General features: G+C 44.7%; 1 protein-coding gene across 6 annotated transcripts; it reads right to left on the bottom strand.

Moving 5' to 3' along the window:
• Positions 1-946: 946 nt before the first annotated feature.
• AK4 (adenylate kinase 4) lies at positions 947-91,511 on the bottom strand. Of its 6 annotated transcripts, none has more exons than XM_020993111.1 (7): positions 91,423-91,511; positions 90,760-90,883; positions 89,162-89,434; positions 42,674-42,793; positions 8,585-8,757; positions 5,203-5,321; positions 2,797-2,968 (listed from the first exon to the last, which is right to left on the bottom strand). In XM_020993111.1, exons 3-7 carry the CDS (start codon positions 89,304-89,306, stop codon positions 2,857-2,859), a joined length of 669 nt encoding a protein of 222 aa, XP_020848770.1. In that variant the 5' UTR covers positions 89,307-89,434; positions 90,760-90,883; positions 91,423-91,511; the 3' UTR covers positions 2,797-2,856. The 6 variants fall into 6 exon arrangements, with proteins under 6 accessions (XP_020848767.1, XP_020848770.1, XP_020848771.1 ...); XM_020993112.2 differs by lacking the exon at positions 91,423-91,511 and adding an exon at positions 91,193-91,278; XM_078156690.1 differs by lacking the exon at positions 91,423-91,511 and adding an exon at positions 91,088-91,144.
• Positions 91,512-121,896: the final 30,385 nt, after the last annotated feature.

Below are 121,896 nucleotides of genomic sequence, written 5' to 3'. Positions count from 1 at the left end.
CAGAGGCTGAACAGCCCTAGTCAGGGATGGTGACAAGAGAGACGGGAGATAGACCAAACAAAGTGACATCCCTTCTCATACAGATTTCCGTGGAGGTAATATACTCAGGATAAATGCAATGAAAAATAAAATCTTTCAATTACAACATCCAAATGCTGAAGCTTGTGTTCTTCTCTTGAAAGAGAATCATCTCAATCCTTCACAACCCCCTAGTAAAAGCATTTACTAGGTACCTACCAGGTAACAAGCACACAGAAAGTGCCGGGCAGACAGACAAAAGGTAACCTGCAAGCTCTTGCCCCAAATGAGTTTATCATCATTAAAAGCTAACACCCATGTCTGCCTTATAGTGTGTTCTTTGATCCACACAACCACCCTGGGATATAGGTACTATTGTCTCCATTTCAGAGACAAGGAAACTGCGGCTGCAGGAGGCTCTTTCATTCTAACACAGACATCTAGCTTCACAGATAAGCAGACCCAGGCAGACACAAAGTAAATGCCCTGTGATGGGAGGCAGCCCATGCAAATGAGTTACAGGTTAGATAAGTCATCAGGCTGCAGAAAGGTATAACCGAGATCAGGAAAGGTCACATCAAAGAGGTGGCCTTGGAAGGGAGCTAGGGGTTCCAAAAGGAAAAGATGGGAAAGCACGGAAGGATGTCTTGTGCAAAGGCGTGGAGGTGGGAGATGACAGTCACCTATGAAACACACATGAAGCATTTGGCAAACCTAAAAGCCCGACATAGAATCGCTATTATTACTGTTGCTGCCATGTGGTGTTCTGCCATTTCTATATAAATACCAGCTGTTTTGCCATGTTCCCTGACTTTTCCCTCACTAGCATGAGGAGTAGCTAATACACCTGGTTCCCAGCTGGAGCTCTCTCCCGTCCTTCAGACAGTCTTCCTCCCCTAGGACTGCTAAGTCAACATGATACAATGACCACATTCCAGAAGCCCACACAGGGCATTTTAATCACACAAATCAGAAAAATGAACATTCCCTTTACATTGCCACCCACCCACTCACCCAATAAAACAGTAGAAAACTTGGCTCCCCATCAAGACAGCCAGAAGGAAACACAACTAACATATTCCATCAGGAGGGCAGAGCGAAGGAAAGACAGTTTGGCGAGAAGCTGAGTGGGTCATTTTTTTAATGTATAGAATCTCCAGTTCAGTGATGCTAAGACACCAAATGAAAGGGGTGTGGCTGAGATGTCAAGGAACGCTTCACTGAGTAGATGATGCATTTCAGCTTCGCCAACAGAAGCTCTGAGATCAGCTCCTCTTCCCATCAGCATGCAGGGCTCCATGGGGGGAGGGGTCCTTTGCAGAAACACTAGCAGAAACACTAGCAGAGAATCTCCTCCCAGGCATGGGCAGAGGACGCTCCTGAGGTGTAAGGCAGAAGGAATCAATGGCATTTTCTAGATTTTCCAGAGGAAAATCAGGATCGGGGCCTAACCCTGTGGGACCCTTTTCCCCAAGCCCACATGGAAGCCCTCTATCCTGGAGTAGCAAAGCTGTCCTGCTCGGTGGTCTAGACACAGCGAGGGCACAGGGTTTCTTCCAGTGTCTTTTCAATATGCTACAGGCCTCTCTATCTCCCAGTCCTTGGCACTAACATTTAGCAGCATCTTTTGAATGTGGTTTATTCCGAACAATAACTAAAGCGTCCTTTTACTCAACTGGGATCCAAAATTTAGAGCTGGAAAGAGACCTCAGAGATCATCTCATCTGACCCCCTCATTTTACAAATGAGGAAACAGAGGCAGAGAGAGGTTAAGGGACTTGCCCAGGGTCATACAGCCAGGAAGTATGTATCTGCAGGAAGGGGTTTTGAACTCAGATCTTCCTCACTCTAAGGCCAGCGCCCTATCCGCTATACCAGACTACCTCTAGTGAAGTACCCACAAGTTTTTTAAACTGCTTGAGTATTTGAGATGTGGTCTTCAGCACCTTGAGATGATGTGGGGGTACTCTATGTGAGATGCTGAGGGGCCTAGCCTTCCACGAAAGGAATGGGGCTGTGTGCCACAGGGGAAACTCAAATCTGGAATTTAAGGTTCTCACATACAACTCAGTCCCTGGCGTTTGAATGGAGTCTATTCATTCCATCCTAAGCGGACGTCAGGAGGTGTCCAAGGGATAGCCTTCTCCACTATTAGCTATGGGCATCTTGGGAAAGGGGAGGCTGAGTAGCAACGGAAGAAGGGGGTCCTTACACCTTTCTCCTCAGAGGGCATGAAAAAAATCTTCTGGTGCTAGAGGAGGAGGAGATAGCATTCACACCCCAAAGGAAGAAAAGGAAAGCGGACATCAACCAGAATCCCAGAGAACTCTCTGGCAGACTCAATGGGAATGGCTGGCTTTGGCTACAAGGGTGAAGACAGAGGCGGAGCTTCTGTGATCCAGACGGGGCCACCATCCTTGGAGGCCTCTAGTCCTCAGGCTCTGTGGCTTGGCAGCCCTGTGGGGCACCATCCCACCACTACCCCTCACTACCTCCCAGAGGATGCCATAATGGAAAACCACATGCCCATTCCAAATGAGTTACAGGTTAGATAAGTCATCCAGGACTTGGTGCCTAGACAGCCTGCGCTCATTGAGGGGGTCAAGACAAATGTCGAGTATTTTTTAAAGCCTTTTGAGACTTCCTTCCTAAGTGGAAGAGGGCCCTGTTTTTTGGTCACCTCTCTGTACAGATTCATTTTGACATCCCCTCCCTGGGATACCCAAGGAAGGCGCTTCAAGTGATCTCGATTAGCTTCTAATTTGAACACAGCACCGATACCACACACACAATTTAATGAACAAGCACGTCCTCCCATTCTTCCATGCTACAGGCCCGTCAGGCCGTCTTCACTCCAACAGACGCCATCTTGTTGGAAAACAGCGAGTAAACATACGGCCAGATTTTGTTGGTCTCCGTCCCGGAGAAGGAGTGGAGGATACCCCGGGTCCTGAAAGACAGGTGCACAACAGAACAAAGGCACATTCAGGTTTTCTTCCAAAAATGATACTCTTCCACCTTCCTCCTTTGGCTGAAGGAGCGGAGGGCTATGGGTAAGAAATGCTGATGCGTGATGAGTTTGCTTGGTTTCCCTGAACTGTTTCGGGGGGTTAACAATTTGTTCCAAGGTCAGGCTCTCTAGGAAGGGGAGGGGAGGATGTATTTGATACAAAAATAAGAAGCACAAAGACATTTAGAAAAGAAAATGACGTTACTGTACAGCTCAGGTCATCAGGATAGAAAAACCCAACACATACAAGGCCGCCATGTTGGCCAAGCATCCTTTAAGGTCAACTCAATTAAATTCAGTGAGAGGTACTGAGTTTTTACTACATGGCAGGCACTGTGCTGGGTGCTGCAGAAACAAAACCAACCGTCCCTTCTTGCCTTCGTGTGTCTGTTCATTCATTCAACAACCAAGTCTCAATCGCGGTGCATTTGTTAAATACCACTTCTGAGCCAGGCACTGGATAGAAAGACAATAGCAAAGCAGTTCCTGAATCCAAGGGGCTTCCATTACAGACCTGGGTTCAAATCCTGAGCAACCTGATCACAAGTGAGGCATTTGACCTCTGAGGGTCTTCATCTCCTCATCCGTAAAACTAGGCAAGTGATTTGGATGATTCTAAGGCCCTATGAGTCTAAGTAAATACCAAGGAGAGGTCAGGGGAGAGAGATTTCACTGATGTACATGGAAAGCCCCAGATAAGGAAGCGGCCCCCAAATCCAGAGCCTTCTAGAAAGCCCCAGAGTGAGGCGCTAATATGACCTCAGACGGTAGTTTATCTTTATTTCACTCCCTAAAGACACACGGATTCCAGAAGTCCATTCTCCCTACTTAACTGAGACCCTAAACAGGAAGCAGCCAGATACGGGAGGAGAGCATGCCCCTGTCACTTCATCATTTTAGGGCCTTGGGAATTTTCCCCATTTATAAAATGAGGTGGTTGGAGAGCAGCTTTCAAAGATGCCTTGATTCTATGACTCTAAGAATGGAGAACTGGAGGATGGCTTGAAATCAACTATCCCTGTCGCTTAAAAAGAAAAGCGAAACAAGCCTAGTCTTTTAACCTTGGATAAGACAGAATTCATGGTGACAATGATAAAAAAAGAAGCTCAAAAAAAGAGCTATTGCTGTTTTTCAGTCATGTCTGACTCTTCGTGACCCCATTTGGGGTTTTCTTGGCAGAGACAGTTGAGTGGTTTGCCATTTCCTTCTCCAGATCATTTTACAGATGAGGAAATTAAGGCAAAGAGGGTTAAATGACTTGCCCAAGGTCACAATGCTAGTAAGCGTCTGAGGCCAGATTTGAACTCGGGGAGATGACTCTTCCTGACTCCAGGCCCAGTGCTCTGTGCACTATGGCGCCACCTAGCTACCAGCTCAACAGCTAGCCTGTTCTTTGATTTAACCCTTTCAACTACACAAGGTTTTGAATACTTTGAATTAAAAAGAAAGATGCAGGTTTGTAGTGATCAGGATTAGGAGAAAGGAGAGCCAGAAGTTAATATAAAGTTAATTTATTTATTTTATCTGTTTATCTTCATTTGTATTTTAATTCTGGACTTTAAGAAGCTGAAAGGGAATATGGCAAAAGAGCCAGACGTCTGAACTTGCAGTCACGAAAGCCCCAGATTCGAATTCTACCTCTAACACTTACAAACCAGTGACCTTGGATAAGTCCGATGTCTCTGAGCCTCGGTATCCTCACCTGTAGAAATTCACACCTCCATCCCCATTTGTGGCACCAACCTACTGTCTGGTCTAACTCTCCCTCCCGTTTCTCACGTGAGGAAACCGAGGACCAAAGAGGTTAAGTGATATGCCCAAGAACACTAAGGCAGGAAGAGTAGCCAAGTCGAGACCGGAATTCAGGTTCCCTCACTCTAAACCCACTGCCTCCGAGAAGAAAACTAAATGAATGTCAGTTGTTATTATTATCATCATCATTATCGTCATTATTATTGTCAGTTTCCAATTCCCTGCCAGGCAACTCAATTCAGTAAAAATCAGTGAAGTGCCTCCTGCGTTCCAGGCACATAGTAAGCACCAGGTAAGGCACTGATCAGCTTCTCAGGCACATCCCGGGCTGGGGGGCAGCTCTGACTTGCAGCTTCGCTGATCTGACCCAGAGTTCACTCCTCCTGAGAGGAGATGGGGATGCTGAGAACAGAAACACTCACTTGTATAATTCTATAACAGGCTTTGCAACCTCCTTGTACTGTCTCAGCTTGGCAGCAACAGCCTCGGGTTTATCATCTTCTTGTTGGATCAAAGGCTCACCAGTGACGTCATCAACTCCCTGGAAATGCAGGAAAAAGCAGGTTAAAGAGGCCCGGCTTCTACCTGTGCATCCATGACTTTGGCATCACATTCTACAAGCACCCACTGAAGAGAGCACTTAGGCCCGGGAAGTAAAGGGAGGCAGGAGGGCAACTTTGCACTGAGTGCCAATCACATCCCAATACAAAGACAAAAACAAAACAAGCCTTGCCCTCAAGGAACTTACATTCTACTGGTGGAAAACAGTGAAGCCAGATGGGCTTTGTCATATGAAGACCGAAAACAGAAGAAAGAACTGGGGATGTTAAACTACGGAAGGAGAGCTTGGGAGGGCATGGGTGGGCACAAAATGAGAGCTGTCTTTCAGGACTGCCAACAGGAAGAGGGACGTGCTTGGCCCCAGCAGCAGAACTGGGAGCAATGAGTATACAGAGGAGATTTAGGCTGGCCAACGTGGTGGCCCCTGGAACTGTCCCAAGGTGTGATGCTGCCTCAGGAGAGGGCAGGTTTGCCCTCCGCAGACGTCTTCAAGCCCAGGCTGGGTGGCCACTCACTAGGGATGCTGCATTGTTTTTTCTGTAACTCGGTGTATCCAAAACCTTCCAAAACTGGAAGAATTAAAAAAATCACTCACTTATTCTTCTGTCACCGGTGACACACTGAGTGGAGTGTTGGACTTGAAGGTAGGAAGATTTGAGTGTGAATCCTACCTCGGGCACCCATACACCATCTTTCTGCTTAGCAAAAACTTCATCTTTGTCTCCTAGTGTATTTCTAAAAAATGTCAGGATTAATACGATTCCATTTTCCAAAAGTGTGCGCTGTTTCTGGTCACTGGACAAGGATTTCACACGGAGAATATAACAGCAACAATAACAACAATAGAAAAAAATAGCTAGCATTTTTACAGTGCCTACTACAGGCCAGGCACCGGGCTAGGCACTTTACAGATATGATCTCATTTGATCCTCACAACCACCCTGGGAGGTGGATACAATATTACCCCCATTTTAAAGTTGAGGAAACTGAGACAAATAGTAGTTAAATGACCTGCCCAAAGCCATATAGCTACTAAGTGTCTGAGGCCAGATTTGAACTCAAGTTTTTCTGACTCCAGGTCTAGTGTTCTATCCACTGTACTACCCAGCTGCCAAAGGCTAGATTCCCATTTATAATATTTTTTTTATTATTAATATTTTATATTTAATCCTAAAATCTGCACAATTCTTTGTACCCTATTCCCCCCCCTTCCCCTACTGATATTGCTGAAGAGGAAGGGGGGCTTGAAGGACCAGGGGCCATTTTATATTTAGTTCAGTTTTTTGGGTCACCATGGCCAAATAATTCACCAGCAAGTGACGGATCCTCCTTGTCTGCTGCCTGGGCTACCTTCAGAGCCTCCCCAGCATAAAAGAGCCCCCCTGAGCTCCACTGGCAGAGGCCAGGAGGAAATCACAGAGTAGCACTTTACAGAGGAAAAGGCATTTAAAATCAATTTTAAGAAATATTCCTGCCCCCTCCCCCATCTCCGACACTGACCAAGAAAAGATAGAGCTCTCCTTGATTCCTCGACGCTGGGCAAAAATTCTGGGAGCACTTCCATATAATACCAGGCCAACCAGCAAGAGAAAATCCAATTCAGTGCTTTTGGTAATTGAATAAAAAATCAGATCCATAAATACTCTCAGCAGTGAGCTGTCATTTTGAGAAATATGAGGACATTCTGAGTTGGACAGCAGAGGTCTGTCGTCAAAAGGTTACAGACGAGCTGGTGATGAAACCATTCTTAACTGCCCACCGAGATGAAGCTTTGGTCTTCCACATCAGTGACAAAGAAAGACGCAAGTCTTGAGGATGCTGGAATTCTCCTTTCAGCCTTGAAGTCTTAATCTTTCAGGAGGGAACAGAGCAGACTGTGCCCAGAAGACCGAGGCAGCAGACAGGAGACGATCAGGGCATGCCTGGATATTTCAGAGATAGAATCAGCTGTGGTCAGCGAAAAGAGACCAGCCACGGTGTGGGGCGAGGAGAGGAAACCGTGAATGACCAGAAAGAAGAAAAGAGAAATGGAATCAAGGAGGCCTCTTAGGAGACACGGCCACTCGAACTTTGACACGAGAGAAAAACCAATTTACAGATGACTCCTGTCTGGCAGGGCCCAGCCCGCGAGCTATACAAGGCAGTAGTGAAACAGAAGGGAAATAATCCCTAAAAACACTCAAGTTTAGGGAGAATCGTGAGCTGGCCAATGAAAGGAAATCTAAGAATAAAGACCACAGAAAAGAAACTCAACAAGGTTACAAATGTTACCATGGAAATAAAACATGCTAAAAATTAGGCCAATAAGACTGAAAAGGACTCCAAAAAGAAGAATGGCCGTGTTAAATAACAATAATTATACTTTGGCAAAGGGAGAACAAGAAAGAGAGAGAGAGAGACAAAGAGAGAGGAAGAGACAGACGAACAGAGGGACACACACAGAGGCAGAGAGGAGGAGAAGGAGAGAGCGCCAAAAGGGACACGGGAGCAAAGGGGGGAAATGTTTTATCCCGTGTCTTGTTCAGGAATTCCAGGCCATGGCCGACTCTTCATGACCTCACTTGGGTTTGGGTTTTTTTGCAAAGATCCTGGAGTAGTTTGCCATTTCCTCCTCTAACCCTTTTTACAAATGAGGAAACTGAGGCAAACAAGGTGAAGTGACTTGCCCAGGCTCCCACAGCTAGTAAGAGTCTGAGGCCAGATTTGAACTCAGGAAGATGAGTCTTTCTGACTCTAGGCCTGGTGCTCCGTGCACTATGGCAGCCCTGGCTGCCCCTCTCTTAGGTCTTACTTTTACCCCATTACAATTTCAAAGCAGCTCAGTGTACCAAGTGGCATTCTAATCAATCAATAAACACGAAGTGCCTGTTTCACACCAGCTGCTGTGCTAAGCGTTGTGGATATGAAAAGAGGCAAGAGAAAGTCCTTGCCCACAAGGGGCTTACAATCGAACCATCTAACTAGTGTTTCAAGAGACAGACGCCAGGTCAGGCTAAATCGCAGCTACTTGGAAGAATCTCTTAGGAAGCAATGAGGCACCATGTTAAAAGGAGACCCTAGAATCAGGAAGACCTGGGTCGGACACCTACGTGACCTTGACCTGCCTTGACGTTCAGTTTCTTCATCTGTGAAATGAGAGGTGTAGACCAGGCGGCCCACTTACCTGCTTCCCACGGCCTCAGTTTCCTCTTCTGTAAAATGATCCCCTGAAGCCCACAGACAGCCAGCACCCGCCTCCCTCACCTGTACTTGAGGGGGGTTGAATTCCTGGTTGTAGACCCTCCCGCTGGAAGGATGAATCCACCGCCGGCTGAGGCGGTCTTTGAGCGTTTCAAATGGAATGTTCAAGCTGATCACGAGGTCCGGCTGACAGATTTGGTCCAGGGCTTCAGCCTGTGTTAACGTCCGAGGAAAGCCTAAACCGAAAGAGAGAGAATAAGTATTTATCTAGTGCTTACAACGTGCCAGGCACTGTGCTAAGTGGGCATTTGCAAATACCGCACTCAATCCTCATACCTGCAAAGTAAATGCTATTATTATCCCCATTTCACAGATGAGGAAACCGAGGCAGGCAGAAGGGAAATGACTTGCCTAGGTCATAGCAAATGTCTGCGACTACATTTGAACTCAGGTCCTCTCAAACTTCAGGCCCAGCACTTTGTGCGCTATGGAGCCACCCCCAGCCGCCTCTTAGAAAACAAGGCATAAGAGCTTTGCGCCACTGTGGAGAGAGCCGGGAGGTCAGACACTGCCCACAAAAGCAGCCAGGAAACTCAGAGGCAAACGTGCCGTGTCCAGAGCTGAAAGGCCCCATCGCCAGCTCTGCCTGCGGCTACCTGAGACAAATCACACAATCCTTCGGGCTTTAGTTTCCTCCTGAATAAAATCGGGGGAGACAAGACGCCCTCTAAGACCCGTTTCAGTTCTAAGTCCGTAAATGACTAAGGTGAGAAAGGGAATGGAGAGAGCACCAGGTTCAAATCCTGTCTCAGACACTTACTAGCTGTATGACCCTGGACAAGTGACCTAACCTCTGCCTCAGTTTCCTCATCTGTGAAACGGGGATAATCACAGAGCCTACCTCCCAGGGTTGCTGCAAAGTGCTTAGCACAGTGTCTGGAACATAGCTAGCACTACACAAGTATTAGCTATTATTACTACTACTCCTATTATCCAATTGTTAATAATTACATATAATTAATAATACTTTATTAATCAATCTTAATCTTGATGATCATGATTTTAGTCCAAATTACACCTAAGTGGGAATACCTTCAACTCTTCTACAAATGGCTTCCTGGCTTCATGAACAGCAGACTAGACTTGGAGTAAGGAGTCCGAGTTCAAGTCCTGCTCTACTCTGGCTGTTTCTTCACTTTTCTGTGCCTTAGTTCCCTCACTGATAAATCTGGATTTGAAGTCCTCTACGATCCCTCCCGGCTCTACATCGATGATCTTATGATTTTGAATGCAGGAGCCCACTTCTCTTCTAGGGAATGGGACTGTTGGACGGCATAACCCCACATCCAGCAGACGGCTGGCTCTTGGCAACTTCTACTGGCTGTGCAGGGCTCGGCCTTCTCGGGCAGGTAGAACCAGCTTCTCCCTCTTCCACATGACAGTTGTGCCAATACCCACAGGCAGCCATGGACTCGAGTCAAGACAAACAGCCCTGCTTCCCTGGACGATTCTTCAGTGCCCCCTCCTCCCCGCCAGCACCTCTCTATCAGGAGGTGGACATGTGCCACTGCTGGTTCACTGATCCACGTTCTAAAGACTTTCAACGTGATGGCCACTGTTTAAATCGTTCGTTCTTAACCTTAGTGCCTTCCCTCTGAGATTACCTCCAGTTTTTCTTGTCTAAGGCTTGTCTGTGGAAGCAGCTAGCTGGCAAAGTGGGTAGAGTGCTGGTCCTGGAAACATGAAGACCTAAGCTCAAATCCAGCCCCTGATATTTACTAGCTTTGTGACCATGGGCAAGTCACTCCACTCCTGTTTGCCTAAAAAGCCCCTCCAGCACCACTGCTTTGTTGTGGAGGAGGGGCTCCTACAGCTCATGAAACTATGAGCTATGCCATCCTGGGTTACCCACGATGGACAGGTCAGAGTGGAGACGGCACTGACACTCTCCCCCCAAAAAAGGTTATTCTGCAGAGAAGGAAACAGCAAACCACTCCAGTATCTTTGCCAAGAAAATCCCATGGAAAAAATAATCCACAGGGTCACAAAGAGTTGGACATGACTGAGCAACAAGATGGCTTGTTTGTAGAGTCGTTTGCATGCCCCCCAGTAGACTGAACTGCTTGGGGGCAGGAACTGCTTGTTCGTTTTCAGCCCTTCTTTGCACCCTCAGGGCTTAGCACAGTGCCTGACACCTAACAGAGGCTGACTGACTCCTGGTCCTGCTCGCTTCACCTCTTCATCTATTCATCCAAACCTTCCAGAATTTCTGTGAAACCTTCCCTTTCATCACCTCATGTGGCACAATATAAATGTCATAATTTGGTCAGCCACTCCCCAACTGATGGGCACAAGCTGAGCTTCCAATTCTTTGCCACCACAGCAAGAGTACAAAAGCGTTTTTTGTACATATAGAGCCTTTTCCTCCTTCTTTACCTCTTGGGCTGTAAGCCTAGTAGCGGTATCATCACCTTGCTGCCCTAAACAGATCAACTAATCAATCAGGAAGCAATTATTAAGTCCCAAATATGTGCCAGGCACTGTGTTAGGTGCTGGAGACACACAGATAAAAGTGAAGCATTCAGGGGAGACAACACACACACACACACACACATATTATATACACACACATATAGAGAGAGATATACATATATCTCTCTCTATATAGGTATGTTTAAAGTACAAGCAAACAGATACAAGGTGATTTGGGGAGGGCGGAGGGACATTAGCAGCCAGAGGGGATCAAGGTTCTATGGGGAGGACAGAGCTTTGGATCTTAGGTCTGAAGAAAACAAGGGGTTCAGAGAAGCGGAGTAAGGGAGGGGGGAGGACTGTTTTGGCATGGGACAGAAACCATCACCTGGTCTCCAGCCCTTCACCTTCTGAATCAGCTCTTAACAGGCACACTGCAGTTGGTAAATATCCCTCATAAAACGTGGTCCTCCTATGCCTGAACACAACAGTCCAGACAGAGAATCACAGGTTCACCCATCTGGAGTTGAAATGAAACAAAGCAACCCTCTCACTGAGGCCCAGAGAAGTAATTTGCCCCAAATCCTGTAAGTGTCAAAGGCAGGATCAGAACCCTGGTGCTGACTCCCATTTCAGCATTCCCTCTACTGTCCCAAGCTGCCCCTCTGGTCAGGGGCAGTGACATCATCACTATACATGGATTCTCATTACTACTGCCAACAGCTCACATCTATATATGATGCCAGGGTACTTTCCTCACAACTGTATGACCCTATCGATGCCAGTCACTTAACCCTTTTGTGCCTCGGTTTCCTCATCTATAAAATGTGGAGTTTGGGTTCTAAGGTCCTTTCTGGTTTAATATCTATGATCCCAAGAATTAATAGGAAATACTAACAATAGTGACCGCCAATATTTGAATAAGGCTAGGAGGCTTACAAAGCATTCTCTAACGGAGGTCTAGATGAGGAAACTGAGGCTAAGATGTCAAGTGCCTTGCCAAAGGTCACTTAGCTATTAAGTATGAGAAGTAGGATTTGAACCCAGCTTTTCCAGACTCTGACGGCAGTACCCTCTCCGCCACGTCACCATCTCTCCCTTTCCCCCATCAAGTATTATTCCTATTTTACAAAAACTGAGGGTCAGAGAAATTCAACAATTTGCCCATATCATAAGTCTAGGGAATGGCCGAGCTAGGATGCAAACCGGGCATGTTCATTCAAGGCCAGCTCCCATGCTTATTCTCTGTACTGTCATCTGACACTTTCTACAAACACAGCTCTATCTGCCTGGAATGCTGTCCCCTTCCGTGGCTCAAAAACATAACCTCTGTCTTCTAAAATTCTTATAATCCCAAGGACTAGCTCTCCTCTTCCATGAAAATGTCCTTGATCCCCTTAACAGCTAATGGTCCCTCCTTCATCTAGCTTCAAAGCTGTTTACTGTATATACCTATGAAAATATACCTATGTGCTTGTCTTGGGAATTTTGATTAAAATACTACCTGCTTTTTAAAATAGCAGACCTGGCTTCAAAATCCTTAAGTAAGTCTAGGCATAAAGGACCTTAGGAAGTATGTGTAAGGCAGAGAAATCACTGTCTAATTAACTTAAACAATAACAAGGCACATTTCTACCATACTCTAAACAAAATACCTTGCTCCCAATGACACTGTGTGGTGCTGGGATCCTCATCCCTGTTTTACAGATGAGGGAACTGAAGCGCAGAGATGCTGAGTCCTTTGCCCAGGGTCACACAGCTGAGTTGCATTGAAGTGAACTCACAACCTGATTCTGCTAAGCCATTGGACTCTCCACAGAGTGCTTTCACTATTCCAAATGAGGGAACTCTGTGCGAGGAACCCCCAAGGGTTAATGCAACGAGTAACAAATTGTTAAGCATCTGTTTTGTACCAAATACTGGGAATGCAACAGCAAAATGAAATGCTCCCTGCTCTTAAGAAGCTTACATTCTATCAATCATGGACTTCTGTCTCTTTTTTCATCCCCAGCACTTAGCATAGTGTCTGACACATAGTAGGTGCTTAATAAATGTTTATTGATTAACTATTGTGCACTTGCTGCTATGTGCCAGACACTATACTAGGTGCTGGGCTCACAGACCTAAAAATGAACAGTTCCTCCCTCAAGGGGCTTACATTCTATTAACCAATGAAGAATTCACTAAGTGCACGCTGTGTGCCAGGCACTGGGACATAGAATGGTCCGTTCACAGCTGGCCACATCCAGTCTAACCCCTTTGTTTCACAGATGAGGAAGCAGTCCCTCAGCTTACACTCCAGCAAGTGAAACTCCACGTACCTCAATTATCACCAGTCGATTCTTTCAAGGACTTTCACAATACCTAAGCCTCAGACGGCCAGAATTCTTTTAGCAATGGAATAGTATCTGTTTTCCTAAATGTGGAAGGAGAAATTTCAAGTCTCTCTTTGTCTTCAGGCAAGGTTTCCTTTAGAGTAAGAGCCTTGTGAGTGGCAGAGGAAAGGGCAGGGGCTCTCATGAGTGTTTGCCAGGCTCAGCTCTGTTTACTTTTCCACTTCATGCTTTCTGGGTGCCACCTCGGAGCTAAAATGACCAGTCATTCCATTCTGGAGGGGATCACCCAGTTTAACTTTGGGCTGGAAGCCTGTCTCCTTTCCCTTCTCCCAGCTCATCCACTTCCTAATCCAACCCCCCCCCCAATTCTCCTAATAGCGACTGTGCCCCTTGTTTATTTTGTAATATTCCTCACCCCAGGTTCCCCTGTTACCATGGAAACTAGATTCCAGCTCTATGGATACATTTCTTTAACTCACTTGAAGTCTTGTTTAGGAAACCAGCTAGAATGGGTTCTCTGGAGTGAAACTGCACAATGTGAGATCACTCATCTATGAGAACCCTTCCAGGGATGGGGAGATGTCTTCTTCCCAGGTCACCAATCAAAACGTCTTTGAATCCCAGAGTCTCAGAGCGGGAAGGGACGTCATTGGCCACTTCATCCAACTTACACCTGAGGGAGAACTCATCTGGTCAACCTCCTCAGTACGGTCATCCAGGCTCAATCTGAAGACCATACCTGAGGGAGAAGGCAGCACTTCCCTGAATCCAACTCTGGACATGACCCCAAGTCTTTACAGCTCCCCCTCCCCTCCCCAGTGGTCCTGATTTTACCCCCCAAGGACCAAGCAGAACAAATTTTCTTCCATATGGGAAGTCTACCAACAACATCATGTCCTCTCCCCTGCCCTCCTCTGGACACAATTCATCTGATCAACATCCTTCCTAAATGCGCCAGTCAACAAATCAATAAACATCTATTAAGCACCCACTGTGCACTGGGCACAGTGCTAGGCAACACGGCGCCCAGTTGTGGTCTAACCAGGACAAAACGGACAATCACCTCCCTGGTCCTTGACACTGTGCACTCATACAGCCAAAGCACTCATGCTCCTGCGGCCATACCACATAGCTACAGAGTGAATCTTCATGCCCCAAGCTGACCCAATGCCTCACAAACTACCTTCAGCACAGCAACAATGAACAGGTCTGAAAATAGTCCTATGATGCAATATGGAGAGAGACCAGAAAGTTGAGTGAGTCCCAGGCTGATGGCCAGATCTGACAAGACAGCCCACGGACACAGGGCTTCCTTGGCTTTCAACAGATTTGCTCATCCCATTCATTCATTCATCCATTCATTCAATAAGTAACTAGGGGCCAGGTGCTGGGGGCACAAATACAAAATGAAAACCAACTCTAACCTCAAGGAATTTCTATTCTGCTCTGGAGAAACAACATACCCGGAGACAAGTGAAAACACAGAAAGCAGATTTTGTGAGGTGGGGAAGGAGCCAAGAATGGCCTCAGGACAGGGGTGGGAGCGAGGGTCTCTGGAAATCTCATGCCCAGGCATGATGGAGGCAGGAGATGGCACGCTATGCACAGACTAGCTTGTCTCCCCTCCAACTCTTTTTATGTGTCAGTCCCTCTTCGTGTACCTTCTGGTCCAGCCAAAGTCTTCACATACAACATTCATTCTCCTACCTCCATGCCTTTGCCCTGGTTTGCCTCCTATGCCCGCAGTACACACTACTCTCACTTTTGCATCTTAGAATCACTAACTTCCTTCGAGACTAAGTTCAAATGCTGTCTCTGACATGAGATGTTTTCTGATCAACCTGCTCCCCCATGACACACATACTCTATCTCTCTCCCTCTCCAAATGAATAGATACGCATATATGTATATATACACATATATACATGCACATGTATATAAATATATATATACGTGTGTATATAAATATATATACATGTATATGTGTATAAATATATATATGTATATGTGTATAAATACATATATAGTATGTGTGTGTGTATATAAATACACACACACACACACACACACATACACACACACATTATATATATGTAGTATATGCCCCATATGCACACATTGTCTCCCCTTGGAGAAAGCAAGCTCTTTGGGGACATGAATTGTCTTTGTCTTTCTTCGTAAGTCTAGCTCACGACACAGTGTCTGCCACACATAAGGCCTTCAATCCTGAAAGACAGAAACACAATTCGAGTGATGCAGAATACCACGGAATCATGGAATAAGGCTAAAAAATCTAAATTGGAAACAGGTTGTGAAAGGCTTTCAGTGTCACTGAAGAGAAGTCCCATTTTTACCCTTAAGGTAACAGGGAGCCACTGAGGACTGATCTGGGCTCTCTTTAGCTCTTGGCTTTTTTTCCTCCATATCCCAGACCCTGAATGGGATCCTCTGCTCTCAGGAATACAACCTTTGAAACCTCCTCGTAGCCAAAATCACTAAATAATTAACACTTAAATCAACACAAAGTTGCTGAATTGCATGCCATCTTTGACCCCACTCTCCCCTTCAGCATCTAATCTTTTACCAAGAAAGAGCTGTGTACCATAGCCAGCCCCTCACTGGTTCTCCCATGGGTCCCCCTCCCCTAATTCCCAATGCTGCCATTCTATTTTTGGGTCCTTACCATCTCTCATCTGGGCTACTACAACCACCACCTAATAGTCTCTCTGCTTCCAGTGACCTTGGTGGTTTACTGTGCTTGCAAAAAGCAGTGGCTATGGAATCAGAGGTAATGGGTTCGAATCCTACTTATGATTATGTGGGACTGTGAGGAAGTCACTTCACCCCAGGGCCTCAGTTTCCTTATCAGCAAAATGAAGGGGGGTGGGTTACTTGGCCTCTGAGATGCCTTCTAACTCTCAATCTAAACCTTAATACTCTCTATAAATGATGCTTCTCTTTACTAGTAAGCAAGTGATGTTTAGGACAATATCTCATCACCAACTCAAATTCGATAGTACTCCTTCCAGGCAAATCCAGTCATTATCTTGTTTATGGAATCCCTGCTCAAGGCACAGCCACTTCCTCCAAGGCGCCATCTACCGTCTTCCCAGATGGAAATGATTTCTCCCTTATTTCTCCAATATTAGATTATAAGCTTCTCGAGGGCAGGTTTTTTCTCTTGCCTCTTTTTACATCTCTAGAGCTTATCAGCCCAGTGCCTGGCACATAGCAGGCACTTAATAAATGTCCGCTGATTGACTGATCTCATCTCTCTGTAACCCTTTGTATTCCCATCAGGCACGTACCACAGTCTGTCCTATACAGATATTCTATCCTACATGCCTCTGCTCATCTCTTCTCCCCCTACGCAGCACCACGCCATGGGCACAGCACTGGTCTTCAGAGTCAGAACACTTACATACAAGACTAACTCTTCCGCTTAACTGGTGTGTGACTTCAAGCAAGTCACCTCACCTTTTCCAGGACCTAGTTTTTTTCACAAAGAGGTGGACACCACTGAAATGACTGAACAACAACAAATGTGCCAAGCACTGTGCTGGGCAGACAAAGATAAATATAAAGAACGTCCTGCCCTCATAGGCTTCCATTGGACCAGGGGGCAGAAAGAGCAACATAGAAGCCAGTAAGGAAAGACAGAGCATATACTACTTAATGTGAAGTAATTGAGAGAGTGGAGGGAGGGAGGGAGGGAGGGAGGGAGAAGGCAAGGGAGACTCCCCCTCCTAATTGGGAGAATGATCTCAGGTTGTGTGGTGCCCAGGTGGGCTCTAAAGTAAATGTCAGAGTTGACATGGATACCTTGATGTTGTGACTCTGGGAGCAGTAGGTTAAGGTCAAATCTCAATTTTACTGAATTCAGCAAAATTACATTTTTAACCCTAAATTCCAAGTTTTGAAGACATGAACTTGGATGAGAAGGGGTGAATGATCATGAGAATTGTGGCTATGGAAGATGTAACGGAGAATAAAGAGAACCATTCCAAGGAGAGTGGGAAGGGTCATCGCAGTAGGACAGTGCCATGATCAGCCACCATGCTGAGGCCTCAAATCCCAATGGATCTCAGTACTCTGCCCATACTAGGGACTCGATCCACGTGTGAGTGCACTGTTGAACTCTGGGCGCATGTACACACAGCGAGTACGTGTCAGACAGAGAATTCAAACCCAAATCTTTCCTCACTCCCAAAGCCAGCCTTGTGTGCCAGGCTAAGGAGTTTAAGGCTTAAGTTGGTAAATGCTGGGAATCCACCACCCAGGGCCTGACCATGTCAGGGACATGATCAGGCCTGTACAACAGTAGGAAGATTAATCTGACAACTGTGCCTAGCATGGCTTGGGATCCTAGAGCTATATACATAGGTCATATTTAAGAAAATCACAATGACCTGTCATCTGAAGGCAGCAGGGAAAGTGTATTTGCTGGGGGTGAAGAGTGAGATGGGGAAATTCTTTGGTGGGCTTCCATTAATCAAGAATGGCATTAAGGGAGGCTTTTAAGAGCTCCTTGAATAAAGATGGGAGAATTTTGGTTGAGCTGCCTGTCTGGTGAGGACACAGCCCTAAGGCAGAATTAGGACTCATTCATTAAATCCAGCAAGCATTTAAAACCACCTGCCAAAAGTTGCCAAACTCGTGAGTGCTAGGTGATACATCAGAAGATAAGGCCCAGGGCCTGTAATTAAGGAGCTTCAAAGTATTATAAATCTCTGCTCTATCCTTCTCTTCACAGTAATATGGAGAGTAAAGAAGTGCAGGTATTCTTATTTTATAGAAAAAAAAAGTTAGACATGGTTGAAAAGTGACTGAACAACAACAAAATTCTAAGACAAAGAAGGCGGCAGCCCTGTCGTACTGAGACCCAGTCTGGCCACGTCTGGAATATTCTTCTAAGGATACTGACAAGACACAAAAGGAGCCATAATGGAGCCTGGAAGCCGTCTTATTAAAGAAATACTGGGGGAAAACAGAAAGGAGGAAAGGCTGCTTAATCTGGAGAAGAGCAGACCCAAGGAGGGCATGATAACCGTTTTCAAGTATCTGAACAGTGTCACATGGTAGAGGAATGAGCCTTATTCTACAAAGAAATACAATCAATATACAGAAGTTACAAGTTCATTTTGAGTCAATTGCTAACATCCTTTTTAATTGTGACTTTTTCTGTCCAAAAGTCGTTCTCCTTGCCCAAGAAAACAAAAGCAAAACATCAGCTGGCTAAGTTCTACCTTCTCTCTAGCTTTTCTTATCAATGTTACCCTCCCCCACAGCAGCCCTACCCAGTCTTCTGATTCTCCTCTCTACCACAGCTTGAAAATGTTTGTTGTCCTTAGCTTCCCACCCCAGCATCAGCTCAATTCAAATTTCAGCATGCCCTGCCTTCAGCTTGCAACACAAGCTGTGACCCATGCTATGGTCTTGTATTCATCCCCTGCCGTTTGTCTTTTGTTTTTTGGTATCGATAGCACCTAGGACAGTGCCTATCATACAGTGATCACTTAGCAAAAGCTCATCTGATTGATGGTCCTTGTTTCCATCTTCCACATGTATCTTTTCAAAATTACACCTCGGTGGGCAGGTTCCCTATGTATCTGCATCGGTTTCTGTAAACAACTCCCCTCTTTCTTTATGAATTATTAAGGCAATCCAGACATGTGTAGCTCATTGGATCACAGGCTCATGTGGTCAGAGCCATTAAGGATCTTAAAAGGCATCGAGTCCAAACTCTTCATCTTACAGATGAGGAAACTGAGACACAGAGCGATTAAGAGCCTTGTCCTGGATCGCATGGCTAGTGAGTCTCTGAGAAGGACTGGCATTCACATCCCTCACTACTCCATCACATCTCTGTAGCATTTCCTAAGGGAATCATGGGAGGTGGATATCCCCACCGCAGGAATGGTGGGGGTGGAAGCAGGGAGAATCAACATGTATAATGGAATATATGTATAGTGGAATGACGAGGAGCTCAGTTTGGACAAAAAACAACAAAAACAAAAAACAAAAAAAGTCCAAATTAAAGGGAGAAGAAAATTAAGGATAAAAAGGTAAGTTAGAAACATACCATGAAGGGCCTTGAATGTCAGCCAGACAAAATGCAATTAAGTGCCTGCTATGTGTCAGGCACTGTGCTAAGTGCTGGAGATACAAAGAAAAGCAAAAGGCAATCCCTGATCTCAAGGAACTCTGACTCTAATGAGGAAGACAATATACAAATGAGCTATATACGTGATATATAGGAAACAGCCAACAGAGGGAAAGTACCAGAATGGAGAGGGATTGGGAAAGCCTTCCCGTAGAAGGTGGGATTTAAGCTGGGACTTCAGGGAATCGGGGAGGTAGAGAGGAGAAAGTAAAGCATTCCAGGTACGGAGGACAGAAGCAGGAAGCTGCCTGAAGGTGTGAGTGAGAAGACTGGCAAGACGACCAGATGGCCAACAGGGAGTTGGTCCAGGAAGAAGATGACAATCTAGTAGTTTTCTGCATAGAAATGATCGATAAAAACATGAGAGTGGATGAGACCCCAAAGGGAATGCAGATGGCCAAGAATAAGAATCTACTGGTTGAAGAGGAAGAAGAGTCAATAAGGGAAGAGAGAACTAAAAAAAAAAATAAGGAAGAAGAAAATTCACTATCAAAGGAAGTCAACAGCGAGTGATGGCGCTCGACAGCGGCTGATGCCGCAGAGCAGCCCTAAAGAATGAAGGCTGAAAAAGAAGATCAAATTAATCACACACGGCATGACCTCAACGTCTTGCCATCACCTCCTACGTAAAAATGAGGAGAGCCACAACTTCTCTGTCTTCAAGAAGGAGCTGAAGCAGATGGCTGGTCTTGTGCCCTTCAATCGTTTTACCAAGCAGTCAATGACCAAACACTCACGAAGTACCCTACTATGTGCCAGGTATGTGCTAAGATCTGGGGATACAAAGAAAGGCAAAAAGACAGCCCCTGCCTTCAAGGAGCTTACACTCTAAAGGGGAGAGACAATGTGCAAAGGATTCTGAGCATTCAAAACGTGTACAGTGTAAATGAAAGGTAGCCTCAGGGGGAAGGGACCAGCAGTAGGGGTGGGCAACATTGAGGGAAACCTCTCTGATCCCTAGCTCAGGGCTTGGCACTCTAAGAAATGCAGACAAGGGGGCAGCTAGGTGGCACAGTGGATAGAGTTCCAGGCTTGGAGTCAGGAGGACCCGAGTTCAAATCTGACCTCAGACACTTGACACTTCAGCTGTGAGACCCTGGGCAAATCACTTAACTCCAACTGCCCCATCAAAAAAGCAAAAAACAAACAAACAAACAAACGAGGTTCAGTCACAAAAATCACAGAATGCCAGAGTAGAAACCACCTTAGAGTTCATTCAGTCCAGTTTCTCCCCCATTTTACAGACAGGGAAACTGAGGCCCAGAGAGGTTAAATAAGTTTCATAAGGTCACATAGGTTACTAAGTACAGTGTCTAGGATTTGAACCCAGGTGCCCTAACGCCAACACCAGTGAATGGAGGGCTACACTTGAAGTCAAGAAGCACTATTCTCCAAACCCATCCCTCAAGCATGTCATAACTGTGTGATAATGGGCAAATGACTTCACATCTCTGGGACTTGGTTTCCTCAATCTGTCAAGTAAAGGGTTTGGGCCAGAAGACATCCTTGGTGCCTTCTAGCTGCAGATCTCTGGACTCCTCCAAGCCTCAGTCCCCTTATTTGTAAACTGAGCCTCTACTTGAGAGGCTCAGAAGAGATCCCATAAACCAAGCGCTTAGCACATTTTTAAGCGCTACTGTTATTTCTACTTAGAAGCATCTCACAAATGCAAAAACCCCTAGTCTGGGCACCAGGTGATACAGTGGAAAGATCAATGAATCCAGGGCCAGGAAGGCCTGAGTTCAATCACTTCATCTCTGCTTCAGATCCCTCACCTGTGAAATTGGGGTAATAATAGTACCTCCCTCCACTCATGGTATGAGGATCAAATGAGCTAAGGTTGATAAATCGCTCTTAAACCTCTGTATTTTTATAGCTCCCTACTTTGATCACTTCTGCATGCTAAAAACTCCATAACTAAAGGTTCCACAAAAACAAGGGATAACGGCACAGTCATTTTCCCATGGTTTATTTTCAATCCACATGTGGGAGAGACACAGGCAGGGGAGAGTGAGGCCAGAGCCCACACTACTTGAGAGTTTCTAAAATGAGAGTTTTATAACCAGCTCTATGCTAAAGGAACAGATGCAGGGTAGACTCCTACCCTCCCCCACCTGCTATGTTCATAATTTTCCTAAAGCTATGGGTCCCCCTCAAGGATATCTATCTATCTACCTACCTACCTATCCATCATCCACCTATCAATCTAGATATTTATCATCTATCATCTACCTATCTAATCTAGATATCTATCATCTATCAGTCTAGATATCTATTAGATATCTATCAACCAATGTAGATATTGATTTAAATTGCTGTTCAGTCATTTCAATCATGTCCAGCTCTTTTCGACCTTGTTTCTTGGCAAAGATACTGGAGTGGCTTGCCATTTCCTTCTCCAGCTCATTTTACAGATAAGGAAACTGAGGCAAACAGGGTGAAGTGACTTGCCTAGGGTCACATAAGCTAGGAAGTATCTGAGGCCATACAGGATGAGTCTTCCTGAATCCAAACCACTGTGCTGCCTAGACGCCCCACCAATCTACACAGACGTAGATAAAACCAGCAAGGCCAGGTAGAGATTCACTCAGGTACATCCCCAACTCTGGCAGCTGACACATCAAATCATTTGGCACAGAACGGGTCATTTTAAACCGCAGGCTAAACAGCACAGAGATGCCCCCCACAGGTGGCCCCTGCCCACCTTCTACAGCCCCTCCCAGGCTCGCCAAGGACCCAGGTCCAGCCTTGACATCCCAGAATCGATCACGTGCCTCGCAGGATTCCAGGAGCCGGTCAGGGCACCTCAGCTGGGGCACAGTCTGAATTTCTGGTGTATCTTGCTCTGCTCCACTGTTTTCTGAGTCCAGAAAGAAGCTGGGGTGGGAGGTTTTCTCCCCTCCCTTCAGATGCCCTCACAAAGACCTTGACAAGGACTGCTTAGAAATGCTTTTCAGAGGAAGAATCTCGATTGGAGAGGAGACATTCCTTCACAGCATCTGCTGCCTCACCCCTGCCAACGGCCCTCCAGATAAACATGCCAAGAAGCGACCCGGGGCAGACTCTCACCCAGAATCACGGTCAGGAGTTAGAAGGAGCAATCACAAAAGTGAAACAGAAGAACAGAGCAAAGGCTCACTTGGGCACGATGCCACCACGTTCACTTAGATCAGAAGGGCACAGCACCTGGTGAAAGCAAAGGAAAACTGGCCTCCCTCGGCTGAATCTGAGCTAGACCCTGGTGCCAGGGTCACGGGAGCCTGAGTCCAGGCTCTGCACTCACTCCCCTCGGGATGACCTCTCTGGACCTCAGTCTCCTCCTCTGTAAATGAGGGAAACTGACTAGCCAAGCAAACCTGTCCTTCCAGCTCACACCCACGGTCCCCCAGTCATTTATCTGCACACAGTTATCTGCACAATCGTGGCTCGTTTGGTCTCCACCATCAGTATGGCTCAGCGGGAAAACCCCCAGATCTGGGGACGGGGCCTCCCTTTGACCCGTCAGGACTGTTCCCTGGGTGAATGTGGACGAGATGGGCCCCCTTCCTGGGCTACAGGACTGGACTCTAAAGTTCCTGCCACGACCCTCCAGTGATGGAGGCGGCTGCATCCTTTCTTTCCAACATCCAGCCCTCTGCAGTACCTTCTCCCCTCCTCCAAAGACAAACAAGCTACACATTCTGAGTAGTTCGCAATAACGGTGATAGGAGGGACAACTAGAAATTATTTTCATGGCCCCATATATGAGCTTTTATCTTAAAGAACAAACAAACACACAAACGCTGACCTAGGGTCATTTCTTTTTTCCAGAGCAGATCTGACTTTGGTCTAACTCTGGACCAGCCCAGATTTTACTGGTATACCAAACTCCCAGAGAGGAAACTCACTTTCCCAGTCTAGACAGATAACTGTCTCTTCATTCACAGGCTTTCAGAGCTGCCTGGATATATATATACAGAGAGGGGTTAAGTGACGTCCTGGGGCAGAGGGAGGGGTGCTATAGTCAGTACGTGTCAGGGGGAGTTTTAGAACCCAGATCTCTCCCTGGCTCTGAGACTGGCCCTCTATACACTATATACTGCCTCTTCAAACCCACATTTCTCTAATGGTTAAGGTGGCCATCAAGAGTAATGACTACGCCTTAGCTCCTTCATTTCAGACTAGAATGTCCTTCTCCCAAGCCAGGCTGCTGAGTGTGCCAGGCTGCTTAGACTCGAGAAGAAAAGTCTCTTTTCATAATGACTGGGTACAGCACATTTTCCTTCCTCTGTCACCAAGGAATTTTAACTGCTCCCCAGCCAACTACAGAACACCCACTCTGGATGGGATCAGAGGCTGGAAGGTGTCCATCTAGCCCATTATCCTCCTTTTACAGATGAAACTGAGGATCAGAGAAGAAGCCTCAGTCTTCCCTTTATGCTCAGGACAAGTGACTTCACTGGTATAAGGAGCCGAAGGTCAATAAAGCCAAAGCCCGAGCAAGGCAGTCTTCCCTGCAACTAACTTCCAGTCTCCGAGATCTACCCAGGACACCACAGGGGTTAAAAGACTTGCACGTGGTCATGCATCTAACACATGTCAGAGGTAAGAACTAAACCCACATTTTCCTAACCCTTGGCCTGTATTCAGTAGTTGCATAATAGCTGGCTGATCTGAATTACTGAACTACTCATGATTCAACCAAGCAGGTAAGAGCCAGGATTGGAACTATGCAGCACCTTCGGATGTCCAATCCAAGGCTCCTTCCATGACGTCCTGATGCACCTCCCGGCCCGCCCCAATGGCTGCCACTCAAACCACAGACCCGGGAGAAGCTGCCGGGGTCTACTTCATTCACAAGCCAAAATGGAAAATGAACAAATGGTTTCAACCGTTATGCCTAGAATCCCTGGTTCTAGTGGCTGCGCTGCCGTTGCCATTTTGGGTTCGAGAGGAAGAGGCGGGTTCCATTTCTGCTTTGGATCATGTTAGGGAAGTGACCCTGAGCAAGTCACTCAGCCTTCATCATCTTTAAAATGGAGAAACTAATGCCTGCAGGATTTACCTGCATGTCTTATCTTCATTCATTCATTCAATAAACATTTATTAAGTGCCTTCTATATGCTAGGAATACAAAAAGCAAAAGATAGTCCTTCCCTCATGGCGCTTACAATCTACTGGAGATGGCAAACAAATATATACCAAAAAACTCTATACAAGATAAATAGGAAATAATTAACAGAGCGAAGGCACTGGAATTAAAAAGGGTTAGGGCAAGCTTCTTGTAGAAGGTAGAATTTGAGGGGCAGCTAGGTGGCACAGTAGATAGAGCACCAGCCCTGGAGTCAGGAGGACCTGGGTTCAAATCCCGTCTCAGACCAAACACTTGACACTTACCAGCTGTGTGACCCTGGGCAAGTCAGTTAATCCCAACTGCCTCGCCAAAAACAAAAAAAAAAAGAAGAAAAAGGTGGGATTTGAGTTGGGATTTGTCGATAACCTCTAATTTAGCTTGTATACACACACACACATATATATATAAATATATACACACACACACACACATATATATAAATACACACACACACACATATATATGCATATATATATATATATATATACACATACATATACATATGCATATTTGTGCATAATGATTTGCAAGTTGTCTCTCCGTTAGCCTGTGAGTTCCTTGAGGGTAGCACCTGTTTCTTGCCTTTCTTTGTATTCCCAGTATTTAGCAAAGTGCCTGGCACGTAGTAGGTGCTTAACAAATGCTTACTGACTTGGCTTGCCTCAGAAACTTGCTTACTTGATCACCGGCAAAATCCCTTGACCTCTTTGGGTTTCAGTTTCCTCATTTATAAAATGGAGACTTCTCATATTAGCATTCACCTCACAGTTTTGTTGCGGGGATTAAAGGAGATTACATTTCAAGCGCTATACATGAACAGGAGCCACTCTGTACATTTCAAAGCAAGCCGTCCTCAGCACAGAGGTGCTGACTTCCCACACCTCCATGGTGTGGTTTCTTGGCGTGGGTCCTCCCTCCCCCTGAGTGAGACACTCTGGCCTTGGCACCATACCCGCCCACCAATGCCAAGATCTCCAACACTCTTTGAGCAGGAGGGGCCACAGCAACAAGCTGGGACGATGGAAGGGGAAAAGAGGACGAAAATGCTTCTGTTTTTCTAATTTGGAGAGCATTCACTCCAGGGAGAGGGAGCCAGGTCAGAGGCTTCCACTCCACTCCAGGACAGGAAATAAGAGCTTGACCTGATGGAAACAGGAGGCTCCCTTGGAGGACAGGACCCCGAGTCTTCCCAAAAGCTGGGGGGAGGACAGCAGTTTTCTTAAATCCTGGTAAAAAACAACTTGGAAAGCCCAGGCTGCAAGTTGCCCCAAACACCGTAAATAGGGATTAGCAACGTCATCACAACCATTTGGGATTTCAGGGTGGAATTCTGCAAGAAAAGGAACTAAATGGTCCATGCCCTCTGACTCAGGGACTGATCCCCTGGACACATATGAAGTCAGAGGCAAAAAAAGAGAAAGAAAAGTTTTCCAAGGCACCCAGATATTCAGGGCAGCACTTCTGGGGTGGCAAAGAACTGGGGGGGGGATGACTCCCTCTGATTGGGGAATGGCTGAACAGGCTGTGAAATAAGAATGGAATATGGAAAATAACGGGGCAGCAACAAAAGCCAAACCATCAACAGGCATTGATTAAGTCCTACTGTGTGCTAAGCTCTTTGGGAGACTCCTGGGATACAAATACAACAACAGAATAATCCTTGCCCTCAAGGCGCTTACATTCTATTGGGAAAGACAACACACACATGTGCAAATAGACACAAAAACTGGACAAAATAAATACCAAGTATTTGGAGGGTAGAAGAAATGAGCATCTGGGAGGCATCTTCCTAAAAGGAACCGTTCCCATCCCCCTTTGAGGCCAGCGCCCCCCTCCTCAGATACCCTCTGCTTCACAGTGTCTAGATCTCGTTTGGACACGCTGTCTCCCTCGTTAGACTGGGAGCTCCTTGAGGGCAGGGACAGGGTTTCTCTTTCTTTACTTATTTTTGCCCTTTTTATTAGCACAGTACTTGATATACAGTGGGTGCTTAATCAATGCTTGCTGAGTTGACTCATAAGCAACTTGGAAAACAAAAGGATTCAGAGAAACACAAGAAGCCTTATGTGAACTGATGCAAAGTGAAGAAAGCAGACCAGAAGATGCACCACACAGAACCACCACAACCACGTAAGGAGGTAAAAGTCTAACAGTGGTTGTGCAAAACAAACACCGCCTCCTTCCTCTCTGCAGAGGTGGGGGACGACCAGGGCAAAATCTGTAGACACTGGGTGTCACTGTGCCCAGGGTCTCTGCTTTAGTTGTTTCTGTTCGTTTGTTTGTCTTTTGTTTCCTTTGCCAGGCAGTGGGGTTAAGTGACTTGCCCAGGGTCACACAGCTAGTAAGTGTCAAGTGTCTGAGGCTGGATTTGAACTGGGGTCCCCCTGACTTCAGGGCCTGTGCTCTATCCACTGCGCCACCCAGCTGCCCCTTTAGTTGTTTCTGTTCTAAAGGAAGGCTCTTTTTTTTTTTTTTTGGTGAGGGGAGATAGGAGGATATTTCTAGAAATCACTAAGATGTGACTACAAAAGCCGTCAACATAACTTATCATCTAGAAGATAATTATAAGCTCAGGCTTCACCAAACACTGCTGTTCTCTTCGTCCTGGCTTGGCCCAGCCATAGTTCACGCTCTCTCGACTAGAACAGGAGGGCCAGCAATCCTTCTTCACAGTTACCACAGATCATCAACACTAATGGTATTTCAGCAGGACTTTTCTTCTGACTGCCTCTTCCCTCCGGTTCCAACCTTACCACACCTACCTGGGTTTTTCATGTTTTCATAACTATCTGAAACTTCTACTCAAATTCACGCGCGTTTTTAGCAGAAACTGTAACGGTAGAGAGTATGCCAAGGAACGCTGTATTCCAGATGTCAACAGATGTCACATGCAACAGCCAATGATCTCCATCACCCTAAACATCCCAACTTTTCCATTTGGCTGGCAGCCCCTTCATCTGTTCCCCGACAAATGGTCTCTGTATTACCAAATGTTTACTTAAGCTCATCGTGTGTAAGCTAGAAAGGACCTTAAAGGTCGGCCTGATTAACCTGTTTGTCTTACAGAGGAAGAAAATGAAACCCAAGGAAGTGAATCATCAAAAGGCCCTCGGTCCAGCCCAACTGGAACCATCATCCCGTTCACAGTATCTTCAACACCTGGCCACTGATGCCTTCTGGCCTAGACAGAGCTATACGTGGTCCCAAGTCCTGTTACAGATGGAGAAGAAACACAACCATCACACTTCCTTTATATGACTGCATCAGCTGTAACGACAACAAAAATTAGCTGCATGTATGTACGAAAACAGTACGTGTTAAATATGCTGGAAAGACAAGTTTTCCAGAGAAAATTAGATGCTTTTAAGTAAACCCAAACATCAGAAAAAAAGCCATGTCTCTGACATAAAAAGAATTTCTTACATCATATAAAGATGCATAAAGCACTATTACCTGTAAAAGTCTCACTCAAAAATAGCAACATTTACTACTTGTTTACTACTTGGAGCACCTGATATGAAGAAAAGCTATTTCACATAGTTCCAACTGCAGATAATGCTGCGGCAAGAATTACCCTTACGTCTTAAGACCTTCAAAATCAATTAATCTGAGAAGCCAACATCTCCCTAGTTTGCATTGCAAGTGACAAAGCAACAGATGCAGTTTAAGACGCGCATTTGATTACACCGTGTACTATGTGCTGTTGAGCTGACGTCAGGTAGTGTGACCAAGTAACGACCAAGCGAGGACCCGGAGAAGAGAGGAGAAAAATGTATCTCCCTCCCTTCTTCAAAGTCATGCAGGATTATGGGGATGGACGGAACCCTGACAGGCTTAGTAGGTGTGTTGACAAATGTTGCTAACTTGCTTTTTCCCTCTCTCTTATTTTTATTGATTGTTACAAAGAATAGCTTACTGGGAAAGGAGAAGAGAAGCGTATCACCAGAAATAAAGGTGAAGGAAAAGGGAACAATATCTGCACTTATTTTTTCAGAGAAAGAAACCTTGCATACTTACTAACAATGAAGCTACATCAAGAGAAAATTCACAAAAATATGTGGAGATCTTTTTTTAAAAAAATAATACAATAATGGAGCTTTGTCTTCAAGTCTACAATGAAAGAGCTTGATTGATGCCAGCATAAAATACAGGTATGAATACTGGTTTTAAAAAGTGCTCCATGCATATGGTTTTTCAAGTAGCAAGCAATTTCATTAAAAAAAAAATGTTAAAAGGATCATTGAAACCTGTGTGATTATATTAGGACACAGCATAAAGCACTTTTTTATTACCGAAAACCGAGCTAAAATCTCCCTTTCTGAAACTTCCATCCAATGCTCCAAGTTGTTATCTCCGAGGCCAACGAAGGCTCATCATAAGAATCTTCAAAATGTAGTGTAAAACTGTTAGATTTGAAATTGGAGCAGCTGGGTTCTGATTCTGGCTCTGTCACTTAATACCTGTGTGACACTGAGCTTCCTCATTTGTAAAAAGAAGGTTTGGACTAAATTCCCTCCAAGGTGCTATCGGGCTCTAGATCTCTAATGAGGACCTCCCCAAATGCAGGCCATTCCACACTGAGAGACCTCTATTGCTAAGAAGTGTGTGTGTGTGTGTGTGTGTGTGTGTGTGTGTGTGTGTGTGTGTGTGTGTGTGTGTGTGTGTGTGTGTGTCAAATTCACCTTTATGACTTCCACACACTTCCCTTTTCTTAATCAACAATGAGCATCTACTGTGTGCCAGAAACTGGGCTAGCTGCTAAGAATATGAAGACAAGGGGGAAAGCGTCCCTGCCCTCAAGGAGTTTCTATTCTTTCAGAAAAGACTACACACACACACATATTTAAAAAAATTTGGAGAAGGACATAAGAAGTGGGAAAAATCAAGGAGGGCTCCATGCAGAAGGGTGCACTTGATCTGAGTCTTGAAGCAAACAGGTTTCTAAGGGGTGGTAGGAAGGGAGTGCAGTCAAGGAAAGAAGGGACAGACAGTCTTTACATCAGAAAAGCACGGAGCTGGGGGACAGAGCGTCATGTATGAGGAGGATGGGACTGTGGTCCATTCACAACACTACCTCAAACACCAAGAGAAACCAAAGAAATGCCACAAAATCAAGGACAAATGCTGCAATTTTTTTAAAAATGGAAAAGAACAGAGTACAAGCTATAGGCTAGTGAGCCCAACTTTGATTCCGGGGGAAATTTTAGAATGGAACATTAAATCATTTGAATCTTACCACCCTGCAAGGGAGGTGGTAGTATTATACCCATTTTACAGGTAAAGAAACTGAGGCAGCAGTTAAGTAACTTGCCCAAGGTCACACAGCTAATTAGTATCCAAGACTAGACTTGAACTCTGTTGTTTGAGAATTCCAGTAAGCAAACCACTAAGGCACCTACCTGTTCTCCCTAATTCACTCCACTCTTAGACTCTCCACAGCAGCTCTTTCAAACCTTTCCATCCTTCCTCAAACGTTCCATGGCTCACCCTCTCAGCTGAGAGCCTTGCCTCATATTTGAACTGAAAAAAGAATGGGGCCATTCACTGAGAATTCCCTCATCTCATGTCACCTAGATGGGTTCCACCACCGCCTCCTCCTTCGCCCCTGTCTCCCAAGAAGAGGTGGCCCTCTCCTCACCAAGGCAAGCTCGTCTACCCGCACGAGTAATGCCATTCCATCCGGTCTCCTCCAGCAGACCTCCCTCGCCCAGCCTCTATCATCTCATCCTCTCACTTTTCTTCACTCTTGACCTGTCCACTACTGGCCGCTTCCCTGCTGCCTACAAACATGCCTATGTCTCCCTCATCCTCAAAAGAACCTCACTTGATCCTTTCATAGCCACTAAATACCAGCCCATAGCTTTCCTGCCTTCCGTGGCTAAATCCTTTGAGAAGGATGTTGAGGTGCCTCCACTTTCCCTCCTCTCATTCTCCTCTTAACTCTCTTCACTCTGGCTACCACTTGATCACCCCACTGAAACAGCTCTCTCCAAAGTTCCCAATAACCTCTTCACTGACAAATCCAGTGGCCCTTTCCAAGTTCGCCTTCTTAAGCTCTCCGCAGCCTCTGAGAATGTCTATCATCCCCTTCTCCCGAACAGATCCTTTGCTTTCTAGGTTTTGGTGACACTGCTCTCTCCTACCAGTCTGACCACTCCCTCGCAGTCTCTTTTGCTGGACTTTTGTTCAAGTCACACCCACTAACCATGGGTGTCCCCCAGGCTCTATCCTTGAACTCCTATGTCCTCTATGCTACTTCACTTAGTGATGGAGGCAGCTCCCATGGATTCAATTATCATCTCTATACTGATAATTCAAATTTACTTAGCTGGCCCCAGCCTGTCATCCCCCAATCTCACATCTCCAACTGCCTTTAAGACAATTTAAACTGCATGTCCCACAGATATCTTCAACTCGATACGTCCAAAACGGAATTATCTTCCCCCCAAGCCCTCTATTATTGTTGACAGTAACACCATCCCTCCGGTTCCTCACTCTCTCACCCCACCCCCATACCAAATATGCCCATTTCACCTTTGCAGCATCTCTCTGACCCTGCCCCTATCCTGGTGCAGACCCTCATCAACTCATGCCTGGATTCCTGCAATAGCTGCTTGGTGTGTATGGTGCAGTGGGGGGGTCCTGCCTGCCTCAAAGCTCTCCACATTCCACTTCATTCCCTGTTCAGCCACTACAGTGATGTTCCTAAAGCACAGGTCTGACCATGTCACTCCCCTACTCAACAGGTTCCCATTACCTACAGGACCAAATATAAAATCTTGCTTAGCATTCAAAAGCCTTCACAACCCAGCCCCCTCCCCAACCTTGCCAGTCTTTCATACTTTACGCGTGCACACACACACCAGTTTGATCCAGTGACGCTGGTCTTTTGCTGATCCTTGAACAACACCCTCCATCTCTCGGCTCTGGCCATTCTCTCTGCTGTCCATGCCCATGGCTGGAATGCTCTCCTCCTCATCTCTGCCTCCAGGTTTCCCTGAAGTCCCAGCTCCATCCTAGCTTCTCCAGGAAGCCTTTCTCAACCCTTCTTAATTCCAGCCTATTCCCTCTGTTGGTTATTTCTTCTTTATCCTGTGTACGGCATGTTTGCACATAAGCATTTCCCTGTTGTCCCTCCCCTCAGTCTGTGATCTCCTTGGGATCAGGAGCCACCTTCTCTCTGTTGCCTGTCCCCCTATCCCAGGGCTTATGATGGTACCCAGGACACAGTAGGCACTTAGTCAAAGTTGAATGACTGACTGACCATTAACAGCACCAAGGAAGCTCCATTTCCATCTGCTTTTCTGCCGCCTCCTAGGGCCCACTGGGCCTTTCCATCAGACTTGCAGCTGAGATCTCCTTGTGAGCCGCTCAGGGCAGGGCCTGCCTCATTTTTCTCGGTTTTCCCAGGGCTCAGCACTGTGCTTTGCATATTAATACGCAAGCACTGAACAAACACTTCTTCCTTTCTTTGTTCAATACCGTGCTTTAGAGCCTGTCTCAAGAGGGCTCAGTCAGTGCTAGCCTTCTCCCTCATTCCCACCGCCAGGCTTCTGCTGGAAAATGTGATGCAGAAATCCACATCCCACTCTCTTAGAGAGCTTCTCACCTCCCCCCACCCCCAACACCTCTCTTTAATCAGGAGCAAGGGACGAAAACACCACCTGTGCTCCCAAGACAGGGAGGGCTTCTTCAGGTCCAGGGTTCCTTTAGCAGGCTGGGGAAACCCATAGACTCCTTATTAGAATAAATTGTAAATGAATAAAACAAAATACAGATTACAAAGGCATCCAATTATATTGAAATCCAATTATCACAGTTTTTTTAAAAACCAGGTATTTTTCAATACTTTAGGATTTTAAGGCTCTTTGTCCAGGACCCTCTAATCTCAAGTTGTCCCCAGATTCCTTCTCCACAATATTATCACTCCCGTGAGAATCACAAGTCGTAGGCAACAGCTGTCAGGAGTGACAGGTGTCCTAAGGCTCTCCATCACGGCCTGGAGGCGGGCAAGGAAGACCGCCAGCGTCCCTGGCTATCCTTCACGCTAAGCCCACGTGTGGCCGCCTGGATTCTCCTCAGTGGGGATGACTTTTTGAATAGTTTGCTCCAGATGGAAAATGTCAGCTCAAAGCTCCAAAGGTCTATTCAGTCTTCAGGACAGACAGCGGACCATTAATGTGTTTTGTGAACAAGGTCCTCGATTCTCAATCTGTCATTAATGCAGTTCTCAGATCATTGTTTAAAATGCAAAAAAAAAAAAAGAAATCATAATGTAAATGACCTCTCATTTAGCAGTTCTATGATCTGAAAACCAGGGGATATATCCAGTGAACAGAAGCGTTGTCTCCTCCATCAGACTGGGAGCATGTTCCAAGCAAGATCTGTTTTTGCCTTATATCCACAGCACTTTGTACATAGTAGGTGCTTACCAAATGCTTACTGGCTTCCTAACATTTTTTGTTTGCGGAGTCCTTTCCGATCTCATTTGATCCTCAAAACAACCCTGTGAAATAAATGTTATTATTTATAGATGAAGAAACTGAGGCTTACAAATGTTAAGTGAGTTACCCAGGTCACACAGCAAGTAAATGTCTGAGACAGGATTCGAACCCAGGTTTCCCACGTCTGGCAGTACAGATCTACATCTGGGATTGGGGCTGCTGAAATCTCTCAAGCAATCAAAGAAAGTCTGGAAGGGACCTTGAAGAGTATCCAGTTCAAGACCCTTGTTTTACAGAAAAGGAAACTGAGTCACCATCCAATAGAACTTCAGTTTCTCAAGGGAAGGTTTTGTCCATTTTTAATACCTGTATCTCCAATGTCCATCAAGTGCTTGGTTCCCATCAGGTTCTTAACTGATGCTTGTTAGTTGACTGACTGCCCAAAGTCATAAAGCTTACTCATCAATGAGCTTAAAACTACCCACAGCCCTAGACTGCTGACTCCAGTTTGGGGCCCATTCTTACTTTAACAGATTCACCAATCAGTAAGTGCCTTCACTGAGACGAGTCATCTCCACAGTGGGCGTGTGACTGGGGACTTACCTGGAAATCATCCAACAGGGTGTGCCCCACTCTCCCCTTGGCTGCCCTTTTCATCAGTGAACTGCTCCTTCTGGGAAGGGTACAGAACAGGGAGGTTGGCGCTGTTCAGTCATGTCTGACTCTTCACGACCCCCTTTGGGCTCTTCTTGGCCAAGGTACTGGAGAGGTTTGCCACTTCCTTCTCTGACTCAATTTACAGATGGAGAAACTGAGGCAAACAGGATGAAGTGACTTGCCCAGGGTGACACAGCTAATACATGTCTGAGTCCAGACTTGAACTCAGGAAGATGAGTCTTCCTGATTCCAGGCCCAGCGTTCTAGCCTATCCACTGTGCCCCCTAGCTGCCCCTTAAGACAAAGGTTTAATTCAGGACTTTAAAAAGCAAACAACCATGTTGATTTTAAAAACAGTCACTGCCTTGTAAGCCCAGTGAGCTCACAAAACAACCAAAGGACGGCCATTTCTACCTCAGTGGATGTCTAGTCAATGAAGCTGCTTGAGCTATCACGAGGAGCTGGCAGCTGCCTGGTGCTGCTGGTAAGGACGTCCATCCTGCCCAGAAGAGAGAAGGCCAGGCAAAGGTTGAGACAGCTGCCCGAGAAGCACAAAGGTGATCATGGATGTGGTGCAGGAGACTTCTGCTTGATCTCCAAGTCCCCAGAGGGCAGAACTGGGAGCAACATGGATAGGGGAGGGGCGAGTTTCAGAGAAGAAGTGTACATTCAATGTAGGTGGGGAGGGGGAAAATGCACGAAGTCATAAGGCAAGAAAGACCTGGGTTCGAATCCTGCCTCTGACAACGCCTGGGTGACCTTAGGCAAGTTACCTGATCTCACCTGGAAAAGCCGATGGGGATGGACCATGTCATGTCTAAGGCCATTCCTGCTCTACATCTTTCATCTAATGTTCCTATGTTGTTTGGGGGGGGGCGTTGTTTTGTTTTTGTTAAATTTACTTCACTGTTTAACTTATTGTTCATCAATTTCACAAAAAGTGTCGTTTCCCTTGCCATTCTCTGGTCACTGGATCAAGGATCTTCCTTCCATTGGGCAGAGCCCATGAGGAGCTATAAAGCTGGCCTGCTTCTGGGTATGGGTCAGAACATGTCATATTTGTAGGACCGTTCTTCCTCCTTCCCCTTCTCTAGGCCACTTACAGAGAGAAAAAATAAAGAAGGAATGCACTTTCTGTTACTAATCCAAGATAAATGGTTTCTTCCCCTCAGAAAGCAGACAGAAAGCTATTGCCCAGCGTGTGGACAGAGAGCTGGGCCTGGAGTCAGAAACACCTGGGTTCTTATCTCCAATCCTACAGTCTGGACAAGGGCAGAGAGGAAAGGTCTTAGGGACTTGGGGGTTGGGTCTGGATTGGGTTAGAAACAATCCAGTCACACCCTGAAGGGAGCAAGGAAGAAGCCCAGTGGTAGGTCGCTTCTGTAGAGGGCTTTCAAGTATGCAAAGTACCCCCATTTACATACGTTATCTTATTTGATTTCAACCACCTAGTGGAGCAGGTGGTACAGAGTGGGGTGTGTGTGTTGTGTGTGTGTGTGTGTGTGTGTGTGTGTGTGTGTGAGAAAGATAGGCATAGAGATGGGGGGAGAGGAAGAAAGATGAGAGAGACATGATAGATGAATAGACAAAGAGATGAGATAGATGAACAGACAGAGACTGATAGATGAGAGAGATGGATAGAAAAACAGACGACAGATATAATAGAGATGATAGGTAGAGGTAGATATATAAAGAGATGATAGAGATAACAGATGATAGAGATGACAGATAGGCAGACAGACAGACAGATTTAGATAGACAGACTGATTTAGAGCTAGAACATTAAAGGCTATATAGTTATACTATCGCCAATTTAAAGCTAGAAGAGAATTCAGAGACCATCTGGTCCCACCACAGACCTGAAGCTGAGGGAGAATAAATGATTTGTTCGAGGTCATACAGGTCATATGGGACAAAGACAGAATTTGAACCAAAGGCTTTTGACTCAAAATCCACTGTCCTTTCCCCCATATGAATATTTCTACAAATATCTATCATTCCCATTTTACTGATGAGGAAACTGAGGTGCAGACCTGCCCAAAGTCACAGAAAGACAAAGGCATGACAAAACATCTGGAATTGATCTCAGCTCTTCTGTCCTGTGCTAATTTCTAACAATGCTAAGAGACACTAAACTAAAAACCAGTAAGTCTCCTCCTACTTTTACCAAGAAAATCGACAAGCGCTAAGCACACTAACACGCTTGAGCCCTGCCACCCTCCCGGCCCCCAGACACCCTAGGTGCCATCCTTGGCTCTTCTCTTTCTCTGCTACCAAGTCTTATCGGCTCCACCTTCCCGACCCCCTTCCTCTACGTCCTCTGACGCTGCCTCCACCATGGTACAGGCCCTCATCACCTCATTCCTCCATTACTGCAGCAGCCTTCTCCTTGGCCTCCCTGCCTCCAGTCTCTGCTCACTCCAATCCATCTTCCACTCAGCTCCCGAGGTGTTCTTCCTCAAGCACTGGTCTCGATGTCTCTGTATGTGGAATGGTCTCCTTCCCTCCTCATTTCCTCCTCTTGACTTCTTTCATCTCTCAGCTCAGAACCCACCTTCTGCAAGAAGTCTTCAATGCTACTGTCTTCACTCCAAACATAACAGCATGACTTGGCGTTTCCTTCTCTGGCTCATTTTACAGATGAGGAAACTGAGGCAAAAGGGTTAAGTGACTTGCCCAGGGTCGCACAGCTAGTTAGTACCTGAGGCCAGATTTGAACTCAGGCCTTTCTGACTCCAGGCCCAGCAGTCCGTACACCGTGCCACCTAGGTGCCCATTTATAAATGATTGTACATAATCGTTTGCACGCCGTCTCCCCGCGGCTCCTCAGAGAAGAGAGCAGAAACTGGTGTTTGCCTTCCTTTACATCCCTGGTGCTTAGCATAGCACCTGACACATAGTAGGTGCTTCACATCACTTGTTCACTTGATTCCGAACTGAACTGAATGCCACTAGCTCCTCTTCCACACCTTGCTTAAAAGACTTACGGTCAATGACTGACAGCAGACTGAAAGAGCACTTAGTCAGAATAAGCACCTACTATGGGCAAAGCTCCGTGCTAAGCCCGAAGACACGCATGAAAAAGCAGACGTCTCCTCCTCCCACGGGGCTCCCAGTCTAACTGAGCGAGATGGCGTAAAAACGGTTCAGCTCCAGGGCAGGCAGGAAGGCCCCACGGGGTCTGACATCTAGACCTGGATCACAGATTGAGAGCAGCAAAGGACCCAGAGGACGGCTGCTCGACCCCTCATCTTACAGAGGAGGAAACCAAGGTCTAGAGGTCTGTGAACATCCCCCAGATCTCGCCAGCATTCACCAGCAGGGCCGGGGCAAGATTCTAAGTCTTCTGACACCGTGACCTCGAGCCGGTGACCTACCTTCTCTGGCCTCAGTTTGCTTCTCTGTAAAAAAAAGATGGGCTAGATGACCTCTGAAGGCCCTTCCGGCCCTAAATCCATCATCTCATCCCACAAGACCGCCGAGCTGCCTACGGATCGAGGACTGGAGGGAGACTCTGGAAGACTCGTATTTCAAACTATGATTTGGACACTTACTGTTGTTACAGGGGGTGGGGGGGGGCAAGTCACTTAACCTCTGTCTGCCTCAATTTCCTCAACTGCAAAACGGGCAAGATAATAGCACCTACCTCACAGGGTCATTGTGAGGATTGTGGAGGGCCAGAGCTGAAGAGTCTAATATGGGATAAGGGACTTAGGTGACAGCTTGACTCTTTCCTTTTTCTACCCTTAAGGGCTCACTTATTCAGAATATTTGGCTCACCTAGGAGGTGTTATAATGCTCTGACCCTCCAACCTTGATAGCAACCAGGTGTGAATAATTAAGGACTTGCATAAGGGCTGGGTAAGACTCCTGGGAATGCCTCAGGGGTGACTGTTAGCTTTCACTATTTAAACTGGACCCTCAGAATAATAAATGGCTCAGTCTTTCACTGACCCACCTGGCCCACCTTTCTTCATTTCACACTCCTCCATGAGGTACATCGCTTAGTTGCAGGCAACAGCAAAGTGCTTCGTAGGGCAGCTAGGTGGCATAGTGGACAGAGCTCCAGCCTCGGAGTCAGGAGGACCTGAGCTCAAATCCAGCTTCAGACAACTGACACTTACTAGCTGTGTGACCCTGGGCAAGTCACTTAACCTGGATTGCCCCACCAAAAAGCAAAAAAACAAAAATAAAGTGCTTTGCAAACCTTAAATGTGCACTATTGTTGTTATTCTATATTATTATATTTTATAAATAATATATAAATATATATAATCCATGTTACTATTTTATTACTGTTATTATAATATTTTGATTCCAAGTTCGGTCCTTTTCTCTCTGGAACCCTCCACTTCCCCCACGTTCACATCATCTTCCACTGCTCAAGATGCAAAAATTTAACACAGTCTATTTTCTTCCAGCATCTTTCAAATGAAAATTGCAGGTTGTTTAATAATGGTGTTTTAAGAGTCTAATCAAAAGTAGTCCTTTCGGGAAAAAGCCCTCATGCCTGGAATGCCCTCCTTTCTCCCTTCTCTCTCTCAGAAGCCCTGATTTCCTTCAAAGCTCAAATCAATACACATTGCTGGCATAAAACCCTCCCTGCTTCCCCCAACTCCCTGGTGCCAGGGCAGCGGTTTCCCCTCCAAAACACCCTTCCCTCACAATTACTGTGGGGCTACTTTGTACACATTTGCAGCTTCACCTGATGACTCCCCTTGTAGAATGTAAGCGCCCTGTGGGCAGGGGCTGCTTCCTAATTATTTCTGTCTCCCAAGCCCTTAGTAAAGTGCCTGGAACATACTGGCTGTTTAATATGTTTGCTCGTTGATTAGCAATTCCCTCTTTTAAGGAGTCAAAGGATTTCATCCAGATTTCCTAATTAAACCTGTCTAATTATGAGCCCCACATGAAGCTAACAGCTTATCTCCCTGCTATAGAAAATCAACAAGTATAAATAAACTCCTGCCATCCATCAATCCACAAACATTTCTGAAGTGCCTACTATGTGCCAGGGACTGGGAGTGCATGGCTTAAGCACTTCCTATGTGCATTGCTTAAGCATTCCCTTTGTGCCAGGAACTGCTCTACGTAGACAGTGGTAGAGTCAGGATTTGAACCCAGGGCTTCTGTCTCCAAACCCAAGGCTCTTTACATCCTGTCACACCAAATAAACCAAAAGCCAAGACAAGTTTGGCATACATGGTAGCCCAGTCTCTAGAAAGGATGCTCTGATAGAAGTGGGAGCTAATGGGTCTGGAATACTACATATATCATCAGACTTTCCAAATATTCATTAGTTTTGCTGGATTATTTTTTGCCTTTGTCATTCTTTGTTATAAGTCATGTCTCTGGAAAAAGGAGAGGAGAGAGATAGATACACAGGAGATGTAGGATAGCGACTAGATTTATTAAAGATTTAACAGAATTCCCTGAGGTGGAAATTCCTTCTACAGATACAAGCTGTATCTTCTTTGCAACTTATAGTCTTAAGAGAACTACTCAGAAAGCTAAGGGCTTCAGTGACTCACTGAGGGTCATACTTCCAGTATATATCAGAGAAGCTAGACTTGAACCCAGGTCTTCCCGGCTTAAAGCGGCAGCTCTCAATCCATTTCCATTGGGAAATGTGAGTGATGTAAAAGCCAAATGGCACCAATATGCCACACCTGTGTCTTTGTGCACATACTGACAGAGATATGCACGCATGTGCATATGTGTGCGTTCATATGAACATAAATACATGAATTGCGTATATGCACACACACATGCACTGGGCATCCTAAAAGCCTTAATGCAGCTTTAATAGTTTTAAACCAACAGAAATGGATCCCTGCCTCACATAATCATGTAGAAAACCACAAATTAACATTATTGCTGTCTTGTCTTTTTATTTATTTTGTTTCTATCTTAACCTGGCACTGGTTGGGAATGTGACATCTCTGATTTAAACTATGCAAAGTGATCTCATCGACTGTGATGGGGGTTGGCCATGAAATCCGATGGACGGCCCACGTGAAGGCAGCTTGTTTTCCGGCTCAAGGCCCAGCCCACACAAGCCTCAATGAGGCGTCCCCACCCCCACCCCCCCCAGACTAGCCTGGTGCTTTCTTGGCTCTCATCTCTTCCCCTCCTACCCACCATTTGCTAGATGCCTGGCTTCAAAGCCGTCTGGACCATGGAAACTTCTAGTTCTCCATCAGTTTGGATTCTTTTCTTATCTTCCTTGTTCAGCCACCTTTCACACACATAACACACACACAATCCACAAGTGTGTTTATCACATACATGCACACACATGTACACGTGCACAGGCAGCCACACATAAACACACGTATAGCGCGTGTTCAGATACACAGTCTGCATACATAAGCACGCGCATACGGCATGTCTGTCACCTGCACGAGGAGAACAGACAAAGAACACAGACACCGCCCCCACCTTGGACTTGTCAGGGCCAGAGAGATTCACTGAGCCCTCTAAAAAAGCCACAACTGGGGCAGCGAGGTGGCGCAGTGGCTAGAGCACCAGCCCTGAAGTCAGGAGGGACCTGAGCTCAAATCCGGCCTCAGACCAAACACTTCACATTTACTATCTGTGTGACCCTGGGCAAGTCACTTAACCCCAATTGCCTAAAAATAAAAAAATTTTTTAAAAAGCCACAACTGGGGAAATAAGCCTCAAAGGCAAAACCAAACACACTGAGAAACAGTTGTGGTATAAGAAACATCTCCTGAAGTGGAAATCAGAAGATCCAGGTTCAAATCCTGGCTCTGTTATTTACCAGCTGGGTGACTGTAGCCAAATCACATTCCTTTGCTGGAAAACTTCCTCATCTGTCAGATGACAGGGTTGAACAAGCTGATCTCTAGGGCCACCAACCAGCTCTAAAGCATTCCATCCATCCGTCCATCCGTCCATCCATCCGTCCATCTATCCATCCGGCCGGCCATCCATCCATCCATCCACCAACATCCACTTTTTGGCATCTTGTCTCTACCATTAGAATGGTGAGCTCCCTGAAGGCAGGAGCTGTGTTTCTGGTTTTTTTGTTTTTTGTTTTTGTATTCTGCAAAACTGGAATTTGACCAAATTAAGGTGCAGATAAAAGAGATCACGAATAGATGATTTTCAATGGGAAGAATAAGGGCAACGGATTTGCCTCCCTCACGTTCTTCACCTGATGTGTCTATAGAACATGGTGAGCCTGATGTACTATGGTCTTCTATCAGGGTAGTGTTCTACTGAAAAGACTCCTACAGGGAATCTTTGACAAGTAAAGCTCTCTTGTGTAAAATATTAATTAGGCGCACACTCTCCCCTTAAGAGAAAAATAAAACCATGATTTTCCAAACTTGGTTAATTCAAGGTGAGGCATTCATTTATTTGGTCAGAACTTAGGATTTCATCTGTGTAGGGATGTATGTGGGATATACAGGCAATTCAGTCCTAAGAGCTGCATTGGGGTACTAAGCGGTCATCTGGAGGCATGGGAAAGGAATAAACATTTACGTAGCACAGACTGTACTAAGCCCATCACAATATTATTTCATTTGATTCTCATAACATCTCTGAGAGGTAGGTGCTATTATCACCTCCATTTTATAGCAAAAATGGAGGCAGGGGATAAGTGACTTGTCCAAGGTCACACAGCTAGTAAGCGTTCACATTTGAACTTAGGCCTTCCTGATTCCAGGCTCCATGCCGTATCCACTGAGCCACCAGTTGCTTGTTCCATAACACAACGAGTCTCCGTCAACCTTCTTACACACCATCTCCCTCCAAACTCTATGGCACAGCCACACCTGCCTTCTTGCTGTCACATATCCCATCTCCCACTGCTATGCCTTTGTACTGGCAGACTCCCATGCCAGGAATGCCATCCCCTTCTCACTTCAATCTCACAGAACCTCTGGATTCCCTCGTGACCATGCCCAAGCAGCGCCTTCTTCTTCAAAAGGCTCCACTTGGTCTCCCCTGCTGCCAGGGCCTTCCCCGCAAAGGTAACTCTGGTTTTGTTTTGTTTTTTTCCATGTTTTATATAGACCGATATACATACAGGCTGTCACTAACATCAGACTGTAAGCTCCTTGAGGGTAGGAGCCATTCATTTTTGTCCTTGTAGCCTTAGTGACTAGCATAGTGCTTGGCATACAATAGGTGCCTATTAAGTGCTTGCTGATTGATTCCTAACTCCAGATCTATCACTCTTTCCACTATGCCCTCTGCGTGACCCTTAAAAACCATTTGAAATAAAGCTGCCATATAAATTTAGCAAGCAGAAGCAACCTCAGGTGAGCATGCTTTGGTATTTTATTTGAGCATCCACTCGGGGACAAGGGCTTTGCCTACTCCATGCAAGTAGCCAAGGAAAAAGTTAACCCTCCTTTCATGGGATATCTCATTCCCAGGTGTTTCTGTCCACCAAAGACTTGTGGCTCCAATCATAGTGGCTCCAATCATAGTAGGTATGGGCCATGTAGAGAGGAAATATCTGGCATTAGGAAACGTTCATTAAGCACCTACTATGTGCCACGCACTATGCCCTGCGCTGGGAATGCAAACAAAGGCAGAAAACCCAGCACATGCCCTCCAGGGGTTTACACTCCCATAGGGAAACCAACATGCAAATCACTATGGACAAATAAGACAGAGAAAGGATGAACTGGTCTCAGAGGGGAACATTCAAAGGGACAAGAAGGGGCTGCTTTGGCTCTGCAAGGCCTCTACTGACCACATGGCAAGGGCCTTGGATGCTGAAAGATTCTTGAGGCGGTAGCCATGGATACAGCTGAACTGCCGATGCCTTTTCTGGCCCCAGATGGGGACTCGGGTCATCCTGGGATTATTCCGCTTTTCTCCCTCTTTAATCATTAAAACATTCTGAGGCAGCATTTTCACATCCGTGAGACTTTACATGGAGATACAAAGAAGACCATCCACCAGTCTGCCACATGCCCCACTCACCATCGAGCAGCCATGGCTGGACCCGTCTAGACTCCAGTTCCATTATCATTAGCCGTGTTATCACATGATCGGGAACCAAGAGACCTTGCTGCATGTACTGCTTGGCCAGAATGCCCACTTCTATCAGAAGAGAAAGAGGGGCGGGGGGAGAGGGAGATCCATTAAGTCTTCTAATACTGCTCTCACCCCACTTTCCAGTCTTCTCTTCTGAGCCCACGCCCTCCTCGCATCTTTCCCATTCAACAGCTTGTCCTTGTCGATGCAATAAAAAGAAAAAAATTAAAGTGAGTTGTTACAGCATTTCAAGGTATTTGGTATCCAATCTCCTGGGAAGGGGCAGCCTGGACCAGAGGATTAAATGAGGTAAAAGAAATGCCAACAATGCCACGCACCACTCCTTTGTCGACTTACAGTCTTAGAAACGTTTCAAATTCATAAAGGGTCTAAATGGGGGAGTCTGCATTAGCAGAGGAAAACATTTACCTCCCAGCGTCAAACAGCAATTCATCGGAACATAGATTTAGGGCTGAAAGGGATCCTGTTGGTGTCGGACTCTTCGTGAACCCATTTCGGGCTTTCCTGGCAAAAATGCTGGAGTGGTTTGTCATTGCCTTCTCTAGCTCATCTGACGGATGAGGAAACTGAGGCAGGTCAGGTGACTCACTCAGGTAGTGAGTGTCTGAGGCTAGTTTTGAACTCAGGAAGATGAGTCATCCTGACTCTCCCCCCCCAGGTGCTCCATGCACTATGGTGCCACCCAGCTGCCCTAGAGATCACCTAGGCAAAGGGTCACAGGATGACAGACGCAGAGCTGGGGAAGGGGCACTGACTGATCTCCACTCTTAGAAAGTCGCCGCTAACAGAACTGAAGTGGGGATGGGTTGAACAAGTTATTAATGGCGTTTAAACTGGCAGCCATCTAGAAACTAAGCACTTGGAAAACCTATTAAAAGCTTCCTAACAAGAGATACGCTGTCTTCTTTCCCGGGAGGAGAGTGATCAGCTAGCATCTTAAGTGGCGGAGCTCAGACAGTTCTATTACGTTCTCGTAAAAGATGAAAAGCCTAGCTCGCCAAGGAGGGTGAACCTGGACTGTCAGGCACCAGCTACTCCAGACTCCGCACACATGAGCCTGCACAGTGAGCTGGGGATGGCCCAGCCTCCAGGGCAGTGAGCCGGGATGGCCCAGCCTCCAGGGCAGTGAGCCGGGACGGCCCAGCCTCTAGGGCAGTGAGCCGGGGATGGCCCAGCCTCTAGGGCAGTGAGCCGGGACGGCCCGGCCTCCAGGGCAGTGAGCCGGGGATGGCTCAGCCTCCAGGGATGGTGGTTCCCGCTCCTTCCAAAACAAGAGGACCCAAAGGCAGTCAACATGCAGACATAGTGCAGGATTAGGTGTGGAATTGTGACCATCTTGAGCAAACGCCTTCTTGGAAGTAGGAAATCCCCAAGCCCAGCCCAGCACGGTAGCAATTCAGCCTGAGTCATGCACCTCGGAAGGCTTCTCTGCTGCTGCTGTTCCCGGCCCCCTGGAAATACCAAGCAAGCACTTTTCCATTCCATAGGAAAAATCCTGGCCTTTATGTAGTGAACACCTACACACCGGGTTTTCTTCTCTGCATTACTCTGTGCTTTGGGCTGCTGGTTTGTCAGAGACAATGCACTGCAGTGGAAGGCCAGTCAAACACTTATTAAGTGCTACTATGTGCCAGGCACTGCGCTAAACACCAGGAATACAAACAAAGGCAAAGACAAGCCCTGCCCTCAAGGAGCTCACAATCTAGGGAGGGAGACAACATGCAAACAGCTGCAAACAAGCAAGATTAGACTGGAGAGACTGGAGATGATCAACACAGAGAAGGGAGGGAGGGAGAGAAGGAGAGAAGGAAGGAAGAAAGGAAGGAAAGAAGAAAGGGAGGGAGGAAGGGAGGGAAGAAGGAGGGAAGGGAAGGAAGGGAGGAAGGGAGGGAAAGAGAGAAAGAAGGAAGGAAGGAAAGAAGAAAGGGAGGGAAGGAGGGAGGGAGGAAGGAAGAAGAGAAGGAGGGAGGAAGGGAAGGAGGGAAGGGAGGGAGGAAGGGAAGAAGGAAGGGAAGAGAGGGAGGAAGGAAGGAAGGATGGATGGATGGATTAAAGGGAGGTATAAGAAAGGAACTCCCAGGTAAAGAAAATCCCTTTACCAGTGTGTAGGTTGGCACCTTCTCTGAGACGCAGTCTTACAGTCTAACTGCCTAGGATATTGAGAAATTAAGTGATGTGTCCACAAGGTCACATAGCTACAGGGACAGGACTCGAACCCAGGTCTTTCTGACTCCAGGGAAAGAACCTCTAACAAGGGAGAATTTTCACCATAAGGGATCAGAGCAAAAGGGAGAGTCATCCCTGAAAGTACTGCTCCAGATTTCCACCTGTGCCCCTGTTCTTAACATTGTAACCATTGAACCCTGAACCCTGAGTCCAAGAGTCTCTTATCTAAAGAAGGGGATGTCTGAAAGGCAGTGGGGCGCATAGGAGGTACTCAGTAAGTGCTTACCAAATTGAATTTGCTGCACTGATCAACAGGATGAATGAATTTTCCAGTTCATGGAACAGAATGCTGGCTCCTTGTGGGCAGAGGAAGCATTAGGTTTTTATCTGAGTCCCCAGCACCTAGCATGGTGCCTAGTACACAGGAGGTGCTTAATAAATGCTCACTGATCGGCTGATGCTATGATTGATATGAAGCTGGGTTATATTTGCATTGATCAAACAGAAAGAAGCTAAGCAGGCCACGTGGGAACAGAAGTCCTGGTCCACGGCTCCTCAGGATCGTGGCTACAGAGATGACAGTACCTCAGAGACTGGTCCAACCTGCCCACTGTACAGACAAGAGCAGAGCCTCCCCTAAGGCCCCATGGATGCTAAACGAGAGGCACTGGGAGGGAGTCAGAGGACTGAGCGCCGGACGGACGTCAGAGCTCATCTAGTCCAGTACTCTCCTCTTACAGACAACCCAACCGAGTCTCAGACGCCTGGCCGTCTGTCCCTTCACCACTCCTCCTGTTTGTCTCTAGCTTAACACCAGCAAAGAGAAGTTTAAAAAAAAAATCCCTCTGTGAACAGGTCCCAGAGCGCCCTGCTTCCAAGTCAGAGGCTGGCCCAAGGCCTTCCCACCAGCCCGGCAGCTCCTGGAAGGCCCAGCTCTTCCTCTGTAGAGCAGGAAAAAAGAAGGAACCGCCCCTCCAACCTGGAAAAAGATAACATCAGCCTCCCCTCCCCCTTCTAAAACAGAAAGCAGCTCAGGCCAGAGGGGCTGGCCTGGGACGAGGAGGTGCTGCTGTGGAGGAGTTCTGAGCTTAGGTGCAAATATTTGTGTCGGAAAAGAGAGGGCCATCCCAGGAAACTGGGCCTCCGGCCACTCTTCAGTTTGCCCGGGCGAGTCCTAGGAAAAACACCGTTATGAAGGAAGGGGATTCTACAAGTGTGCTCCCTGCGAGGCCCCGAGTCTGGCTCTCCAGCTGGCCCTGGCATCCCCAACAAAGCCGCATTCATAGAAAACGGCACACACACAGGCCCCCAAACTCACAGGGATGCAAGAGACCATGTTAAAATATCTTCTAGCTAACTCGAGGCATCCCAAACAGGCTGGCAGTGTTGAAGTCCTACTTTTTTTTTTATTTTCGTAATTCAACAAAAAGCATTTGAGATTAAACAGTACCCCAGTTTGATTAAGGGCACATGTAAGAAAAGCATCCCTTCAGTAGGGGAAGGATTAAGTGTTAGGTTACAAAACACTCTAAGTTACAAGCACATATACAATCACAGGTTTGTCAATCTAAAACTGGGAGGGATTTCCGAGGCCATCAAGTCCATTTTACAGATGGGGAAACCGAGGCACAAGGAGCGCATGGTCCTAGGGTCACAGAGCTAGAGCTGGCAGGGACCCCGGAGACCACTGAGTCCAACCCCATCATTTTACAAATAAAGAGAGGTTAAGGGGTTCAGTCAAAGACACACAGGCAGTAAAATGTTAGTGGTAGGATCTGAACTCCCACCCCCGATCCTGTGATTCCAGAGGTAATGAGTGTTCTGGGCTGTGTGGCCATGAGACCAGAGCTCCGCTGTAGACAGATGGCTCAGTCTCTCCAGGAAATGGATTCTCCCCCGGGGCCCTGGCCTGTGGAAAGACAGTCACAATGATGTTCTAACCAGACCTCCAGCCAGGCTGCACTAAGTCTCCCCTCTCCTGCTCTATTATATCCTGTTAGCCCTAGAGCTGACCCGCCACAGAGAGCTGGGCCTACAGTCAGATGCAAGCTTAAATCCAGCCTCAGATGCTTACTGACTGTGTGACCCTGGCTAAGTCACTATCCTCTGCCTACCTCAGCTTCCTCCTCGGTAAAAGTGGGGTAAAAATATGAGATCATGTTTGTAAAGCATCGTGCAAACCTCAAACCACTATCTGAATGCTAACCGTTATTATTATAATATGTACTAATACTTCCACTTGCACGCCACTCCAAAAGTTGGCCAAAATTACTTGACAAACATTTTCTCATCTGATCTTCAGGACAATCCTGAGAGGTAGGTGACACTGGCAGTATTAGCCCCATTCTATAGACTGGGGCAGTGAGAGGTTAAGTGACTTCCCTAAAGTCATACAGATAGTGGATACAGGGAAGCAGAATTTGAATACAAGTCTTCCTGACTCCAAGCCCAGTAATCTATCATGACCTCAAATCATCTTTCAATAGTTTCATAATCCTCATTTTTTTTAAAAATAACTATAACTAATGGCTTGTTCTGCTCAATTTCTATCAAATGCAATTCAAGGTCACAGGCTCTTGAAGGTTATGGGGATTATTTCTTCTTCTGTCTCTATTTGATTCTGAAGAATTGTTTAAATTATCTCATAGAATTGGGAGGTACCCTTTTTCCTTGATCAACTCTCCAAATGTCACTGCTGGCAAAGCTCCAATAAGTAAGACATTTCACTGGCATAAAACCTCACTTCCTCTTTGAAACCAGACCACTGGAGTGACCCGAATACACTGAAAAAAGAGAAAAGATCTCTTTATTTGGGGCTAGAAAAAGACTAAGACAGCAGTGGATTCTGCTTATTTGGCAGGGAAGCCCGGACATCGACGGGGCCAATTCTAACTCAGGACGTCTTCCGCTTCAGGCTTCCTACAGATGCCCATTGAGCTAGTGAAATCCAGACCAGGCAGACGCTAAAGAGGGGTGCCCAATGGCTACCACCATGAGGTGCCTGTGCAAATGGTTGGTGCTTAATAAATGCTGGCTGGATTGAATTCACAGAACTGGGTGGGACCACAGACAAGAAAGGCAATGTTCCAGTAGGTCACGCCAACACTAAATGGATCGGACAGATGGAAAAACAAACTAACACCCAAACGGTCACTGATTTCAACATTCCTGGGGCCAAAATGCTTCCAAAGGGGAGTGAATCAACAGGTCTTCATCATCTGGGAAACTAATTTCCTTCATTCCCTCCTCGGCTCCGCCTCTCCGGATCCCTCCACGATTCACCCCAAGGCCTCTGCCCTCCTGGAAGCCCATCCCACGCCCTTACTGAGCGCTCTCACCACTGGCCTTCTCAAATCATTTTGTAGAGGCTTATCTGTTGCCACGTCTTCCCCTTAGAACGTAAGCTCTTCGAGGGCAGGCATTTGCTTCACTTTTGTCTTTGGAACCTGCTTGTTCCATGGCACAAGTAGGTAGGTGGCTCAGTGAGCCGGGCCTTAGAGTCATCTGAGTTCAAATCCAGCCTCAGTAAGTTCCTCGCTGTGTGACCCTGGGCCAGTCACTTCACCCTGTCTGCCTCGGTCTCCTCATCTGTAAAATGAGCTGGAGAAGGAAACGGCCAACCACTCCCGTGTCTTTGCCAAGAAAACCCCACGGGGACACAAAGAGCTGGACATGACTGAACAACAATCACTTAGCATAGACCCTGAAACATCGTAGGCAGAAGTAAATGCTTACTGATTAACTTTTAAATGTATTTGTCTACACGCATACTATTTCCCCTCTATAATAAATGCTTTAAGGTTTGCAATGTACTTCACAGTAGAATGTGAGCTCCCTGACAGAAGGCATTCCACTTTGGGCTTTGCAACCCCTACAGCTTACCTAGAGCCTGGCATCCAGAAGGTGCTAAATAAATGCTCCCTGATTGAATGAGCCTCCATTTTATATGTTAGAAGGAGAGGAGGGGAGAAAGACAACAGGGAAAACTGAATATTGTTCAGTTCTGGCCTTTTTTCTTTTTCAACAATTTAAGAGAAACAGTTGTAAATCTAATTATTAATAATTAGAGTAGCAGCAATAACAATTGATATTTAAATAGCCCTACTCTATATGTCAGGGACGGCTCTTGGGGGGGGGGGAAGAGAGATGTATGAGAAAATGAAGGTGAGGAAAAGAAAGATGGACTTTTTTAAAGTAACTCTACATGTCATTGTCTCTAATCAGGCAAGAGTCATACTACTGAAATGACAAGGACCAAGTCAGAAACTTTGAGGAAGGAGAGACGGGAGAGAGAAACAAACAAGGGATGTGGAAAGAGGACGGGAAGACAGGAAGCAAATGATGGAAAGAGGGCAAGGACGGGAACCGGACAACTCAGAGACAGAAGAGGAAAAGAGCCTGAGTAGAGGAGGAGACTGAAGAGAGGAGGAAAAGGGAGAGCCAGACAACAGCTGGCAAGGAAAAGGGGGAAACGGAGACTGAGAGAAGAATGGAGACAGAGAGGAGATGGAGGGAAGCAGCAGGGAGAGAGGGGCCCTGAAGTAAGAGCAGAAGAAGGTCGATGGGGGTGGAGAGAGGGGGATGGGACCACCCCCATAGTTAGTGACCATGAAAGAGGGGTGATGATGATGGTGGTGACGATGGTGGTGGTGGTGATGATGGTGGTGGTGACGATGGTGGTGGTGGTGGTGGTGATGATGATGATGATGATGATGGTGATGATGATAGCTAACATTTATATAGCACTTACAGTGTGCCAGGCATTGCTCTAAGTGCTTTACAAATATCCCATTTGATCCTCACAACCACCTTGGGAGATAAGTGCTATTATTACCCCCATTTTACAAATGAGAAAACTGAGGCAAACAGAGATTAAGTGACTTGTCCAGGGTCACACAGCTAGGAAGTGTCTGAAGTCGGATTTAAACTCGGGTCTTCCCGACCCCAGAGCTGGAGCTCTATCCACTGCACCCCCCAGCTGCCCCATCCCATCCCACGAATGAGGGAGGAGAGTAAAAAGCTGGTGAGCAGAAGACAGAGTGGATGCACAGCTAGGGCAGAAAATCCTGATGACTGAAAGAGCGCACTCTGCCTGCTCTCTGGGTTACAGGAAAAAGAAAGGGTCCTTGGGGTCCCCAGTGCAAGAGAGGAGGTAGAATAAGTGGTCCTTCTACTGAACCCAGGCTGCAAGAATTCAATGTCAGAAAAGAGAAAACGGTTCACATGCTGTCATCTCATCACAAAGCTGGTCCAGGAAAAGGAACACTGGATTTGGAAATTACAGACCTGAGTTCAAATCCCAGCCCCGCTGTTCACTCTCTGGGCCTCAGTTTCCCCATCCATAAAATGGACTTAATGGCCTCCGAGGTCCCTCTTAGCTCCACATCCACAATCCTATTATCTCCAGGCTCCCCAATGACCCCTTGTGGCCAAAGGGCAACAGGACGTCACAGAAGAGGAAAGGCCTCAGGAAAAGGGGGTGTTAGGTAGCCACGAACCCCTGAAATCCCCCTTCTGAGGACATGAGTGAGTGGTCACATTTTAACCTGCTTCAGGCCCACAAGGAGTTTGGGACGAGGAAGCCCACATGCCAGGTTTTCTTTTGCAAAAAAAAAAAAAGTACAAAGAACCAGAATCGCTTTATGAAGCTAGAATGCTTGACCTAAGACTCTCAGAAAGGTCTGGGTTCAAATCTTACCACTTGGGACCACAAGATCGAAGACTGAACATTGGCAGGGATCTCAAAGGTCACTGAGCCCAAAATGACCAACCTCCCTCCATTTTGCAGATAAGGAAACTGAGGCACATAAGTTAAATGACTTGCCCACAACCATTCAACCAGAAGTATGAGGCAGAACACATCAGCTGTGTCACCAAAAGCAAGTCACTTTGACCCCTTAATAATAGTCACTTACTTGTCTGTAAAAGGGTTAACAATAACTTCAGTACCAACCAACAGAGTTGCTGTAAAGATCACATTATACATTAGCCTTTGCCAAAGTCACTTATTATTCCTGCTGTTATTAATTCATCATGGCATGTCTTGGAAAATTAAAACTGTTACTATGGTCAAAGTATTGTGTCCCTGTGACACATACAATGTTTTCTAGTTGTGTGTATAAGAACTGTTGTTGTTTAAAAAAAAAAAAGTGCTACCCCCTCCAAGAGGGACCTTCCACTGAATTCTCTCCTTCTAGGAAGAAATTCAGGAAACACCTGCAAAGGCCAGAAAGGGAAGCTGGGGCTTCCACCACACCGGGAGCCGAATGACCGTCCTGAGCTGTGATCTGGCTTTTGCTAATGCGGGGCTTGGACTAGCAGAGCTATAAGGCCCTGGCTAACTCCAAGCTGATGTTATGAATTGGCTGCAGGTGGAGGGGCTGGCCCTCCACCCTTCCCACAGAAGGCTCTGGTGGCCGTAACTGCTCTATTCCACCCAGCAGGGGAAAGAACAAAACTCTTAATTTTCAGAAATGCTTTCCTCGTGCACCGAGGACTCTCCAAAGATGAAAAAACTCCAATTTTTTCTTGAAATGCATGCCTGTAAGTCAAGATGCTAAACTCTCCGTCATCCAGAGACAAACAGAAGAAGTTCTATTTTAAGTGGAAAGGGAGGCTTTCGGCGTTTGGTGACGATGACTCAGTGGAGCGAGGGGCCCAGCATCCAACCACCCTTCCAACAGCGTCATCCCCAGCCAGAATGGCTTTCCCTTCCCACGTGGCTTCTGTCATCCCTGAAGATACCCATTTAAGAAAAAAACAACCAGTCTCCAAATCTTTTCTGCTGTTGCTGTTAAGGGTGGGTGCAAGGGGCCGGAGAGGAGGAGGAGGAGGAGGAGGTAAAGAGAGGGAAGAGGAAGAAAACCAAGAGGACTGAGAGCTAGTTTCTCATCATACTCTAGCCATCAATCAATAGGGAGCTTGGGAGGGGCTGCCCGAGGGAGAACCATCCTGGGTAACAAAGACGTCTTCCTCATCAGATGATGCCGCAAACTTGGAAGGCATGTGTACGCAGGGGGGATGCTGGACACTTGAAAGCTGGCTTTTATGAGAGGTACAAGGAACCAGTCAACAAATGGTGGGGCTCCAGAATTTTTTTTTCAAGAAGCTTCTAAAACCCACTGATGGACTGAAAGCCCCCTGAGGCCAGGGGCAGTCTCACTGTGGTCCATCTCCCAGCCCTGGTACAGTGCTTGGCACATGAATTCACTCGGTCCTGGGAAGGCCACGTAACTCCACAAACCTCTCTCTTCTCAGCTGAAAAATCAGATAATATACAAGGAGTCCCCAAATCTTAGGGCAGGGCAAACTCTAATGGCCTGGCACTGAAGGACTTTTGGAACATCTTGTATCTCCATTACCTCCTTCTCAAGGTTATGAGGAGGAAAAGGACACTTTGAATTGCAAATCACCCGAGAAATGTGCACTGATTATTAATGATAATATTAAAAAATACTACTATCCCACAGACCACTTGGAGTGAGCCCAGCCTTGAACCTTCAGTCCAGGAAGTGAAGCATTCTGGGCCTTAGTTCCTTTATCTATAGAGTGAAGAGGCTGGACTAAGAATCCTTGGAGGCCCTGAGAGGATGGGACAGATATGGAGTCAAGGGACCCAAGTTCAAATTCCGGCTTTTATTATCTACGTTAACTTGTCCAAGTCACCTGAGCTTTGTGGACCTCATTTTCTTCATGTACAATGAGGGGACTACACTAGGTGACGCTCGGCACTGAAGAAGTCCCTAGTAAATACTTTCTTCTCACTCATTCATTCACTCAAGGCTGTTCTCCCTAGAGTCCTCTTCCTTTAACGTATGGTTCAGCCACCACCTTCTCCATGGAACCTCTCCTAACTCTTACAAACACCCAGTGGCCTCCCTCCCAAATTACTTCATCTGTATTTACATTTATCCATTTTACACTTATACAGTATATATGCACATATGTATATGTTTTCTCCCCCATTAGAATGTAAGCCCACTGAGGGCAGGCCTGGTTTCTTTTTTTTCTTTTTTCTGTTTTTTTTTTTTTGTATTAGTATTCCTAGAGCCTGGCACTTAAAGATTTGATTAGCCAACATATCGTCTGATTAAACATGCTGTCTTCTCCAGCATCAAACGGAGGAGGCTATGGAAGATCCTTGGTTTGAAGGCGGAGAGCTGGGACGTGATTCCCTCCTCTGCTTCTTCCTGGCTGTGGGCAGGTCCATGCGGGACCTGAAGCACTTGTCTCTCCCTGAGCCAGTTCCCTAAGCTGTAAATGGGGAATGTGGATAAGACCTCTTGGGTTCTGTCAGTGAAACCATCTCTTGTAATCAAGTGACAGAGATGCAGCCTACATTGAGGGGCAGTGCGGTGCGGTGGACAGATCACTGGCTGGTCAGAGTTGGTCCAGGAGGGCTGGAAGGTCTGGCCTCTGTTTTCCCTCTGACACTTACAGGCTGGGTGGGAAACCACTGAAGACTCAGGAGAGTGGAGAGGCGTACAGAAACTTCCCCAAACGAAGCACCTGGCGAGCAGCGGGGGAGGGAAAGACAAAGGTTTGGGGGGACCCTGGCCCTCGCCATTTCCTCTTCCACAAAATCAGGGACTTGGACGAGGTAGCCCAAAGGTCCCTTCCAACTCAACCTACCACCCTTTCCTACCCATGATTTCCTACACTGCCATGAAGGACCTGTCCTCCTCAGTAACTTCAGTGGCTCCCTATTGCCTCCAGGAGCACATACCAAATCCTCAGCCTGGCCTTCCAAGCTCCCTCCTACCCTTCCAGTCTTCTTACACCTGACCCTTCACCCCCATGCTCTTGAATCCAGTGACAATGTCCTCCAGTGGTGGACCCACAAACGAGCCTCCCTAGCTCTAGTCTCTGCGGATGCCTGGAACACTCCCCCTCCTCACCTCTGACCTCTGACCTCCCCGGCTTCCTTTAAATCTCACTTAAAACGCCAAATTTTACAGGAAGCCCTCCGGTGCCTTCCCTCTGCTAATTATTTCCTATCCATTCTGAATCCAGCTTGCTTTGTACATGCCGGTTTGCAAACTGTCTCTCCATTAGACTGTAAGCTCCTTGAAGGCAGGCACTGTCTTTTGCCTCTTTTTGTATCTCCACTGCTTAGCACAGCGCCTGGCACATGGGAGGCTCCTGATAAATGTTTATTGATTGATTGATTAATGAAGATAAGAGCTTATCATTAATTGGTGAGTCCTAGGGGTTGCTTAAAGCTCGGAGCTCATAGGTTTACAGATGCAGAGCTAGAAGGGACCAGAGACTCTGTCTAATCCAACCTTCATTTTACAAATGAGAGGTCAGACATATTAAGGGACTTTCCCAAAGTCACACCTGTAAGTCAGTGCAAAACGGGATTCAAATTCAGGACCTTTGACTCCAAACTTCACTGGGAGGATAATAAGTGAGTTGCCCAGGTCAATACAAGGTGGTATCAGAGGTAGGATTTGAACTCGTCTCTCTATCCTGAATTCCAGCACTCCACCCACTATTTTACAGTTGCTCTATGTGACTTCTGTTAACCAGAATACTCAATTAACCAGAACACTCAATTAACAAGAACATGTATTCTCCTACTCTTCTGGCTGTGCAGCAGGATGTACATCAAGGCACATGGGCCTCTGTCCTTCACTCCCAAAGGTGACCTTCACCTTCCCCAGCCTAGCTCCCAAGGACAAGCGTAGTCTCTGTCTATCACCAAATCAAGCCTGGACCTGACCTCCCAACAGGAAGAGATGTGTTCTTGCAAAGAGAATGCTACTCCTGAAGCGAAAACGTGATGTGAATCACCGCTTAGCCATTTTTCAGATCACAAGATAAAAGCGTGTCTGAGGGGAGAGGCAGAAGGCGGGTCCCATCAGCCCGTCATGCTCACATCCTGACGGGCACACGGAGCTCCCTTCAAGGACAAGACAAAACGCAGTCCAAACAACAAGAAAACGGAGCTTCCTCCTCTCCCCCACATCTCCCTGCACCCTGACCACCGCTACTAACAACCACCATACCAGTATTTACATACAGCACTTTAAGGTTTGCAAGGGTAATGCATTTCATCCAGGGAAACTAGCAGTAACAGCCCCCTTTACCAAACAATTGAAGGCAGTGTAATACATCCAACAGGGTTTGGAATCAAAGATTCTGGGTTCAAATCCTGCCTTTGCTCCTTAGTATCTGTTGCCTCGTAAAAGTGACAACATCTCTGGGCCTTAGATTCCTCAACTGTAAAATGGGTAGATTAGACCAGAAGACCTCCATGGTCCCTTTCAGATCTATGATGCCCTAAAGCCAACAGCTTTATTTATAACAACTTGGTGAGGCAGGTAGTGTCGTTTTGGGGACGGCCTATTTTACAGATGAGGAAACTGAGGTTAAATGATTTGCCCAAGATCACAGAGCAGAACAATGTTAGAATCTGGAGTCAAATACAAGTCCCTTGGGCATAAATCTAGCATTCTGCTCCTCACGTTGTGCTGGAGAAGCTTTAAACTGGGAGGGGAGGTCCTTAACATTTTGGGTGTCAGGGCCCCCTTGGACAGTATGCGGTGAAGGGGCCTGCCTAGGGGCCCCTTCTCAAGATAATGTTTTGTTGCCTACATTCATAACTGAAGGAAATTCTATGTTTTGGTTACAATTAGATAAAAATAGAGATGTGCTGTTTTTCCCATCCAAGTGCCCAGGCCCCACAGAATCTATGCATGTACTCAAAGAACCGCCATATTAGACTATGTTTCCTGCTAAATCATCATCCTGCAGCCAGGGATCAAATCAGCCAACAAGCATTTATTAAGCACCTACTGTGTGCCAGGCTGGAGGCAGCTAGATGGCTCAGTGGATGGAGAGCTGGACCTGGAGTCAGGAAGACCCGAGTTCAAATCTGGCCTCAGACACTAATTGTGTGACCTCATGCAAGTCACTTCACCCTGTTTGCCTCAGTTTCCTCATCTGTAAAATGAGCTGGAGAAGGAAGAGGCAAACCGCTCCAGGATCTCTGTGAGGTCATAGAGAATCAGACACAGCTGAATGGCTGAACAACATACCAGACACAAAGCTACTTCTAAAGAAAAGGGGTAAGAAGCCGGCTTGCCTTGGGCCCAAAGAGAAAGCAGGTGGGAAGGCGCCTCCCTCCTGTCTTTGCTGAGGTGGAGACTGAATGTGAAACCCCACCGAGGATGCCAGACTGGTTAATGTGCAGCCAAGGTCTGCCGAATTACTCTTTCATAGGAAAGGGAGAGATTTCATAAGAATCAAAGGTGACATAAAAACAAAAGAAATCGATTTTTGAAAGCTGACTTCAAAGCTGTAAAGTTCTCAACCTATTCGCCCCTCAGAAACAAGCATTTCCAAGCTCTGGTTCCCAAGGAAGCACCAAAGGACTTGCATTTGCTTCAAAGACCTCGACTGGCAATGTACAAATTAGTTCAGAATAAAATAAAGACGTTAAACAGAAGAAGAAGAAGAAACACTCCATGCCTGTGCCGGGCGTGCTCCTGACTCCCTCTACTCTGGGAATCCTCATCTTCCTGCAAGGCTCAGGGCCCCCTCTCCTCCCACAAAGGCCCCTCCTCATCCCTCCTCTCCCCCCAGCCATAAGAGTTCTCTTCACCAGTTTTTTTTATAAACTCTACTGAGGTACACTTGAGGACAGGCATTGCTTTGTTTATCCCCAGAGAAGAGCAGTACTTGGCTCGAAGCAGTTGCCTTTTTTTTTTCCTTGCAGACTGGGCCTCCTTCTCTCACCCAAGCTGGATGTACAGGGACCACAGGCCCAATGCCAAGGCTACTGAGCATGTTATCTCTGCCCTCCTTGGGCAGCCCAGTGGCTCACCCCACTGCTGCTGGACTTGGTGTGGACAGCCGGCTGGACAGGCCTGGGCCTGTGACATCACCCCAGACCAGATGCTCAGCAAATAATTTGTCGGTCTATGTTATTTCCTTCCAGAAGAAGATAAGCTCCTAGAAGGGAGAAACTGCTTCCTTGGTCTTTTTACCAACCCAGCATGGCAGCTGACCCATAGTGGGCACCTACCAAACTGACACACTGAACTGAGAAGATGAACGAAGCTGTACAGCCACCAGCTTCACCCTCCCACCCTTCTGGGCAGGCAACTCTGTCCGAAGGAAACACTATTTTCTGGAAAACTTTGCTGCTGCTTTTCAGCTTGGTAATTCAGCTCAGAACAGAAGCAGAATTAGGGCTGTTTAGATACCAGAAGCCTGGCCTGAATCACTCTTCAATGAGTCACTTATTTGTAAATCAATGATTCTCTAAGTCAAAAGTCTGAAAATAACTAAGTTTTGCCCCCACCCCGTTCAACCTGTCATCCACCCAGTTGCCAAGCTCCTATGCCTCACAAGCCAAAGCCTGGTCATGTCATCCCAGCCCCCAGAAACTCCAGGGGATCCCCTCTGATTGGCACCTCCAGCCTTTCCCAGTCTGGCTTCAAACAACCTTTCCATATGTATTTCACATTTCCATCTCTCTGAATCTCTACCTCCATTCAAGACTCAGATTCACTGGCTCCTTCTATGAGGCCTTTTCTCCTCCCCTGTCCCTCTCCCCTGGGGGAAAAAAATTACTTTTCACTTTCTTGGTCTCTATTTTGTATTGACTTACAAGCATACATCAATATCCAGTGGTGGGGAACTGGCGGCCTTGAGGCCATACATGGCCCTCTAAGTCCTTGAGAGCGGCCCTTTGACTGCATACAAACTTCACAGAACAAATCCTTTTATTAAGGGGATTCCTTCTCCCCCTCCCCATGCTGGAATGTAAGCTGCCCATGACAGTGCCAGCCACACAGTAGACACTCAATACGTGGTCAGCTGGATGCAGTGGGACACACCTGTAACTCCTGCTCTCTGCACTAAGTTGGCACCAACAGAGTGATCCCCCAGGGAGCAAGGAACCACCACACTGCCTAAGGAGGGTGAGTGAGCCCACGACAGAAATTATACAGATCAAAGCTTTAGAAGTGCCCAGCAACAGTGGGCTGGGGCCCCAAAGGTGGCACTTTCAGCCTGGGGGGATAGGCAGACCCAGCCTCCAAAAGAAATAAATAAATTACTTGTTGAACAAATGGCCAAGAAAAAAGCCATCTCAACATGGATTGTGGAGCGAAGGTCCTTCTGACAAATTCCGGCAGAATTCAAAGGTCACGGTAAGTTACTTTTGTAAACCAATGTCACCTTTGCATCCCCACCAGCTCGCATGGTGCCTGGCACACTGTCAGCACATAATAAATGCTGTCTCAGTGACTGATTGCTAAGAACAAAACTGGCTCCGAGTGCCCCTCTCCTCTCCCTGTCATGCCAACCCTTCCCTCTTCTGCCAGTGAGAAGGCACCCCAGAGCACCTTAGCTCCACCTTCAGAAGCCTGGCCCTACCCCAGCTTTCAGACACCAGTGAAGCAATTCAAAGTCCAGGAGGTGGGCAGAGAAGTGCCAGTAATCACAGATCTGAATTAGAACTTGGAGATCCACCCAGAAAGAAGAAAAGAATTTGCCCAAGGTGATTAAAACTAGTCATGCATGAAGACAGAGTGTGGTCCAGGGCTTAAAGCACGAGATTCGAGTTATGAAGATCTAGGTTCAAATCCCCTCTCCAACACGCTCAAGATCAAGCCACTTCTCTCTGAGACTCAGTTTCCTTTTCTGTAAAATGGTGATGATAATACCCACAGTATTTATCTTGCGGGGAGTCATGAAGATCAGAGTTAGAGCTGAAAGGGGTCTTGGGAGCCTTCTAATACGACATCCATATTAAGAGAGAAAAAGAAGCCAAGACAAAGAAGGGTCTTGGCCAAGGTCACACAGGCAATGAGTGGCAGGAGGCATTCGCAGCCCCTAGAGCTAGAGGTGAAAGGCAACTCTCAGAGGCCATCCAGCCCAGCCTCCTGACTTTACAGATAAGGAAGCTGAGGGTAAAATAACTTCCCAAGAGAATACGGTCAGCGCCAGAGTCACCCAGATGCCACCGTTTTAAGCTAGTGCTCACTGGGCTCCCTCAGCTGAGGCCACATTCCTGCCCACACACCCACCAATGGCATGCGCCTCTGAACAAGACACACAACTTCTCTGTTTCCTCACCTGCAAAATGGGGATACCAACTGGACCCGTTCCAGAAGGTTGTTGGGATTCTCAAAAGAGACAACAGATTATTAAGCACTCTGCAGAAATGGCGAGCTGCTCCAGTATGTTTACCAAGATGGGGCCACGAAGAATGGGACACGACTGAAAGGACTCAACAAGACCGTAATAAGCTATCTAAGGATGTCAAGGAATGCTTGAGCAGTGAGCACGGGAAAGCCTAGGAACTCCTTCTCTGAATCAGATTTCTTTAAGGGACAAAATCCAGAGGATTACAAAGGAAACTATTATATTGAAACACAACGTCATCAAAATAAAAAACAAATAAACAAGTTCAGAGTCCCCAGGTTAAGAACCCCTGAACTAGGGTATAAATGACAAGGAAGTCCAGGGACAAGAATGAAAAGGAAAAGCCACACACTCTATCTCCGGCTTCCAGGCCTTTTTACCCATGCCTGGAATGCTCTCCCCACTCATCTCAGTCCCCTTCAAGGCCCAGCTAGAATCCCACCTTGTACAAGCCTTTCCAGTTCCTCCTCATTGCTAAGCCCTTCCCTAAATTGATTCCTTCCAATTTATCCTGTCTACAGCTTATCTATACCTAGATGTTTTCACGATGCCTCTCTCATTAGATTGTGGGCTCCTTGAGAACGAGGACTGTTTTTTGCCTTTCTTTGTCTTGACTACCATGCCTGGCACATAGTGGGTGCTTAATAATTACTTGTTGACTATTTGATTTTAAAGTCTGATCATTCCATTTTTCAGCCTCTGACACTGTGTATGTGGTTTCTTCCTTCTCGTCCACCTTTCAGGCTGATACAAATTAAGGCAGACTGCAGAAGTTGTGGGGTTTTGCTGCAATCCTTTGCAGAATCACTTCCCTGCAACCAAAGAGGGGGAGGGACTGGTTTGGGGGGGGGGCATTGTTAGCATATCATACAAGTAAGCTCTTTCCACTTCCACAGGCCCTGGGCAGCACACAGCTCTCAGCCTTGCCAAGTCCACAGGCTCCCGTCAGCTGCCCGGCTTAGGCGCTTCTGTGCTAACTTGGCTGCTTCCTCTGGATCAGCACGATCTCAGTTGCTTCTCCCCGGCACCATCTGCTCAGGCAGGATGGCTTGCGAACACTGCCGCTGCTTCCATCTTTCCATCAGCTTTTTGGCAATGTCCTCCAGAGGGTAGATAGCATGAACACCCCAAACATTTGCCGCTCAGCATTTCCCTGCTGCCATCTTGCAAAAGGCAGGAGAAGGTTTTGGGAAGGAGTAGAGGGTCAACAAATCTCCAGAGCTAAAAGGAATCCCAAACACCAGCAACTCCAATCTGAACATGAGCAAGAATAGTCCGGGCTTCATCATCTCCCAAGGGTGGCGATCCAGCCTTTGCTCAAACATTTTCAATGAAAAGGAACTCACTGTGATGGAGGCAGCTTTTTTTTTTTTAATGTAGAGAAGAGCAGGAGGTCAGAAAGGAGCACAGACAGGCAAGACAGCTTTGAAAGCTACCAGCTGAATTTATTATACATGTGCAAGGCAAGTGGTTTATAACAAAGACCTGCAGTTTCTCATCCTCTTTAGAAAAACACTTTTGACTACATATATGGAAATACCCATTTCATGTGGTATTAAGTTCAGAATAAAAATAAGCTTAAAAAAAGAAAACAGCTACTCAGGGGGCCCAAGGGGGCCAGCAATCTCCCAAGGCAGCCCATCCCTCTTTGGGATATCTGATACATTTTAGCTGCCCAGAGGTGCTCCCAGTTCCAACTCAGTACCTCTCTGCACCTTCTTACCTGATCAAAACCCATTTCTCACAAGCTGTCTCCTAATGAGATTGTTCTAATTATAAGGAAGTTTTTCCCTTTCCCAGCCAGCCTAAATCTGCCTTCCCTGTAAATTCCATTGGAGGCTTGAGGGACATAATCATACTATCAAGATCTCCCACATCATTTCCTTTTAGAAATTATTATGGCACTTTGGACAGGACAGTAACAAACTCCATTCAAAATGCTGAAAGGGCCACAAAACCTCAAAAGAACTTTTAAGTAGTTGTGGTCATATTAAATTCTGACAATACCAAATAAATAAATACCATATAAAGAGATGCTAGAAGAGGAATACTTTCAGAGATGATCTGGCCATATCTTGAGTACATTGTCTGGCATACAGCAAGTGCTTCATAAGCGTTAAGTGATTGGTTGAAGTGGTTTTTGTTACTTTTTAAAGATAAGGTTTCTTTCATAAACCAGGAAATTAAATTTGGTCAAGTTTTTTAAATATTTAAAATAAATATTTAAATAAAATCATTTTTAAAATAGACCACCGGTGCTTTGTTATATGAGTAAGCTACATGATGAAGTTCTGGAATATAGCACTCCAAATTGACAACAGCCCTATACATTTGAAATTATGAAATCCTCATGTCAGAATAATCAAATCAAACTTGAAGAGGGCAGCTAGGTGGTGCAGTGGATAGAGCACTGACCTTGGATTCAGGAGGACTTGAGTTCAAATCCAGCCTCAGACATATAACACTTACTAGCTGTGTGACCTTGGGCAAGTCACTTAACCCCATTGCCTAGCCAAAACAAAACAAAACAAAAAACAAACTTGAGTGCTGTTTTTTTTTTTTAATTTCCAGATCTGCTCACTATCTAGGTGACCTTGAGCAGGTCACCACTGGCACAGTTCACAATTCAAAGGCTATGGAGCTGGAAAGGACTTTAGACATTATCTAGTCCCACTACTTCAAGTACAAAGTCCCAAACTCTTCTTCCAAATAAAAACAAAACAAAGTCCCAAACTCAGAAATGTCCTTCCCTCCAAAAATAAATAAATAAACAAAAAGCACTCCTCAAACTATTTTCGGTCTTGGCTGCCTGGCATTTAAAGCCCTCCAAAATCTGGTCCGTACCTCCATCTTCAGTCTTGTTTTACTTAACCCCCCTTCATTTACTCTGCCTTCCAGTCAAACTGACCTACTACAGGTCAAAGCGCTGGTCTTGGAGTCAGGAAGACCAGAGTTCAAACATAGCCTTAGATGCGTAACCCTGTGCAAGTCCTTTAATCTTGGCCTCTATATCTCCTCTGTAAAACAGCTTGATAACAATGGGACCTACTTCACAAGGTTGTTGTGAGGATCTGATCACCCACCTTCAGGACAGCACTTGGCAAAATGTTCAGTGAAGTACTATACAAAGGCCAGCTGCTCCTGACTAGGTGTTACTAGCACAGGCTTTCTATCACCTACTTCTGTGCCTGGAATGCTCTTACCTCCCCCTGGCCTCTTAGAATCCTTAGTTTTCTTTAAGACCCAGCCCTCATCTCGTCTTCCAAAACGGTCTCCACTACAAATCCCCTGCCATGCTACTTCTTAATGCTCTCTCCCTCTTGAAATTGCTTTGCATCATTCTGTAGCGGTATTATTCATCTGCATCCATCTTGTATTCCATCATCACGCCCTCATAGAATGTTAGCAACAGCACAGAGCACAAAGAACACTGGCTTTAGTGCCAGAGGATTTCAGAGCAAAATGAGCTAAATTTGAAATCAGAGGCTCTAACTCTGCCACTTCAACCTATGTGACCTTGGTCCAATTATGTAAGCCCTATTACAGGCCTCAGTTTCCTAAACTGTTAAATGGCTGCTAGGCAGCTAGGTGGCATAGTAGATAGAGTGACAGGCCTGGAGTCGAGAAGACTCTTCTTTCTGAGTTCAAATCTGGCCTCAGACACCTACTAGCTGTGTGGCCCTGGGCAAGTCACTCAGCCCTGTTTGCCTCAGTTTCCTCATCTGTAAAATAAGCTGGAAAGGGAAATGGCAAACCACTCCAATATCTTTGCCAAGAAAACTCCATACGGGGTCACAAAGAGTTGGACATGACTGAAAAACCATTGAACAACAAAAGGGCTACTACAATTTCTTTCAGTTCTAAATCTATGATCCTATGATCCCTAAAGGCAGGAAATGTTTCAATTCTATCCTGGTATTAGAGGCACCTGGCACATACTAAATGCTTTCTGTTTCTCAAATTAAAATTAGATCCAAAGCCCTCATTTAGCAGATCAGAAAACTGAGACCCAAAAAGACTGGCTTACCAAGGTCACACAGGAATAACAGGGCCAATATCTGAACTCAAAATTTCTGTCTCCCAAACCCACAGGCAGCAGGTAGGCACACATAGTGAAAACAGCACACAATCGAGAAGCATAAGGCCTCCTTTCAAATCTCTACTTTTCTACTTACAGCCTGTATAATATTTCACACCTCATTTTCCCCTCTTCAGACCTCAGTTTCCTAATCAGTAAAATGGTGGCGAGGTAGGAGAAATAACCTATAAAGGCCCTTCCCAAGTCCTCTGATCCTATGATCCCATGGTCCTGACTCAAGTTAGGAGCTTGTACTTTTCCATCAACCCATAAAATGTTGAATCGTGTCTATGATCTAAGATAACATTCTCCATGGGGGAACCCTAAAAGGATGCTTAGAATGTAATCTCCTGGAAGACAGGCCCCATGACTTTGGTTAGACTACACACGCTCTAGAATTTGGAGCTCTTAAATTAAAGAAAATGTAAAATCTGGTCCCTGGGTGCATCTAGAGGAAAAGACTTTATAAACCTCAAAGCCTTCTCTAAGGATGCGCTAGTAGGAATCATTTCTATTATTATCTGATGGGCAAAGACCTTGACTTCCAGCACCATCTCAAGAGTTGGAAGGTGTCTAAGCAGCCATCTCATCCAATCTGTACCTGACAAAGAACTCCAACTTCACCAGTGGTCATCTGACCTCTACTTGTAGGATGACTCCCATGAAAGGGATACTAAGGGCACCTACCAAGCTTGCAGACATCTACAATCACCTGGCACTTTTACCCGGTGTCATTCCCAAACTTGCCTCTCTGCCCCCTCTAGCCCCTGCTCCTAGTCACGCCCTCTAAGTCAAACAGACCAAGTCTAATCTCCTGTTCAGGTGACAGATAGCCCACCACATACTACCAGATGACTCTCAAATGTCTCCCTAACTCTTCTCTCTAGGCTAAATCTGCCAGTTCATCCGGCTCATCCTCATCTGGCAAGGACTCAAAGCCCTTCTTGATCTTGGCTGTCTCCTCTGAACACTCTTCTGCTCATCAATGTCCTTTCCAAGGTGTGAGGTCCAGAACTGAACACAGCATTCAAGAGGCAGTTGGAACCGGGCAAAATACAGGGGGGCTATCAGCTCCCTATCCCTAGAAGCCATGCCTTTCCTAACGCAGCCCCTCCTCCATTCAAGAGTAATCTTGCCATATTACCTAAAATTTCAACCCCACACCCAGCATCTTGCTTTGCTCTGATGTCACACCCAAATTCTTCTCTATTTTTGCCTTTTTCCATTTTTTCCACCTGTCTAAGTAAATTAGGAAAGCTGAAAAGGTGACAGGCTACTTGGCAGCCAAGGAAGGTAACTGGCTGCTTTCTGAAAATGGATGCAAAGGTGAATGAATACATAAATCTGCTTGGAAATAATTATTTTGTTGAGCCCTTCCAACTATGGCCCAAAGGGTGCTGGGGAAACAATGGTGGGTCGGTGTAAGAATGCTGCAACACACTGCCAAGGTGATGACTAACACACCTATCACCAAGTGCACATATAAATGGAAACAGGCCACAGATCAAGAGGAAGGCATTGGCACTGGGCAGATCTTCTAGGGAGGATGTATGCAAGAATCACACGGGATTAGTGCTACAGAACAGTCAATGTCGGCAAAGCTGCGGAGAAACTGGTTCATCCATCCATAAACCGGTAGGATCTTTTAGGATAGAAACCCTTGCAATGTTCAGTAAAATGTATAAAATTAATCCTACCCTTTGTCCCAGTAAGGCCATTGTTGGGAATACACCCTTAGAGTATTATCAAAGAAACCCAACAATAAATAAACTTAACAGTTTAAAGATTTTCATAGCAATGTTACTAATTACTGCCAAAAACAAAACTAGAATTAACCTAAATATTCAACAATAGGGGAATAACTGAATAAATTATAGCACATTGATGAAATTAAATATTTAAGGCAATTAAGACTGAGAAGTATGAATAATATAAGGAAATCTGGAAAGACTTTACGGAAATTATGCAAAGGGAAGAAGGGGGCAGTATGAAGATAGAGCACACACTAGTTATGGCCATAGAAGAGAAAATGGGAAAGAACTGACCCAGTGAATACTTGGCAGGAGTAACTAGGAAATTATGGCATTTGGGGGGCTGAATTTCATTGGCTTAAATACAAATATTTCAAAGCAAGTTTAACTTATTGTATTTATGTTCAGTGCCCCCAAGCAACCCTCTAAGACAACCTTCACGCTTTTGATCTGTAATTGTTGGTCTGAGCCTAAGATTCACTTAATATTGGGAACTCCCCAGTGAGTAGTCTCCCTCTACCATGAACGTTTCTCTATCACTAGGCCGTAGAAGTTGACTGGAGCATACAAAGTCACACAGGTGATGTTGGAAGCAAGATTTAAATCAACTTCTTTGTCTACATTGCATCTCTTCATAATGTATATTATTAAAAACTACTCAACAAGCATTTATTAAGCACCTGCTATGTGCCAGAAAGAGAGCACAGGGCCTGATGCCAAAACAACTCATGTTCATGTGTTCAAATCTGGTTTCAGACACTTAGTAGCTGTGTGATCCCCGGCAAGTCACTTAACCCTGCTTGTCTCAGTTTCCTCATCTGTAAAATGAGTTGGGAGAGCATCTTTGCCAAGAAAACCCAGACACCACTGAAAAACAACTAAACCATGCCATTGCTAGCATGGTGTTAAGCACTGAGGGTAAAAGAAAAAGCAAAAACAGTCCCTGCTCTCAAGAAGCCTCCAGTCTAACGTACCAGGAAGATCTAGGCAGGATAAACAGGGGATAATCAATCACATGGGAACACGTGGCTGGGCTGCAATCTGCACCACGGAATGAAGGGAAGATGTATCCCCATGGGAGCATGAAGCCCCCAAGGATGCCAGCCTCCATGTTTGAAGCAAACTAAACGTAAGCTGGGCAGCGAAGCACCTCACCAGGACGAGGCAGATGAGAAACCAGCAATGTCTGGCAGCTCGATGCCAGGGAACCCAAGTTATGCTTCAACCTGACCCTACGGTTTCCAAATGGGCCCCACCATGCCCACTGGCACAAGCCCAGTGGACAGAAGATCACATTCCATTGATTTCTCCCTTTAAACGGAGGGAATAATTTATACCTCCTCATGGCTGCTAAAGTCACTAACTAGCCACAGATTAATTCTGCACACCCCCAGCAACCTTCACTTTCCAATTCCTTTTTAAGGAGTTTTTCTTTCAGTGGAAACCCAGTGTGACACAGTGCAGAAAGAGCTGGCCTCAGTACTTGGTAGGTCAGGGTTCAAAATCTCACCTCTGAGCCATCTGGACCATGTGAACCCAGGCGATGCACTCAGCGTCTTTTGCCCAAGCAATCCTTTAAGGGCAAATATTGCAGAGAAGGTGGCAACCTGCCTTACTAGAGGGACTTTCCCCATCCAAGACTCCCTGTATCAACACAATCCCCAACCAGTCCCAGTCTTTATTATCCCTTCATATCTTGTCCCCCCGCACCCAACGTGACATGGTGCCCCAAAGTCAGGCACTTCTGCCTTTGTTTGAACCCGTGATATAATAGCTAACATTGCTATGGCATTTGAAAGTTTGCCATTACTTTACGTGATTTGATCCTGACAATAGCCTGGGGAGGTAGATTATTATTATCTTTATTTTACTTATTTTTTTTCCAGGCTTTTATCAGTGTGCTGAGAAGGAGCTGGGGAATCACTCCAGCCCCCGCCTTACTCTCTTCATTCTCAAAGCACCTTGTCAGAATGAGCTCCCTGGCTGTGTCCAGGGCCAGCCAGCTCTGGGGAAGAGGGAAAGCTGGTCTGGACCACACAGCAAGAGTTCCTGGATGTCCACTGGAAGAGCACATGGCTCACTCCCGTGGCGGGGACACTGTAGGCTGGGGACTCTGACTGAATTTCAGGTGTCCACATACTGATCCATGCACACTGCAATGCACTTCCATTCAGAGTGATCAAAGAAGCTGCCGGGCTCCCCAGAGCACTTCCAGAAAGACACGCTCATTGCCCTCTGCAGCAGCAAGGGACACTTGCCGTTTGGTCCTGTGCAGACTTGGGGAGGCCCCTCCTCTCCGGGCCTCAGTTTCCTCTCTCTACTGAGGCCAGGGATCTTGGGGATCCCTAGGGCCCCTCCCAGCTCTCAATCCTAAGCTGACCTCACACAGCAGCCTGCTCATTTTTACCAGTTGGTGTTTTTGTGCTTCCAGGCACACGATGTGTGACACTGTCCCACAGAGATCTGGATACGGCCTAAAGTCGAAGCTGAGGACAACCACCGAAGCCATCCCAGGCCACGTCTTAAAATCTGGCCCTGCCTAGAAAACAGCTCTTCATCCTCCACTGTTTGTTGGTTGGTTTTCTTTTGGTCCAGATGCGTAGGACTCCCAGTGAGGAAAGACTGTCTGCTAAGGCAGATCAGGACCTGTTCTACAACCTATGGTCTGAGAGAGCTGCCTGGGACCCCACAAAGTTAAAAGACTTGCCCACGGTCAATGTGTCACAGGCAGGACTAGATCCCAAGGTCTCCTGAGTCCACAGCCACCAAGCTGTCCCCCTCACCCTTCGTAAAATCAGCAGCTTCCTTCTGGGCCTTGTCAACCCTTGGTAACAGGCATTCCATCCGAGGGACTGCTCTGATGGCAAGCCGTTCCCCTCATTCTAGAGATGGAATGTCTTATCCCTCTCTAATTCGGCCAGGCTCCGCGAGATATAGGCTTCCCAATTCAATAAACTCATTAAGTCCACACTATGTTCATAGCATTAAGAATAGGGGATTGTACAATTAAATGTAACCCCTCAAGGGTCTTACAGTCTAATAAAGGGATTGAGATATCCACAAATAATTATAAAACAAATTAGAAATCTGTGGAAAGTACTTCTTCACTGTCTCAAACAAGGTACATTCTTTGTAAGGCAGCTCAGTGTGGGAGGGAAATGCACTGAGCTTGGAGTCAGGTAAGACCTGGGTTCAAATCTCACCTCTGACATGATACATACTGTTCCATCATGGGCAAGTCACTCACTTCCATAACCCTCAGTTTCCCTCCTTTGTAAAAGACTGGCAATAATTTTAGCACCAACCTCACAAGGACCCTACGGAGCCCCAAGGCCCCTGAATGAGGTTCAAATGAGATAATATAGAAAAAATACTTGGTTCATCTTAGAACAAGCAAATCAATTCAAGTCTCCGAGACACAGTTTCCTCACCTGTAAAATGAAGAAGCTGAACTAGATGGCATGTTTCTGCTACCTCTAAATCTGCAGTACTGGGAGGCGAAATGTAAATGACCTATGTTATCCTTATTTTCTCATGAAGAAACGGAGGTGTCCTCAAAGGCTATGTCATCAGATCACGAGGTCAGGGCTCTCAATACAGAAGGGGTCTAAGGACCAGCCTGGCTATGAAGTAGGAGGCTTTTCACTAGGTTGGCCACTAGGGAATAAAAAAATTTGAGGCCATGTTAACCCATATAAGGGCCAGTGATTCAAAATGGCGCTCAATCTCAAGCGGCTGTCTTAAGACTGTAGTGATGACAGCAGTGAGATGGAATAAAGGGTGAAGAATTACACATATCTTGGGCTTACTGAAGACACAAACGTAAATTTTAGGGCTCCATGTAGTCTTTGTCCAATGAACAGCGGGTTGACATGCTAGTGGAAGAAGGGAGCCATGTCTACACAAAGAAAATAGAGGACCAAGAAGCTACGGCTTAGTGGGTGGTGAGGTTGGCTAGGTGTGTGCCAAGAGGCAAGTGAACCCCTTGGCAAAGAGGACTTCACTGTGTACCCCAGGGTCATAAGAAACATTATTTCATGGGACACTTGATCATTTCAACTTGTCGGGCTCACAATGAAAATAAAGAAACAGAGGGCACCTTGTGTCCCAAGGGCCCTTGCAGAGGATGACAAAATGGAGAAATCCTATGACGAGCAGGATATGACCCTGTAAACAAAGTCAACGGGAGACACTGATATTCTGAGGACTGTGTCGGACGACCTGGTTTGGGAAAGAAGAAATGCAGGCCCGAGGCCCACAGTCTTCTTAGAAGCTGGACACAAGGCAGATCACAACTCTACCAGTTGTCCTTCTTTATCAGGTAGGTCTTTGCATAACTCTTCCATTAGGGAAAAGAGCACAAAATACAAATTCCTTTGTGTAGTTTTTAAAGCCCTTCACAACCTGACCCCAACCTCCCTGATCTCACAAGATGTTACTCCCCCTCCCATATTCCATGATCCAGCCAAATCACGGCTTTCTCTTTGTTCTTCTCACACGCACGCCATCTACCACTCCAGGCTTTACACTGGCCATCCCCACTTCCTGGAATGCACGTCTTCCTTCCTGCCAATTCATAGAATCTCTCCCCCTTTTTGAGACACATCTCAAGCACCACCTTCTCCAGGAAGCATTTCCTGATTCCTCGCCTCTACCCCACCTGCTATGGCTTTCCCCATACCCCAACCACCTTGGATTTCAGTACTCTGTATTTATCTTCTTCATATTTATTCTGTATGTACTCATGCATATCCTGGTTGTCTCCTGTTAGAATGGAAGCTCCTGGAGGGCAAGGGTCACTTCATTCCTTTGCCTTATATCCCCAGCAGTCAGCACAGTTGGAGGTATGCAGCAGGCCCTCAATAAGTGATCTCTGGTTAAGTTCCTGATTGAGAAGTCAATCAACACAAAGTTATTAAGAGCCTACTATGTATCAGGCACCGTGCCACTGAGAATACAGAGACAAAACATGAAATAAACTCTTACCCTCAAGGGGCATACATTCTACCACAGACTCCCCCAATACTCTGGAAGCCTTTGTTCACATCCTGGGGCTAACAGCCGTAAGGTCTATCTGCTGTGCCTCGTTCTTGCCCACTTCCCTCTCCAGGTCCACACAGCCTGATGGCTTGGGTATGTCACCTCGTGGATCTCTTGTCATTGACCATGGTCCTGTATTTGCTGGCATGAAACATCACCAGGACGATGCTGGGATTGAGGAGCACAGGAGTGAACTCCCACACCTCCCCCAGGGCAGTTCAGCCTCCCTCCTTCTTCATCCCGAACAGCTCTGGACCCACCTCACTGCCTCGATGCCTGTCCAAGGAACACAATGCTGATGAACTGACTCAATGGGACCAAACTAGCACGGCCTCTAAGCTCCTTTCCATCTCTTAATCTATGGTCCTATAACCTCATCATAAAATTAATTGCATTATGGCTGCATTCCCTATCTTCATGTCATTATCCCTTCTCAGTATGTCTTGACTTTGATCGGTGGTGAACAAGTCAAAGGTCAGACACAAGGGCAGTGCAGATTCAGAGCGTAAGCAACCTTCCATGCAAGTCTTCTGAATGCAAGATGTGGGTGTTGGTACCGCCATCACACAGCACAGCTCCTAGCACTTAACAGGCACTTAATAAATGGGAACTGATTGACCGACACTTATTTTTCTGTTTATTTCTCTGAAGAAATGTTGTTTCCCCAAAGTAGAATGGAAGTGTCTTGAGGACAGACTCAGTTTCATTTTTGTCTTCCTATCCCAAGCACACAGCCCAGATCCTGACAAACTGAAGGCACTTAATAGATGCTTACTGATTGATCTGACTGCATTTTAAATTTACTTCTCTGTATAGACGCTTCCCTTCAATAAAATGGAAACACCTCGAGGACAGGGATTGTTTTCTTCTTCTGTCACCTCAGAGACCACCAGGATGACTTAGCTGCTTTCTCCCTCTGTCCTTGTCCCACTGGTGAGTTTCTCCAGAACCTCCATTTTGAGGAAAGGCCCCAGACCACCAGCCTTCATTCTCCTGTTCACTTTTCAGCTCCTTTTTCTAAGTTCTCTTCCTTCACTAGAAGACCCCTTGCCCCAGTCTTTCTTTTTGCACATATTTGTACCCCCAGCACTTCACCCAGGGCCTGGCATACAGTAAGTACTTAATGACTGCTTGCTGCTTCAACTTGATTTAAGAAATGCTCGTAGGCTATCGCCTTGCCTTTGCAGCCCAGGAGCTCAGCATACTAGGGAAAGTCTGTAAGTACTTGGTGAAATGAAATAAATTGAATTGAAGTGAGCTGAGCCCAGCAGAGTTTCTAAATGGGTATGCCAGCAATGCACAAGCCTGAACAGGTCTAAGCTGGAAAGCCTAAGAACCATTAGAGCGTCTCTCTCCTGCCTGAGGACCAGTCCAGCACTGAGAGGCACTTCGCCAGCAGGCTGGTGATAGGTGGTGAAATTCTGTGGTCACGGCAACCCACAGAACACAGAAAAATCAAGATGGTTCTCCTCCTGTAGAGCTCTTTTCTGACAGTCTATCCAGTGAAGAGCAGAGAATGAAAACAATCATGAACTTGTTGGGAGTACCTAGAATCAGCATGGGCTGCTTTGTAAGGGGATGAGCACCCTGTCTCTGGTAGTATACAAGCAGAGGCTAAGTGATCACATATAGATGTGTGGAGATTTCAGCAAAGCAGAAGGGGCCTGAACTCTGAGATCCTACATAAATGGTCTCAGTGATCTGCATTTTCAATGGCTTTGTTTTGTGGTTTTCTATCTTTTTTAATACTTGAAAACCCTGTAGAACAGGTGTGGCAGCCTTGCATGTAAACCTTTGAAATGAGATGGGAAAGTGGCCGTGCCATGTGTGCTTTTCATGTCAGTCACTTGTTACTGTAATTAACCTGGACAAATATCCATACTTTGGAAACTCAAGGAAGCAGCAGTTTGGGAAGAAGGAGGAGAAAGAGAAGAAGGAGAAGGAGAAGGAGAAGGAGAAGGAGAAGGAGAAGGAGAAGGAGAAGGAGAAGGAGAAGGAGAAGGAGAAGGAGAAGGAGAAGGAGAAGGAGAAGGAGAAGGAGAAGGAGAAGGAGAAGGAGAAGGAGAAGGAGGAGAAGGAGGAGGAGGAGGAGGAGGAGGAGGAGGAGGAGGAGGAGGAGGAGGAGGAGAAGGAGAAGAAGGAGCAGGAGAAGAAGGAGCAGGAGGAGCAGGAGGAGCAGGAGGAGAAGGAGAAGGAGAAGGAGAAGGAGAAGGAGAAGGAGAAGGAGAAGGAGGAGGAGGAGGAGAGGAGAAGAGGAGGAGGAGGAGGAGGAGGAGGAGGAGGAGGAGGAGGAGGAGGAGGAGGAGGAGAAGCAGCAGAAGAAGAAGCAGAAGCAGCAGCAGCAGCAAACTTACATCTGGTGGCCACCACCTTCCTCTAAACTCCTGAACCCTCTGAACCAAGCTAGGCTGATCCTCAGACCATGGACACATAGAATCGATCTATCATTTGTCCCCCAACTAGAAGATTCCCAGCTTGGGAGGACCTGCCTATGTGTGTACTCTTTTAGAAGAGCCTGGGAGAGCCCAGGGCCACCTCCTCAAAACAGCTGTAAGCTGCCTAAGGGTAGGGAGTGCTTTGTATTTCTGTGTCCAGTGCCTGGCTCAGAGGAGGTACTAAATCAAAGTTTGTTCAGTCATTGTTTGTTCAGCCAGAGAAAGCATTTAGTGGGACAACCAGTAAGGATATAATAATAACAGCTAGCATTTATATAGTGCTTTGAGGCTTACGAAGCACTTTACCAACATCTCATTTGATCCTCACAACAACCCTGACCGTTGGGTATTATTACTATCTCCATTTTACAAATGGGGTAACTGAGGTAGGCAGAGGTTAAGTGACTTGCCCAGGGTCACACAGCTGGAAAGTACCTGAGCCTAGATTTGAACTCAGGTCTTCCTGACTCCAGTTCCAAGGCTCACACAGCTTATAGTATAAATATATTCACACACATGTTAAAAGATCATTTCTATACCCCCTTTAGAAAAAAAGTCACCTGATTATGGCTTGAGACAATATTTAAAGACAAGAGGATGAGTAGAGGAGGGATGTAAGGTTTAGTCTTATAAATTCATCGGTATAGGGAATTTTCAGTATGGAAATTCTCCCAAACAATGCAGACCAGCCACTCCTTTGTAACCTAGTCTTAGACTCTCTGGACACAGAGCAATTAAGTGACTTGCCTAATACCATGCAGCCAATATGTGTAAGAGGCCAGGCTTAAAGGTGAGTCTTCCCTGACTCCAAGGCCAGCCCCCAATCCACTCCACCATGCTGATCTCCCCCAGGCTTTAGACACCTAACATCTGTGATGCAGCTGTTTAAAAAATGTTTATACAATTTTCCTTCAATATTTTCAGGGATTTCCCCAGCATGGGTCTGTACCCGTCCCCCAACAGACTCAATTCCTCTAAATAACAATAGTAATGATGATGATGATGATAATAATAATAATAATAATGATAATAATAATAATAATAAGCACTAATAGATTGCTTTCCAGGTTACATAGCACCTTTATTATTGTTATTAACATCGTTATTATTAGACTCAAGCCTCATAACAATTCTGTGGGTTTAAGAAAGGTTTTAACCCTATTTTTACATGAGAAACAGAGGCTCAGAGAATTGTGGTGAGCAGAGGGTAAATGTCAGAGGTCTTCCTGACCAAGAGGCCAGCTTACTATCTCTGCATTTCCAGCAGAGGAGCCCCAAGCAGGCCATGGCATGATTTCCAAGGGCTAACCAATCAGAAGGTGGGATAATCCACATCCCACAGCAGGATTATTTCCAACATACTCTCATCCCCATCCTTCATCTACTATCAATGCACCTTTCCCCACCACACACACTTCTCCTTCTGGTGTCCAGCGGCTCTTTGCAAGCTCCCAATCTGCTCCTGGCATAGGCCCTGGTAGGGCAATCATAATCTAACCATGGGGCATGAGGCGATGGGCAGGCAGATGGGCAGCATTCCCTTTCCCCACCCCCAGCTTTGGTTCTTCCCTTCAAGGACCCCACTCTCTTCCCTTCTTTTCCTTGGACAAAGTAAGTCAGAGGATGAGCAGACAGGAATAGGCAGAGATCTCACTACATGATACAGACTGCAGCAGAACACGCAGATCGAATCCCTCCTCCTACAGGTGCCTTTCCCTGTTCCCTGGCTCGCCTCCAAACCCCTCCCAGTGCCTTTCCTCTGAGCTCACTGTCCATTACACTGTATGTATCTTACACATAGTTGATGCATGGTGTGCTCCCCCCATTAGACTGTGGGAGGTCAAAGGGATACCGAGTAGAGGTGAAGGCAATAGATTGAGAAGGCTTTGGAGGGGCCTAGCTCTCAGGAACCTGGGGCTAGAAGGGAAATGACCTCTTATTGACCCGTGTTTCTCCATCTCATCTTAGATTCCTTAGCACCTTCTGCTGGTCAGAATGAGTGGGCTAGAATTCAGGTATATCTTGCTGCAAGGTACTATGTATGGTGGCCATGTCATGTGTAGTCTTGGAGTTAGCTGATGTGGGTCTGAGCCCTGGTTCTGCCCTTTCCTAGCAGCAGGGAGAACATGGGCAAACCTCTGAATCTCCCTTTTGTGAATTGGAGACAGACATTCTCTGGTCCCAGGATACTTGGTAAAGAGACACTGATTCAACTACTATTCCCAAAGCCAGAGGTGCATAGGGGTCAGAAGCTCATCAGTAAAATGAAGAGGTTAGCATAGATCAGCAATTCTCAAAGCGCAATCTCTGGACTTTGAAGTCCCCAAGACCTTTCCAAGGGATTTTCAAGGTCAAACTATTTTCATAATAAGACTAAGATGTTTTAGTTTATAATACCACAAGTATCAAAAGATACAGCCCAGAAAAACAGGTCTTTCAGGGGATCTTCAATAACTGTCAAGAGTGTAAAGGGATCATGAGACCACAGAGTTTAAGTACTGCTAGCTCAGGTGACATCTCAAGTTCCACCCATCTCGAAGGTTCTCTAACTCAAAGACGATGAACTGAAGGCACACTGGTCACAAGCGTGACAAAGCGCTAAGACCACCGGCAATACTGCCCGCTGCCTAAGATCCAATAAGCCGACTCCGGGGCAGGTGAGAAAATCTTAGATTTCTCCATTATCAGAAGTTAGACTCTTCATCCCGACTCTTCTGCAATGGGACAGATCTGACTAAGGGAAGCTTGCTGACTCCCCAGTTGACCAGTTAGTACATTAATTGGAAAATGAGAGCAAAATTGTTCAAATACAACACCAGCCACTCACAATGAGACCACAGGAAGTCACGCATGGGAGAACTTTTGAATTATAATCCTAAAGGACCTTTGCATCACAGGTGTAAAGCTAGAAGAGATCTTAGAGGTCACTAAGGCCAACACTCTCATTTCACAGAGGAGGAGACTGAGGCCCTAAGAGGTTAAGTAACTTGTCCACGGTCACACACCTAGAGGATAGCTGAGATGGGATTTGAACCTGTGTCCCTCTGGCTCTAAGTCCAAAGTTCAACCCGAAGGCTTTAAATGAAAAGAAGCAAAGCACACAGGACAAGACCAAGGCCCCACTATACATCTTCTTAAAATTCCTTTAGCTCTTCTACCTCTACTATCTGAGCTAATATTCTATGATCTCACCACTAGTTAGATGCTGAGGTTCCATCCACCACTATTGATCCCATGACCCGAAATGTTGTGGTAACTGACAAGAATCATACGATTATCTCAAGAGACGCAGAAAAAGCTTTTGATAAACTGCAACACTCACTCCTATTAAAAACACTAGAAAGCACAGAAATAAGTGGAGTTTTCCTTAAAATGACAACTAGAATTTATCTAAAACCATCAGCAACCATTATCTTTAATGGGGGCCAGGAGTGACGCAAGGATGACCCTTATCACCACTATTATTCAATACTGTTCTAGAAACGCTAGCTATAGCAATAAGGGAAGAAAAAGAAATTGAGAGTCAGAATAGGCAATGAGGAAACGAAACTATCATTATTTGCAGATGATAGGATGGTATACTTAGAGAATTCTAAAGAATCAACTAAAAAAACTAGTTGAAATTATTAACAACTTCGGCAAAGTTGTAGGATATAAAATAAACCCACATGAACCATCAGCATTTCTATATATCCAACAAAGTCCAGCAGAAAGAGATAGAAAGAGATATTCCATTTAAAATAATTGGAGACAACATAAACTACTTGGGAGTCTACAAGACAAACTCTATGAACACAATACAAAACACTTTTCACACAAATAAAGTCAAATTGAAAGAACTGGAGAAATATTAATTGCTTATGGGTAGGCCAAGCCAATATAATAAAAATGACAATTACATCTAAATTAATTTACTTATTCAGTGCCAATCAAATTACAAAAGAAAATTATTTTATAGAGCTAGAAAAAATCATTAATCTGGAAGAACAAAAGGTCAAGAATATTGAGAGAACCAATTAAAAAGATGTGAAAGAAGGTGGCTCAGCAGTACCAGTTCTCAAGCTGTATTACAGAGTGGTCATCATCAGAATAAGCTGGTACTAGCTAAGAAAGAGAATGGTGGATGAATGGCACTAATTAGGTACACAGTGTACCTAATTAGTAGTAAATAACCAAAGCAATCCAATGTTTGACAAACCCAAAGATCCAGGCTTTTGGGACAAGAACTCACTTATCTGACAAAAACTGCTGGAAAAACTGAAAAGCAACTTGGCAGAAACTAGGTATAGCCCAACATCTCTCACGATATACCAGGATAAGGTCAAAATGGGTATGTGATTTAAACATAAAGGTATGATAGAATAAGAAAATTAGGGGAGCACGGAACATTTTACCTGTCAAATCTTATGGAGAAGGGAAGAATTTGTGAAGAAGAAGAGACAGAGAGCATTATGGGATGTAAAATGGATAATTTTGATTACATCAAATTAAAAAGGTTTTGCACAAATAAAACACAGCCAAGATTAGAAGGGAAGGAAACTGGGGTATTTTTTTCACAGCAAGTTTCTCTGATAAAGGCCTCATTTCTCAAATGGAGAACAGAATTTATATAAATAAAATTTTATATAAATCAAATTTATATGAATACAAGTCATTCCCCAATTATTAATGGTCAAAGGAGATGAACAGGCAGTTTTCAGAAGAAGAAATCCAAGCTATCTATAGTCATATGAAAAAATGCTCTAAATCCCTATTGATTAAAGAAATGCAAAATCAAACAGCTCTGGGTACCACCTCCCACTCATCAGATCGGTCAATATGAAAGAAAAGGAAAATGACAGAAGCTGGAGGGGATGTAGAAAAATAGGGACACTGATGTACTACTGGCAGAGCTGGGAACTGATCTGACCATTCTGAAGACCAATTTGAAGTAGGTCCAAAGGGCAATCAAAATCTGTACACCCTTCGACTCAGCAACACCACTACTAGTGCTGTATTCCAAAGAGATAAAATAAAAAGGAAAAGGACCTTTACATACCAAAATATTTAGAGCAGCCCCTTTTGTGGTGGCAAAAAGTTGGAACTCAAGAGGATGACTAAGCTGTGCTATATGATTATGATGGAATACTACTGCACTATAAGAAATGACAAGCAGGATGCTTTCACAAAAGCATGGGAAGACTCGTATGAACCAAAGCAAAGCGAAATGAGCAAAGCCAGAACATTGTACACAGTAACATCACTACTATATACAATGATTAACTGTGAATGACTTAGCTATTCTCAGCAATACAATGATCTAAAACAATTCCAAAGGGCTTATGATAAAAAGTACCATCCACTTCCAGAGAAAGAACTGATGGCATATGAATGCAGATTGAAGCATCCTTTTTTACTTTTTTATTATTTTTTTCAGTCTATGTTTTCTTTTACAACATGGCTAATATGGAAATGTCATGAGCGACTACGCGTGCATAATCTATATCAAACTGCTTGCTTATCAAGGTGGGGAGGAGAGAGAGGGAGAGAATTTGGAACTCAAAATTTTAAGAAACAAATGTTAAAAATTTTGTTTACACGTAATTTGAGAAAAAAAATAAAAATTAAATGGAAAAAAGTAATGTTGTGGTAAGCTATGAGTTCCCTAAGGGCTGAGATTGTCTTATTGAAACTTAGCCTCACCTCTGAACCTAAGCACAGTACCCTGTACCTAGTAATAACAATGATAATAACAACAAACAATAATAGGATTGTTACTTGCCTGTTTCTATCCAAATCCATCAAATAGAAGATGAGAATAAAAATTAAAATGGCAGCTGACATCTATGCATCGCTGCAAAGTTAGAGACACTGTCGCCTTTGGGCCTCATAATAACTCTGAGCAGTAGGTACTAACAGGTACTAACTATACTCATTTTAAGTTTCTATTATATTTCCAACTAAGATAATAGCTGTACAGTGCCTAGAACACAGCAGGTGCTTAAGAAATGCTTATTCTCTTCTAGTTAAGAAACAGGCTCAGAGAGGTGTTGCTACAACAGTTAAAGAGGAAGGGTCTGATGTAGGAACTGAACCCAGGGATTCTTGACCCCAAATCCACCTTTCCACTACACCATGCTGCCCTGCTGATTTAGTAACTATACAGATAAAATTTAGAGTATAAAGGGGATCTGAATGGCCATGTGGTCTACCCTCTACTTGAATAATAACAGTAACAACAACTAGTATTTATGTAGCTTTATGGTTTGCAAAGCACCTATGACGTCCCCAATGATGGTCTTCTTGTCGTTGCTGGGAGGCCTCCAGGGAAGGCCCACCCCCTCAGTCCTGCAGCTGCCCATTCCATTTTCAAATAGTTCTGGTTGTTAGTAAGCACTCCCTGATCTCATAAGATTATGGGCTCATCTACCTAGGGCCTTAGAAGTCATTTAGTCTAACCCCTTCATTTTACAGATGGGTAAACTGAGACCCAGGAAAGCCAAGGGACCGGTCCAAGCTCACACAGGAAGTGTGCATCAGAGGCTGTTTTGTCCCCAAGTACTCTGCCCCTGTGGACTTTTCCCACTGTACTATGCTGATGTTCACTGTTCCTTGCTCTGTCCTCCAGGGACAAGCAGCCAAAGTCCACTGTCCCTTCCACAAGACAGCCCTTGAGATATCTGGAGGTGATGAGCATGGACTCCCCGAGTCTCTTCAACTGAGCCCGTGAAGCACATTTTCCACTCTCCGGATCATGTAAGTCATTCTCTTTCCAGACATACCATCATTTGTCAATGCCCTCCCACCATCGCCACAGGCCTTAACAGGCTGCCTTCCTCAGTCTCCACGGCCAAAAACATCCATCACCTGACGGCCAACCTTCTGGCGACGGACCACCCCCTGGCTGCTGAGGCAGGAATCTGGATGACAGTCACACCATCTATCACTGAATTTGGCCTTGGAGCCCCTCCAGCCTGGACAGATGTCCCAGAGCTGTGAGTCCATTGGCAGAGCCTAGGATGATCGAGAGACCACTGGCAAAAGACCAGGATGATGAGGAGGTGACATTGGACAAGACAGATTCAGGAGATAATATACAGCTAATATAACAACTCACCTTAGTCCATGTTTTTAAAAAGTGCTTTGCCTACAGTTTTTGCTGGATAAATGAGAGCTAAGGAATAACAGCCAACTTGGTTCTAACATCAAGAAGCAGTATACCACAGCAAAACTAGGGCTAGATTTGGAGTGAGAAGGCCTGGGTTCAAATCCCACCCCAGTCACTCACTATCTGGGAGACCCTCATCGAGTTAAAAGGTCACATACATTTAGATCTGGAAGAACCCTAAAGGACCACCATGTCCAATCTCATCATTTCACAGATGAGGAAACATACTCTGGGCCTCAGTTTCCTCATCTGTAAAATGGGAGACTAGATGCCTTCCATCTCTAAATCTATGATCTCATGATCTCTTCCCCTCCTATTTTGCGCTCAATGACAGGAATACAAAGACAAAAACTAAACAACGTCTCCTTTGAGAAGCTTATCGGTGAGGAGCGTGCACTAGAATGAGGAAGGAAAGATGGCAGGACTCGGCACTGCATTGCACCTTCCAGAAACTGCCACGTAAATCCTGAGGATGGTGCATCTTTGTTTTCTCTCCTCTAAGTCAGATTGGATCTCATTTGATTCTCAAAACCATCCAAAAAGCATGTTATTAGCACAATTTTACACAGAAGGAAACCGAGGGGATGCCAAACTTGGACTCATGAAGAGCTGGTGTTTGAATCCTGCCTCGGACACCAGCTGGGTGACCACAGGCAAGTCACCTCACCTCTGCCTGCCTCAGATTCCTTATCTGTAAAATAAGGGGGTTGGGCTCAATTCCCTTCCAGCTCCAAAATCCATGATCTATGATCCTATTGTCTGAGTTAAGGTCTTCTATACTGTGTATGCCAAAATCTCATAGGTGAATGTTCGGCTAACATCACCTGAGGGGATTTTCCCCAATCAACAAACATTTCTTTAGTGCCTACTACTTATCAAACATTGTGTAAAGTACTTATTAGGGATAAAAAGACAAAAATGAATCAGTGCCAGCCTTCAATGAGCTTGCATCCTATCTAGGAAAAAAAACCCAGCATGTAGCTAAGAATATATTGGATATACATGAAATAAATACAAGATACTACATGGGGAAAGAGCAGATGGTCATCAGCATGCATTTATAAGAGCTTACTGAATTCCAGGCACTGTGCTAAGAGCAATTGGATGCAAAGAGGGTCCCTGCCCTCCATCAGAAGGAGTCAGGCCCCATACAGGTAAATATAGAACCAATATAGATCTAAGGCCTGGCGCCTCACCCGAGTTTAATAAAAACCTAATGACATGTTCCTTTTGAAGTCAGAGCTTAGCAGGGTGCAACGGCAGCGTTTCCCAATGCCACGGATGAAAGCCCAGACATTAGAAGCTCGGGAAGGGAAGGGTTCTTTGGCACTGTCCTGAGGGAGGGTTCAAATGTCAGGATAAAAGCACCTGATCTCCTGTGGCTCATGCCTGGCCCAGATGGCGAATCCAATGGAGTCAGTCAGTCACTCACACAAGTATTTATTAAGCATTCGCTTTGTGCCTTTGTGCCGAGGGAAATAAAGAACACAGAAACAAAAGAGTTTGCAAACGGAGCAGGAGGGCAGCCAGGGCAACGGCAAGGCCTCTCAAGATGGCGACTTCAGAGGCCTAATCACTGACAGACAGGGCTGGGCTGCCTTGGAGGAGTGGCATCCGGGGAGAAGAGGCCAGAAGCCCCATGTGTGACTCCGACTCTCTAGGTCTATTTCTTCCCAGGTAAAATGAGCACCCTTCTGGCCCTCGACCTAGGACTCCCTACACTACAGGAGCTGGCTGGCCACTCACTGGGCATGATGTGGAGGGACGCCTGCTGAGAGGCGCACCGAGTGGATGGATGGCCATCCATCTGAGATCCTGGGATGCCAAGTCCCCACCACCTCAGGCTTACGAGGCCCCAGGACCTGGCGGGGGGCCACCTCCAGGCCAGGACAGTCTCAGTTCTGCCTTTGCATCTATCCACCAGCACTTGGGATGGGCTTCACAGGAAGCAAAAACTCCCCAGATAGCCACCTACGACAAGACTCTCTTTTGTAGATCTATGTAAAGACCTATTAACTTACTAGACACCTAACCTTAACCCCCACCCAGGAGCATAGGAACTGATGGAAAATACACTGTCCCCAAAATATATCATATTGACATCTTCAAAAATCAATTCAAGATCTGAAAAAGGCAAAGCTGTGTAGGTTTTGGTCTTTGACAGCCAGCAGGAGCCACCGTGTACAGTGCCAGGCCTGGAAGTGGGAAGACCCAAGTTCAAATTCAGCCTCAGACTCCTACTAGTTGGGTGACCCTGAGCAACTCACTTAACTGCTGCCAGACTCAGTTTCCTGATCTGTAAAATGAAGATAATAAAAGCTTCCACCTCTCAGGGTTATTGTGAGGATAAAATGAGATAATTGTAAGGCACTTAGCACAATGCCTGGCACATAGCAGGTGTTTAAAAATGCTTCTTTCCCATCATATTTATATGTATACTACACATGTATATATGTGCATGTAACACATATAATGCATATTCACATAAACACATGCACATAACACATATGCGCACATACATTCATGCACGATTGCATGCATGTAATAGATATCTATATGGCACATGCAGCTATCCATAAATACATGTGTGGACATAAACACATAAATGCACTATACACGCACACGCACATACATAAATTAACCGATCACAACGTCACATAATGTGTAAGGTGGAAGGGAGCTGGACTTCTGCGGCCCACGACTAAGAATGTGGTCAGCACAGTGCCTGGCATAAAGGAAGCCAGCTGAGGACTGATGGCTCTGATGCACAGATGACAGTCTAGACAACCAGCCTTTTCTTGGGGATCTCCAGTGAGGGCAAACCCACCTCATCCCAAGGCAGACCATTCCCCTTAGGGATGGCTCTGATTGTTTTTCACAGCAACAAGCCTAAATCCCTTCCTTCATTTAAAAAAAAAAAAGACAAAAGTTTTCCTCTCCTAGAACCCTAGGCAAAAAAGCAACACATCCCAGTAAGACTGTTCTGCGGTAAAAATTGTGACTGTCTGACAGTCACAATACCATACGGACTGACAAGCAAAGCAGCTGGTATTTCTTTGTTTTACACTTCCAAGTGCTTTTCTTAGAATGGAAGCTCCCAGAAGGCAGGGATCATTTCATTTTCGTCTTTGTACACACTCAGTGATGGAGAGCTACATGGAGCAGTGGATAGAGTACCAGGCCTGGAGTCAAGAAAACCCGAGTCCAAATCTGGCCTCAGATACTTACTGGCTGTGTGACCCTGGGCAAGTTGCTTCACCCTGTTGGCCTCAGTTTCCTCATCTGTAAAATGAGCTGGAGAAGGAAATGGAAAACCTCTCTAGTGTCTCTGCCAAGAAAACCCCAAATGGGGTCATGAAGAGTCAGAGAGAATTGAACAACAAATAGTCAATGTTTAGCACAGCGCTGGCACACATAAGAAGAGCTTAATATGGCCGATTAAAACTACCCCGGCAGCTAAGGAATGCAACTGCTATCAGCTCCCTTGTGCTGATGAGGAAACTCAGCTTCCTAAGTTGAATGACTTGCCCAAAGTCACTCGGCCGAAACCAGAAAAATTCCAGTGACTGGAATTGGAACCCAAGGCTCCTGGGTCTGAGTCCAGTGTTCCGTGTTGCCTCTCAAGGATTCTTTCAGTAAGAAAACCTACTTTCTGCCTCAAAAAGGCTTTGCGACTACCTCGGAAAAGGTAATAAAATTCCTCAAGAACCTGAAAGCTCATTCATTCAGGAAGTCTTTGCATCACCAAGATAGACACATAATTCCCACAAACTACACAAACTGCCTCCTGAAGCTCAGAACGTTTCAATGACTTTCCCTTGGTCACACAGCCAGGGAGTATCCAAAGTGAGGATGGAACCTGAATTTTTCCAACTCTGCCAACCATAATCTGCTGCCTCTGCAAGAGATGACTTGGGGAGGGGAAGGAAAAATGGAAACTACTGCAGAAGGCTCCATGCATCCCAGTAGTAGTAGTAGTAGTAGTAGTAGTAGTAGTAGTAGTAGTAGTAGTAGTAGTAGTAGTAGTAGTATAGTGGTAGTAGCAGCAGCAGTAATAGTAGTAGTAGCAGCAGCAGAAGTAACAGCAGTAGCAGACAGCCTCTTTTCAGTAAGCTCTAAGATTTTATACCACTTCAGCCCTTTTATACTACATAGAACTATACCCCCGTATACATCTCTTATTCCCACAGAGGGACAGCGTGGCACAGTAGAGAATGTTAGTCTTGGAATCAAAGTTGTCGTTCAGTTGTTTCAATAGTTTCTGACTCTTCATGACCCCATTTGGGGATTTCACGGCAAAGATACGGGAGTGGTTTGCTGTTTCCTTCTCCAGCTCATTTTACAGATGAGGAAATTGAGGCAAATGACTTGCCCAGGGTCACACAGCTGGGAAGTATCTGAGGCTGGATTTGAATTCAGGAAGATGAGTCTTCTTGACTCCAGGCTAGGCACTATGGCATCACCTAGCTGGCCTCTGGAGTAAAAGACTTGGGTTGAGTGCCTACCTCTCAACACTAGCTGGGTCACCCCATGGTCACTCACCTGTCAGAGTCTCAGTTTCAAAGTTACTAGCAGATGTTGGCATCCCCACACAGTGGACCCTCAATAAACACTTGACTTCAAGCTAACGAGCCATGGTCCGTAGTCCTAGGCCCCCACACACCTCCCATTCTGATTCGCTTCCTTCTTTTACAAAACGCCATCTCTTCCCACATCCCTTGGGACAGCCTAGCAAAATTTTCATGCCTACAGTTCATCCACTTTTCCTGGTTTGACTATACCCATTCAAAGACAATGCCCAGAATGCAGTGTTATTTTTCCCAGAACAATGAGGTTAATCTGAGGGACCCAAGGCCCCCTAAAGACTAGAAAATGGCTATAACGTCCTAACCCACCCCCCAGCCTAGGTACTGCTCCTCACCCGGGACACTCTCCCTACCATTCCCATGTTCTGTAAGACTGTCTCCATGCCTGGAATGCTCTGCCTCACAGAATCCCTGTCTTCCTTTAAAGATTCAGCTCAAACCAGGTCTCTCAGCGCTCAGGCCCTTCCCCCTAAGGCTACACCCTCCTCCTCTGTAGAGAGATCTTCTACGTAAGCCAACATGGGCTTGTTGGAGGCCCTTCTATTCCCAGCAGCTAGCACAGTGCTGGGCACACGGTGATCTAGATTAATAACGTTTTAATAATGCTTCTCGCCTGATTCTGCAGACTAACCCTCCCCAGGTTTCTTATAACATGCTCTCCCATCCCTTACCATCCTGGTAAGACCCAAGCCAGGCTGTCAACATCCTTCCTAAAATGTGGGGCCCCAACAGACACGTCAAACAATGGCCAGGACCCTGAAGAGGGCTCACTTTCTGCTGCCAGTCTTGCCACGTCGTTTTTAACATGGCTACTGTGGAAATTTGCTTTGCATGACACATTTGTAATGGAGTTTGTTTTCCTTGCCTTCCAATGGGGGGGAAGGGAAGAATTTAGAACTGAAAAAAAAAATGTAAAAGTCTCTGTGGTTTAAATAAATAAATAAAATAGAGTGGTTCTAAAAGGCTTTGGCAACCATCCCTTAACATCCATCTTCAGCGCCAGCCTTCCCTGATGGCCCCCAGGGAGAAGAGACCCTCCTCAGAGATCTCAAAGCACTCTTTCTATCTTTTCTAAGTATCTGCTTTCCCCCTTCTCTCCACTGTGTACTAACATGATTAAAAATAATAATAATGAGAACTCACATTTAAATACTGCTTTAAAGTTCGCAATAAGCCAACAAGACTCTACCAAGTGCTTCCTCCCCCAAACGCTGGCAACACAAAGCAGGTTATCTCACTGGACCCTCGAGTCAGCTCTCTAGGGCAGGTACTGTAATTCTCCCGGTTTTACAGATGAGGAAATACAGGCCCAGAGGTCAAACCAGCTGCCCCAAGTCAGCCAGGGAATGAGTGGCCAGGCTGGGATTTGAATCCAGGACCCCCAATTCTAAATTCTGTCATTCTTCCATTACACCATGCTGGCTGATTCCAGACAGCGAGGGAGAGGGTCAAGATAGCCAGATTTCAGGCCCAGCTCTGTCAACGACTTGTTATGAATCCTTGAGCAAGTCAGTTCATAAGAGGAGGCTCAGCTAAGCCCATCATCACCAAGGTGGTTCCTCAGTACCCTACAGAGAAACAGGGCTGGGCATAAGGACATAAGTCACAAACTTACACCCAAGGAGTCATGAAAAGACTTTCTGGAATCCTCTCTATCCTGAGACACACCTGCTACTGAGGTCTAATATTTGCAAACTGAGGGACAATTTGGTATGGTGCAGAGTGCTAGAACCAGACTCAGGAAGACCTGGGTTCGAGGGCTGTCTTTAATACTTACCATGTAACCCTGGCCAAGTCACTTTACCAACCTGGGCCTCAGTTTCCCTCATCTGTAAAATTGGGGTAAAAACAGCAACTCATTCACAGGGCTGTTTTGAGGATTCAATGACATAACAGAAGTAGAGCACTTTCTAGATCTTTAGTGCTACAGAAAAGTAAGCTATTAAAACTATTACAATCCCCCCCCCCCGCCGGAGGGCAGGAACCTTTCATTTTTGGTCTTTGCATTGCCAAGGCCGAGAATAATGCCAGGTACATCAACAGTACGGCTGCAAGGGACTTTGAAGGGTGTGTGGTTTAATTTCCCTCCATCTGGGGGAAACTGAGGCAGGAAGCCTCAGGAACTTTTTCTGGATCACACAGCTAATAAGTACTTGAGGATGGGATTTGAACCCAAGGCCAGGATGCCTCCCATAGGAAGCACTCAGTAAATGCTTACTGACCAACAAAATGCAAGCTCCCTGAGGACAAGCTTTATCTTTGTTTCTAGCAGTCCATCAATAAGCACTTATTAAGCACCTACTGTGTGCCGGGCACTGTGCTAACCCTCTGTTAGGCTCATAGAAGATACTTCGCAAATGCTATCTGACTATATATATATATATATATATATATAGAGAGAGAGAGAGAGAGAGAGAGAGAGAGAGAGAGAGAGAGAGCCTTAATGAGACCCGTGGCAAGAGGCAGAACGGAGACATTTTGCTTCTAATTTCCCAAGAGCAAAGGAAACAACCAGCAGACAGAGGAGTAAATAGGAGGTTTCCTCGTTGGCAACAATCATCTCTACTTGCTCTGCTAAAGGAGAGGATGAAGAAGCAAATACTGGCCCCCATCCCACAGCCTCCAAGTAAGGAAAGGCCACCGGTGAGTCAACTATTGATCCTCCCTTCTTTCTGTCCTCCTTCCATTGTAAGACAAAACTCGTTTGATAACTTACGGGTTTCTTCCAATAGAGAAAAACACCTGAGATCCTCGACACCTCTCCCCAGTTTCTATTCTAGTGGGAAAGCATGTAATAAAATGCTGAAATACAGAAAGGGGGATGCAGGAAAGAGGAGAAATAGAGGGATAAGGGCGGGTGGCAAGGAGGTAAAATTCCAAGGAAGGGCTAACGAACACCCATCTTCCTCCCCAGACCTCCTCCTCTCCCTCGCCCCTCCCAATAATGAGAGAGGTTGAAGCCCCCTGAAAAGCAGCAGGCTAGCCCATACAAACGGCTTCCTGCTGGAAGGAAGCCTGTCATCACACTCAGCCGTGGGGAGTGTTAAGACACTGGCTAGAACCCACACCAGCTGTGGCCACCCCTCCCCTCCTGGGCTTCCCATGACTAGAGGTGAAACCTGACCCAAGCACACATCCCTTGGGCTTAGAAGTCAGTCAGTTCACTCCCCCACTTTTAATACATACTGAAAAAATCATGCCAGACTCAGCATGGGGAGAATTCATCTGTACATGAAATTCATTTCTTTTCTTTTTCTTTCTTGTTGTAAAACCAACTCATTTTATTTTCTAAGCAATGCCCACAACACAAAATCGGAGACCAAGCTTGAGAGATGGTATTTCTCCCTTCTGTGCTTGGGGAAGTATGGAACCCTTGCTTAATCTCTTGGGGGGAGGAGGGGCACAAAAAAAGAACTCCAGACACATCTACCTTGGAAACCCATCCTATTTCCAAGTCGTTCAATCTTCTCTGACTTCCAACCTACCCCACCCTCAACCCCACAAAAACAAAACAAACAAAAAAACACTAAAATGAAATTCTCCAGCAATAATTTGCAGCAAGCATGGTATAGTATAAAAGGTACTGACTCTGGGTTCCAATCCCATCACTGACCTTTACTAATAGATTGGGCAAGCCACTTTACCTCACTAGACTCAGTCTGCTCATCTGTATAATAGGGGAGTTGGACTATGGCCTCTGAGGTCCCTCCCAGCTCTAGACCTATGATGCCTGTCCATGCTACTTAGGAACTATGGTATGCCACAGGTAGGGCACATGCCACCAAGACCCCCACGGGACCTTCGGACCCCTGAAGAAGGGATGCATAAAGCAAGCCAAGACTAAAATTTCCCTGCCGGTCCCCATCATTCCACCACAGCTCTCAAGAAGTAATTCCCAAGAAAGTTGTAATGAACCAAAAAGTGGTCCAGTCTTTTAAAAGCCCAACCCCAAGCTTAGAACTTTCCATAATTTATTTATTTCTTTCTGAAGGTAACACCTTAGAGGTAACATTGAACAAAAACAAACAAAAAAGGCCTTTCGGAAACAGAGGGATCCCAAGAATTAACTTGGAGAGAAGAGTCACTGAGCCCTCCTTCCACGTGCTCCAACACCGGCCTGATAAGGAGGCAAGCTTCTCCCCTCAGTTAGCAGGGGCACAGCTCAGCTTCTGCCTCCAGGCACAGAATATGGATGGGACAGGATCTGAGATTCAGAGCTAAAAAGGACCTCACAAGAGTCCAAACCCTCCATTTTATGGATGAAGAAACTGAGGTTCAAATGATAAGGTTCAGTAAATGCTGACCGACTGCTTCGACTGACCCAAATTCACACATTTAGGGGCCACGTTTTCTGTAGACTTTAGGCAATAGCCAATCAACCATTCGTACGATCTGAGAAGTTGCCGGGGCATTTCGAGGTTAAGTGACTGGCACATACAGGGTCACACAGCCAGCATGTCTTAGAGGCAGGGGGTGAATTTCTAAGTTCCTGGCCGCCTCTCAGGTTCGGGAGAGTTGGGATCCTTTTAGAGGATGGAGAAAAAAAGGGCTTTTGACTGAAGGAGAGGGCAGCGTTCAGCAGCCAGCTGAGGCTAGCTGCCTTCTTTTCTGAGGTCAGAGAAAAAGCGTCAGCTGAGATTTGTGGGTTTTTTCAAGAGGAGCAGGATTAGCGTCTGGGCTGGACCAGAGGCGATGCCCCCCACACACACACACACACAGAGCAAGGGGGAATGAAAAAAGATATTCAGCCAGAAGCTTCCATCCCTGCACACCGTGCTCTTCCCCGGTCTCCAGCAGCCCTCCCCAGTGACTCCTCCCCGTTTTCCCAGCCCCAAGTGGGGCACGGTTAATCCGCAGCCTTGCCTGTCTGGCAGGCTGGACGCTGGTTGGTTGCATGCGCCCCGGCACGTAGAAAGGGAACGAAGGAGGCGGGAGGGGAGCGGGAGGATAGCAATAGTAAGGGTCATTTTCTCTTTCAATCACACGCGCGCGCGCACAAACACGCAGACACACACATACACAGGCCAGCTCTGGCTCCTTCTCTACTCACCCGTGTCTGTCCGGATGTTCTCCCGAAGGAAGTGGCCGCTGGAGAGATGCTGGAGCCCAAAACTGTCGGCGATCCTCTGGCACACGGTCCCTTTGCCTGAGCCCGGGGGGCCCAGGATGATGGCCCGAAGGACTTTGGAAGCCATCACCTCTCGGGAAGGGGGCGAAAGGGGAGGCGACAGCCGCCCCGCGAGAACCGGGACGGATGGAAAAGCCCAGAACTCTTCTCTTCCCCGCCCCCGTCCCCCTCCGATGGCCGGCCGCGTCGCTGCCCCTGCAAAGAGAGGAGACTTGGAGCTTACCCCTCCCCAACCCCGCAGCTGGCACACGCAGCCCCCAGCTGCCCGCAACGCCACACGCCACGCCACGCCGCCCCAGTCCAGCCTGGCTTCATTCCCTGGCCCTCCTGCGCCGGGGTGGGGTGGGGTGGGAGGGAACGCTGAGCCCCGCCGGGTCAGAAGGCGGCTCAACTCAGCCCCTCTGCTCCCACCCCCCAACACTCCCGGAGTGACGGATCAGCGCTTGGGAATCCCAGAGCACTACGCCCCAAGCCCCAGGAGGGATGCACGCACGAGCCCTGCCCCGGGCCAGCCAGCCCCACGCACCCCTCCGGTTCCCTTCGATTTCTCTAGCTCTGCCTCCGGCCGTCTAGCCCAGTGTATGTGTGTGTGCTGGGGGTCCCTCCTCTCTTCCCACCCAGTTCTCGCACGTGGGCAGCGTTAAGTAAGCAGCGCCTCCTCGAGCCCTCCCGTGGCCCCTCCCCGCCGCCGTCCCCGCCCGCTGCCCACCGGCCGTGGGAACTCGCCCAGGAGTCGGATCTCCAGTGGAGGCGGCGGCGGCGGCGGCGGCGGGTAGGCGGGAGGGGGGCGGCGCTCCCACCTCCAGGCTGTGATTGATCCGGGGCACTTGTCCGCCAGCCGGGCCCCTCTCCCGATAGGGGGGAAGGGGAGAGGGCGGAGCCCCAACTCTCCGACTTAGGGATGAGGATGGGGGTGGGAGGGAATGAGGTTTAAAAAAAGAAAAAAACCTTAAGAAAACACCTCGGTGGCTGATTAGCTGTCCGAGGGGTGGCGAGCTAGTGCAGTCCGTGCGGAGCCCCAGGCTCTGGCCGCCCCAGCCCCCTTGCCCGCCGGGAAGCACTGCCTCCCCCCCCCCATGCCTCCTGAAGCAAGACCCCGTCCTTGTCATAGATTTAGAGCTTGGAAGGGACAAATCTCTCAGTTTACAGAGTAGGAAGCTGAGTTCTGAGATGTTAAGTGATATGCTCATGGTCACACAGGTAGTAAGCGTCAGAGGCCAGATTCGAACCCGAATTTTCCAGACTCCCAAGTCCATTTCACTGACCCTTAAGATCAACTAGCTTTGTCAGTTTAGATGCCACCTCCCCCCCCTCGCCTTTTCCCTTCCTTTCCTCTTCCCTTCCCCTCCCCTTTATTCCTACCTGCTTTTGTCAATTTCGCTCCTTTCCCCTCCCCGCCCCCTCCTCGCCTCTAAGCTAAACTGGTTTGGTCGTTCTCATCCCCCGCCAGTAGAGTGGGTCAATATCATTCCTCCCTCCCATTGGGCGCGGTAGAGCCCCGCCCCCAAACCACTCCTCACCCTAACGTCAGGACCAGGTAGGAGGATTCGATTCTGTTGCTGTGCCAGGACAGGTTGGGAGGGTAGTGATCTGACGGGGTCGCTTTCTGCAGCACCTTCAGCCTCACGGCTGTGGGACAGGCCCCTACAGGGTGAGAGGCAAGAAGAGGGAGGTAAACTTTTCTGTCTTCTCACTGCCCTGGGTACTACCAGCCCAAGAACCCCCATATCCCCGCCCCCAGTAAGCCCCCTCCACCTTCCCTTCCTCACTTCCTCACGTCCCGCCCCATACCACCACCACCACAGCACTGCAGGCCCAATTCCAGGTTCCCCATCCCAGAACCTCTACCCTAGTTTCTCCAGTCGTTCCTCAGGCCCAGCCCCCCAGCAACCCCCGGGCCAGCCCTCGCTCTTGCCCCGCTAGAACCCTGCCCCAAATCATGGGAGCCACCACCAGTGCTGTGGAGCTGGGGGGCGGCAGGATCTGGTTCTTGCTGCCAGGGCTGCAGTGGAGGGAGCCGCGTTCCTACAATGAACCCCAGCTGGAACTCGGAGCCCCAAGGCCCTTAGAAACATTGTTGCACGCCGCAGCCGGGTTCTAGAGCACAAGGCGTGGAACGCCATGAGGTGCTGGGGGCCTGAGAGGTGAATCTTGCGGGGGGGCCGGCTGCCTTTGAGCCTCACCTCTAGGTATCACCCCATTTCTCCTGGAAAGTGTGTTTCAAAAATAGACCACCCAACTCGACATGAACTTGTGGCACGGGAGGACGGCCGCAGCCCGCAGGCCCTTCGAGGCCTGGCCCTTTAAAGGGCTGCGTCTTGGGGGTGGCTCGGTCACACCCCTCAGCGAGTGGGAGCGGATGTTGGAGCGGGAGCGGAGCCTCTCCGGCTGCAGCGGCTGCGACCGCAGCTGCAGCCCAGCAGCGCCTCCTAACATCCCCGGGCCGGCAGCGGTGGCTGCACGCCCAGGGCCTCTGCCCTTTTTGGCACCCCTGCTAGCACCTCTTCCCAACGCCCCCGGCTGCCAGTGCCCCCTCGGCGCCTCCGCGCACTCGAGCTGGAGAGCCAAGCTAACTAACTCTGCCGGCTCCCGCTTCCTCTGCGATCTCCCCTCTTCTCTCCTTGTCTGCTGGTTATTCCACAGTCCCCACTGGCCAGCCCCAGGGTACTGGGAGCAGGGAGACAGCAAAATGGGAGGTAACCCCAGGGTTCCTCAAGTCTAGCAGAAGAGGGCCCTGAACGCCCGATCTGCAGGACCTCCCTTGTACCCTGGCCAGCCTATGGGAATTCAAGTCTTTCCTTTGGGAGGTACAAGTAGGTGGTAGGTGCAGCCAGGAAGCACAGTGAATAGAGTGCCAGGCCTGGAGTCAGGAAGACCTGATTTCAAATGTGACCGTAGACACTTCCCAGCTGTGTGACCCTGGGCAAGTCACTTAACTGGGTTTGCCTCAGTTTCCTCATCTGTAAGATGGACTGGAGGAGGAAATGGCAAGCCATTCCAGTATCTCTGCCAAGAAACCGCCAAATGAAATTTGGAACTCAAAATCTTATAAAAGTGAATGTTGGGGCGGCTAGGTGGCACAGTGGATAGAGCACCGGCCCTAAAGTCAGGAGGACCTGAGTTCAAATCCTCAGACCAAACACTTGAGACATTTACTAGCTGTGTGACCCTAGGCAAGTCACTTAACCCCAATTGCCTAAAAAAAAATTGAATGTTGAAAACCATCTTTGCATATAATTGGAAAAAATAAAATACTGTGAAGTGAAAAAGAAAATGGAATCACAAAGAGTCAAACACGACTGAATAACAACTTCCCTTTGGACAGGGCTTCTTCACTGGGCTCCATGGATGCATTGATTGAGGGGAAAAATACCTTAGTGTTTCAATATAATTGAACATATCCTATGTGTTTTATTATTATTATTATTATTATTATTATTTATATGTATTTATTATTCTGAGAAGGGGTCCCTAGGTTTCACCAGGTTTCACCAGACATGCAAAGGGATCTCTAACACAAAAAGATTAAGAATCCCTGCTTTGGGAACTTTGGGCAGAGGAACAGCCCCACAGTACGAGGCAGCTATGGGATGCACCTTCCACTGTCTGATGCTACAAAATGGAGATAATGACCGGCATTCATATCTCCTGTTAAATATATTTAAACGTTGTTCACATTTATAACCTCAACCCTCCCAGGAAGGCAGGTGCTATTATGTTTTGCAGAGAATGATTAATAGTTGCTAGCATTTATATAGCGCTTTGCAAGACCCTTTATAAATATCTCATTTGATTGTCACAACCACCCTGGGAGGTATATGCTGTTAGTATCCCCATTTTATCTTTTTACAATTTATTTATTACTTTTAGTTTTCAACATTCACTTCTACAAGATTTTGAGTTCTAAATTTTCTCCTCCTCCCTCCTTCCCCCTTCCTGAGCGGGCATGCAATCTGATTAGCCCCATTTTACAGATGAAAAAACTGAGGCAGAAAGAGGTTAAGTGACTTGCTCGGGGCAGGATTTTAGTGGAGTCTATGCTACCATGCCCAAAGGCTGCGAGCTGATGTATCTTCTATCAGGGAAGGAGTTACAGCACCACAACCAGTAAGCATCTACTTTGGGCCTAGATGTTGAGAAATCAATCCACAAGCATTTGCTGAGCCCTTATCGTGTGCCGGGCACTGAGCTCCCCTTGGAGATGCCAACACCAATAACAAACAAATAAACCAAGATCCCTACCTTCGACAAGTTTAACTAGAGCCTTTGCATCAAAGGGCTAATGCTAGGCCCTGAAATTCAAAGAAGGAAGGGAGACAATCTCAGCCCTCAAAGCAGTTTTTGGTCTTGGGAATGGGATACAAGAGGTTCACAAAGAAATACAATCAATGTAAGTAGCAAGAGCTGTTTGCAATGGGGCTTAAAGGAAGCAAGAGCAGACATCTTGAGCATCTCTTCCCTCTACCCTTCCCCAAGGGAGATGCTGTCAGTTGATGGAGGTATAAGGTTGTAGACTAGTTGTAAAGGCCTTAAATGCCAGACAGAGGAATTTGTATTTGACCTTAGACCTTCCTTCAAAATCGTTCAACTTAATGTACAAAAATATTTATAGCAGCTCTTTTTATGGTGGCAAAGAATTGGAAATTGAGGGGATGCCCAGCAGTTGGGGAATGGCTGAACAAGCTGCTGCCTATGAATGTAATAGAATACAATTGTGCCATAAAAAATAATGAGCAGCCAGATTTCAGAAAAACCTGGAAAGACTTACATGAACTGATGCTGAGTGAAGTGAGCAGAACCAGAAGAATATTGTATACACTAATAGCAACATTGTTCAACAATCAACTATAATAGATGTAGCTCTTCTCAACGATACAAAGATCCAAGGCAATTCCAAAAGACTCATAGTGGAAGATGCTATCCACATCCAGAGGAAGAACTATGGAGTCTGAATGCAGATCAAAGCAGACTATTTTCTCTTTTTTTTCCCCTTTATCGTGGTTTTTCCCTTTGTTCTGATTCTTCTTTCGCAACACGACTAATGTGGAAATATGATTAATATAATTGTACATGTATAACCCATATCAGATTGCTTCCTGTGTTGGGAAGGAGGAAAATTTGGAGCTCAAAATCTAATAGAAGTAAACGTTGAAAACTATCTTTAAAGGTAATTGAAAAAAAAATGCTATTAAGTAGAATAAAGAACTCTTTAGCCACCATGCCATGCTGCTTTTAAGTGGACATATTTTATTTATAGATAAAGAATTGAGGCTGCAAGTTTTATAGTTTATAAAGTGCAAGTCAAGTTATTTTCTGGGAAAATAAAGGATTTCTAAAAGATCAAAAAAAGTAGAATAAAAAATAAAATCATTAAACTTAAAAAAAAAACAACAGTTAAGAAATCTTTCTTAGAAATGTTCAACAATTTCTCACTGGGACATAGAGATGGTCCTGGCTTCTTGACAAATAGCCCCAAGAAGCTTCAGTTCTGGCTGATTCTCCCAAGCTTGGAAAAGTTTCAAGACATGGGCCCAGTAATGGACTTTGTGCCCTTTGGCCGAGAACCAGCATCATCACCAGTAGAGCTTCCGACCTAAGAGGAGGGTGAGATATAGGTGCAGATTATACTGAAGCTTTCCATAATGATGTGGATGGTAATGTGGTGCATGTCAATAAGGCTCCCTAGATTTTCAACTGTCACAATATTTATAATAAAAAACTTTGAAGTAAGGAGACACTGTGGTACAAGGGAAAGAACCCAGGCTCCAGAGTCAGAGGACCCAGGTTCAAATTCCACCACTCATGCTCACCACCTGTTTGACCTTGGGCCAGTCCTCTCCCCAGGACTCAGTTTCATTACCTGTATAATGACAGGATTGCACTAGATGGCTCCTGAGGTCCCAGCTCTCGGTCTATGATCTTCCTGGGTATTAGTGCTCTTCCTCTCCATCCCCAAAGCCCCATTCTACCTTTCCTCACTGGATTCTATAGTCTTCCTCTCACATAAAACTCCCTTTCCTGTCTCCATTACTTGGCACTGGCTGAATATTATCTGTGTATACTTATTTGTGTAAATATCATGCATATCCCTACCCCTCCAAAAGAGCCCAAACGCCATTGTGGATGGGCACTGTTTATTTAATTTGGCTTTGTAAAGCCAGCACCTAACTCAGTGTCTGGCATGGAGCAAGCAATTAATAAAATGCTTATCGATTGACTGTCTTGAATGTGGTTTTCAGTTTACTTCCCTCTGTTGGTATTCTTTCTCCTCAGTCGAATACAAGCTGTATGCCTTGCCTCAGACCATGAGGGGCCTATGGATGCTTAATAAATGCTTCTTCAATTTACTCGTTCTGAGGGGATCAAGGCAGCTGCTACTAAAACAGGTGATCAAGGAAAGCCTCCTGGAAGAAGCATTTGAATTGGAGTTTAAGGGAAGGGTAGGAATTCAGCAGGCAAATGTTGAAAGAATAGGAAAAAAACAGCATGAGAGGGAAGGAGTTGGAATCAGTCTTATTGCACTTGGAGGTCATCTAATTCAAACCTAATCCCTTGGTTGTACAGAAGTTTTTTGGGGGAGGGGGAGTGAGGGTTTTTTTAATTTCTCTACTATTTTATATGTGTGCATATATATGTGTATATACATATACATGCATAAGAAGGATGTGGAAGGAGCTTTTGGGCATTATACATATATACATATTCATATACATATACATGTACACATACACATACACATACACATACACATACATATACATATACATATACATATATGTGTGTGTTTATGTGTATCCTCTCCCCCAGGTCCTTTGCAGAGATGCACTGAGTGTAGACCCCTGCACACAATGACGATCTTTTTTTTATTATGTTTGTTAGTTTTTCTGAACTTTTTCTCTGTCTTTTTTATGCTGTGTATACTGAGGAAAGAAGGAACAATCCTTAGAGCCTTCACATTTGTTCTTCCTGGTAGGTTACACAGAATTCTTGCCTGGGGTCAATCCAACATGTGGGACTTCAGAAGATTATTTCTAGCCAGGCATAACTGGGAGGCTGATCCAGGGTGATAATGAAAAACTCTTCTACGTGACAGTGGATCCTGAAAAATTACTGAGCTGGGGCTGAATTCCAATAAGGGAATGCCAGCTGGTGGAGATCAGTCTCTTTTCCCACCTGGCAAATGAGGAAAGAAGTGCTCTGAGATGTAGGGTTGGGGTGCGGTAAAGAGGGTTAGCTGATCATATTTCCTCACCCAGCCACCATTTGTCTGTGAGCAAATGGTATGTGTTTCTTTTGTTTTTTCTTCTCTGATCTTGGGTAAGGGAGTATTCAGAGATAGAATTGTCCAGGTAGCAACCTTGTGAATTTGGGAGATTCTGCAGATCCATCCTGAGGTCAGTATTCAATGAGCATTTATTGGGCACCTACTATGTGTCTAAATGCTGGGGATACAAAGGCAAAAGACAGTTCCTGCCTTCAAGAAGCTCACAACCTAATGAGGAAAGACAGCACATGAAAAGATGAAAGATGGGAGTGAGTAGCCTGCCTGGGACCATGATGAAGTCCTATATCTAGGGTGGGAAATGATGAGGGGATTGCCCAGGGCACCCTCCTTACATGAAGTTTGTAAAGGGAGTTCTTGGGCATCCACTTTTCAGCTTCTCCAACCAATGGGAGAGAGGGACCTTCACATGTCCCATCCGTGACTGGAGTCAGAATCTGTTGGAGTTATAGTGGCTGATGGCAGAGGAAGTGCCAATAGATAATTGAAGGAAGTCACCAGAAAAGATTGTTGGCTTCAGGAATCATAATCTCTTGTGATGGAGAGAAGTGCTGGTGATGGGCTCTGGGAAGCCTTAGATCTTCAGAGCCGGGCAGAAAGCAACATGTAAGTGAAACATCATGAGCGCTTCCCAAAAGGAGAAAAGCACGTCTGGATCTGAAGTTTGCCACATAAGTTCTCAACATGTGTGCCTTGTGACCATTTGTACTTTAAATGGGAGCCCACTGTCTAGGAATCCCGTATGTACAAGAGGAAAGTATACCTTCGGGTTTTTGGGGAAATGTCCATGTGACTATGGTTTTTGCTATACATTCTCAATAAATCCCTTTTCTAAAAGTTAATAGAGTTCAACTGATTCTGATTGATAATAGGCACAATACCAGTGTGGGCTCAGGAGCTTAAAAACACTGTTAGAAGCCACATCCCCTCAGGATTCCCTCCAGAAACCTGAGGGGAGCAATAGTCAGCCACCCTCTGGGGACAGAACCAGCCAGTACAAGTGGATGTTGGGAAGTGGAGAGCGGTTGCTGCCTTTGTTATAGGGAATGGCTTTCTGGGAAGGGAGGCAAAAGGTATTGTTATTGGAGAAAGTGGTAAAGTAAAAATAAAGATAAAAATGAAACAAAAGAAATGGATTAAAACATAACTGTTCATGCCAATCACACAGAAGCTCCTCCCCCTACAAGGTATGGCTGTCCCGCCCCCTCCGTCCCCTGGCCTTTTGCCTATTTACAACGTGCTATTAGCACTTCTCATCAGCTCTGCCAGCTGAGCTCCAAGAGGCAGGTTCCAGCCCCTCAGGAGTGGTTTAGGTGAAAGCGTTTTCTGGTAGTAATCGCTGCCTGCTGTTCAGTCATTTTTAGTCCTGTCCTACTCTGCTACCCAATTTGGGGTTTTCTTGGCAGAGATTCTAGAGTGGTTTGCCATTTCCTTCTGCAGCTCATTTTTCAGATGAGGAAACTGAGGAAAACGGGGTTAAGGGACTCGCCCAGGGTCACACAGCTGGGAAGTATCTGAGGTCGGATTTGAAATCCGGTCTTCCTGACTCTAGACCTGTGGTTCTATCCGCAGTGCCGCCTAGCTGCCCCATCATTATATCGGAGCTAAGGCTTAACCCAAAGGAAGAATACATCCTGCACAACTGGGATGGGGCAGGCATTAGAGGCTTGTGAGCCAGAAGGGCACAGGAGTCCTAGGAGGCAAATAGAACCAGGGGGCCCAGGTTGTTTCTTGGCTGGGTGGGACTCTACTAGAGTGTTTGGAAGCTGACACTAGGCAAGGACCAGGAGGAGGAGGATGGGGGATACTCTCACTTTCCTATAAAGCTGCCACTATTAAGTAATATTATTATTAATTAACAAAATTAATATTAATAATATTGTTATTATTACACTGGTTCATGTAATAATAACAATAATCATATTTCTATTCGACTTTAAGATCTGCTAAGTGCATCTCATACATCATCTCCTCATTGAGGTAAGTGCTTTTATCCCCTTTTACAGAGGAGGAAACTGAGGTGGAGAGGGATTAAATGGCGACCCAGAATCGCCCAGCTAGTAAGTGCTATCAATAATAAACTCCTGCACTCATTATCCAGGTAAGATGGTTGGAACTGTCCCCCACCCCCACCCCCTAGGCTTCTTGTGTGGACAGTGATTTGGAAACCTTAACAGTCTAGAAACATGTGATCTATTATTATTAACAAAACTCGCCACTCTAGCCCCATCTCCTCAGGAGCTGACCTGATGATGGAATCTTCCACAGAAGTAAAATGGTAATGTATTACCCCTACTGGGAGACAAATTTACATTTAAACAGAAGCAGCCAGAGAGGATGCCCCCCTCCCTCCCTTCCCCCCTTCCTCCCCTTTGCCCAGCTGGGGACCTTTCTTTGTCCCTTCAACCCTTCAGCTCTTGCAAAACAAGGAAGAGGCAGAAAAACGTAGGTTCTAGACTTGTCTCTGCCACAAATTACCAGACTGACTTCATTCCCCTTCCCCAAGTCCCTCAGACTTTAAATTACTTACCTTTTTTGACTTTTTCCTCATCCCTGACCCAAAATTATCACCCATGGGGAGGGGGGATTTGGAAGCAGAGAAGACACTCACGCAATGCAAACCTCAAAGCAATGTATAAATGTTAACTTTCATTATTATTACTTTCATGAATATTTTTATCATAATTCCACAACTCACTAAAGAAGACCCTCACCCTCTTCCCAGAAGTGTTCCCTTTTCTTCACCTGAATTATTTATAGGCTCCTCCCACCAACTTAAACTGCACCAGAAGACAATTTGAAAAGATGTAAATATTTACCCTAGATGAGAGAAGGGAAGAGAATAAAGATTTATGTAGCACCTATTACGTGCCAGGCATTGGGCACACTGTCTTATTTGATCAGTACAATAACTATGCAAGATAAGGCTATTATTATTATCCCTATTTTACAATTGAGGAAAGTGAGGCAGAGATGAAGTGATTTGCTCAAAATCACTCAGCTAGTATCTGAGATTGGATTTGAGCTGAGGTCTCCACTTAGCTGCCTAGGGGCGGAGGGAAGATTAGGGAAAGGACAAGATAACTTTATCAGTATTTTAGGGGCTGCTATTGGAAAGAAGTCTTTGATGCTTTTTCTGCTTGTCCCTCCATTGGTAGAACTAGAAGCTATGGATGAAAGTTATAAAAAGGCAAATTTTGAATATTATTAAGGGCTTGCTACGTACCAAGCACCTTACTCAATATAGATTTTGACTCAATGTATGGAAAAACTTGACAGCGCTATTGAAAAATGAAATGAAGCACTTTCAGAGGATGCTCCAATGGTTCCTTATCATGGGCATTGTTTAAACAGAGACTGAATGACTGATCACTTGGTGAGGACTTTATAGAAAAGATTCATGATTTGGGTAGGGACTGGGCTAGTCCTGTAAGATCTCTTCCAACTGTTAAGCCTAAGGTAAGGTTCCTCTTTTTCTCTCTGTCTGTTTTCTTGGTCTGGGCACAAGACCAATGAATTGACTGCATTCGGAAGGGAAGCTAGGAGATTAGGAAATAGGATCATAGATTTAGAACTAGAAGGGATGCGTTTTGTTTTTGCGTGCTCATTTTCCAGTCCTGACCAACTCTCCTTGACCTGTTTGGGTTTTCTTGGCAAAGATACTGGAAGGGTTTGCCATTTTCTTCTTTAGCTCATTTTACAGATGAGGAAAATGAGGCAAACAGGGTAAAGTGACTTGCCCAGGGTCATGCAGCTGGATTTGAATTGAGGAAGATGAGTTAAAGGTTATATAATCCAACTTCTGAGGACCCGAGAGAGGAAATGATTTGCCCAAGATTCTGAAGTGGGAGAGGGAAGACCAGACCTGCAAGGAAATCTAGCCTCTGGAAGGGGGGGGGCAGAGGCAAGGAGCAAAGTTTCCATGGCAGTTGGGAAAGAAAATGATCGATTGGGCCAGTGGGGTACGATGTGGCCACACTCTGAGGGACAGAGAGATAAGTTCTACCATGGGACAATTCTTCTATCGTCCCTCCACTCTACAGGAACTGATCATTCTAAAAGTGAGACACAACAGAAAAAAAAGGGGAAACAAACGAGACAAGATCTACAGGGCAATGACACAGAAATTGCTTAGCAGAGGAAATGCAAATTTGGGACTTTGGAAACTGTAATTCCACAAGGAACACCAAGAGCCTAAAGAGAATAGATAAATATAAAGCGATGAATCAAAGAGCAAAAGTTTAGAAAAGACAGAAGGGGAAGACAATTACTGAAGAGAACAAGGCAAAGAAATCCTTTGTAGAAAAAAGTACATGAAATGGAGAAAAATAACAAACAAAAGAAGTTAAAGGGGAGGGCAGGATGCAGGATTTAATTACTTACTTAACTGAGTGAAAAAATAAGGGAGGAAAAGAGGAGAAGAACGAGATAACTAAGTTAAAGGAAGAAAAAGAGAAATCAATAAATAAAGTAAAACTCTAAAGCTAGGGAAAGGGATGTAAATGAGAGGGTGGGTTGAGGGTAAAGGGGAATAGTTTATAGGAATAAGATTGCTTTAAGGCAAATTAATAAAAGATAATTGTAGGATAAAGTATTGTCTTAAAAGAGAAAGAACAACAATAAAATCCTAATTCATTTTTAAAAGAAAAGAAATATTAGAGAAGCAAATGGAAGAAAATCTAAACCTAACTCACAAATTTAAATATGAATGGATTAAATAATCTCATAAAAAGAAAGAATGATAGACTGGATAAGAAAAGAAAACCCCACAATCTGTTGATTACAAGAAACACACCTGAAAAAATACTCAAAGATATGTACAGAATAAATATGAGAGGTTTGAACAAAGTTTTTCATGCCTCCTATAAATCCCATAATGCAGGAGTTGGAATCATGCTATTAGACACAGCAAAAACAAAAGTTACAATATAATAGAGATTAACAAGGAAATTTCATTGTGCTGAAAAGAATAATAAACAAAAAAAAATCAATACTAATTATGTGTTCCAAATGTCATATGGCATCTAAATTCATAAAGGAAAAATTGTCTGAATTACAAAAAGACATAGAGAGTAACACAATAATAGTAGGAGACTTTCATTTCCGTCTCTTAGATTTGGACCAATCTAATGGAAAGATAAACAAAAAGGGAAATACAGAATTGCACAAACTGCTTCAGGAAAATAGAGCTAAAAGTCTTTTGGCATTATCTTTAGTGGCCCCATTTAGAAGGGACATATTTCCCAGTGCCATGTGGAACTTTTACAAAAAATGAGACATGTATCAGGACACAGAGATATTACAAATAAATGTAAAATAAGACAGAAATAGTAAACATATCCTTTATGGACCCTAATGTACTAAAAAGTTGTTAGTTCATAGAGCACAAGCGAAAGAAAGATACTCAAATGGAGATTTAATAATGAAATATTAAGTAATAAGTGGGCAAAAGAAGAAATGATAGAAGTGTGGGTAAAAGAACAGATCATAGAAACAATCAATAATTGTATGAAAGACAATACTAATATGAAATAATACTCCCACATTTCTGGAATGCAGCTAAAGCAGTCTTCTGGGGGGGAAAAGCCTTATATCCTAAAAACACATATTAACAAAATAAAAAAGAAGAATTAATTGATTATTCATTTGTAAAACTTAGAAACTCAAAAGTAAACAAACAAAAAATAAACACAAAAAAGGACATATCGAAAAATTAGGGAAGAAATTTTTAAAATAGTAAATCAAAAAGACAGCTAAAACTAAAAAACGATCCCTTTTTTTAGTGAATACACTTTAATATTTGTAAAGCACTTTACAGATATCTCATTTTGCTCCCACAGCAACATTGGGAGTAGGTATTAACATAAACCCTGTTTTTTTAATTTTTATTCATTCATCCATTTATTTATTTTAGTTTTCAACATTCAGTTTTATAAGACTTTGAATTCCAAATTTTTTTCTCCCTCTCTCCCTCCCCTCCTCCCTCCCCAAGAGGGCAAGCAATCCAATATAGGTTATACATACACAATCATATTAAATATATTTCCACATTAATCATGTTGTGAAAGAAGAACAAAAGAGAAAACCATGAGAAACGTAAAACCAAAAAAAAGTGAAACTAGAATGCTTTGATCTGCATTCAGACTCCATAGTTCTTTTTCTGTATGTAGATAGCATTTTCCATCATTAGTCCTAAAAGATGACTCTTAAAAAGATTAATACAATTAATAAACCTTTAGGAAACCTGATTAAAAATAAGATAGTAGAAAACCAAATCAATACAATAATAAATTTACAAAATGGAATCAAGACAAATTCAGAAGTGAACTTATTACATATAATTATTTACAAACAAAACTAAGAATAAAAAATAATCACCCTGAAAAATAAATAATACTCAGATCAACAGAAGCCCAAAACTTAAATAATCTAATCTCAGAAAATGAAATGAAACTCAATGTAAAAATGCTACCAAAGCATGGGAGAGGAAGGGAAAGGGGACATACTCCTGGTCCTGATGGCCTTAAAGAATTCCATCAAACCTTTAAAGAATAATTAGTATTAACACTACATAAATTACTCCCAAAATTTGAAAAAGAAAGCATTCTGCCAGAAACTCCCGTTATGAGACAATATAGTCGTAATACCTAAACTAGGTAAGGATCCAGCAAAACCAGGGAATTATAGAACAACATAATTAAGTAATATAAATTCAAAAATTCAACCAAAGTTGGGAAAACAACCAACATAATCATATTAAACACCAATAACATTCCAAACTGCATGATTATTTCAGGAGATATAGAAAAGGCTTTTGACAAAGAACAATGCTAATTTTTGCTAAAAACCCTACAAAATATAGGCTCAGACAGATCTTTTTTTTTTAAATATCATAAAAATACCCATTTATAACCAGAAGCAAGCAACCTATGCAGTGAGGGTACATTACAAGCTTTCCCAATAAATGCAGGAGCAAAAGTAAGGATACTTATTCTATCTGCTATGATTTGACATAGTCTTAGAAATGTTAACAATAGCAGTAAGACAAAATAAATTAAAGACAAAAAGACAATGCAAAGAGGAGATAAAACTTCTCTGCTGCTGATGACATGAAGATCACTTAGAAAATCTTAGGAAATCAGCAAAGATACTTTGATAAAGATACAAAGATAGTTTCTGCAATATTTCAGGGTACAAAATAAAGACAAAAATCAACAGCATTTTAGTATTATAATAAAATCCAAGAGACAATTATAGGAAGCAAAATTCTATTTTTAAAAAACCTACACAGTGAAAAAAAATTTAGTGGTCATTCTACCAAAGTATATGAACTGCTTTTGTACAGATTCAATTACAAAATGCTCTTTAAAGAAATAAAGAACTTCAAGATGGCAGAGTAAAGGCAGGGAATCACCTGAGCTCTCCTAAATTCTCCTCCAAACAGCTTTAAAATAATACTCCCAAACAATTTCTGTAGTGGCAGGACCAACAAAAGGTCAGGGTGAAATAATTTTCTGGCCCAAAACAACTTAGAAGGGTGGCAGGAAAAGTCTATCTCGCTAGGATATGAGTGAAGCACAGTCGAGCACAGGCCGTAGCAGGATAGGCTGAGCCCCTACAAGCCAGCCGTAATCTGGGGAGCAATGGAATCAGTGGTTACAGATGGGACTTCTGGAGATCTCATCCCACATATAGTAAGAGGGTCAGACAACTGGTCAGTAGGAGGTTACAGAGGACCCTTTGCCAGCAGTGGGAGCAGTACTCTGCTGCACTGCCCACAAGCAGTTCATGGCCACTGTCCCAGGGCAAGGAGGAACACTAACAGGAAGTAGACCCTTGGCAAGGTTCTAGAACAGAAAAAATGCTTGTGGCAGCTCACTGACTAGAGCACAGGCCAGGAGAGCAGTGACCACATCTCTCCTCAGATCATACCACCTATGAAGAAATGAAAGCTTAAGGGGCAGCTCCAGCCTTGGAGTCAGGAGGACCTGAGTTCAAATCCGGCCTCAGATACATGGTACTCACTAGCTGTGTGACCCTTGGCAAGTCCCTTAACCCTGACTGCCTCACCAAAAAGCCAAAAAAAAAAAAAAGAAAGAAAGAAAGAAATGAAAGCTTATAAACCTCCAGAACTAGCTCTGAGAGCAGCAGCAAGAAAGGCCTAAAGCTTGGGACATGCCATGCCCCACCCCACCCCAGGAGCAGAGCCCAACTTTAACATCAAGATAAAAATAAAGAAATAGTCTGAAAAATGAGCAAAAAAAAAAAAGAACCTAACCAGGGAAGATCAAAACACTACCTTAGAAGAAGACAACAAAATCAAAGCAACTGCAAGCTAAGCATCAAAGAAAAATGTGAACAGGTTTCAGGACCTTCAGAACTTCTAGAAGGGTTCAAAAAGGATTTGAAAAACCAAATAAGAGAGATAGAGTAAAAATTGGGGAAAGAAATTAGAGTGATGCAAGAAAATTTGTGAAAAAAGTCAACAGCTCAATAAAGGGGATACTAAAAAATAGTGAAGAAAACATCTTTAAAAAAAACAGAATAGACCAAATAGTAAAAGAGGCATAAAAATCCACTGAAGAGAAGAACTCTTTAAAAAGCAGAATTAGCCAAATGGAAAAAGATGCACAAAAATTCACAAAATTCACAAAAAAAAAAAAATAGACTCAAAAAAATAAAATATTTGGGGCAGCTGGGTGGCGCAGTGGATAGAGCACCGGCCCTGGAGTCAGGAGTACCCAAGTTCAAATCCCGCCTCAGAAACATAACACTTATTAGCTGTGTGACCCTGGGCAAGTCACTTAACCCCATTGTCTAGCCCAAAAAAGAAAAAAAAAGTGTAAAAAAAAGTAGAATTGGCCAAATGGAAAAGAAGGTACAAAAGCTCAATGAAAAAAATAATTCCTTAAAATTATATTTGAGCAAGGGTAACCTAATGATTCCATGAGATATCAAGAAACAATGAAACAAAATCAAAAGAATGAAAAAATTGAAGAAAATGTGAAATATAACTGACCAAGAAAAATTATTAGAGTTCCTGAAATCCATGATCAAAAAAAAAGAACCCAGACATCATCTTTCAATAAATTATCAAGGAAAACTATCTGATTTTCTAGAATCAGAAAGCAAAATAAAAATGGAAAGAATTCACCTATCACCTCCTGAAAGCAATCCCAAAATGAAAAGTCCTAGGAATAGTATGGCCAAATCCCAAAGTTCCCAGGTCAGGAAGAAAATATTTCAAGGAGCCAGAAAGAAACAAGTCAAATATCATGGAGCCACAGTCAGAATAACATAAGATTTAGCAGCTTCTACATTAAAGGGCTGGAATGTGATATTTTGGAGGGCAAAGGAGCTAGGATTACAACCAAGAATGACCTACCCAGCAGAACTGAGTATAGTCTTTCCGGGGGGAAATGTTTATTTAATGAAACTGAGGACTTTTAAGTATTCTTGACGAAAACACAAATTGCTAAATAGAACATTTTACTTTCAAATACAAGACTCAAGAGAAGCATAAAAGGTAAAGAGGAAGGAAAAATGACAAGGGATTCAGTAAGGTTAAACCATTTACATTCCTATCTGGGAAGACGATACTTGTAACTCCTAAGAACTTTCTAATTACTAGGGCAGTTAGAAAGAATATACATAAACAGAGGGCACAGGTATGAGATGACTATGTTGGAATAATATCCAAAAGAAAAAAAAATTGAAGAGTAAGGAAAGAGGGGTACAGTGAAAGAAGGAGGAAGAAAGAGGTAAAAATGGAATAAATTCTCTCATATAAAAGAGGCACAAAATAGCTTTTGCAGTGGGTGGTAGTGGCAAGCATCACTTGATCCTTAATCTCAGCATAATTGCCTCAAAGAAGGAATAACATATATGCTCAATTGAGTATAGAGCCCTACAGGAATGTAGGGGGAGGAGGATGAGAGAATGGGAGGCTGATAGGAGGAAGGGTACATTGGAAGAGGCAGTGGTCAGAGCGAGACAAATTTAACAATCAAGTGAAATGGATGAATATTTACAAAAAAATATAAATTGCCCAGATTAACAGAAGAGGAAATAGAATACTTAAATAGCTCCATACTGGAAAAAAAAAATTGAACAAGCCATCAATGAGCTAGCTCCTTTAAAAAAAATCCACAGGGCCAGATGGATTTAGAAGTGAATCCTACCAAACATTTGAAGAACAATTAATTCTAATATTATATAAACTATTTGGAAAAATAGACAAACAGGGAGTCCTTCCAAATTCCTTTTATGACACAAATATGGTACTGATAACCTAAACTAGGAAAAGAAAAAAGAAAACTACAGACCAATTTCCTTAATGAATATTGATGCAAAAAAAAATTTTTTAATGAAATGCCAGAAATAAGATTAAAACAATATTTCACAAAGATTACACACTACGACCAGCTGGGATTTATAGTGGGAATGCAAGCCTGGTTCAATATTACAAAAACTATAAGCATAATTGACCACATCAATAATAAAATCAACAGAAATCATATTATTATCTCAATAGATGCTGGAAAAAGCTTTTGACAAAATACAGCACTTATTAAGAACGCTAGAAAGCATAGGAATAAATGGAGCTTTCCTTAAAATGATAAGTAGTATCTATCTAAAACCATCAGCAACCATTATCTGTAATGGGGATAAGCAAGAAACCTTCCCAATAAGGTCAGGGGTGAAGCAAGGATACCCATTATCAAAACTATTATTTAATATTTTACTAGAAATGCTAACTATAGCAATAAGAAAAGAAAAAAAATAAATTGAAGGAATTAGAATAGGCAATGTGGAAACAAAATCTTTGCAGATGATATGATGATATTATTTAGAGAATCTTAGAGAATTAACTAAAAAACTAGTTGAAATAATTAACAACCTTAACAAAGTTGCAGGATATAAAAAAAAAAACCCACATATCATCAGCATTTCTATACATTGCCAAAAAAGTCCAGCAGCGAGAGATAAAAAGAGAAATTCCACTACTTGGGAGTCTACCTGCCAGGACAAACCCAGGAGCTCTATGGACAAAATTACGATACACTTTTCATAGAAACAATGTCAGGTCTAAACAACTGGAAAAATATTAATTGCTTATAGGTAGGCCAGGCCAATAAAATAAAAATGACAATTCTACCTAAATTAATATACTTATTCAGTACCATCCTAATCAAACTAAAAATTATCTTATAGAACTAGAAAAAATGATAACAAAATTCATCTGGAAGAACAAAAGATAAAAAACATCCAGGCAATGAATGAAAAAAAGCCTTAGTAAGGTGGCTTAGCCATACCAGATCTCAAACTGTATTACAAAACAGTAGTCATCAAAACAGTCCAATACCGGATAGGAAATGGAGTGGTAGATCAGTGGAATAGATTAGGTACACAATAGTGTATTTAGTAATAAATGACTATAGTAATCTAATGTTTGACAGATCCAAAGATCTAACATTTGGGGAAATCACTATTTGACAAAATTGCTGAGAAAGCTGGAAAGCAGTTTGGTAGAAACTAGGTATAGACCAAAATCTCCCACAATATACCAAGATAAGGTCAAAATGGGTACATGATTTAGACATAAAGGGTGACAGCATAAGCAAATTAAGGGAGCATGGAATAGTCTGTCAGATTTATGGATAAAGGAAGAATGTACGACCAAACAAGAGACAGAGAGCAGTATGGAATATAAAATCAACAATTTTGGTTACATTAAATTTAAAAGGTTTTGTACAAAATAACCCAGTGCAGCCAAGATTAAAATTTAGGAAAACAGAAAACTGGAAAAAAGTTACAGCAAGTTTCTCTGATAAAAGCCTTATTTTTCAAATACATAACTGAGTCAAATCTAAAATAATACAAGTCATTCCCCAATTGATAAATGGTTAAAGGATGGGAACAGGCAATTTTCAGAAAAAAAAATAAATCAAAGCTATCTATAGTCATAGAGCAATGCACATTAAAACAACTCTGAGGTACCACCTCATACCATTAGATTGACTACCATGACAGAAAAGAAAAATAATGCTGGAGGGGTCATGGAAAATTGGGACACTAATGACCTGTTGATGGTGTTGTGAACACTCTGGAGAACAATTTGGAACTATGCCCAAGGGGCTATCAAACTCTGCATACCTTTTGATCCAGCAATACCACTACTAGGTCTGTATCTCAAAGAGATCAGACAAAAAGGAAAAGGACCTCTATGTACAAAAATATTTATAGCAGCTCTTTTTATGGTAGCAAAAGATTGGAAATTGAAGGGATGCCCATCAATTGGGGAATGGCTGAACAAGTTGTGATATATGATTGTGATGGAATATTATTGTGCTGTAAGAAATGACAAGCAGAATGCTTTAAGAAAAACTTGGAAAGACTCACATGAACTGATACAAAGTGAAGTGAACAGAACCAGGAGAACACTACACAGTAACAGCAATATTGTAATGATGATCAACTGTGAATGATTTTAGTATTCTCAGCAATACAATGATCTAAGACAATTCCAAAGGACTCATGATTGAAAAATACTATCCACCTCCAGAGAAAGAACTGAGTATGAGTGCAAATCAAAGCATATTTTTTAAAACTTTATTGTTTTGGTGTCTTTTGGGGAGGAGAGGTCCATGTTTTTTTTCACATTATTACTAATGTAGAAATATGTTTTGCATAACTGCACGTGTATAAACTATATCAAATTGCTTGCCTTCTCAATGAGGGGAGAAGGGAGGGAGGGTGGGAGAGAATTTGGAGCTCAGAATTTTTTTTAAAAAGTTAAAAATTGTTTTTATGTGTAATTTAAAAAAAAAGAAAGAAAAGATTTAAACAAAGAAATTAAGGGTTTAAATAAGGGACTAACCAGCCCTTATGGCTGATCTATGCAGATAAAATAAAAATGACAATGCAATCAAAGTTAATTTGTGAATTAATGCTCTACCAGTCAAACTACCAAAGGGCTTTTTAGAGCTAGATAAAATAATAGTAAAACTCATTTGGAGGACCAAAAGATTTAGAATATCAAGGGAAATAATGACTAAAGGAAGAAAATGAAAAGAGAAAAAATACTTCCAAACCTCAAACTATATTATAAAGTAGCAGTTATCAAACTCATTTGATATTAGTTAAAAAAAAGAGTAGATCAATGGAAAGAATGGGATAAGGGATAGTAAAAAATAATGGAACTCAATAACACAGTGTTTGATAAACTCCAAAACAAAAGTTACTTAGGAAAGAATTGCTTGTTTTATGAGAACTTCTGGGTAAACTGCAAAGCAGTCAGGCAGAAACTGGGCTTGGACTAACATCTTACACCATATTCTACATTAAATTCAAAATGGTTGTCACCTGAATATTAAAAATCATGCCTTAAAAAAATTAGAAGAGAAACAGTTTTTATACAAACTTTCACAGCTATGGGTAGAAGATGTATTTTTAACCAAACATAGGTCAAATGCAATCATGAAAGATAAAATAGGTAATTTTAAAAAATAAATGTTTAGAAAAAGCAACATTTGACATCAATACAGCCAACTTAATAATGATTTGCATATGTTAGCTAATTCCTTTTTTAACATTAATTTTATTTTGATATTTTATTATTGAGTTTTAAATAATATTTATATATGTATATATAATATTTTATTTTGACTTCCAAATTCTCTCCCTCCCTCCAGCCATTGAGAAGGCAAACAAAACGATATCCATTGCACATGTGAAGTCACAGAATCATATTTCTGTATTAGCCATGTTGCCAAAAAAAGCAAGAAAAATAAAGTGAAAAACAATATGCTTCAATTTGCACTTAGAGTTCATCAGTTCTCTCTCTGGAGTTGGATAGCATTTTTCATCATGAGTCCTTTGGAATTGTCTTGGATCATTCTATCAGTCAGAGTAGCTGAGTCTTTCACAGTTTATCCTTGTTACTATATAGCTGTGACTGTGTATAATGTTCTCCTGGTTCTGCTCACTTCACTATGCATCAGTTCATATAAATCTTCTGAGGTTTTTCTGAAATCATCCCCCTCATCATTTCTTATAGCACAATAGTATTCCATCACAATCATATGCCGCAACTTCTTCAGCCATTCCCCAATTGATAGGCATCCCCTCAATTTCTAATCTTTTGCTACCACAGAAAGAGCTGATATAAATATTTTTGTACATAGAGGTCCTTCCCCTTTTTGTATGATCTCTTTGGGATACAGAGCCAGTAGTGGTATTGCTGGGTCAAAAGGTATACAGAGTTTATAGCCCTTTGGGAATAGTTCCAAATTGTTCTCCAGAATGGTTGGACTACTTCACAACTCCACCAACAGGTTATTTGTGCCCAATTTTCCCACATCCCTTCCAGCATATATTATTTTCCTTTTCTTTCATGTTAGCTAATCTAATGGGGTGAGGTGGTACCTCAAAGTTGTTTTAATGTGTATTCCTCTCATCAGTTGTGATTTAGAATGTTTTTCCATGTGACTATAGAGAGCTTTGATTTCTTTTTCTGAAAACTGCCTGTTCATATCCTTTGACTATTTGTCAACTGGATTTTGCTCTTATAAAACAGATTATTTTGATTGCATGAAAATAAAAAGGTTTGGCATAAATAAAATCTACTTAGAATAAGAAGAGAAGCAGTTCAATGGGGAAAAAATCTGCGTATAATGTTTCAGTTAAAGGTTTAGTATCCTTGATACTTTTTAGGCAACCAACATACCAGATACCAGATGCCTTTAGGCAAGCAGCAGATTTTACATATATTTGTGTATTTGTATCTATATGTGTGTCTATATATATATGTATGTATGTGTGTGTGTAATATATATATATGTATATACATGCGTGTGTGTGTGTATGACTAAAACGTCTTCTCAAGAGATGAGTGGTTGAAGGATATGAACAGTTCTCAAAAAATATTGTAATATTACAACAATATGAAAGAATGCTCCAAATCACTAATGTTCAGAGAAATGCACGTCAAAACAACCTTGATGTTTCACCTCACACCCAGAAAATGGGCAAAACCCCAAAAGACAAAAGATGGGAGATAGTATTGGAAGGATTGTACAAAGATAGGCACACTATTGCGTCGTTGATGGAGCTGTGGATTAGTGAAGCCATTTTGGAAAGCAATTTGAATTTTTCAAATAAAATTACTAAAATGTCCACCTACTCTATGACCTAGAGATTCCACTGCCAGGCATGTACCCCAAAAAGGTCAATCATAAAAAGGAAAGGCTCTACATCTACCAAAATGTTCATACCAGCACTTTTTGCAGTAACAAAGAACTAGAAACAAAGTAGATGCCCATTGATTGAGAAGTAACTAAATAAATTGTTGTTTACAAATGCAATAGAATAGTACTGTATTATAAGAAATGACAAATATAATGAATACAGAAAAGAATACAAAGATTTACGGAATCTGATGCAGAATGAAGTAAGCTAAGCCAAGAAACCATAAACATAAAGCCTACAAAAATGTAAGTGGAAAAAATAACCCCACAAAACAATTGAAAGTGAATGTTGCCAAATTACAAAGAACAAGCATGGCTGGCCCCAAAGGAGAGAAATAAGAGACCTCCCATTTGCAGATGTGGGGAACATCACACATATTTTCAGATTTTTTATATATTGATCAAAACAAGCTTATTATTTTTATCTTCCTTTTTTCTCTTAAAAATGCAAGGAATTTAGAACATTTTAGGGAAATATAGGTGACATAAAAACAAATGATATTAACAAAAATGTTAAAGAATGAAACTGAAAGGAAGATAGCCAACAAATGAAAAATTGAAAGGATATTAACATTTCCACAGCAACAACCTGTTTTTTCCATCAATGGCAATGGAACCACATCACCATCATCATCATCATCATCATAGCAATAGATAACAGTTAGATGATACTTTAAGATGTGCAAAATGTTTCACATGTCATTTGATACCATCGCCCTGCAAGGTAGATGCTTTTACCCCAATTTTACAAGAAAACCAAGGCAAACAATGGTTAAGTGACTTGCCTAGGGCCATACGCTAGCAAATATATGAGGCTGGATTTGAATTCAGGTCTTCCTGACTTCAGTCCCAGCTGCTATTCCCCAGCTGCCTGTATTTTATCTAATATTACATTAGTCACATGAAGAAGCAGAAATAGCACCAATGGAAAAAAAAATGAGAGAAACAGCTGAAAGAGATTAAGCACATAATGAGAAAGTCCACACTGGAGGTGGACAAATTTTGAGGGCATTGATGATTTGATTCCCAAGAGATCAGAAAGAGATAAGGATAACAAGTAATTGGGGTGTGGGGGTGGAGATGATCCTGTATTTGCTTCTATATTTCCAGGACCCTGAGAAGAAATGGCAAATAAAGAAAATGTCAATAAGTACCCCATATGCCTCCTTTCTCAACTCTACAAAAATCTTCAAGAGGATAATCTACACCTGTATTGAGGAATTCCTTCATTGAGGTATAAGAAAAAAATCACTGATACAGAGCAGGAAGAAACCTTAGAATGTGTCCCAAGCATCTCTCTGAAACAGACCCCGGTTTTGTCATCCCTGTTCTTTTGGGGCCATTTTATGGGTGCAAGTCATAGAGTATCACAGTCTCCAAAGAATTAACATTGCTGATCACCCCAAGAGCAATGGGAAGATGGGCAGTGGGCATGGACAGGCAACAGTGGATGACAAGTGAAAAATTGTGCAGAAGCTTTGCAAAGGCCACAATTTAAAAACAGACGACTAGAAAATGAGACGGGCTGGTCACATACTGAGAGCAAGGTGTGGGAGCAATGGCTGACAGAGTCTCCCCAATTTGGCTTGGCTTGTTTGTTCCCCTAAAAGGCAAGGAAGCTATACCTGAGATTTCATTGGCCTCTGTCCAATGTGGCCCCTTCTCTGATGCTGCCCGCACCGGGATGCACCTGGACTATTGTAATAGCTGATGATGGGTCTGCTGCCTCATATCTCCCCATTCCAATCCATCCTCCATTTAGCCACCACAATGATTTCTCTTACTCAATAAATTCCAGTGACTCTGTTACCCCCAACGTCACATACAAATGCTGTGTCTGGCACTCAAAGCCCTTCATAACCCAGGCCCTCCTACCTTTCTTCCCTTCTACATTTCTTGCATCTCACTCCCTGACTCTTCGATCTAGGGACCCCAGCCTCCTGGCTGTTGCTCACACAATACATCCATCTCTTGACTCATTTTCACTGACTGATCACTGTGTCTGGAGTACTTCCCTCCTTGTCTTCACCCCCTGGCCCTCCCAGCTTCCTTCAGGTCTCTGTTTAAATCCCAACAGGCACAGGAAGCTCATCAATGGCCCCCTTAATACTAGTGCTTTCTCACTGAGATTATCTCCAATTCATCTCATCCACACTTTGCTTGTCGCCATCGTCTCCTTCATGAGAGTGTGAACTCCTTCAGTTCAGGGGCTATTTTTGCCTTTACATTTCCAGGATTAGTGCAATGCCTGGCAAATAGGAGATATCTATTTAAATGCTTGTTGGTCTGACTTGACCATGCTAAAGCTCTAGCTAGCGATGCAGCCCCTGAAGAGTAAATCCCCTTCAGACTCAGCAGATGTCTAATTTCCTTGTGAGGTACCATATTGTGCCCTCCCAAGCACATTTTTTCTGCATGGAGACAATAGGAGTAGCATATGCCTCCAGTCAATGCTGTATCCTTACTGAATATCCTTTCCATGCTAAGGCTAAGTAAACCTCCTCTGGTTAACTGTTTGGGTTTTTTTTTTTCCCTAAGGAATAGGTTGGGCTGTGAGAAGGATTCAAGCTCTGCTGGGACAGTGGCCCAACCTTAAGGGATCATAAATTGACAGGACTGAAAACAGTCCTTAAAAATCAAATAATCCAACTTTCTCTTCTTACACACAGGATTACTGTGGCCCAGAGACGGTAAGTGTATGCCCAAGGTCAAAGTGAGAGTCCTAAGACTAAAACCTAAATCCTCTGACTTTTAGTCCAGGGCTCTTTTCAATGTGGCATGGTACTTGAGGTTTTGTGAGTCAATGAAAGACCCAACTGTTGGTTTATTATTTCCAGATCACTTCTGTTTAGGTATGAATCTATTACCTTGAAGGGGTAGTACATTAACATATTACCACCTTACAGTGGCTTCCTTAACTAGATTAACTGCACAGAAGAACAGAGCTGGAGGTGAGCCATAGCTGGAGATGATTGGGTAAAAATCATCCACACTTACATTGTGTTAAGTGTTCCGCAGCACTTTCCTAACAACAACAACCCTGTGGAAGAAGTTATACACTATCATGCCCATTTGGTGGATGAGGACCCTGAATTTCAGGGACATTAAATGACTTGCCCAGGTTACAAAGCTGGTAAATGTCCAAGGCAGGGTTTGAACTCAGTTCTCTTGACTCCAAATCTACATTTCTTCCACTGAAGCCAAAACATTGACCTTCTTTCTGTTGCTCATAAGCAGCCTTCCTATGACCATTCCTTTGCACAGGCTGACCATCCCGCATTTGCTCTCATTCCTGGAATACCCACCCTCCTCGTCTCCTCCCTCCTGGATGAATCTGTCTTTTCCATAAAGATATAGCTGCAGCACTAACTTCTACACAAAGCCATTCCAGTATTCCTACCCTCCTGCTAGTGCCTTCCCTCCCTAACTTCCTTGTATTTTAGCTATCTCATTTTTTGTTTAGTCTGCTTATATTAATTTTTAATTTATTCTCCATAAACTGTTTAAAAAAGTATATATATATGTGTATATATATACATATACATATATATACACATACATATACATATATATACACATACATATACATATATACATATATATAATATATATTATATATATATATATATATATATATATATATATATATATATACATATGGGTAGCTAGATGGCACAGTGGATAGAGTAGCAGCCTGGAGTCAGGAAGACTCCAAATCCAGCCTTAAACACTAACTAGCTGTGTGACCCTGGGCAAGTCACTTCACCTTGTTGGCCTCAGTCTCCTCATCTGTAAAATGAGCTGGAGAAGGAAATGGCAAACCACTCCAGGATCTTTGCCAAGAAAACCCCAAATGGGGTCACAGAGAGCCATACATGACTGAGCAACAACACAGTATATTTCTATACAGACACATTGTCTCCCAGATGGAACTTAAGCTCCTCGAGGGCAGGGAAGGTCATGATGGAGATTCTTTGGTTGTGGATTGAACCGGACACCAGGCAGCTGAAGTCCCTTCCTCCTCTCTGATTCCATAATTTTGGGGGGGCCTGTTTAGCCTCAGTCTATGCATTTTGTGATTGTTGATGGACTAATTGATACATCACGCACCCTGGATGTCTGGAACCGGGAGTGTTCATTCTGTGTCTCAGCCACGAAATTAGTGTACCTCCCTCAACACACATGTAAGAGCTCCTAGCACATCTCATCTATAAAACACAGAAGGGATTGAGAGAAATGAGACCCTTGTTTGTTTTCCCTGCCTTCTTTCCACTGCATAAAGTACACAGAGGGTAAAAAATAGATACGAAAATAAATAAGTCCACATTCCTTACTGTTCACCTGGTATGAACCACCATTTGCTCACCATAAAAAATTGGCTATTTGTAAATCTGGCCTAGAGACGATCTGTGTGGGTCTGGTTGGTTCAAGGGGAAGAAGAAGATGCTGAGCTTTCTTTTACGGTCTCTTCCACAATAAAACATTTTTAAATGAAACATAAATCCTGGGCAGAAAGGTTGTTTTAGCCATGACTCAGGCAGGCCGTTCAAACAGATCTCTGGGGATTGGCTTGGGGGCCTTTCCCCTTTGCATTGCACAGGTAAAAGTACATGCTGCTTTCCGTAAATATATTTAATTGGGAGTCACTCGAAGAAATCGATGGGTGTGAGTGGGATACAGCATTTCACTAATGATTGATTAAGAGATATCATCAAAGAGATTAAGTAAAGAAAAAGGAAGTGGGCAGAACATAGGGTGATGTGGCTGGAGTAAGTCATTAGGGATTAACCCTTGTCCTGTTGGCATCCATGCGATATCAAGGAAAGAGCTTGGTGTGTCAGGAGCACATTCTGTGCAGAGCGTGGACAAGAGTTCTGTAGGGTGGAAGACCTTGGTTCACACTCTGTACCAGTGAGTCTAGGAGATCACAGGTCTGCTGAAGTCCATGCTTTTTGACTTCCTCAGCACAAATGCAAACTCTCCCACCCACACTTGGGTTCCTCCTCTGTATGAAGATCTGGACCTCTCTTTTTCAAATCTCTTTCCCCTCTTACCTGAAACTCATTATTTCTAAAATTGGGCTTTCTCTCCCCTAAAACCTGCTCCACTTTCTGAAATCTGCCTCTGTTGCTGTCAGGTTGACAAGCATTTATTAAGCACCTACTATGTGCCTGGCACTATACTTAGCTCTGGGAATACAAAGAAAGAGAAAAGACAGTTCTTGCTTCCAAGAAGCTCACATTCTAATGGAAAGAATGGCATGAAAACAACTGTATACAGACAAGATATAGATAGGATCAATTGGACATCCTTTTCAGAAGAAAGAAGGCCCAGGAAAGGCTTCTTGCAAAAAGTCCCGCCGTTCTACTAGTCAACCCAGCTGGTAAAGCCAAGGTCATCTCAAGCACTCTTGTCTCCTTCGCCCTCCATAGCCATTTGGTGTCGCTCCTCTCCAGCCCACTCTTTCGTACCCACTGCTATTGATCTGGTCTGAGACCTCATTACTTCTTCCATAGATTATTTCAGCAACGTCTTAGTCAATTTTATTACCTCTAGTATAAAGACAGTCGAGGCCATCTGAAACCACTCAAAAAAGGAACCAGAAATAAAACTCATGGCCTCAAATGTCTGTATACAAATGCTGGCAGGTTGTTCACGGGAAGCATGAAGACAGGGGCTCACGAGCTACAGTGTTAGGAGTGTAGATCTGCTAAAACCCATGGTAGTAGTCAATCCTCTGAGGACCTAACCCTCAAGTTTGAGTGCAGAGGGAGGGAGGAAGGGTAAGAGACCGTGTGTCAGGCACTATGCTGCTTGCCTGACAAATGTTTCATTTGATCCTTATGATAACCCTGGGAAGTAGGTGTTATTATGAAACCCATTTTATAGTTGAGAAAAGTAAGGCAGGCAGAGTTTAATTGACTCATCCAGGGTCACATAGCTACTTAGTATCTGAGGCTGGATTTGAACTCAGATCTTCCTGACTCCATGCCCTGTACTATATCTACTGTACCACCTAGCTGTCCATGAGACTTCATTGATATAGAACCAGTTAGTAAACATTTACAAAGCACCTACTATGTGCCAAACACTGTACTAAGCACTAGGGATACAAAGAAAGGGAAAGCTTAGAGTCATTAAAAAAACACACACACAAAAAAAACTCAATGCAATATCCCAAAAGAAATCCAACTAAGTCTCCTCATGCAATTATGGATCGAAATCATTGTCTAGACACAATATACACACCGTGTGTGGGGGGGGCGGGGTTAATCAGTCAATTAGGTAGTCATTATCCCACTTTCCAGTTCTGGAAACATAATTAAAAAAACATTATTCCCAGAGAGGGTAGGTGTGCCTACCTATTTCCCTAGAGTTCCCTTCACTGTCCACCTTACTTTGTGAATCAAAATATCTCTTCCTGCCCACCACTTCCCTATGTATCTTGCCTCTCCCTATTAGAATGCTTTTGTATTTGTAATAAAGGATAGTACTCACGTTCCAGTCAAGGGGTGGTGCACTCAGACTACAGAATGAGACCTACATTTTTGAGCACTGGAAATGCATGGATTTATGCTTTTGCACTCATTCATTTAATCTCTAATTATATGGATATTTTTAGACAAAAATCATGACAAGTGACAATGTTGTTGGATAGCAGCTTCAAACAACATAGAAACACAAATGAACATTAACAGGTTTCCAAATGCAGACCATGGTTGTTGTGGCTGGGATGGATTTTTACACACACACACACACACACACACACACACGCAGAGTCATCATCATCATCATCATCCATCAAAAGTGTTACGTGGGTGAGACGGGCAAACGAGACCAGGGATGCTGGCTTTCTGGGTCATATCCCAGGGAAGAAGGGGTTAGAAAAGAGGGCTGTGGACTGGATCCTGCCTAGCTCACCAACCAACCACCTGACGTTTCTAGACAATCTGCTTTCTGTTCCTCGGGCCAGTCTCAATTTTCTCCACTTTGATCAGTTCTGGTCACAACCTCAGCTCCAGTCTCCTCCTCTTCACCATCTTCTGCTTGTGAGAACAAGATAAGCCACACCTACCAGACATTACTCTTTTCCCTGCTGCCTTGGGCTAGTAAGCAAGGGGCGCTCCAGACCAACATGTGTGCCAGCCAGTGTGGACTCCCAGAGCAGGGCTCCTTCCTCCTTCTGTAGCTGCCTGGGTTCTGCTCTGAAGTCTCATTTAAAGTCAATAGTATCCGGAATGACCTGCAGCTTTGGTCGACCTACCCCCATGCCGCCATCCTTCAGTCTTCCTGCATCTCACAGACATCTGTGGGGGAGGAGTTACATTCCCCAAAGGCATCACTGGTTCCAAAAAGAACTCATTTGTACAATTTTATAGAGGAGGCTCGCAGAAGCACAACCTCACGAAATAGTGAGAACCAGTGGACAGGAGGGAAATCATTTATAGAAAGCTTAGCCTAACTTGCCAGATTATACTAAGGGCATTTAAGGATGAAGCTGGAAAGATGACCACAAATATGAAAAGTTAAAAAGATCTGCCATGATCATTTTGGCTTGATTTAAATTTTATTTTATTTTTATTCTGAACTTAACAAAAAAAAATTTTTTTTGAGGGAGAGGGGAGAAAAAGCCCATGTATACAAAGAACAGAAAAATAAGATTCTATGGGAAACTGAATCTTTGTAGTACATAGAAATATAGAAATATATTCTTATGTACATATATATTCTTACATGTGTATATATGTGTATATGCGTATATACATATATATGTGTACCTACACATAGCAGCAGCAGCAGCTAGCATTTATTAAGCACCTGCTGTGTGCTAGGCCCCATGCTAATAAGTGCTAGGGATACAAAGAAAGATTAAACAATAGTCCCTGTTCTTAAGGAGTTCACAGTCTAATGGCAGAAACAACATGCAAAGTCTATACAGCATAAATGGGAGGGAATCTCATTGGGAAGACACTTGTAACCCCGCCCCCCCAACACACGGTGTGTATATTGTGTCTAGACAATGATTTCGATCCATAATTGCATGAGGAGACTTAGTTGGATTTCTTTTGGGATATTGCATTGAGTTTTTTTTGTGTGTGTTGTTTTTTTAATGACTCTAAGCTTTCCCTTGAATCAAAGACCTGTCTTTTTAATATCTCCTCTCCTGTCTGGGCCTCAGTTTCCTCATCTATAGTAGGACGGGGTTAGATAGGTGGCCTCCCAGTTCCCTTCCAGCTCTAGCTTTGGGATCCCACAAGTGAAGAATGAAGGACAATTGCATCCCCATGCAACATCAATGGTTCCAGAAGAAGGCCTCCAGCATGGAGGATAGATGGAGCCCGTATGGAGGATTTGCAGCACTCCCGGGCCAAGCATCACATTGGATGAGAATGTATTGGATGAGAAGTTTCACCTGGGAAGCAGGTGTTATTATCCTCATTTTACAGATGAGGAAACTGAGGCTAAGAGAAATTAGGTGACTTCAGCCCATCTCACATGAAGCCTTACCAAGGCTAACCCCTCTAGTGGCCCTCTTGTATCCAGCCTCCTCCATCACTCTCTTCATTGACTGCCCAGGGCCACACAGTAAGTATCTGAGGCTAGACTTGAATGTGGGTCTTCCTGACTCCACGCACAGCACGCTTATTGACTGCCCACCAAACTGCCCCACATGAAAAATCCCATTTCCAAAATTTACTAGCTGTAGAATCATAGAAGTCACTTGAACTCACTGACCTTCAGTTTCTTCATCAAAAAAAAAAGGGGGGAAATAGGTCTTATTCATTAAATGTTCACTGAACAAAACTGATTGCTTCTCAACTCTCTAAGCATGGCCAGGAGACACAATTACTGCTTAGGATTTTCCTTTTCTGTTTAATCTAGATATTCTAGAGCCTTCTCTCCTAGCAGCCCTAATCATAGTTCCCAAGGAAAAGAAAATGTTTTCTTTAGCTTTTCTACAAAGGCATACAGAAATGGAGAACATCATTTTTTGTTAAAATTTTTAATTAAATTTATTTTCTCTCCCATCGCCTCACAAAACAAACCCCTCTTTTTTCTAACACACAGCCACAGAAATAAAATTCTCGTATTGACCACGTCCAAAGCCTATCAGTCTCCCTCTGCACCCCGAGTCACCGACTCTCGGGCAGGAGGTGGGTGGCACACGCCATCCTCCGTCCTCGGCAGTCCAGGCTGGTCATTGTGTCGTTCAGAATGGTCCGGTTGTTTGTTGTCTATACGTTGTTCTCCTGGTTCCGGTCCTTTCGCTCGGCGTCGGGTCCTAGGAGCGAAAGAACCAGTCCTGATATTCTCCTTCTGTCTCCGATGAGCAGCTTGTACTTCTCGGCCAGAGGTTTATCGGGTGTGCCTCTGGAGAAGGAGAAGGGGCCCTCCACAGGCTGGGGGTGGATGCGTTGGGGGTGGGTGGGGAATGTGTCTGCGCCATCTCTGTTTCGGCTCCTCTTCTAGCCTCTAATGACTCAGCAGACTGGTCATTCTTCTGCCTTGCAGAATTACAATAATGGAGTGGGGAAGGAAGAAAAGGGCAATCTCATTTTTTTCTGAGTTTCTTTTCCAAAGAACAGGCAGCAAGCGGTTGCCAAGAGCGTCTGTGCTAGTCCTAGACAGTGAATCCTTTCCCTGGACTCAGAGCCTGGGCTCTGGTTTCAGGCCTTAATAAAGAATCCAGTGAAGCTGGGACACCTTTGGCCAAGGAGGGGCAGAGCTTTTCTCTGGTTAGCAGGCTACAAGATGCGTTCCTGATGCGTAGCCCCAGCCCTGGCTTCCGTGGAAGCCGGGGTGCAGGGGAGGTCCCTGGAACTGGAGAAACAGCAGCGAGTGGCCTGATTCAGTACTGGCTGGGGGCCACTGCTGTTGCTGGCGGTGGCAGGAGAATTTTTCCATGCAGAGGAAGAGGAAAAATCAGATGAGGTTTCCCACAGGCATGGGCCATTTTTATGCAGGCTGGTCGGGTCCTGGCATTTCCCAGCAGGTAGGCAGTGGTCTTCAAGCCCTGGGCTAACCCTAAGAAGAGGCAGAATTGTTGTGTGAATGGTTCACATAGGGGTGCCACTTACACAGCTAATGTAGTAACACACAGCTGGAACGACATGCTGCCAAGCAAG

This window comes from Phascolarctos cinereus, unplaced genomic scaffold (assembly GCF_003287225.1).
Source record: "Phascolarctos cinereus isolate Bilbo 61053 unplaced genomic scaffold, phaCin_HiC Scaffold_5;HRSCAF=322, whole genome shotgun sequence".
Classification (NCBI taxonomy): Eukaryota; Metazoa; Chordata; class Mammalia; order Diprotodontia; family Phascolarctidae; genus Phascolarctos; species Phascolarctos cinereus.
Note: the sequence above shows the minus strand (reverse complement) of the source record. Positions and strands in the feature narration are given on the sequence as shown.

What these genes read in the sequence shown, in the direction of transcription:
- AK4 (XM_020993111.1), bottom strand. Translation starts at nt 89,306, where the DNA reads ATGGCTTCCAAAGTCCTTCGGGCCATCATCCTGGGCCCCCCGGGCTCA. An exon ending in GAACATCCGGACAGACACGG is followed by an intron (nt 42,794 to 89,161) that starts GTGAGTAGAGAA and finishes CTCTTCTGATAG; the next exon opens with AAGTGGGCATTCTGGCCAAG. An exon ending in CCTGTTATAGAATTATACAA is followed by an intron (nt 2,969 to 5,202) that starts GTGAGTGTTTCT and finishes CCTGTCTTTCAG; the next exon opens with GACCCGGGGTATCCTCCACT.